This window comes from Eschrichtius robustus, chromosome 3 (assembly GCF_028021215.1).
Source record: "Eschrichtius robustus isolate mEscRob2 chromosome 3, mEscRob2.pri, whole genome shotgun sequence".
Lineage (NCBI taxonomy): Eukaryota > Metazoa > Chordata > Mammalia > Artiodactyla > Eschrichtiidae > Eschrichtius > Eschrichtius robustus.
Genome location: NC_090826.1, coordinates 100,731,946 through 100,875,813, shown reverse-complemented (window position 1 = coordinate 100,875,813; position 143,868 = coordinate 100,731,946). Strand labels below are relative to the sequence as shown.

The window sequence follows — 143,868 nt, the reverse complement described above, 5'->3', positions numbered from 1 at the left end:
TATCACAGGAGTGGAGATGAATCTACAAATAAGGTGGTGTGCTTGTCTCATTTCCCACCCGGTGTAGCATTGGAGACGCGACTTGTTTTTTAAAATTAAATACTCTTTCTCACCCAGTGGAAGGAAAATGAAACCACTGCATTGTTAGCGCTGGGTTTTGTTTTTTTTTTTTAATGCTTCTCCCCCAAATATCTTTAACATTCATTTTATTTGGTTGAAGTCCAGCTTGTCCTTTTTTATTCTGAGCACCAGAGACCCTCTGAACAGAAGCTTTAGCCAAAAAGGAAGATATCCTGGCAAATTTCTAGGGAATAGAAAAACTCCCTTTTCAAGCAGTTTATTTTGTTGGAGACAGCTTCACTCTCTGTCTGCCTTATACACCCACACTCACACACTCACACACACACACACACCCCACCACCATCACTACCACTACATCTGTCCCCTCCACACTCATACCACATCACGTGCACCACACCACGCACTTGACTGACACAACACACATGACATCACACTACACACCACACTGCACATGAACACACACACACACACACAAACATACACACACACACACACAAAAACATACACACCACTGCCATAACTACTGCCACATAATAGCCCCCTCCACACACACACACACATATCCCCTCTCCCTCCATAATTCCTCCCAGCCAGCCCCCACCCTTGAGATTTTAAAAACAAATGTGGTTCTGTGACGTGAACCAAATGTGAAGATGAAAGGGACGTGCGCTGCCCAGCTTGTGTTTCATCTTGCTCCCTGCTTGTGAGGAGGGCAGGGAAGGGGCACAGTATGCTCCAGCCAGGGCTCTGGGATGGCTCAGAGGATTAATTAGAAATTAGTGAGTCATTTGTGAGGCAATAACTTTAGTCCAGAGCAAGCCTTGGATGGAGACCGTCTGCCTACTTGCTCGTTAATATGGCTCATGCAATCTGGAATAAATCGAGTCTAGGGCAGATGGTCAGCTCAAGACGATAAGAACCTTGAAGCATCCACCTTTCTAATTCTCCTCCCACTTTCCTCATTTCAAGATAAAGAAATTTTAAAAAGAAAGTCTCAGAGGTATAAAGGAGCTACAACCATATAGCTCTGCTAATTAGAAAGAGCGAATCTAGTCAACTTTGATGATCAGCTTTACGGATTATCCGTGGTCACGTTTTCATGCCTCAGCAGTTCCTCCACCCCCTTCCCTCCTTCAGAGTTACTCCCCTCTTCCACTTAACCAGAATATTCTTAGAGACCATGGGCTACTTTTAATACCTGCCTTGGAAAAACATCATTCAGAAAACAATCTGCTGGAAGCTATCTAGGCTGGGCAGTCCAGAGCCCAAGGTAAATGATTTCCTAAAGATCCATGTGTTGGGATTACCCACACCACTGCTCTGTCCTTCCCATCAGTTTGGGTGATTGAAAATTATTCCCTCTTGACTAGAGGTGTCAAGGTTGAGCCACTTATGCTGAGTAAACTATTTCAACCATTAAAAAATTTCCAGGGACCTCCCTGGTGGTCCAGTGGTTAAGACTCCACGCTTTCACTGTAGGGGGTGTGGGTTTGATCCCTGGTCAGTGAACTAAGATCCTGCGTGCCACACGGTGCAGCCTAAAAAAAAAAAAAGTTCCAAATGGCAGTAGATGTGGTAGATCATAGTGGTTGAGATCTTGAGTTCTGGATTCAAATGTGAGACTATTTGAATCCTAACTATACTGGACCCTAGACCATGAACCTAATGGATAATAATAGGATTTACTTCGTAGGGTAGGTGGAGAGGATTAAATGAAGGGGTGCACAGTGCCTGGTACACAGCAAGCCTGCAATAAATGATAGCTAGTAATATTACAAATGTGCTCTAAACTTCTGCAGCCAAAATATCTAAAAATGGGCATGTAATGGTCGAGATTTTCTTGCCCTGATGATGCCCTGGAAGGAGCATAATGGAAAGGAAGAAGGAGGGGAGACTTTAGCCGCACATTTTCAAAAAGATTAACTGTCATTTCTTAGTTGTAGTGAGAGACCAGTGGGACGCACCAGTGCTTTACTCTACCTGTTCCCAGTGTCAGTGGCATGGGGTCATCACAGCGAGTGACCATGTGGGAATCATTGATGCCCTTCCCATAGTTCCCCTAATGAGACCTTCTTTGTCCATTTCACCTTGTTCACCTGTTTGGAAAGAGGCCTCCCTTCTGCCCTATACTTACCTATACTGAATTGGTAAGTCATTATTATAAAAATAATACCTGATATTACCAATCATTCTCTCTTTCAATAGTAAATTATTATTATGTACTTGGATAAAAAGGCCTGTGCTGTTATAATTTGTAAAGGGCAGATTAAACAGAACAATAAAACTTGAATAATGACATCTTGCATTTCCACGTGCAAGTACATGGTACGTCAGCAGGCTGCTCCCTGACCTCCTTTGGCCAAGAAATCCTGGCATTGTGCCTTTTCTTCTATTTGGAACCCTAAGTTTTCGGGTCACATGGCCCTTTGGAAAGCTCTGTGCAGTGCATTTTCAGGCTCGGAAACAGCTACACCAGCCAGACCTGGGAAGCAGGAGGGGCTGTTTTTCTGCAAACATGTGTCCCTGACCCCAAAGAGGCAGCTTCTTTATTATGGCCATTTATTATTTACAAAGCACTGCAGGTGTACACAGCATTTTATGAGACACAAAGACAAGGTCCCTGCCCCATGAACTGAGAGGTTTTATCCAGCATTTCATCTGTCTGAGCTGAGCTGTGGGAACACAAAGCAAGCCGGGCTGAAGAGCAGAGCGCGGTGTCTCAGATGTCAGGGTAGAAGGAGGGATTTCTGACGAGGAATTGTAAATGGAGAAAGTCAGGTGCGTGCAGCTCAAAGCATCATTTCAGGATCCAGAAGAGTTTTAGCGATGTCCTGTGTTTCAGCCCCTGGAAGAGAAATTCTGCCTGTGTGCCTTGGAACACTTGGAACAGTGCCTTTCAGTCAGTTGAAAGACTACAGAGTCAAATGTCCGTGGGTCCCTAGAGCCTCTTCTACCAGCCCATACCTCCGCATCCCCTACTCTCCTGCAAGTTGTCTTGTTTTCCTGTTTTATTTGTTGGGAGTGATTAGGGCAGGGAGGAGCATAAGTCAGTTTTTTTTACAAAGTGTATCATTATTAATTCCCTGTGTATCTTTAAGCAGATTCATTTTCCTCCTCTAGAATGGTAAATTTCGGGGTATTTGGACCCCTAGTCTTCAGTCACCCACTGCCACTGGTCAATTACTTTTCTTCTGTCTGTATCTGTCCCAGTCAGCCCACCCCTAATAGTATGTGGCCATCACCTGCCTGCATCATCTTTCCATCCACCCAGCAGACACACCCGTGGAACAGGCTGTGGCCTGAAGAGCTGAGCAAAACCCTGTCCCTGCCCCCGGAAGCCATAGAATAACAGGATCGAGGATGTGGAAAAGCAGTGAGGTTGAGCCACAGCTGCCCTCTCCTGTGGGAGGAGACAGAGGGTTGGCTATGCGAGCACACGTTCCTTCAGAGCTTTTAGTCATTCATTTGGAGACATTCCTGGGTTCCCACCCTCTAGAACAAGGACCCAAATTCTAGGAAGGCTCAGAGATGTAGACTTGCCCTGGGCTCGGGAAAAACTGATCACGTCCTCGGCGTGGGATTCTTCCTGCTCAGAGCTCAGGGCTTAGTCCAATAGCAGGCAAGTTTTGCAGCCAGAAACAGATATAAATTTGGCTGAGCAGCACTAGTGAAAGCAGAATAGATTCTGTAGTGTGCCGAGTATGCACCAGATGGCTCTGCTTCCTATCAGCCCTGTAAGGCTGGTGAACAAAGCCTACTGCCCCCCATCACCACCAGCATCCCTGTCATCACCATCACCGTCATCATCACCATCATCATCAAATTTTATTAAAAGCCCTCTGGTACGTGGCGTTCTGTAGAGCACTCCGTGTCTGGATGTTTAGCTGAGAATACTTCCTGCCTCCCTCCCCTCTTTTTCTCCATCAGCCTCTGCATCCCAGTGGTGTTTGTGGTCTGGGTTACCATTTCCTCCACAGTCCTCTTCTCTCCCCTTGCCTCTCCATTTCCCACCACCACTGGTACCCTCATCTTTCTTCACATTCCCTTCCACTTACCAAGCTGCTGTCTCTCAAAGTATGGACCTCACACCTCCTGCATCAGAATCAAATGGGGAGTGTGTGCAGATTTCTGAGAGCCCCCCCCATGCTAATTCAGAGCGTCTGATGGTGGTCCATGGTCAACTGCATTTTAATAAGTTTCCTGTGTGATTCTCCCACACCAGAGTTTAAGAAACACTGCCCTACACTCTCTCCTTCCAACAAGAGCCAAATACTTAGTCTTCTAGTTTCCCAGACCATCCCTTTGGCTGAGCATTATGAGTACAATATCTGCCCTTCTTCTTGTATTTCCCTCTCTTGTGGAAGGCATCACTATCCAGTAACCCAAGCCAAATCTCCTTTGTCATCCCGCCACCAACAGTCATCAAATGCTAACAAGACAGCTTCCTAAATCTCTCTGGAACTGATCTCTTCCCCATTAGAGTTCCCTTTTGCAAGTCCATTTCTTCATCATAAGTCTGACATGTGAGCTCTTAATTGCTCTGCCGCAATATGGGGCTAGCTCTAGAAGGGACACCAACAGTCATGTGCCAGAGCCGGCCTGTACCTCATGGCAAGAGCAACATTTTCAGGAAATTTGTAAGCTGCTTGTTAAACCCATGGGGGGTACATATTTACACTGTAAAAATCATCGAACGCTATGAATCAAGCGCCCCCCACCCCCGCTTCTGAGACTCAGTTTACCAGCACGCCACTGGACACTGAGTTATCACCCAGCCCAGTACTATGATTTGCAGATGGGAACCCTAAGCACCAGAGATGTAAAGGGATCAAGGTCTTCTGACAAGTGAGGATGGAATCAGTTAGAATCTAAGCCTCCTACTCCCTGTCCTGGGGCACATGAGAGCCCTATTCCTTTTGCATAATTACTTTGCCTCTGTTTGGAGGTTGGTTTGTAAGGATTCCTACATAGAGTCCCCACGAGTGTTTATCTCTCTGTGAGTTGGTTGGGTTCTCTGATTGCAAGCCACAGATTCCAGCTTCTAAGCAGAAGAGAAATCCAACTGAAGAGTCTCACTGAGTTCACAGAATTGAAAGGAAAGCTAGAAAGGCAGGCTTGCAGAAGGACCAAGCGAGGGCAGCTCAGGATTCCATGGAGCAGGGACTGATGGACAGTCTCCTGAGGGAGAAGTTGCCTGATTGAACCAACTCCAAACTCTTCTTTGCAGCCTTGCTTCACTTGCCTCAACATACAAAGTCCTTGAAGAGTATCTGATTGCCCTTGGGCCTCATGCCCACCTCTTAGCCCAGGGCTGGACAGGTCACCTTGATTGACATTCCCAAGACTGCACACAATGGGTGAGATAATTCTTCCAAAGAAACCAGGTGCTATTGCAATGAGAAGAGGAAACTGGTCCTGGGTAGCCAGAACCCCAATTGCCCTCTAGGCACTTCAACCAGACCATGAGTTCCGGGAAGCTTGGCTCACAATCTCCCTCTTGTCACTGACACCCAGTGTGGCGCCTTATGCCCTGGGCACACCCTGCCCTTGGCTTGGTGCTGGGACTGGGAAACCCGACTTGAAGATTCTAACGCTTAAGCGATGTTCACGGTCGCCTTCTGTTCACCCCCTGTGCCCTCTCTTATTGTATTGATGACTATCTAAACGCTAATGGGATTCCCAAACTGTGTCTCCAGACCCACAGTCTGGGTTTCCCATTGGACATATCCACTTTGGAAGCATTTTTCAGCTTTCCCTCCATTCCTGATGCCACTGCATTGGTTTAGGTCTGCATCATTTTCACTTACCTTTTGCACCAGCCTCTGGTCTCTTTCTTCATCCTCATTTTCTGTCCTACCCAATCCACCCACTACATTGCACCAGTTTACTTCTTAAAAACAAGCAGGTCTTATCAACTCCCATCTTTCAATGACACCCAGTGAGTCCTTTTTCTTCAAAATAAAATCCATACTCCCTACCCGCCATACAAGGCTTTTCATGGTCTGATTTTAACCTCTCAGCCCATCTACCCCTTGCTGCTGATACACAACCTTCACTTCCCTATATGGAACTCCCAGCAGACATGCCAAGCCTTCCACTCCTGTGCCTTTTCACATGCCTTGTCTCTAGGTGAAGTGCCTCTCCTCAGATTCTTTTCCCATAAAGCTCTTACTCGTACTCTAGGACCCAGAGGACAAGACAGAAAACGTGAGCAGAATGATAATGCATCGGATGGGTGGGAGAGGTGGAGATCACCTTGGTGAAGTTTTTGCTGACCTGCCCAGTCAGATTTTACTTTTCTGTCCTCTTTGTTTCCACAATTCTTTGTTCATAAAGTTTATAAAACACTCCATTTTAATGTATGCACTTACATGCATTTTTTTCACCTCATCATGGACATTTATAAATTTTTTTTTTTTTTTTTTTTTTTTTTGCCACCCAAGACCTTTCACATTCTTCCTCTGTTTGGGGAATTCTCTGTTTTATGAATCTTCACATTCCATTGTGGAAGGCACATATTCACTTTGCCAGCTTCCCTTGCAGCTAAGGCACAGCGTGTGACCTGGATGACCAACAGCACATGTCCGTCCAGGACCCTGAATCAGAAGCTAGTGCTGCAAAGCAGCAAACACCGGGCGGAATGCAATCTGGCAAATGTGGCCTGTATCTACCGCAGTCTCAGAGGTAGTGGCAGAAGATCCTGACGAGAGCATCTGAGGTCCTGCATCAGCAACGTCACCAGTTCAGGCTGCGTGTCTGTGTCAGCAGGGGGACCAGTAGTGTCTTCTCTAGATAGTTCTGCAAAGTGTTTTGGGTGTGATTCCTAGCTGCGTAGTTTCCCAGAGATTTTGTGATCTAACTAATATTCTTCAATAAATTCATTTTCTGCTTAAAGTAGCCAGACTTGTTTTCTGATTTTTGCTGCTAGGAATTTTGACCTTTTGGTCTGAAAAACCTTCAAGAGCAGGGACCACTGCTTGTTTATTTCTTTATTCCCTGCACAGTGCCTGGCACCAAGTACCTTCTGTACACATGTTTGTTGAATGAACAGCTGAATTATCTCAGGAGAGGTTACTTATCCACAGTGCTTGGTTTTAATAGCTCCAGGCTGGAGTTTCAGAGCTGAACATAATGTTTATGTTACTTGCCTCAGAAATCTGGTTCCTACAATCTATTTCAAGGAGCTCAGAACTGCTCAAAGACAAGTGTTGAACAATCTATTACATTACTTTAACTTTTATGTAGAATTCCCTTTTTGCTTGACTCTCCCATAAAGTTCCAAAGTCTTGGAATTTCATTTGATTTCATTTTTTGGACTCCACTGTGTTCCTCCATTCTCCTTTTTGTTTCTTCCCCACACAGATTAACAGGAAGATTAAATAAATTTCACTGCCCAAAATGTGAAACCATTTTTCAGAGACAGTGCAGGCCACCTGTATGCCATCTTCTTACAAGGCCCTGGAAACTACTTCCTTTTGTGGGAGGTTGCCAGACCAGTGGCAGAGCAGAATGCTGGAGGCCTTTGACTTCATAAGGCATTTGGGAGAGTCTGACTTTATTTCCTCAAGGACAAGGTAGAAAATGTGGGCTGAATGATAATGCATTAGGGGCATAGTTGAGGTAGAGATGGCTAGCTGGCCACCAAGTTCCCACCTCCCCCTCTTCGTCGGAAGAGGAGTGGAGCTGGCCCCTGTCTGCTCAGCTATACTGCATTTCCCACCTTCCGTGCCGGCGGGTGCCCGCCGTATCTAGGTTCTCCCCACTGGCACCTGAGCAGAAGTGATGCCTGCCACTTCCGGGCCCGGCCCTTAAGCCTCTCTTATTTGCTCCTCCAAGCTCTTCCCCTTCCTGCTGGCTGGAATGGTGACCAACTGAGCAAGAGCAGCCATGTGCTGAAGACGGAAGAACTGCCCTCAGCCTGGCTTCCTGACTGACGGTGGGAGGATGGCTTCTCGCCTAAGTGGGGCCTCTCCAGACAGTTACGTGAGAGAGAAAGATACTTGTATGTCTGTTAAGCCTCTGAATTGTTGTGGGATCTCTTAATACTGAACTCACTTGCCTCTAACGCACTGCGTTAGCTAGTTTAACAGCCAAGTCCCAAGAATAGTGACCAATGCGTCAACATGAACTTGGAAAGAGAACACCAGAGACAGGCCACAGGGTTCTGTCTTAGACGATGACACAGGTTATTTTAAGCAATAATTCAGACAAAGCAGTGGAAGTCATACTTATCAGATTTAAAGATGACACAATACTGAGAGGGCTAGCTGCTCAAATTCAAAAAGAGCTCAAGAAGCTAAAAATAACAGGTGATATTTTCTAAGCACTTAATGCAAGCCAGGCTCTGGGTTAAATGCTTTCCATAAATGATCTTGCTTGATGCTTATGATAACCCTATGATGTAGGAATATTATCTCCCTTTTCAAGATGGGAAAACAGAAACTTTGAGAGATTAAGTACAGAGCTGGTAAATGAGAGCACGGGGTTTTGAACTTGGACTCTGTGGTCCTAACCACTATCCTGAGGTCCTAGCCACTACCTGGCTTATGTTCAGGTTCATCTGGGACAGTCCTGGTTATGCCTGCTGTCTCAATGTGATTATTAATAGCAATGATAGCACCACTTTCGCTCTCAAAAGTTTCCTGATTCAGATGATAAATTATATGGTCACCTTAGTGATTCTTGCCCAGTCTGAAACTGACAAGATAAGATTAAGGAGAAATCAATGTAGAGCTCCATACATCAAATGTTCAAATATGGAAAATTCAATGAATTTTTTTCTTGTTAACATTATAGTGAACCAATAGTATGATGAGGCTGTCAAAATGACACTGGAAACTTAATGTCATTATTAATAGGTGTGGTGAGTCCAGAACAAGGTACAGGATGGCTCTATTGTACTTGGTGCTGGAGAGGCCATATCTAGACTGTTGAGATCTCTTCAAGGAGCCGTATGTTCAGAGGGACAACCACAACTTGGAGCACATCCAGAGGATGATGTGCTAGTGCAGTATCAGGAGACTAAATCCTAGGAGGACTGGGTGAGGACACAGGGAATGCTTTGCCTGGAGTCAAGGAGACTTTAGGGACATGTGAGCTGTCCTCATATATCCCAATGGCTGCCATGTTGGGGAGGGATCAGGCTGATGCCAGCGACTCCAGATGGCAGATCCAGGACTAGGTGGAATGACAAGAAAACAGATTCCAGCTCAATTACAGGAAGAGCTTTCTAACAATCTGAGCTGTCTGAATACATGCCTGCTTTGCAAAGGATGGAGCAGCCGGTCCCTGATGTGTTCAAGCCAAGGCAGGCTAGACCCCATATCTTGGAAGGGGGTTGAACAAGGTGACCTCTGTGTTTCTTTCTCAAATTCTGTGACTCCAACAACAGAAATAGAAACAGACTGGTGACACCAACAGGGCACAGAATTCATTCAGAGTGTGAGTAGAAGAACCAATCACAGCCTGGATTTTTTTTTTTTAAAGGCAAGTAGACAGTGCCCTAAATCTGTGCTTTGAGTGGTCCATGGTCCCTAAACAGCTCTGAGTTACTAGACCTGCTAAGGCAAGTTGGGGGCTTGAATGAAGCTAGTCAGGGATGATTCTGTAAGTGGGACCAGGAGTTGGGGATTGTGTCTTAGGCAGATAGAAGAGCTCCTGAGTCTGCAGGGCCCAGGGGAGCTGAGGGAGGGATGTCTGACCAGCCCTTGAGTAGGAATAGGGGAGACAGAAGTAGAACTAGCCTTTCCAGCTACCAGAGTAGAGAGAGCAGAGTGCTTCCAGGGCCTGTCCTGTGCCAGTCCCCCGGTTTCTTACCCAGAACAAAGAAACTTCTTCATTCACTCAAAACAAAGTGTGAGGTGCTATGCTAAGGCCTCCAGAGAGGGTGGTGATAAGGCAGAATTTGAAATTAGCATGTTCCTTAGTTGCAAGTAGCAACAACAAATAATCAAACCCTCAACCTGGTTTAAATACAAGGGGAATTTATTGGTCTGTGTAACTGACAAGTCTAAAGGTAGCTCTAGTTTCAGGCAATGCTTGATCCAGGGGCTCAAATAATGTGACCAGGACTTTGTTTTTTTCTCTCCATTTCCTAGCTCTGCTTGGCTCCATTGCTGGCCAGACTCGCGCACCCTAAGCCTCACCCCTGACAGCACAGAACCCTGAGGGAAGAGGCCACAGCATGGGTAAGTGTGGGTGAGGAGGGCAGAAACCCAGGGCTGCCCAAGTCTCACCCAGGACTCTGGGTTGCCCCGACCTAAATGTCACAGTTTTGTCCAAAACTGGCTTGAGAGTAAATAAATGTTCTATTAAAGTATAGATTGAGGTAGGCACTGCATTAATATTTTTCACTGGATCTTGAAGTATAAGACAGGATGCTTTAGAGCAAAGGTTCTTATCCCAGGCTGTTCATTAGGATTTCCCAGGGAGAAGCTTTAGAAATGGTCTAATAGTGACTGTGGTCCTGTGACGACAGGGCCCCTGCCCTGCAGATGCCCTTGGCGGCCGCTGCCTTGTTGCTGGGGAGACAGTATACCTCAGTGGTGAGGGTGGGCCATGGAGTCAGACAGCCCTGGGTTCCGATCTCAGCTCTTCCTTTTACTGTGTGACTGCTGGTAAGTTTCCTCCTCTGGAAAATGCGGATAATGATCATATCTACCTCGTGGGATCTTCATAAAGATTAAATAAAATTATGTTTATAAATTTCCTAGAATGTAATACCCTCCAAATGGAAAATACTATTATTACTGTGTTAGAGATGATTTCATCTTTACATACATTTAAATGGCATTCATTCATTCATTCTGGCAACATTCACTGAGAATCCCCTAAATCCCAGGCACTGGGAATATAGTAATGAACAAAACAGACAAAAATCCCTGCCCTCATGGATCTTACCTTCTAGACAGGGAGGTGGACAATAGACAAACACAAACATATATACAATTTCAGAAAGTGTTAAGTGGTCTGAGGAAAATAAAATAGAATAAGGGGGAGAAGAGGAGGTATAGGGGGATGTTTTAAATGGGGGTGGTCAGGAAAAGCCCCCAGCCCTGATCAGAGACCCAAATGATGGGAGGAGGGCCATGTGGGAAGCATTCGAGGCAGGAGGAACAGCTAATGCAAAGGGCAGGAATGGGTTCTGTGTATTCGAGCAAGAACAAGACAGCTCCTGTGGCTCGAGCAGCATCAGTCAGGTGGGTGGTGGGATAAGTGTGGGCAGGTAGGCAGAGGTCAGAACCTGAAATGCGGATGTTGTGCTAAGATGTGATGGAGGGTTTGCAGAGATTACTAATAGCTCTCGCCTACACTTTATAAGGACCATTCTGGCTGCTACAGGGAAAAGTGACTGGGAGGCGTAGTCCAGGTGAGTATTAAAGGATGTGCATGCCTTTGTTCTATTCTTGGGGTGGTAGGCAACCTCTAAGATGCCTTCAGTGATCCCCACATCCTGGTATTCACATCGCTCTGTAATCCCCTTCCTTTGAGTGTGAGCTGGACATAATGACTCTCTTCCATAAAATGGCAAAAATGATGAGATGTCGCTTCTAAGATTAAGGTATAAAAAGACTGCGACTTCTATCATGCTCACACTCTTGCTGGCTTGCTTTGTTGTGAGCTCCAGGTGGCAAGGATCTGATACCTCCAGCTAAGATTCAGTGAGGACCTGCCAACAGCCACCTGAGTGATCTTGGAAGTGGGTCCTCTTCCAACTGAGCCTTGGGATGACTGCAGCACCGGCTGACACCTTCAATGCAACCTTGTGACAGACCATAAACCAGAGGGACCCAACCAAGCCACACTTGGATTCCTGACCCACAGCAACTGCGAGAAATAAATATTGGTTGTGTTAAGTTACTAAGTTCGGGGGTGATTTGTTACACAGCGACTGATAACTAATACCCTTGGTATGAGTTAGTAAAATATAAACCCAGTGTAGCCAATCAGAAGCGTGAGAGTTACAAAAGAATCACGGTGAGTTCTTCTCTCAGCTATGTCACAGCTCACTCACCTCCTTCAGATCTTTAGTCAGATGTGGTCTTCTCATTGAGGGCCTTCTCAAGCACCTTTAGAAAATGGCACCTCCACCTCCACACTCTCCTGCTTTCTTGTCACCATCTGACACACTACACATTTCCCTTGCTTATTTTGTTTATTACCTGTCTTTCCCCCACCCCACCAGCTCTAAAGTGTAGGTTCCACATGAGGAGGGGTTTTCGGCTGTTTGAATCACCACTGTATTCCCAGTGCCTAGAAGTACATATCATGCCTGGAGCGTACTAGGTGCTCCAAAATATCTGTTTCCACATTTACTGCTGTGCCTGAGCAGCAAAGGTAGGAACAAAAGGAATGACTAGAGTTGGCTGGAGACTCTAGTATTCTGTTCATCAGAACTCCGCTTCACAGAAACAAAGAGCATCAAGTAAAGCAAACCACAGGGTCTGGGAGGCAGTGAGAATTCCAGAACATAGAACACGAGCAGCAAGAGAGGGTGTGCAAAAGATGAGGAATGAAAGGGAAGTCCGGAGGAGCCAGATGTGTGGGCAGAGCTCACCACGCTGAACAAAGCTCTCTTTTGTTGCATGTCGGCCTGGCACCTTGGGCTCCCACGCCACTTCCACTGTGGCTGAATGTAATCAGTCCCAAGAGTTACTCTGCTGGCTAAGTGAGTGTGTGTGTCAGGTTATGGCATCTAGTGCAGCTCTGAACTGTCTACTATGCTCTGTGGTATTTGTACATTATGTAAGCTCTCTTTCTCCCAAAGTAGTGTTAGGGGAGAGGAAAAAGGAGTTAGATGGGGAAAGTGATGCATGTCCCAGTGGAGAGTCTATCAGGGCGCAGAGTTTCACATTCTTAATCTTGGGTCTTTAGACTGACCATTGTCGGCTTCCATTTGGGGGAATGATCATGCGGAATTTTCTCCCTTCACAATCCCAGTAAACTTTTCTTTACGTTCCTTAGAACCCTAATTTCCCCATCCCATGGCATCTGTTTCAGGATAAGCTGCTGCCAGCCTATAAAGTATGTAAATTCTAAAATGATATCCCTTCTGTGTGGACACACTCTACCAGCATATGGCTTAGTGGAAAGCTGCCGCTTTTGTGCAAAAAAAAAAAAAGGCATCCCTTCCTACAGGACTGGAATTCAGTCCTATTTGCCTCCTTGGCTGGGCACCTTGGCACAGTGTATAAACTCGCATCCATACGCAGTAGCTCAGTCTTCGAGTTCTTTCCTGCCCTCATCTGTAAACATGAAATGATTAAAGAGTAAAACCCTAAACCATCTGAAGTCAAAGGGGGATGTTGAATGGGATTGTTCAAGAAGTGACCTAGAATCTATATTTCTTTCCAACGGGGGAAGCTCAGATTCAGTCCGGAAGCAATTCTTGATACCAAGAATTCCATTTCCCAACCCAGCCCACCACAGAGGCAGCTGAGCAGAGGCAAGCAAATGCTGATGATGGAGCAGAAGGGCACATTGCAAGTAGATAAAGGAGCCATTTGTGGGTTATAAATAAGTGACCGTAGGCATTTTGCAGAACACATTGGAAAAGGCACCCTTCCTAGATGCCAACTGATATGGCCTTTGTTATTTAAAATCTGCACTTTGAGAGATTACAGATATGGAGATTGAGAATTCTCTGCAATTAATAACAAGAGCCTTGATACAAGAAACAATCCGCTGAACCTGGACCAGTATGAGTCAAGAATTATGTGGAATGGAAGAAGCAGAGCAGCTAGACCTGGATACCATAAAATCAGCAGACTTCTCAGCTCCTTAGGAAGGAGTGAAAGTCAACAGCAGAACCCAGCTGCAGTTTTCCCAAGTTAACAGTACAGTAAATTTTAGATGCTTCTCATTACAGAGTGTGAGACTCAGCCATTCTCAATTAACCTTGGTTTTGTCTTTATTGCAGTCTAAATTAAAGAACACTCCAAGTATTTTCATAGATGGAATCTGCCTGGGAGAAGAGCCCCACCTAACCACTGCTGACAGGATCCTGGTGTCCAGAGCGGACAGGGCAGGGAACACAGCCTCTCTCAGGGGATGCCGCCTTAGCCAGCCCTCGCCTGGTACAGAAGGGCTGCACGTTGAAATGACATGATGTATGGCTGCTGGCCGGGCTGGCTTTCATGTAGCCATCTGTGTGACAAAGTTTCCACCAAGCTGCCTTTGTGTACGCCACCTCATGGCATCAGTAACCCGGCACATTCCTGTGCGGGCCTTGCAGCTAGCCTGGGGCGATCCCTGGGAGCTCCATCCTTGCCATGAGCCAGCTCCCCGAGGTGGGTCTGTCTTTGCCTGTCTCAACCCTCTGGTAGCTGTGGGGGTTAGGAGGGGAAGAAGGCAGAGACTAATAAAATTTAAGTAAGAACTATTTTGTGGGCTTCTCTGGTGACGCAGTCGTTAAGAATCTGCCTGCCAATGCAGGGGACACGGGTTCGAGCCCTGGTCCGGGAAGATCCCACATGCCGTGGAGCAACTAAGCCCGTGCGCCACAACTACTGAGCCTGCACTCTAGAGTCCACGAGCCACAACTGCTGAGCCTGCGTGCCGCAACTACTGAAGCCCGTGCGCCCTAGAGCCCGTGCTCTGCAACACTGCGATGAGAAGCCCGTGCACCGCAACGAAGAGTAGCCCACGCTCGCCGCAAATAGAGAAAACCGGCGCGCAGCAACAAAGACCCAACGCAGCCAAAAATAAATAAATAAAATTTAAAAAAAAAAGAACTATTTTGTTTCAAGAATGAAATAATGCCATTTGCAGCAACATGGATGGACCTAGAGATTATCATATTAAGTGAAGTAAGTCAGAAAGAGAAAGACAAATACCATAGGATAGCACTTATATGTGGAATCTAAAATATGACACAGCTAAACTTACTTACAAAGCAGAAACAGACTCACAGACATAGAAAACAAACTTGTGGTTACCAAAGGGGAAAGGGGGTGGGGGAGGGATAAATTAGGAGTCTGGGATTAGCAGATACAAACTACTATGTATAAAATAGATAGACAACAAGGTCCTACTGTATAGCACAGGGAACTATATTCAATACCTTGTAATAAACCATGATGGAAAAGAATATGTATTATATATGTGTATAACTGACTCACTTTGCTGTACATCAGAAAGTAACACAGCATTGTAAGTCAACTACACTTCAATTGAGAAAAAATAAAAAGAACAAATAGAACTTGTTTGTTTGTAGGAAGGGAGAAGGCAGAACCGATGTATTGATGCATGCCAAAATTTTACTGGTAACATTTGTCTCTCTTCTCACCCTCCTTTCAAGGCCTTGCCCCTACCTCCTCTAGTTGGCCACGAATACTCCCTTTCACCTGCACAGATTACCTTTTGACAACTCAGAACTCCTGGCTGTGGCCTGTTTTCCATCATAGGGTTCTATACCTTCAAACTATTCTTTATCTCCATTCCATTTTCTTACGCTAGGTGTGGGGAAAGCAATCTGATTAAACTCCAGAACGTTCACCACTGATTGGTGAGATTTTAATTAGTCATAAGCAATCTTTCCCTGCCAGCAGCATGAAGGGCTTTTGTGACAGCTGTGGCGACACTTTTACACTTTGTACAATGCCGGATATGACATTGCTGCATTATTTTGCGGTTTTTTTGGTGTATTGTTGAAAATAATCCTTTTTAAGACTACAACTGCAGCTTGCTTCTCACCACTCCTTCCCTTCCTCTCCCCTCTTCTTCCTACTTCTGAATGTTCCTTTTTTGAACTAAATTACTCCATGTAGATTTTTCTTTTGACCTTTATTCTGCCAGAGAAGGGATCACTGTCACTTTTGACTTCCAAAGGCTACTGGGATTTGATTCTGGGACCAATTACTGCCTCCCCACCCCTGCTTTTTTTGTTTGTTTGTTTCAAATGACTGAACAGCTCAGCCCTAGTTTTCTGTCTCTTTCTTTTTAAAAAAACTTTAAAAAATTGTGTAGAAAATGCATAACATAAAATTTATCATCTTAACCATTCAAAAATATACAGTTCAGCAGTGTCAACTATATTCACATTGTTGTGCAACAGCTCTCTAGAACCTTTTCATCTTGTAGCATTGAAACTCTGTATCCACTTAACTCCCCATCCTCCCCCTCCAGCCCCTGCAACTCTCATTCTACTTTCTGTTTCTATAAGTGTGACCACTTTAGATACCTCCTGTAAGTGGAATCATACAGTAATTGTCTTTCTGTGGCAAAATACTAACACTTTCACTTAGTATAATGTCCTCAAGGACATTACACTTGAGAACATTACAGTGTAATGTAACATTACATGGACATTCCATCCATGTTGTAACATGTGTCAGAATTTCCTTCCTTTTTAAGGCTGAATAATATTCCGTTGTATATACACACAACATTTTCTTTATTCATTCATCTGTCATTGGACATTCCGGGTGTTTCTACCCCTTGGCTCTCGTGAATAATGCTGCAGTGAACAAGGGTGTGTGATCTGGTTCTCTCTTATACTGTAAGTACATTAAAAATATCCAGAAAGCAAAACAGAACTGGAAGGATAAAGCTCCACTTTGCCACAATGGCAAAAAGAAAAAAAAAAAAAAAATCTGCTGCCTACTTTGTCACTCACTCTGGAAGCTGCTTGCTAGTGTGAAATTTATTTTGCATATGATTATCTATTAACTCAAAGCTTTCACCTCTATTTAAAGCTCCACTTTAAAGTTTGACTTTTTTTTTTTTTTTTTTTAGCCCTTCGGAAGTTTTTATTATCTGAAAGTACTCAGAAACGTCTCCATTCATCTGGGATCTCTAGAGTACCTTATTCTAGAACAAGGGTATCCTATAATTCACTCTGATATGCCAGCGAATGTTGAGCAGTCTCCCTACCTAGCTGTAGCTTTTAAAACCAATGTACCTTTACTTGGTGGAGTTGAAAGTAGGTATTGAGAAGATATTTGTGGGCAGAAATCCTCCTTAAATCGATAATTCCCAACCCTTTCTCCAGTAGGGCACACAAGCAAGAAAATCTCCCCGAACCAATGCCAGGGTGATGACGAGGTCATGCCTGCTGCTTTAACATCACCTCTCTCCCGCTCAAGAAAGCATAAAATACAAGTGAATGCAATGGGTGTTGTTATAGAGATAGCCTTGGATTTTCTCTGGTTTATTTTTTTAAGGGTAAATCATTTGCAAACTCCAGTATTTTAACTATTAATAAAACAGATCATTTGCAAGGCACCTTATGAGTGAGTCACCACACCAGTGTGAACACGTTGTGGTTGAGAACTTTTGCCTTAAATGATGTTGCTTGGCTTATTCTGCATACTGTGTATTCAGCCTTGGAAGGGATAATGAGGGGTGTGCTTGTGGTTCCCTCGTTCTTTCCCTCCAACTGGGAAAAGGCAGAGGAATACGAACGGAGCAGAGCAAAAAGTTCCTTGAGGATCCAGGAGTCTTGAACTTACTGTCAGGTTCCCTGCAACTTCAGTTATTTTGGGAGCCCTGAATGACAAGCCCCAAGTATTTGGAGCTGAGATAATTTAGTTCCTGGCGATGCTGGGACAGTTCAGATAGTAGAGTTTAGTGGTTAAAACATCCATATTGGAGGCAGAAAAATGTGGCTTCAAGTCCAAGCTCTGCAACTTTCTAGTTTTGTGAACTTAGGTGAGTTATTTAACCGGTCTGATCCTCAATTTTCTCATCTGCAAAATGGGTTTAAAAACAGTCTATTTGATATGTATTTATGTAATTAAATTAGGTACAATCATATGTAGAGCCAAAAAAGAAATTACACTGCAATATCTATAGGATGTTATTATTTATTTATGTGCAGCAAATTATATATTTCTAAGTTACATATATGTATTTAAAAAGCAAAGAAAACTGTAGGCGATACTAAGAAAAAGATAATATTGATTTTATCTAGGATACTTTATTGAGATTTTTGCCCTAGACGTGTCTCTGAAGTTTAAACTGTTAACTATAATTATGTATTCATGTATAAGCTATATGATTAAAATAAATATTTCTTTAAAATTACAAAGTAAAAAAAAAAAAAAAACAGTCTATTTGAGGACATCTGATGTCTTCATCTGTCTAGACTCCCTTCTTTACCCACTTCTTTCCTGTAGGTAATCCATGCCCTGGGGTTCAAGTGGAGTTGAGCCTCACCCACTTCATCCTCCCAGTCACAGGGAAGGCATGTGACCCAGGTCTGTCCACTCAGAGAATTTCATCCCTCAGACACAGAGTTTGATTCACAGAGTAACATGTGACTTAAGCTGGTCAACCAGATTTTTCTGGTGTGGCTAGTGAGAAAGCTAGATTTTTTTTTCTGCTGGAGCTGCTAACTGCGAAGATGGAGTATGGGGTGCGGTCGGCAAACTATCCTACTATGTGGGATTATGCTGTCCAAAGAATGTAGCCAAGTAGAAATAGCAGAGGTTAAAAAAGAGAGAGCCCTAATGAAATAGTTTAATTTCTGGTTCCAACTATGTCTGAAAGCACCCCTAAGTTTCCTAGTTATCTGAGTCAGTAAAATCCCTTTTGTGTTTAAACTAGTCTGAGTTGGGTTTCTGACATCCATCACCAGAAGTCTTGACCAGTACACTACTTGAAGGGTGTTGTGGGAATAATGTCTGTAAAGGGATTTAAGGCTGGGTCATGGCATCACATCTTCTTCGCCCAGAACAAGGTGAGGCAGCCTGGGCCTCAGTCATCAGCCCTCAGGCCGGTGGAAGCAAAGAGTGTTCCTCCTTCTGTGTGTACATGGCCGGGCAGAGCCCACAGACTCTTTTCCCCTCTCGCTTTGCTTTGTGCATGTGACCCCAGAAACAGTTGTTCTGGAGGGAAAAGTAACACTAAGTATAACTCTTTGAATGAACTTCTGACCATTTGTTTCTGTAGCTCAGTAACAACTATGGCCTTCGCATACCTGTACTGGGTTTATTTGGTTGTAAGTTTTTCTTGATTTTTACATTAAACTCCATTTATGAAACTATAGAATGTTAGAGCTGGGAGGTACCCTGCAGGAGGAAATGTCTGGACTGAACACCCCCTGTAAACAGAACAAGAAGCATTGGGTTGATGCAGCCCCTTCCTCGAGCCAACTGGCCAAGGCAGGCCTACATCTAGCCTCCTGACCCCCAGTTCTCTGAAAGGATCCTGCCCTCAAAACTGAGCTGGGCCTCTTCTCAGCCACACATCCAGCCCTGTCTTCCCTCTCGCAGAGCGCCCATCTGGTGTTGCAACCCCCCGGGCTCTGCTTCACTCACAGGTTAGGTGGGGCGCGGCCCAGGCCCAGGTGTTCTGAGCAGGGCCGCGTCCCCACCTGCTCCTGCAGCGGACTCTCCTCCACCTCCCTGCTCCTCCAATCCCTCCCCCTCTGTCCTTTCTCCCCAGAGTTCACTAGCTCAAGCCCTTGCTACCCGCCCTTGACTCCCTTGCTCTCTCCCTCTCTCCTTTTTTTTCTCCCTCTCCCACTCTTCCCTCCTTCTCTCTACCAGCCTCCTCCTTCTTATCTGGTCTGGTTGGCCCATTATTCCTGGAAGGTTAAGTCCCAGATGCGGAGGCTACTGCTCTAAAGTCAGAATTTCCCAAAAAGCGCTCCAATGACCGACAATTCCAACAGCTGTTAATACAGACTTCATGTGTTCAAAAGATTTCTGTGGACAAATAAAGAGTTACCAAATTTAACGGTAAGAATTTAAATTCAAACTTGGCTGTGTAAGAACTGTCGTATGATCTCATTTTCTTAAAATCAGTTTGACACAACCTGAGCCTCCAACCCACCAGGCTAATGGAAAATTCACCTCCGGATCCCGCCCGCCCCCTCCAGGGTTATGACAGTGTCCTGGGGTTTGACACAGGGCAGGACCCTTGGGGCTCAGCGTGGTGTGGCACTATCAAAGGGCTCTTTGTGCAGGGCCTATGGCCACGTGATGGGGGTGGCGCCACTGCACCTGTGCCAGGCTTGGGCACAGGGAGCTTAGCTGAGGCTGGAGCCTCAGTGCCCGGAGCCCGGCTTCCCCACAGTTCCCCATCAGGTCCTGACAGCTCCCATCAGGCCTGGTGCCAGCTTCTCCCAGAAGCCCCCAACCTCTGCTTGCCTTTCATCTTAAAGAATTTCTAGCACCTCTCTCTGCTTTTGCCTCCCCACCTCATTCTCCACCAGGCAAAAGCACTTGCCTCTGAACTATTACATATAGAATGGATAAACAAAAAATTCCTACTGTGTAGCACAGGGAACTATATTCAATACCCTGTGATAAACCATAATGGAAAAGAACATGAAAAAGAATATATATATATATATATATATATATATATATATATATATATATATATATATATATATATATATAAAAAACTGGGTCACTTTGTTGTACAGCAGAAATTAACACAACATTGTAAATGAACTATACTTCAATAAAATAAAATTTTTTAAAAAGCACTTGCCTTTGTCTTCCCCTCTGGGAGAATCTAGGAAATTTCTCCCAAAGGCAGGAAAGGGTGTATCAGCAAGTGGCTACTGAGATCCTACAGAACCACTCTCCCCTCCATTGACAGGGAACAAAAGGCTGGTTACTTTCTCAGGGAGATGGGGTTGGTGGAGGAAAAATAGAGTGAGAACAAAATGCAAAATATTATCTCAGTTAATTGCCCTGTCATGAAGAGAGACTGGTCACTTCCCAGAGAACCTCTCAGGAGGCAGATGGACAACCTCTCCTATGTGCATTTGACCTGGGACCCTCTTCTCTGCCCAGCATCTCAAGGACTAGTCTGTAGAACATGCCTCAGGAAATTCTGCATTAGGAGTTAGCTGTTCACAATTCCTAACTCTGGCCTTTGCCTGCCAGCAGTTTATGACATTGTCAGGTGGACACATGAAAGGACAGAGAGACACTGAAGTGCAGTGGCAATGCACTGGCTGAGGGTTCAAGTCCTGGCTCTGCCACTTTCACGCTATCTCTGAAGCTCAGTTTTCCCATCTGTAAAATGGGATTAGTAATAATACCGACCTAGTGAGATGGGGTGAAGATCACATGAGGTCATGTACATGAAGTATCCAGAATAGCTTCTGGAATGTAGCCGATAGTCAAATTGTCCTTGTAAGCACTGTTGTCAGTCAGCCTGAATCTGAGAGGTCTGTGAGCAGCGGAGTGACCCATCTCAGTGGGCTTGGGAGAGGTCTACCTGGCAGAGCCGAGGAGTATGAAAGGGGAGCCAGAGCTGGAAGTCAGGAGAGCAGCTGGAGGAAGAATGAGGGAGAAGGGGACGCAGCACCCCTTGCCAGCACAGCTCTTCAGTGTGGTGCCTTTTCCACAATTTGAAGAAGTATGTTAACAAGGCTGCTCTTAAGACTATGATAAAAACAACAACAACAACAGAGACCTTGGAGTGTGTGCAAGACTGAAACACTGGCCCATCAACTTACAGCACAGGCCCCGGTCCCCATGTCTCTATCCTGCTGTTTAGAACACGGCTTCACCACTGTGAGAAGGCCATTGTGGCCTCTAGGTGAGCATGTAAAAGGACCTGAATTCGGGCAGCGTCAGGAGAAATGGGGGAGCAGGGAGAGCTGCCCCTGATCACACAGAATAAGCCTCCCCATCAACCTGCCCTGCCTGCTGGCCTGCACCACGGTGGGCAGGGGCTGCCATGGGCCTGGCTTCCTCCAGCTGGGCTTCACGGGCAGTTCCTGGTGGCAGGAACTGGACTGAGGTGTGGTTCAAGGCTGGTATTCAGAGGGATGGGTGCCTGATTCATTTCAGTATCCCTTTCACTTAGCACAGGGCATGGCCCTTCTGTAGCTCCTTGGTGAGAGGGTACTAAAAGGACAGAAGCGTCCCCTTCTTCCTCATGGCTGCAGGGCTGGCAGGCAGGGCTTGGACAGGATGTGGACATCTGCAAGACACAGCTCCCACTGTCCCCTCCACCCCCTGCACAGCTGGCTAAGAAGCCCAGGCAGGGGCAAGAACACTGAGCAAGGTGCAGGGGCTGCTCCTGCCCTCCTCCCGCCCTCCCCTCTCTCCCCGCATTCTGTCCCTTCGCTTTCTTTGCAGCCCAGATTAACAGGTGTCAGTATGAAGGGACTCTCGCTCCCAACACAAAGCCATTTTCACAGGCACAGCTGATGCTGTGCTTGGCCCCCTCCTAACGTTGCTTCAGGGGCAAAGTGATTTTGGCTGCGGTGTTAGGGACGGGCTGTTGAGCAGTAACGGCACATTAATTTTGAGCATGTGCAGAGGTACAAGTGGCACCTCTGAACGTAGATGTTTTATTCATATAGAATTAAGGCTGTGACAGCTTCCACCCACCATTAGTTTTCATTCACTTTCGTTTGCGGAGCAATGCAGGGCTGTCTTCAACAGCTTGGCTCCCGTGACAGGATCTATGAGATACAGGGTTCCGCATAGTGGGAAGGATGCCTCAGAATCATCAGATCATAGACTGAGAAGGGGCCTTCGATATGGTCTAATCCCAGAGCCTTGTTTTATGGTGTGGCTGACCCTGAAGGCCAAAGAGGTAAAGGAACTCGGGAAAGGACACAGGGTTTGTGCCAGAGCAAGGAGAACCTAGGGCTTCTGAATCCCACCTGCGTAGAATCCCTTCCGAGGACCTGGATGGTCTAGAACTCTTTGCCCTGAACCATGTCTGCCGAGGGGATGGGACCCCAGTAAGTCAGCTCCACCTTGGGCTGGGCTGTCTTGAGTTTCCAGGAATCTGGGTCCAGGTAACTCAACTGCTCTGAAGCATCTTGGTACAGTCCTGTCCATGGGGCCCCACTCACTGGATGGCAGGACTACGTCTGTCCACTAACCCTCTTCTTTCTTCACCTGCTCCTCTAGCTCCCTTCCATCTTCTCTACCTTTAAGAAAGCACACAGCACTATGGAGAACAGTGTGGAGGTTCCTTAAAAAGCTAAAAATAGAGTTACCATATAATCCAGCAATCCCGCTCCTGGACATATATCCAGAAATCACAAAAACTCTAATTCGAAAAGATACATGCACCCCAATGTTCACAGCAGCCCTGTTTACAATAACGAAAACATGGAAGCAACCTAAATGTCCATCGATAGATGAATGGATAAAGAAGATGTGGTATGTAAATATATACAATGGATTATTACTCAGCCATAAAAAAAGAATGAAATAATGCCATTTGCAGCAACATGGATGGACCTAGAGATTGTCATACTGAGTGAAGTAAGTCAGAGAAAGACAAATATCATATGATATCACTTATATGTGAAATCTAAAAAAATGATACAAATGAACTTATTTACAAAACAGAAGCAGACTCACGGAGTTAGAAAACAAACTTATGGTTACCAAAGGGGAAAGAACGGGGGGAGGGATAAATTAGGAGTTTGGGATTAACAGATACACACCATTATATATAAAATAGATAAACAACAAGGACCTACTGTATAGCACAGGGAACTATACTCAATATCTTGTAATAACCTATAACGGAAAAGAATCTGAAAAAGATTATATATATATATATATGACTGAATTATTTTGCTGTATACCTGAAACATTGTAAATCAACTATATTTCAATTAAAAAATAATAAAATAAAATAAAAAGAAAGCACACAGTTCTACTCCCAGTGGGCTGGACTGGGGCCCTGCCTCAGAGGCTTTCCCTCTTAGAACTGGAGGGACCCTCAGAGCTCACCCAGTTCAGTGTCCCAGGAAGAAATTGGGGCCAGAGAGACCAGACTAAGGCCATACCTCTGAGGAGCAGCTGGCTGAGGTCAGAACCTAGGACTCTTGACCCCAGTCTTAGTGCCCTTCCCTCCCAACCCACGACTTGGGAGTGAAGACCCAGCATACTCTAAGTGGGGTTCCTCCAAGTGGAGCCTAAGGACCAATTGGCTTCAGAATCATCCAGGAAGCTTGCTTAAAATGCAGCTTTCTGAAGCTACCCCAGACCGACTAGATCAGAATCAGTGGGGTGGGGACCAGGAATCTCCTTCTGATGCACCGCTTTCTTTGAGAGCCACTGAAGGCAGATGTTACAATCAGTTTTGAAGGGTGTTGCAAATAACTGGTTACTAATAATACTTAAAGCACTCAATTTGGGGGCATTATTTCCTTTTTGAACAGAACAGATACAATAGCATGGCTCTCACACACTTGAATAATGATTAGCTTCCTTGACCAGCAGAGAAAGTTATGGAGCTCCAGCTACCCCAGAGGGGAGGCACATGCCTTAGAGGCTGCATTTTTCCACACCATGTGACCAGACCCTTTATTTGTGTTTGGGCCTCCCCTAAATGGATATCTGGGGGGACAGACGAGTGCACCAGCTTTGGAGAGAGGCAGAGCTAGGTTTGAATCCAAGCTCTACCGTTCACCAGTTGTCCATCAGACCCCCTGACTTCTGTCAGTTTCCTCCTATGCAGATTGGGAATAGTAGTTCCTACCCCCAAGCGTTGCTGTGAAGATTAAACTAAAACATCCTGATGTATGTTTATTGGAACAAAATGCAGGCACGGGATGCACAGCCCCCTGCAGCCTGTAGCAGGGTCTCTGGGCATTGTCCTGCTACACCTGGCTTGTCCCCCTTATGCATTCAGAGAAGAAAGACTCTTGTGCTGGGGTTCTTGAAGAACTGTACTCTGCAGGGGCTGAGCTTGTGTTGAGTAAGGCTCAACAAACAAGAGAGACAGTATAACCCCAGCCATGGCTATGTTTCCCCCTCTTGCCTTCCCTCCGTGGCTTTCTTTGACCGTGGTTGAAGCTGGGGTCCTCGCCCTTCTCCTCTTCCATCACGGAAGTTTTTGCCCAGCCTTGAATCCACTTTGGTGAGAACAGGGGTGGGCAGGGCATCTGGTGGGAGGCTGGCTTTGGAAGAATTAAAAGACACTCCCCTGGCTCTTGAGACGCTTCCAGCAAAGGAGAGAAGGGATGCTAAGCCCAATCATTTCTTGCATCGTTGCTTTAATGCAATTCCACTTCACTCTCTGGTTCATTGCCCACTCCTGTCTGACAAGGAGACAGCAAGGAGCGGCATGCTTGAGGATTCTGGTGAGCCGGAAAATGTGACTCCCACACAAACTCTCCCCCATCCCTGCCTCTGCCCCACCCCTTACTCCAGAGTGTGCTCACCTCCTGATCTAAGCCGCTTAATGGGCTGCTCTGTTGCAGCTTAAACGTATCGATAGGCGAGTGTTCACCAATAATGACATGTGGCATGAAAAGAATTTTCTTATTCCTTGCACATTGGCTTCATTAAGGCCGCTAGTACATTTGACATCTCGAGAGGAAACAACCTTTTCCTCAGCGTGTCACCTTCTCGTAAATAATGGGTGGAGGCCCCCTGGGGGCCACCGTTCCTACTAACGTACTCCCCAGTTTCACTCACTGCCCAACGAAGAAACTAATTCTATGCAAGCCGAGAAATGGAAATAATGAGAGATCTCCATACTGGATCGATACTCCTCAGAGCAATTGAGAAGAGAGAGGTGACCGTGGCTCTGTGTGGACCAAGAGCTTCGGGAGTGGCCTGGTCCGATGAGAGCCCCGGCTTTGATTTCCGATGGCAGACCCCAGAGAGGAGCTTTATAAACAGCGGCTGCTCCCCCAACCTTGCAGACAGCACGTCCGTGGCCCTCTCTCCACCTGTCGGAAAAGAAGCTCATTAGCGCTTGCGAGGCTCACATCAAATGTGGCTCTCGTTCAAATCTGTAGGAATCAGGTTGCTTTAATTAGCCATGCCTTGGGGGCAGGGTCCTTAGGGCATGGACAATTTTTTAAACTGCAGTTTATCTGGATGGCTGTGGAAGGCCTGTGAGTTGATTAAAACAATGTGGGTGGTGGGAGCAATGTTGGGATAGTGTTAAAGAAGAGCTGGGTTTCTAAGCTGTCTTAGTTTGTTAATTATTTAATCCCTTGGATGCACACAGACTCAGAGGTAGAGGCAACCCAGAGATACACTTGGTAACCTCAGGGAGCTGGACTTGGATTAAAATCTTACAAGTGACCTGTGCATTAACGGGAGAGAGGCCCATTCTTCCTCCAGGCTGTACAAAGGCTTCACAGGGACTTAGACTGGACTGTGCCTTTTCTGTCGACATTTCCCTTTCCCCAAACCCACTGTGCCTGAGTTGGCCCAGCCTCGCTCCACATATTCCAGGGGAGCCGAAGCACCCCCCTCATCACCCCCACCTCCTCTATGACATCTCACAGATGCCCCCTGGAAAACCCTGGTTTTTGTCCTCAGCAACCTCCATCAAGTCCCAGCTGCCCGACTCTAGGAAGTGGCCCTGACTGTGCCTCAAGCTTCTAAGTCAGTGTTAGGTATCTCTCCTCTGTGTTTCCTTGACACCCTGGGCTCACTTTTAGTGGCTATATTTTACAAACACTTACATAGCACCTGCTAAGCACTTTTAGGAATATTTACTCATTGACTCTTCATAACAACCAAGAAGGTATTTACTAATATGATGCCTCTTTTATAGATCAGAAAACAAAGACACGAAAGACAGCAATTTGCTCAAGGTCACCCAGCACATAAGTGGCAGGGCCAGAATTCAAATGCAATCTGGTCGCAGAATTTGGGCTCTTAACCACTCTGTTAAACTACGTGCCACCAAATGCCTTGTAGAACAGTCCATTTACAAGTCCTTTCTCCCTCACCAACCTGTGAATTCTGTGAGAGCTGGAATTCACTGCCAGGTACACAGTAGATGTTCCAAAAGCTTTGGGGAATACTATGCCCTGTGTACATACAGTCCTCCCTTGAGTGAAGCAGGAGCATATATCAGCCAGTAAGTTTCTCCTGGTGCCAAGAAGGGGGCTCCAAAAGCAGAGACAACGCTCCCTGCCCATAAAGGACATGTGCTGGTTTTAACTGCTCATTCTTATCAGCATGTTGATTTCCTTTGGGGAAATTACCTGTTTCCTGCCGGGTATAGGATTGACAGGATTGTAAATGGAGGTGACCTGTCCTCCCCCAGCCAGGGAAGGCAAGGACCCCAAGTTAGGCCAGCTGGACTCTATTTTCCTGGACTTTGGAATAGAGTGGCACATGAACGGAGACACCAGTGGATGGCAGGGCTGCCTGTTCCCTCTTGCCTTGTCTGAGCCCCATCTGGATGTTGGCACTCCGCATCTCCCTTCCTCCCCCTGCCCGGTCGTCACCTCTGCCCCTTGACCTTAGCTTACTTTGCACTGAGTCTATTTGGCCTGGCTAGGTCTGACACCTTGGACTCCAATGAACTTGCACTGCTTTTTTCTATACAACTATCCTATCTGTACACTTGCTGTGGGTCACACTGCCACCTGGCCTGTTCTTGCTCTGGACCTTCTGTACCCAGCATCCTGTTCAGGCTCTCCCTGTGCTCTCCTCCAGCTAAAGTTTCCTGCTGTGTCCTCTGAGCTTCAGGGTACCACCCTGGGGGTGTGGTAGGGAGCAGAGGCCCAGGGAGAGGCTGAGTGGGAAATCTATTGGTGCCACTTTTATCTGTCTTATATATTCAAGTTCTACTTAAGACTGCAGTTAAAAAAAAAAAAAAAAAAGCTCCTCTACTTCAAAAAAAAAAAAAGTTTGAAAACCATTATCTTAGATCTTTCTGAAGCCATCATTTTATTTCTGTATATCGCTCTAGCATTCAAGCTTTTAGTTTGCTCAGAACTCAGTTAGCCATTCATTTGATATTTACTTAGTTCATACTCTGTGCCAGGCACTGTGCTGGGTGCTTGGGAAACCAGGTGAGGAAACACAGCCTCCGTTCTCAAAACACTCATGAGCTAAAGTAATGCCCCTCAAATTTGATGTTCACACAAGTCACCTGGGGATCTTTTAAAACGCAGATTTTCACCGTGATGAGGAGTGGCCCCCACTTGCCGCAACTGGAGAGGGCCCTCGCGCAGTAACGAAGACCCAACACAGCCAGGAATAAATAAATAAATTAATAAAAAAAAAAAAAACAAAAAAACGCAGATTTTGATTCCGTAGATCTGAGTTAGGGTCTGAAATTCTGCCTTTCTAGCAAGTTCTCTGATGATGGAATCAGGAGCCCAGTGCTCCTGCATGCCCTCTGGGATGCCTTTAAAAATCCTAATGTGTAGGCCAGGATGAAATCAGCATCTGTGATTTTCAAATATTCTTAGTGATTCTAATATGTAGCTAAGTGGTTCATAAACCACTGATCTGTAGGGAAAGACAGACTGTATTAATTTCCTGTATCTGCTGTAACAAACTGCCACAAACTTAGTTATTTAAAGCAACACAAATTTATTATCTTACAGTTCTGGAGGTCAGGAATTTAAAATGGGTCTCACTAAATCAATCTCACTAAAATCAAGGTGTTGGTAGGTATTCCTTTCTGGAGACTCTAAGGGAGAACTTGTTTTCTTGCCTTTTCCAGCTTCTGCAGGCTGCCGCATTCCTTGGCACCTCCCATCAGCTCTGATGTAGTCTTTCCCACCTTGTATCACTCAGACTCTCCTGCCTTTCTCTTTGATTTATAAGGACCCTTGTGATTATATTCAATCCACGCAGATAATCCAGGATAAAATCGTCTCGTCTCAAGGCCAACTGTCAGTAATACAGCATAATTTATGAACAAATTCTGGGGACTAGGAAGTGGACATCTTTGGGGGAGCCATTACTCTGCCTACCACACAGACACTGAATAAGGTGAAGTAGCGCAGTGTGGTTCTGCCTTGAGGGAGATGTGCACAGGTGGGGTGGTTCTTCCTCAACCTTGGAAAAGGGAGAGGAGAGGGAGTCAGGAAGGACTTTCTGGAGGAAAGTACTACAGTTGACTCAGACTGGCTCTTGAGAGCTGACTTCAAATTTCCAGGAATGTTACCCAAAACAACCTTTGGTAGCTCGAAATCAGCCATGGGAGGAATATTTATACCATAAAAACTGGAAAATGCTACACATCAGGTGTCTTTTTTCCCCTCTTTTCCAGAGAGCCAGTTGTTAAACATTTACCAGCACACTACTGAGGAGGTACCCCAGAGTCTTAAAAGAACAGACATCAGCCAGCCAGGTGCATAAGGCACTTGCCTTTGAAGTATATCTGCTCTCATCAAATATAGTATAAGCTCCTGCTGGACAAGTCCCAAATTTCAATGCCTCTAGAACAGGGCTTCTCCAACCTTAATATGCACACAAATTACCTGGGGATCTTGTTAGATCTGATTTAGGAGGTCTGGGGTGGGGCCTGAAATTCTGCTTTTCTAACAAACTCCCAGGTGATGTCCATAATGCTGGTCCCAAAACACACTTTGAGTAGCAAGACTCCAGAGCAGTGTTCTCCAAAAGTGATCACAAAACAATCCATTCAGGTCTAAAGAAGATGATTCTGGGATTTCTATTTCTCATATTTTATTTACCGAAGATGGCACTGATTACCATTATTTTGTGTACACTGGGGAAAAATTTTTTTAATTTATTTTTAAAAATCAAAGTATAGTTGATGTACAATGTTGTGTTAGTGAAAAAACTTTTTAAAGCTACCAATTAAACTATGACATGCTATCAGTTGTATGATGCATCCTAATTTCGGAGATATTAAAATGTGAAAAAAATGTGTCTTTGAATCAATAAAATGCAGTGTTTGTATTTTATATTAAAAAAAAATAAGATATCACACTTAGCATTATTTAATACTTTAATGACACCGGAACCCTTACTTGGCCTACATGTTGAATGGTTCTGAACTGTGAATGGTCCAGAGAGACTCAGAAGCAAAAGTGGGGTCCAGAGGGGTTAATGTGGTGTTGCTTGTCAACGCACTTTTTTTTGTTTTTCCGTAATGTTTAGTTTTTATGGAGTTAGAGATTATGTCATCTAATTTTAGCTAAAAGAGCCCTCATAAAATAGACAAATGGTTTAAAAGAATTCCTGTGGTTAGAAGTTAACACCAATAATAGAAGCCTGAATGAGCAATAAGAAAGAGGCAGAACTGACATTTCTGCTCCCGAAATGTGAAATGCATTCTGCATCTGCCACATTCCCCAGTAAAACAATGATGATCTAATCAGATCTGACAAGACATTGGCCAAAAAAAAAAAAAAAAACGGAAAGAAAGAAAGAGATGATCAGAAACACTTTTTGAAGTGTGGATTCACATTCATTTTTATTAGGGTTGAATGTCACCCTTGGGACCTTGAGGTGTGTGTTAGTTATGGTGGTGCATGTGTATAATTCATGCATACTAGGAAGAGCAGGTCTGCTCATTGCAGGAACCCAGGGACCCTTGCTGATGGAGCTGCCACCACCTCAAACTCTCCAGAGGCTCTCACACCAGCAATTAAGTGCTCTGGTGTGAAAGTGTCACATGTTTCTTTGGTTTCCAACTCACTGGCCCAAACCAACCATGTGAGCCCAAACACAAGGAGAGCCGGAAGCACCATCCTGGCAAACAGGACTAATGACTGCCCTGACTCCTGATTTGTTTTTCTTCACCTGTTGTGCTGTCTCCTGCCCATCTGGGGTCATGATCTTTTCAAAATAAATAGATAAATCTGGATGCTCTATGCCAGAGAAAGCTGCCCAGATAAGCCTGTTTAGCTCAGAAAAAATCCTGCCTGGCCTTTGAAAGGCATTTGAGTATGAAGATGTCTAATGTTTGGAGAAATTGCAAAGCTTCTGAACAGATGATACAGTCAAGCCATAAAGAAAAACCTACAAGACCTTGAAAACTTGCCTATCTCCCAAGTCAGCCCTGTTCTGTGCTGGAAAATGACTGCATTCCCTCTTAGTTTTATTCCAGGAACTGAGCTAAGGAGATCTTTTCTCACCCTTCCCTTCCTGGCTATGTGGCATGAAGAGTAAATGAAGTTGGTCAATATGGCATTGAAGAATGGATTTAATCAGTGGAGAGGATCATGCCAAGGAGAATCTGGAAGCAAGAAAAAAAATCCCAGTGCAGATCATCTGTCCAAAGAGAATCCAGTTACAAGGGAATGTTTTCCACCTACAAAGATTATATGTACATTCTGATCTTTAAGAGCACCAGGTGGTAAAATAAGCATCACTGGAGAAATAACTTCTTGGTGACTCCATAGGAATACGTCAGAGCTGAATCTTACATTAAGCAAACTTCATTTACATTGAGTACTAAATAGATGAGTGGGAAACAAAAGGCAGTGTTTAATTAGGATGTAATTATTCATCCATAGTGGGATCCCAGCACCACTGTGTTCATTAGAGGAACATCATGTCTTCATTAGCAATTGGAGTTGTGTCCCAATTTTACCTGCCTGGGGGCCAGCGATGTTTGGAAGAAGCAGCAGCTGCTCCTTAGGGAGGAGATAGCACGATGGATAAGGAAAAGTGGCTCTTGTAGCATGTACTGTGAGCCTGGGGGCTGGCAGCCTTGCGAGCAGATGAACAAGGGAGTCTCTGCTGTGATGAGTTGTGTTGTGCCGAGAGTATGGTCAGTTTGGCCTATCGAATTAGTACCAAACCTGAGATTCAAAGACATCTATCTAAATGTGAAACTTCTGGAGGACTTAGCAGTCTCTTCTGAAAACTCCTCATGATACCCATGACATTCTCACAGAGCTAGAACAAATAATCCTAAAATTTATTTGGACCCAGAATTGCCAAAAGACCCAGAATTGCCAAAGCAATCCTGTGGAAAAAGAACAAAGTGGGAGGCATAACCCTCCCAGACTTCAGACAATACTACAAAGCTACAGGAATCAAAACAGTGTAGTATTGGCACAAAAACAGACATACAGATCAATGGAACAGAATAGAGAGCCCAGAAATAAAGCCACATACCTATGGACAATTAATCTTTGACAAAAGAGTCAAGAATATACAATGGGAGAAAACAGTCTCTTCAGCAAGTGATGTTAGGAAAGTTGGACAGCCACATGTAAATCAATGAAGCTAGAACACACCCTCATACCATACACAAAAATAAACTCAAAATGGCTTAAAGACTTAAATATAGGACAAGACACCATAAAACTTCTAGAAGAGAACACAGGCAAAACATTCTCTCACATAAATTGTACAAATGTTTTCTTAGGTCAGTCTCCCAAGGCAATAGAAATAAAAGTAAAATAAACAAATGGGACCTATTCAAACTTATAAGCTTTTGCACAGCAAAGGAAATCATAAACAAAATGAAAAGACAACCTGCGGAATAGAAGAAAATATTTGCAAGTGATGCAACCAACAAGACCTTAATTTCCAAAATATGCAAACAGCTCCTACAATTCAATAACAACAACAGCAAAAACAAACAACCCAATTGAAAAATGGGCAGCAGACTTAAATAGACATTTCTCCAAAGAAGACATACAGATGGCCAGTAGGCACATGAAAAGATGCTCATTATCACGACTTATTAGAGGAATGCAAATCAAAACAACAATGAGGTACCACCGCACACCATTCAGAATGGCCATCCTTAAAAAGTCTAAAAATAATAAATGCTGGAGAGGGTGTGGAGAAAAAGGAACGCTCTTACATTGTTGGTGGGAATGTAAATCGGTGCAGCCACTATGGAAAACAGTATGGAGTTTCCTCAAAAAACTAAAAATAGAGCTGCCATAAGATCCATCAATCCTACTTCTAGGCATATACCCAGACAAAACTATCACTGGAAAAGATACCCCTATGTTCATAGCAGCAACTATTTACAATAGCCAAGACATGGAAACAACCTAAACATCCATCAATAGATTATTGGATAAAGAAGATGTAGTATGTACATATATATATACACAATGGACTATTACTCAGCCATTAAAACGAATAAAATAATGCCATTTGCAGCAACATGGTTGAACCTAGAGATGATCATACTAAGCAAAGTAAGTCAGAAAGAGAAGGACAAATACCATATGATATCACTTATATGTGGAATCTAAAACATGACACAAATGAACATATCTATGAAACAAAAACAGACTCACAGGCATAGAGAACAGACTTGTGGTTGTGGAGGGGGCTGGGGGGCTGGGTGAGGGATAGACTGGGAGATGCAAACTATTACATAGAGGATGGATAAACAACAAGGTCCTACTGTATAGCACAGGGAACTATATTCAATATCCTGTGATAAACCATAATGGAAAAGAATATGAAAAGAATATATGTATGTATAACTGAGTCATTTTGCTGTAGAGCAGAAAGTAATACAACATTGTAAATCAACTATACTTCAGTAAAATTAAAAAAAATAAAAGTCTTCCTGGAAACACCCCAGACCAGGTTACGTGCCTTGCCGCTGTGCATGCCACGTCCTTGTACCTATTATAGTGCTGTTGTTATAATAGCATAATTGTGTAAGCATGATTGCTTACTTGTTCTCTGCCCACTGGACTATGAACTCTCCGAGAATGGAGACTGCATCCTATTCAGTGCCATCCCCTGGGATGTGACACATGACACATACTTGATATATTTGATGGAAAGGATGGGTGGATGGGGTGACTCATTTCAAGCCCTCAATTGAAAACCCTTTTGAAATGCTGTGGAGGGCTGGGCTGTGTACGCTTTGTTTAGAGCAGGAATCCTTAACCCGGAGTCTTTGTACCCTATGGGAGGGGGTGTGGTTCATGCATGGGATTCAGGGTGGGGTGGGTAAATTTGACAAAATTGAATACAATATTTATGTGCATGTTCATTTTTCTGGAGAAGGTGCCCAGAGCTTTTTATCAGCTTTTCAAAGTGATACATGACCACAGAAAAGCATGAGAAATTCATGTGCTTATGTAATCTTAGGCCTTGACCCTCATGGAGGAGGAGGGATGGGAGCGAGTTCCGGCTTTGTAGGGCAGCACCAGCCATCTGCTGGAGATACTGAGTTTAGACAGTCACTTGCAGGCCCTGAGCCTCTGCAGATCATGTGTCACTCTGACCAGTGTTTCCTTAACACAGTGAGATAAACACATGTATGAATTTGAGTTGCAATCTTAGAGTTTTACCATTTTGGATTTTAGAAGGCCACGGGCAGCAGAAGAGACCTTAGAAAATGGCAATCCCAAAGAGAAGTGATCAGAGATGTTGGACCCAAGGGAGATGGAAAGGTTGCCTTTTGATACATGAAGAATTGCTGTGTGTGGGAGGGTCTGGAAGATAGAAATGGGATCAACAGGTGAATGTGGCAGAAAGTCCATTTCTGCCCTTACGGAGGAAGAAACTTCTCCCAATTAATATTGCTTAAAAATGGAACGGTCTGTCTTTGCAGGTAGTGAGCTCCTTATCACTAGAGAAATTCAAGCAAAGGCTGAATGAACAAATATCAGGGATATAATGGGAGGGGGTATTGTTTCTAAGGCTCTGAGTTTTCTTTTCATTCTCTGCTTCTCAAGTAATTCCGTTCATTTTGAAAGACATTTCACTTTTCTTAATTTGATTCCTGTAAGAGATTCTCTTTCACCAGCCTCACCCACAGTTTCTAAGCTTTTGTCTTCAAGTTGAAGTCAAGGGCTTGTGCCGGCAAGCTAACTCTAAATAAACTGATGAGATTCTGAGCAAATTCTCTCTGGAAAATGTACTGAAATATATTCTTCTAAACAATGAAACAGATAAGCAAAATAGCTTTTATTCTGACGTGCTGTTTTCTTGAACACCCTAGAAGCAACCACTCTTGAAGATGGAGCTGTTGGAGCCAAAGGCTCTGAAATTAATAGAATGCAATTTCCTGCCATTTCTGATAAATTTCTGGCCTTTCTATGCATATGAAAGTCATAGGGATAAGCAGAAGCAAAACTAGTAGCCAGGAGGTTATTTTGACAAGCTTCTTCCAGCCATCCCTCTATTGTCTTTTCATGATCACAGCTTTTTGTTTTGCACTGAATAACAATAAAATAAAAAATGAGAACAAGTGAGAGAGAAGACCAACGACGCAATGTTCAGCCAACAATGCAAACAGAATAAAAATGTTCTTCGATTTTAGACAAAGATAGAAGAATTTGGTTAAGGGCAAAAAAAAAAAAAAAGTGTAAATTTATAAAAAGCGGGTATTGGGAATACCGTAACTTTTCTGAGCCACACAGAGATTCATTAAGAATGTTCTTTTCAGTTCTAATACATCCCGAGGCATTGTGGACAAACAACTCCAGTTCAGGTCTTATTTCTTGCGGGCTCTGTTTGGCTAAGTTCCTCTTTCAGACTTGGAGCCCAGCCCCCTAAGTCTGGAGGATCCTGATGTTTTCTGATCTTGCTTCAAGCATCATGCTTTTGAACTTGTCTTTACACTTGCTTTTCACTATTCCTGGGAATCTGATCCCCACAGCCAACTCACTGAGACCACCCTAACGGGAAAGCAGCTCTACCCCACTCCCAATGGCCAGACACCATCAGTAACATCACCATTTTCATTTTCATCATAACACTTCTCATTTTCTGACATTATCTTGTATATTTATTTAAGTACTTGTATACTATCTGTCTTCCTCATTTGAAATATAACCTTCATAAAATCCATGGCTATCCGGTTCGCAGCATACTCCCAGCACCAGGAGTCCAATATCACATACACCTCCCTCGACCCAGACCTAGGGTTGGTGCCCTCACTTCTCTTTGCCACTTTCAGATGATTTTCTCTCTTTCCTTCCTAGAACTCCTCAGCTGCTTAGGAGCACAGGTTGTCATGTGATACCACCCAGTATCCTCCCTTTTTGCAATTATCTACTGTCCCTCCTAAAGACTTCCCCATTCACTGACCACTTTATCACCTGCTTTACTTGCTCTCTCTACCTGTCACGATTCCTGGTGACTTCCACAACCATATCAAAGTCCCTGACCTTTCAGTTCCTTGGCTTGCTCACTGCCCCAGCCCTGTTCTCCTCCTTAGCCACTTGCTCCCATTCATCTTTACCTACAATGTCACTCTGACTCGATCACCCCTCACTCTCCATTCCCCAGCTCATGCCTGCCTTCCTCCTTATGCAGTTTAGATTCCCACGTCCATCCATAGAATCACCACCTGGCATCATTGTAATAAATTCTCTTGCCCCTGTCTCATTCTTGGTATTTGCCTGGCAAAATCCCAACCCGGATTAAATCCAACTCTGCCTACTCCTCACCTGCAATCATGGCTGAAAAAAAAAAAAACCCCACACACCCATATTGATTTGTCTCATTTTAAATTCGTGACCGCAAACCTCAAGTGGGCCCTCAGTGCTGCTGGGCAGTGCTCCTACATTCATCTAGTTGATTCATGCTCATGTGTTCCAAGAGGAATTTTTCATACTTTCTCAATCTCCTCAAACCCCCTAGACCCATGATTCCATCCTCACTCTCAGCTGATGACCTAGCATCACTGAAAGAATAGAAATTCCCACAGCTGTATCCATCTACCCGCCTGCACGGTGAATGCATGAAGTCCACCTCCCTCCTGTTACCAGGAATGAAGTGTACATGCTGCCATCAAAGGCTAAGCCCTCTCTCTCAGCACTGGACCTCTCCCCTCCCACTCAAGGTCATTGTTTCTGCACAGACTCCTCTTTCTTCTGCATCATCACTTTCCCCTCCCTCCTTGGTCAACCTTATCAGCATACAAATGTGCTGTAATATCTCTCATCTTAAAAATAAGGGTATCCCTTGACACCACAATCTTCTTCAGCAGCTGCCTCCTTTCTCTGTGCCCCTTTATAGCAAAACTCCTTGAAAAACTTGACCATTCTTGTAATTTCCACAACTTCACCAACTGCTCTCTCTTGCATGCTCCCCAATCATGTTTTTCTCCCAACCACTCCACCCATAGAGTCATTGTCAAGGTCCCCACTTGTCTTAGCTCAGGCTGCTACTTTAAAAATGCCATGAAAAAAAAAAAATGCCATGGACTGCATGACTTAAAAGAAAACATTCATTTCTCAAAGTTCTAGAGGCTAGGAAGTCCAAGATTGAGGTGCTGGATGATTCAGCTCCTGGTGAAGGCTCTCTTCCTGGCTTGTAGACTGTGGCTTTCTTGCTGTATCCTCATATAGTGGAGAGACAGAAAGAGAGAGAGAGAGAGCACGAGAGAGAGCGAGCACATGCTCTGGTCTTTTCTTCTTATAAGGTCACTGATCTCATCTCAGGGGCCCCACCCCCATGACCTCATCTTAACCTAAGTGCTTACTTCTGGAAGTCGATGGGAGATGACTTAGCATTGACAAAAAATACTTGTATAATGTGGAAGATCCTGTGGGATGTGCTGGGACCTCCACTGCAATCATTGAGTGCAGTGTGTGTGGGCAGGTCTACAAAGATTGACAAGGAGAGCAAAAAGTGATGCAAGAGAAGCTTTCCTGAAGAAGAGTGTGTGAGGGGCACGATATGACTGAAAGGATTTAGGCAGAGTCCCTAAGCCAGGAGAACACCTTGAGCAAGGACACTGAGGCCACAGACTAGACTGGAAGCCTTCCTCTCTCTTTATGTGTGAGACTTCCCTGAACTAATGATCCACAGCTTCTCCTGGCCCATGCTAAGACAAACTTGTCAATGTCAAACTCCAAGGTCCACTCTAATGAAGCTCTGACCTATTTACAAAGCATTTTACAAACTGCCTGGTATTTCCTTAATATTGCATTCTGTTCTCTGCAGACTCAATGCTTCCCTGTTGCATTTAACTTAAAATCACTCAGGATGAGGAGCAGGTAGCCCCTTTGGGCCTTGGATCTAAGCTGTTTTCTCCAATTCAGCTTTACCTGTAATAAAGTAGATATTTGATCTCTTTCTGATTTCCACGGCTGTTTCTGATTTAAAATCTGCAGATTTGACTTACTGGCCCCCTCAGAAACTGCAAAACCTCCAGAATCAGTTCAAAATGTGACCCTTTCTGGAAGTCTTCCCTGACTCCCAGTGGACTCAGTGGCTCCCTCTGGCTTCTGCTGCTCTTTGCACACACTTGCCAAGGGGCTTAAGACATTGTCTTGTGGCAAGCTCCTGTAGCACCCAGACTGTGTCTTCTCCTTGTCTGTTCCCCCAGCTCTCAGCTCAGAACAGATGCCCATAACCATCCCTTAAATCCATGAGTGGAAGAGACAGCACAATTTCTGAGACAGGAGCAGCACAAAGGCTCTGGCAAAGCCCCTAGCCCAGTTTGTAGTGATCACGTGAGACCTATCCCAGAGGATGTCTATTGTACTATGCCAAAGGGGTATCTCTGTTCTCAAGGCTCCGAGGCACACTCCCCAAAAGCCCAAGCTTAGAACAATTTTCTGGGGCTCAGGCCTTGTCTTTGGAAAATGTAGATTGTTTTTCCCCATGTCCCCATCCCCACCCTACATTAATGACTACCAGATTTTTCTCTAGGTCATTCCATCGGGTCACCAACTTTGACTAAAAAACCATTAAAAACCAACCACTTTGGGGACTTCCCTGGTGGTGCAGTGGTTAAGAATCTGCCTGCCAATGCAGGGTACATGGGTTCGATCCCTGGTCCGGGAAGATCCCACATACCATGGAGCAACTAAGCCCATGCGCCCCAACTACTGAGCCTGCGCTCTAGAGCCCACGAGCCACAACTACTGAGCCCGTGCACCACAACTACTGAAGCCCATGTGCCCTAGAGCCCACACGCTGCAACTATTATTGAAGCCCGCGCGCTCTAGGCCTCACGTGCCACAACTACTGAGCTTGCGTGCTGCAACTACAGAAGCTCGCACGCCTAGAGCCCGTGCTCCACAACAAGAGAAGCCACCTCAGTGAGAAGCCCACACACCTCAATGAAGAGTAGCTCCTGCTCGCCGCAACTAGAGAAAGCCTGAACGCAGCCAAAAAAATAAATAAAAAAACCAACAACTTTGGATCCTAATTGAAACAAGGCAACTATAAAAAGACATTTTTTCTGACCACAGGGTAATTTGAATATGGACTGGGTAATATTATAGAATTATTATTTTATTAGTTTTATTAGGTATGTATAATATATATGGTTTTTATTAGTTAGAAGCATATGCAGAAGAATTGGTTGATGAGTAAAATGATATAAAATCTGTAATTTGCTTTAAAATACTTTAGGAAAGTAAAGGGATGGGGGAAGAGATGAAAGAAAGTTGGGAGGATGTTGATAACTTTTCAAGCTAGGGGATAGGTATGTAGAATTTCATTTTACTCTCTTACATATGTTTGAACTTTTCTATTAAAAAAAAAAAAGGTCAACATCTTGGTTCTTCCCTCTCAAGGCTGCAAACTAACAGAATCCCCCTCAGGTTCCAGAGGGTCATGGAGTGCCCTGTGCATTTTTTGTCTGAATGCATTTGTTTCTATGTATCAGTTCAAGAACACATAGATCTATTAGTATCTCAGCTTCATTAATAACCCTCAGGTTCAACTTAAAAAAAAAAAGAGCTGGCAATGATATCAAGCTTAAAAGAATGATAAGTTAATTCTGCAAAGGTCAAGGGATTAGAAAAGCCCAAAGGGGGACAGCCCCTGACCTAGGGTGTGACATTCATCACAGTGAGAGAATTTTCCTCCCACCAAAATAGCCACACGAACCAGAGTGGATGAAAGCAGAAGCTCTAGGCCATGGGCTTGCTGACTGTGAGCAAAATTTGCACCCTGGAGGCCTAGCACCAGAGCCCGGACCACCCAGCAGCGGGAGTAATTAAGCTAGGAAAGGTCACCCATTCATAATTTATGTCAAATGGCTCGATTTAACCAGCAGCCCCCTCCTCCACTAGTGCCCACCTCCGTGTTGAGGCAGAGGGGCCATCTGAAGATTTCCAGGCCCGCAAAGACCCTGCCTGCCTTATCTGGGGACAGAGCACTCCTGCTGGACCTGAGGACAAACTGGGGCCGGGGCAGGGGCGGGGCATGACTGTCCCCATGTGGTTAAGGTGTTCAGTTGGGGGCCTGGGATAGGGGACTTTACCAAGGCCATCCCCTTGTACTTGAGGTCACTCAGTAATCACTTACCAAGTCCGAATCATCATCATTATTAATAAGCGCTTACAGTCTGCTAAGTCTTTTTCAGGTATTACCACATTCAATCCTCCTGCCAACTCAACAGGTGGTCATATTAGCCCCTTTTACAGATGACAAAAAGGAGGTTAAGTCTGGGGGTGGGGTTTTATATACATTAAATTAATAGGATCCCCAGTATTTATAATGATCTCTGCCTAAGTCCAAGGCCCATGCTCTTAACCTCTGCTGGGTCTTGCCCAATGACAATTGTCTTGGGCTGAAAATGAAGGTCATCCAACTCTCTGGGTGACAGTTTACTGTGGTCCTATTTCACGTTTTGATCAGAGAGGTCAGTGTAGCGTGCCCAGCTCATCTGGAGATTGGCAGTGGCTGGAAGGAAAGGAGGCTTTCTGCTCAGCCCCAAACTCTCTCATCTTGCTCAATCCACACAGCCACACTCACACCACCACCACTCCGTAAAGGCAAGTTGTGAACATTCACAAGCGTTTGTGGCACTTGCCCTGGAGCTCAGCCTGCTTTGTGTTGACCCCATCCCTGCTGGTCTCTGACATTCTGGGTCTGCAGCAGGGATCTCAGCTCCTGCCCCTGGTTCTGGTAGCCTTTCGCTTTGGACTCTATGGTATTGCACAGGCAACCAATGAGCTGCTGCTGCAGAGCTTACAGTGAATGTCAGGACTCCCTCATTCCAGCCATTTAGTTGGTGACCCCTGAGAACCCAGCCCTACTGGCTCAACCTCACTGGGCCGGGACCCCAGTGAGGCACTGGTCACATGCACCTGCTCTTTCTGGCTTGAGTGTGGCGACTCTGATCAGAGGCTCTGCTTTGGGAATCTAACCACCCAAAACTTTTTATATGATCTACGATTCCTTCCTTAGTTGTCCTTGAGGTTCTTTTTCAAACTGCCAGCCTGTCATTGCACCCTGAGAAGACCCAAGGAAGAGAATTCTGTCTTCACTTGGGTGGGACCACTAAGGGATGGGGCAGCTCCTCCCGGAAGCAGAACATGGAGGTGGCAGAAGAAATCTGCAACAGCTCCCAGGTGAAACTGGGCAGAAGTAGTGAGGCTCCTGGTCCAAGAAGAGGATTTCCAGGGTGTGGAGCCAGTCAGGCGGCACCTGCCCTGAGATACGTCTCTGGAGGCACCTAGCATTGGATCCTGGGAGATCAGAGAAGGAAGGGAGAGGCCTCCTCTGATGGTTGCCCCTGGCTCTGGTCCAGGTGACTGAGCTTCTGAGAAGGTCTCAAAGCTTTACTTGGCAGATCTTCAAAGCAGTTGTTCTCATTGTGCAGCTGATTTTAGGAATTTCAGGTTGAATTTCACGCCCTTCTCCCATCTTGTGGTCCACAAACCTATCCTTTGCCTTTAGACACTTCATGGCTATGCCCTTCTTGGCAAGGAGGAATTAATCAAATTAGAAACAACTCCCCCCATCACTACCACCAATTTTGAAACTCTTATCTCAGTTAATCCATCTGATTAAAATTGATTGAGCACCTACTAGGCAACAGACCCTAAGCGAGGACTGAGAAAACCAAAGTGAACAAAACAGATGCAGAACTTTCCCTCACCCGGCTGATGGTCTGGTCCCTATCTGGTCTAGGAGACAGATAATTAGGTAAGTCATTCCCATGAAGTCTGAGGGCAGTTAAGGCAGCAGATATATAGGGTCTATAAAGGGCTCTCGAGGGTGTAAACCAGATAGGAAGATGGGACCGTCCCCTCCTCCCAAAGCAGATCCTCAAAATGAGGAAAGGCTCAATGTTTGTGTCTCCGGGCCGTGTGGGGGAATGAGAGGGCAGTCAGAGTTGAGGGAGGTGCATGGGAATCGCTTTCTTGGCCAGGGAACTGTCTGAGCAGGGTTTGAGGGTAGTCAGAGGGGACTGAGGAAAGCAGAGCCCAAGTTCCACTCACAAACCCAAAGGCAGCCTCCAGGCCAATCAAGACGGCTTTCAGGGAGAGCAACTGACTTCCTTTTGTTATACTGTTTGGCTCTAACAATTTAATGCAATGAATAGTGGAAAGCCCCCCGCCACCCTCCCTGCCACCTTCCACCCCAGGTGAGCACAGCTGTGAGGAAAGCGATTGGTTTTCGGCAATTTTCATGCGCAAGACTCATGAACAATTGGATATGAGACAAGCCAGGCTGTCCGCTCCTCCTGTAGGGGCTGGAGGCACTTACCTCACTCTCTGTGGCTTCCCCGAGCTGTGGCGCTGTGGCCCGGCTGCCACCCCAACGCCTGCTCTCTCTGGATGTCTCCTCTGCATCCAGACCCCGCTTCATCCACCTCCTGTCCCTGATTCCTCCTCCTTAAGCCCTAGGCTTAACCGTTTCCTCCTCCTGCCTTGTTTCTTCCTCTCTGCCCACCGCCCCACCTCCCCACTGCCCCCATGGCGCTGGGCTTGGGCTCCATCAGCCACTGTTGGTTTCCGCTGGCTGAGGCAGTGGGCGGCTCTCCAGCCCTCCCCCCAACCCCTGTGAAGAAGCCCACTCAGGAACTGAGGCCTCAGTGGGCGCTGGGCCTCCCCTCCATGATTTTCTCAGCACTTTCAAAACTTGTCCCACTGAAATTAGTGTAGGAAGACCTAGATCCACCACTCTTTTTATAACCTGGGTATTTTCACTTCATTGAGCCTTGTTTTCATTTCTGTAAAAGTGGGGATAAAAATGTTGTTACTTGTATTTTATTAGAAAGGCCAAAATAAATACTATAGGTGTGTTGTATGTGAAAAAAAAAAAAAAAAGAAAGGAGGGATCCTATTGGCTACTGGGCTAGTGGCCTTTTTTTGCAAAAAAAAAAAACCAAAAAAAAAAACTTGTCCCACTCCATCCTACAAAGACTGCTGAGATTTCCTAAAAGCTCAGTAGCCTCCCAGAGGGAGAGCAAGTCAGAGAAGCTGTCAGGTGCTTTCAGGAGCAGGGCTGAAAAATCCCCCTGGCGGCGTGTATCTGACTGTGGCCTGTGTGTGTATGTCCCTGTGGCCGGGTAGGTGCGTGTGCGCAGGGGAAAGAGTTACTCAGAATGAAACAAAGCATGTTCCCATATTAGCTGCTGTCCCTACCAGCAGCCTAAACAAACAAAACTGCATCACCTGGCTTCAGCACTGGGCCATCTCCACACTGCTGGGGCAAATCGCCCAATTACCAGGGTGCTGGACAGGGTCCTGGGAGACAAATAGTTGTCATGTTGCCCCCACAGGCTACAGGGAGCCTCTCTTTTTTAACTTTACAGATGTTCTCATCCGAGGCCAACCTCCACCTCCCCTTCATCCAATGCCCTTTGTTCTCTGCCCCCCTCCCAGCTCCAAGGGCACTTGGCTAATTTGGAAGGCCTGAGAGTCCCACCCTGGGCTCTCTCTTCTCCCACAGCCAGCTCAGCAGTTGGAGGGAGAGATGGGAGGAGAACGTGTGTGCAGGGGTGAGGAAGAGCAGAGACAGTAGAAATGGAGGGAGGCGAGTGGGAGGTGGGGCGTGGGGTACTCTGAATTCCCCTTAGCAGCGCTCATTGCACAGTAATGACTTGGTGTTATCATCAGAAACATTTCCTGGAAAACAGTTAGCTGTGCCAGCAGACACACACTTGCTTCCCAGTAATGGCTTGATACCTGGAAAAATGAGCAATTACTTCTCATGAAGAAACTTTTCAGGACCCAGACTCTGGTGTGTTCACAGAGGACTTTGGAGCTGGTTCCCCCCCGCCCCCCACCCAGCTTCCTGTAGCTTCAACATAATCTCTCTGAGGGCAGGGTTTGGGTCTTCCTCAGCTGGCCTCCTGACTGGCTGGAACAAACTGGGCTCTTCGTAAAAACCCAGCCAAGTGAGACTGAGCTTCCTGGCGGTAAACGTGGGAATGCGTGAAGGCTGATGGTTCTCTCTCCCACCTGTCCCTCACCTGTGCTCCAGCCAAGAATAGCTGCTCGCTTCCCCTTCGCATGGAGGGCTTATTTTTGCCTGAAAGCCTTATCCCAGGCTGTTCCTGCAGCCTGGAATGAAGGTGTTCCCCCATTCCTTCCAGTCTCGCCTGCCTAAAAAACTCAAAACTCTACTCCCCCAGGAAGCCTTCCCTGATTTGGCCCATTTAATTCTACTCTGGGATTCTTCTGGCACTCACACCCTTGCTTTGCACTGTATTACATTCACATATGTACCTGTCTTCAGAGCAGTAGTCACTCACTGAATGTGGATTAGGTGTGAGGCACTGAGGAGATGAAGATGAATGAGATCCAGACCCCAGCTCAAGGAGCTCACAGCCTAGTGACGAGTTAATGGTGTGCTGTTGCAAAACTCTGTGAAAAAAAGTGAGCATCGGACTGACGAGAAAGGGGACATCTTGAGACAGAGTTGGAAGTCAGGGAAGGGGCTGTTCTGAGTGCTTCATGTATGTCAACTCATTTAAACCTCTTGGTAAACTGATGAGAGAGGTACTGCTATTATCGTCTCCATTTTATGAACAGGAAAACTGAAGCACAGATAGGTTTAGCAACTTGCCCAAGGTCACACAGCTACTACAAGGCAGATCTAAGATTTGAACCCAGACAGCCTGGCTCCAAAGCCCACAGTCTTTACCTCTGTGCCCCTCTATGTCCTATAGGAACCAGCTGGGTGATGAGGAAAAGAGGAAAGGTGTTCAAGGCAGAGGGACAAGCAATTGCAAAGTTCCAGAATCTAGAGAGGGCATGGGTAAAGGAGAGAGGATGTGCAGGAACAATCAGCAAAAGCAGGAGGTTGGGTGGGGTGGGAGGATGAGAGACAGGGGTTATCACCCTGTGACCACAGCACAGGCAGCCTCCAGGGATACCCGGAGTGTCTGGAGAGGAGGCTACATAGGTGGACGGAGGCCATGTCTGGAAGGGACTTGTATGCGGTGCTAGAGAGTGTCAACCTCATCCTGAAGGCCCCAGGAAGTCTGTGAAGGGTTTTTGTTTTTTTTTTAAGTTACTGATCGTAGCTTTCTTTTTTTTTTTTTTCCTAAAGTTTCATTTTATTTATTTTATTTATGGCTGTGTTGGGTCTTCGTTTCTGTGCGAGGGCTTTCTCTAGTTGCGGCGAGCGGGGGCCACTCTTCATCGCGGTGCGCGGGCCTCTCACTTATCGCGGCCTCTCTTGTTGCGGAGCACAGGCTCCAGACGCGCAGGCTCAGCAATTGTGGCTCACGGGCCCAGCCGCTCCGCCGCATGTGGGATCTTCCCAGACCAGGGCCTGAACCCGTGTCCCCTGTATTGGCAGGCAGACTCTTAACCACTGCGCCACCACGGAAGCCCCTGTGAAGGGTTTTAAGTGAGAGGGTGACATAATTAGAGTATCCCGTAAGGTGACTTCCATGATCCAGAAGAGGAAGTTTGGGTGTCTAAGCTGGAGCAGTGACAGTGGTGCGGAAGACAGGGGTTAGATCATTTTAAAGATAAAAACAAGAGGATTTGGTGACAGGCCGAATGTGGGTGGATAAGGAAGAAGCAAGAATCAAGGAGGGTTCTGAGGTTTTGGGTTTAGTTTGGTTTAGTTACATCCTTCTTTAAGGAGGTACAGCAGGTTTGTGAAGGAAAATATGAATTCTACCTTGAACATATTAGATTCAGGAGGTCTGGGGTAAAAGTGTTCAGAAGAGGAATTTAGAAATGCACGTGTAGAACCAAGGAGAGACTGATGAGTCAGATGCAGAATTGGGGGTCCTTAGGATCTAGGTTCTGGAGTGAGACTGCCTGGGTTCAAGTGCTGGCTCCATCACTTGATACCTATAAACTGCAGATAGTAATAGGGTTGTTGTAGGAATTAAATGATGTAATCCATGTTAAACAAGCAGCATAGACCCTGAAACACAATAAGTCTTGGTAAGTGTTTAGTACTATTACTATTCTTATTATTTAGTATTTAAAGCCCTAGGAGTAGATGGGATCACTGGAGAGAATGTGCAGAGACAGAAGAAGGGATGGGAGTTGAACCCTGGAGAAAATGGAAGGGCTGGGAGGAGTCAGAGGAGAGAGTGAGAGAATCAGGAAAAAAGAGCAATCCAGAGAGAGTCATGCCACAGGAGAGAATTTCACAGTCGATGTGGGCATGGGCAACTCTGCAACAAAGAGGTCAGAGAACTCATTTTAAACCAATTTCATGTGTGGCCTCTCTCTGCAACCGATTATGCGCACTCCCCCAGGACAAAGGCCATATGCTTAGGGCTCTGCACACTGTGTGTGATGGAGGGCCAGTGCTTATGGGAAACAATACAAGACTGTTCTTACGTGCCTGGTCCAGAACTGGGACTTAGCAGGACCTCAATAAATGCTGAATGAATGAATGATGTAAAAAGACAGGCTCAAGTTCTAGCTCTGTCACCTGTTAGCTATGATCCCAAGTCAGTTATTTTTAGCCTCTCTTGAGACCTCACCAGTAAAAGGAAGATAATAATATTTACTTCCTAGGGCTGTTGCAAGTATGAAATGAGACAACATACGTGAGACCGTTGTATAAACTGTTCCACTTTACAAATGTACAGGAGTAGTAATGAAGGTGGGGACTGAGTCAGTAAAACCACTCACTGTACCTCTAGCAAACAGCAGACACATAGATGATGCTTGGGGACTGGAATGGAAAAGGATTTTTATCCTACTGAATGGATGGAGGCTAAAATTTAGGGAACAGATTTGTTCTCTCCAGGGGCTCCAGCCCTTCATTGCACAGGGGGCTGTAGGCCCCTGACCCAATGCACACTCTGTTGATTCTTCCTGCTTGGGTTCTGTTGAAATCCAGGATTAAGACTTCCTAGTTTTGACAGGGCCTTTTTTTGGATTTGTCACTTTAATTAGTTTTGGCATTTTATCCGGTTTCTTTTCATTAGTGGAACAGCCAGAGTCCTGAGATTACAAACTCTCTCCAGGCTCCTTGGGGATAATTCCAGTCCTTGGGGTCCTGGTCGTACAAGAATCTTGGCTTGGACCTTTCCTGGAAGCTGTGCTATGACCGCAGGACACAGCCCAGCTGTCGCAGAGACTCCCTAAGCTGTCCTCTGAGGAGTCCTGTCTCTGTCAAGTGAAGCAGCCAAGCATGTCCTGAGCCATGAAGCTGTCTGGTCCCAGCCGTGTGTTTCATCAATGACACTGTCTTTTCTCTACACCAGCAACTGGGTCCAGGGGGTAATTGGATGGCTAAGGTCAGAGGGCCAAGACCTTTGCAAAGAGACACAGGAGTGAATCTTTCAGTGCTCTGTAATTTCTTTCCAAATACTTTTTATTTATTATGAAGTCAATTCGAAAATATTATAACCTTTTTTCGTAAAAGAAAAAAGTTATTCATACCCTCACCATCCTCCCCAGTAGAAGGAAGAGACGCTCACCAGGGGTCAGAAGGCCTAGATTCCAGTTACCTGCTACCTCCTAGCTTGTGTGACCAGGGACCAGTCACTTCATTTCCTCATTTACCAAATGAACTGCTAGCACCCACCCATTCTGCCTCTTAGGGTTGTTATAAAATTAAATGAGGCAAATTTGCTCTTGGCAATCTTCAGGGTATGGTTAACCTTTAGACAATGTTCCTGCTGGCTTTCCCTCTGTGATCTGAGAGAAGGAAGAAAGGGATAGGAACTGTCATTTGTTTGAACACCTGCCATGAATCAGCCATAATATAGTAAGCATTTAACTCCAGGTATTTAATCCTTGTACACTATAAAGCAGGCCTTATATGTCCCAATTTACAGATGAAAAGTTGAGGTTCAGAGAGCTAAGGTACGGTGCCTCAAGTGATACAGCTACTAAGTGACAGAGCCAGGGTTTGAACACAGGTCTGTCTGACTCCAAAACCGATGCTCTTTCTTCTCTCATCCAAGGTCAGTGTGAAGAAGAGCACAATTGGCTTCCTTCCCAGCCCTTCCCCTCCAATATCATTCTCACTTCTCAAGTAATGCAGAGAAAGCCCTGGACCCAACATTGTTAGGTCCATGTTCAAAACTGTTTTAGGGAGGATGTTACCTTCTGACCTTGAACCTATATCTGCTTTTCTGGTCCCTAGCCTGCTTTAGCCCACAAAGCCAGGCTGGAAGCAGCAAACTCTGTCCAGTCTTCCCAAGTCTGATCTAGAGCTCTGTATGCTTGAGCAGAAAGCACAACAGAAATGGGGCCTCTGAAATGGGGAAGAAATGAGACAGGGGCAAATATACCCTCGGCTCAGGAGGTTTGAATTGTCAAGGACCTTTCCTAGAATAAAAGCAAGACTGGACTCTCAAAAACACCTGGGCATTGACTCAGGGCTCTGCAATGTCTTCTGCATCTTTCAGGCAAGGAGGAATTCCTGAAAACACTTATAATGGCTTGGAAGGGCATGGTTTGCAGAAGTCACCCAGCTTTGGCTAGAGTTGCTGTGTTGGTGTGAGGTTGGGGGCACAGGGTGACATCTGCTGGAAACACCGATAAAGCTGTTTTGGCAGAAACCCCATGGGGATTCCATAGAAGAGTGTGTTCCAGATAATGGTATAAAGTTACTCCCACTCCCCAATTCAGGGTGTCAGCTGAACTCTCCACCAGCAGGAGAACAGGTTCAGCTGATGTCTGTTTTCTTTAAGTTAAAAACCTTCGCAGAAAGTGGCCAGATGCCTCAGTAAGCAGGAAATGGGAGAGGTGGAGAGAGGCGATTGGTGGTCCTTGTGGTTGGGTCACAGCCCCCTTGGCTCCAATCTGCTCGGCAAAGCAGTGGGTCTGTTTGTGTCTATTTCTCTGTATCTCTCCCTGAGCGTCAGACAATTCACCTATGAATTATCAGACTGATTCCTTCACATCTCTGCTGGGGGTTTGGAGAGGAGGAGGGAATGGGGAAAGGGTTCCCTATTTAGAAATTGCATTGAGATGGAAAGACAATATGACACATCGGCTCATGTCAAAGGAGCTCATTCTTCCCGCCTACAGCATTAGCAATTTCCTACTGAGGTTTAATTTTTTTTTTGGAAATTATTATTTTGTTTTAATTTATTTTATTTGTAGCATAACTCAACAGGACATTGCTGCTCAGAACGGGGTGGGGAGCTTCCAAGGGCAGTCAGGCCACTGCCTAAGAGACTTGGTGGTGGGGGGGGGGGGGCGAAGGGGAAGTGTACTTTGGCTATTTCTGATCAGAGGAGGGCAAAGGAGTGGGAGGCCGCTGATTTTTGCCTCAGACCTCTTCTCGTTCTTCCTCTCGCCTCACCCCCAGCCCCCTCTCCTGCTTCTGAGCAGTCTGGCCTCGGGGGCTCCAGGCTCAGAATGCTCCAGCCATGACTGTACAGGAGATGAGAGTAATGAGGGAGGAGAAGCCCAAAGTGAGTCTGAACATCTGTGACACACTCTTCTCTTGAGAGCCAGAAAAACCTGCTCTTCACTCCCTCCTTCCTTTCCCTGCTCAGCTTCCTCCTTTCCCCTCCTGTAAAATCCTAGAGTGTGGTTGCTGGAAGGAGACTCAAAGAGCTCCTCATCCCACTTCATTGTCTTGTCAATAAGGAAACGGAGGCCCTGGCAGGGGAGGTGACTGCCCCAGGGCTGCTTTGGTGCACCAGTCGTGGAACCCAGCCTCCTGTGCCCTTGTTTGCCTATGCCATGCTGGCTGTCTCCTCTCCTCCTTCTCTTCCCCACCCCTAAATAAAACTCAGAATGGTCTTCCTGTGAGAGGTAGCATTGAGGGGCAACAATTTCACTTCTTCTCTCTCCTTCCCTCCCCAGGTCTGAGTAGGATGGACCCTGGGAGTCTGAATTTGGTCTCTTCATATGGGAAGAAGGATGGATGTGTTTTGGGAGTGGGCTTGTAAGGGAAAGGGGTTCTAGAGAGGAAAGGGTCCCATCTTTACATGAGGATTTTTTTTCTGCTTTGTGGCTGGTTATGTGACCACAAGTATCAGCAATTAACTGTGGGGGAGAGGGCAGAAAAATGACCACTAACGCAGGGCTTTTTTCTCAATGTAAGAAAAGCTACCTTTCTCTTTTATCTCTCTTTCTGAATGAGTGTCCCTTTATACATCCCTTTATATGCATGCCTGTTCTGTCTCTCTCTCTGCTCTCTGAATCTATCTCCTGTATTTGTCTCTTTGTATGTCTCTCTCATTCTCTGCCTCTCCAGGTGTCTCTGTCTCCTATCTCTATCTCGGTCTCTGTCTCTCTTGTTTCTCTCTCTCATACACACACACACACACACACACACACACACAGTCACTTGCACAATCCAAATTCAGTGGTTATTGACTGGGGAGCCCCAGCCCCTTTCCGCAGCCCTGTCAGAGCACAACCTTTTTCTCCCCGTTCGGATGAGAAATGCCAGGTCCGGAGCTGCTGCCGGGGCGCCAGAGACGCTGCAGAACCGCCTGCCGAGTGTGGAGGCAGAATCCGGGAACAATGAGAAATTATCTGTTAATTCTCGGTTCCTACCGCCTGCTCTGCTCCGAACAGGCTCCTTTGCCTTCAGTTTAGATGCAAATTCCCCCACTCGTTGTAAAGCAAAATATTGATTTCCCTGCATCACGGGCCTGGGCCCTTGGAACAGACCTGTGTTTTTTCATTTTCTGCAAAGGCAACACAAGGCGCTTTTTTCTGCAAATTTCCCCGGGAATTCGAGAGGGGGAGGGAGAAATCGTCGCGGAGTGACAGAGTTGCCATAAACATGGGCAGAGAGCGGTTCTTCTCCATTTGTTGTTTTACATAAACACAAACCAACCCCCTCGGAAACTGCTAATGAGCGTGTGACAAGGGGCCTCTGAACTCCAGTCTCTCCCAGCTACTGAGCTCTGCATCGGGTGGTGGAGGGAAAAGTGATGGGGCCTCTGGGCTCCTCAGGTGGGTTCTAAAAGCACTGGGAGGAGAATGGGGACTCCACAGCCTCACCTGTTCTTGGAACAGCAACTGAGCACCTCCCCCAGGAAGGCGGCCTGGATTGCATTGTGTGGCTGGGATCACGCCTGCTCAGTCCCTCCTGCCTGAGTTCCTAGTCCTCCCCTGTCGCAAGCTCCTGAAGTCAGGGTGGAAGCTTCGAACCCACCGCAATTGGCCGCCCCACACCCCCTCCCTAACGGGGTGCCCACGCGACGGTCGCACCAACTGGGTCTTCAGCACCATGGACAGAGCTAGGAAGCGCAGGGGGAGAGGAAAAACCGCCCAGTTAGGTCAGGGTCCTCTTAGGCCTTGGCTTGACCCTCTGTACCCAGGGCATGCCCAGGGCTGTCAAGTGTCGGCTAGCGCGGCTGGTGCAGATGGAGCACGATGGAGACCGCCAGGAGCTGGGGCTCCGAATCTCCTGCCTCCGGAACGTGAGTCACCTCCCGAGCCACTTCCAATTAGCGTGTTAATTAGGAGGAAAGACCCTCCTCCTCCACCCGCCACCCGGTACACACCAGCCCCGTGGCTTCCAGAGGCTCCAGCTAAAGTTTCCTTCCCAGCTCCGGGAAGGCAAAGGGACCTCAGCCTGGGGTTTCGGGTGAACCCCACAGAGGAAGAGGCCTACCCACCGACCAGCCGATAACGCAAGACTTTAGTGACAGGGCCCCCTTAGGGCCGCGACCCGGTGGCTCTCCACAGACCTCCAGGCTGAGTGAGGCGCCTAGGAGCCCCTCAGTCAATCTGCTCCTGGACCTCACGCCACGATTCCTGGAGGGAATTGTTCTGCCCTGTCTAGCCTCAATCCTCCCGTTTAGTTTTCGGTCTTCCTGGACCTTGTTACGCTTAATAGCAAGCGTAACATCAGCGTTGTTGCACGGATGCGGAGAGATGGGTCTGGCGGGAACTGAGAGCCCTCTTGAAACGCCCCCCATTCCGATTCGCCAGAAACTTTCCCTTCCCGTTGCCATGGAGAGAGACGGCCGCTGCCTCCCGTCGCCATAGCAACGTGCGGGTACCGCGGACCTCAGGATTGCGGGGCTCAGAAAGTCTTTTTGCAGTTCGCATCGCCCCGCAGTCTTAGGGTTTTCTGCCTTCGAAGCTGCGACTCGGGGTAAGTCTGACTAATTTCTCCCATCAGGAACCTTGGCCAAGGTCCTCCCACCCCCAGCGGGGTCATCCTTTTTTCTGTAATAGGTTTGTCTATTTCGTTGCCACTTGTGTGGCATGTGGCAATTTACCAAGTGTTTTCACAAACACTCTCTTTATATCCCCAGGCAACCCGTGAAACACTCGTAATCATTATACCCCTTTTACAGAGAGGAAAAATTGAGGCTCAGAGAGGCCCAAGGTCACACCAGGCCGTGAATGGGGAGCCAGATCCCAGCTCTTTCCTGAGTCTTGCACCCTCCAGGATGCGGAACAACCTGGCTCCCCCGCCTTGAACCGCCCGGACTCAGACTGGTCGCTGGGTGTAGAGGGGGCGGCCGTGAGGCGCCAGACTTGCCAGCTGCTGCGGGATGCCACGTGAGGGGCGGAGACCCTGCGGGGAAGTGATTAAAAGCCGAACGGAGCCCGAGGGGGCCGCTGCGGGGAGGGTCTTCTTGGGGCCGCCTTGCCCCGCCCCAGTCCGGCCGCGGCGCGGTTTCGGGCGGCTGCTTGGAGGGCTGGGGTGTCCAGGGCATGAACGGGGTGTGGGAGACCGGGGAGCCTCGGTGCCAGGCGGCGCTCGCGGTCCTGGCCTCGCTGTGCCGGGCCCGGCCGCCCCCTCTCGGGCTGGACGTGGAGACTTGTCGGAGCTTCGAGCTAGAGCCCCCAGAGCGGAGTCCGAGCGCTGCCGACGCAGGTAACAGAAAAGCCGAGGCCCCCTCCCTTCCCGGATTCTCGCCCTGGCTGTCCCCGCTCCCCAAAGCCCCAACCCCGGGAACCCCGGAACCTAGATGGAGAACTCCGGCTCAGGATTCTGGATTCGGATCCAGCCTCGGCCGGTGCCCTGGCCCATCGCCTGCAGGGCAAGCAGAGAGACGTGAAGGGGACCCGGTAGTGAGAGAATCCCACTGCCCCCTCCTGTGTGACTCTGCGGGGCCCCCGCGGAAAGCCGGGCTCCCGGGACGCGGCGCCCCAAGGGGCCTCAGTTTCCCTCCTGTTTCTCTGCTCTCCCTGAGGGCGATCTGCCAGGGGAGGGGTCTATGGAGCGGGCAGGAGACCAGGGACATCCCGGCTGAGGAAGTAACTCGTCTCTTCGGGGGTGTCGACGTCCCTGGGTGCGTCTGTCGGTCTGTCCGTCAGTTTATCTGTTCTCTGGGGAAAGCGGCCCGAGCCCCCCTGGGTCTCTCAGGGAGAAACTTGGATCTGCGGCTGGCACGAGGTCTTTGTGTCCGGGTGTCTCCGGCTGCGAGTGGCTTTCTGCGTCTCCGCTGGGGGGCGGGGGGCGGGGTGGGGGAGGGTGTCTCGGCACCCTGCCCCCTACCCCCCGCCCCTATAACTTGCTCCCTCGGTCTCTCTCTGACTCACTCGGGCTCGGGGCCGGTGCGCGACTGAGCCGGTGCCTCTTGCCCACTTTGCCAAGCGGGCGCCTCCTGCCCGAACGGTGCGGACCCTGCGCCGGACGCAGTCCCAGGCGGTCGCCGAGCCCAGGCGGGAGCCCGCGCCGGTCGAGCTCGCCGGAGCCGGTGAGTCCGGAGCCCGAGCCCCGCGGGGCCCGGGCCCGGCGCACAGCTGCGGCGTCTCCCGGGAGTCGCGACAGCGGGAATGGCGTGTCGCGCCCTGGCGGCCGGAGCCGCGGGTGGGTGGGCAGCTTGGCGGCCGGCCGGCGGCGGGTATTTACCTGCCTCACCGGCGCCGCGCGGCCGCGCTCGCCCGCTGCAGCCGGGCTTCTTTGTCCGGATCCCGACGTCTGGAGGGTCCTGGGCGGAAGGGAGTGCCGGGTCGCGTTCCGTCTGCGCGGGGAGAGGCTGGGAGCAGTGCGAAGCCTCGAGAGAATGCGGAGTGGGGGTGGGGAGATCCTGCAGGGACCAAGGCGCCGGGGTTCCTTTGGCTCCGCAGCCTGCACCCCTCCTTGTACCCCGACCCTGACCCCAGTGGCGCTGGGCCTAGAGGTACGCTGGGGTCGCCCCGCGGCTGCGCACCCGCCTCGCGGGAAAGCGAGGAGGGGGCCTCGAGAGGCGGGAATTTCGTGTCCACGCGCTTCTTCTGGGACCAGAAGCCGCGACTGGAGCCGCGGTTCTTGGAGGAGGTACCGGTGGGGTAAGCTCCCCAGAGGCCGCAGGTTCCAGGGCCCTGTCTTCACTTGAGGTTAAAGGTCAGAGATATAGATAGGTCCTAGGTTAGGAGCAGTGCCGCTGGGGGATGGGGGAGAGAGAAGAGGGTAGTGGGCCAGGGGAGGCTTGTGTGCGTGAGGTGGAGCTGTGTCCAGCCTCGGGGCGCGTGGAGCCCACCTCGGCCCTGTGTGGGTTGTAGGGGGGCGCTACTCCCTCTCTCTCTCTCTCTCTCCCCCGCCCTGGCAGTGTTTAATCAATGGGTCGATTACTGCAGTAGAAGGGACTGAGGTTAGACATGCAGAAGAACTTTTAGAGGGTGGTACAGTGATGGAGGTTGAAGAGGTTGATTCTTCTTGAAGAATCTCTGAGCAAATTAGGCCCAGCAAGTACTATCAGACTTTGGTTCTCCGTGCCATCACCACCTACACCACCCAGCTCCCTATATCCAACAGACACACAATTTTCCCCAAGTCAGGGTGTCTCTTCCTGCCTGCCTCCCCAGCTCCTTCCATCCTTTCTTCCAGTGATCCATCTCCAGTGGGGCCCTTAATGCTGGTTCTGACCCCTCCGATCCTAAAGGGGCTAATTCAAGGTCAGAACACACCTGTCGAGTTCCGCCGGGGATGGAGGCTGTTTCTCCTGTCTGTTTAGGGCAGAAATGCTAGGAGTGGGGTAGGGGGGTGGCTGGCATATGTGTGTAGCACATCCTGATACAGGGAGGCACTGGTGTTCTGACTCCAGAGGGATGCCGCATAGCCTGGAATGACAGGTACCTGGATGGCCAGGCTGCGGGTGAGAGAAGGCTGAGGGGTGAGAGCCAGCAGGCCCAGATGAATCAGTATGCCTTTCCAGCAGGCTGCTTCGGAAAATGAGGTTGAGTTGTCAGCCTTGGGGAACTTTAACTTTGGCTGCTGAATCACAAGCCTCAGTAAGCCCTGGGGCCAAGCTGGGGTGGGGGAGGGCTGAAAGGGATGGGGAAGGCCGAAGGAGACCCTTGATCATAGCAGAAGAAAGAAAATGGTTGAGTGTGGCTTTGGGATCTTGGAGGTTTAGGGGAGCACGGGGTCTGGGGAGATGCTGTGGTATTCGGGACCAGGGCCCCCAGGTATCACACCTCCCAGCCTACTCCCTGCATCCCAGAGCCACTGTCTGGGTCCAGATTCTCCAGTCAGAGAAATGCTGCATCTTTTCATTTGCAGTTTCATGAAAAATGCAAGTGACAAGAGCATGCCCAGTTCCCTTTACCGTTGTATGTTTTCCCCTGCCTTCCTCCTTTTCTAAGTCTCTAGCTCATGGGATTTCTAGTAACACCCTGAGATGAAACAACTGAGATTCAGACTCTGCTATCATTTACTGGGACACTCCTATATGCCAAGGTCTGTGCTAGGAATGGCACAGGAAATCTCAATCAGACCCTGACTTGGAAACATCTCTACACAAACTGTCCAAGCTGAAAGCAAGTCCCATCTTTTTTTTTTTATTAAAAAAAACCTCTAAAGGTAAAGGGTCTGCTCTCCTTCTTAATATCCACCCCCACACCCCCACCCCAGGGGAAACTGGCAGGCAGTTCATCACCTTTCTTTATGTCATTTGCCTTATGGAGGTGAATAAACTTTTTCCATGAGCCAAGTTGCAGAGAGTTAAGTGTGGGTAGCATGGGTTCTGGTTGTATGGTTCTCAAGGTAGTAAGCAGAAGTACAGAGTTGTTCCAGAAAATGCGGGAATCTGTTGAGAGAGCCTGAGCTGCCCTGCTCCTCCCAGACTGGTAGGCAGGAATGGTTATTCTCTGGCTTACCTATGGCCATGAGATGTATGTGATGTTTGTTCACTTTTCTAATGACTCTGGAGATGTTCTGTGATTCAGCCACCTGGCTTTAAAGTTGGCCTTTTGCAGCACAGGTATTTTTCCTGCTTGTGATGCCAAATTAAATGCACAGCATTTCATCAAAATACAAAAGTCCTGTTTCTATAACTGAGTGAGTCACTCCCTCACTCCTTGATGGAAGGAAGGAATTCTGCAGATTTTGCCTTCTTTGGGGAAAGGTGCAATGCACAATCCTTTAGAACCCATGGTGATGCTATTCGGATACTATGGTGTGTCTTGGGCTTTACAATTCTAGAACCAGGGTCCAGTATCTAGGGGTTGTAGAGCCCTTGGATTTACAGTTCTAGAAGTTCTATTCTCTCTGTGTGAAAACTTCAAGAGTGGGGATGGTAGATCCAGAATGCTCCATCCCTCCAAGCTCTGTACAAAAGATGTGTTCTCTTCTAACTGTCCTAATGTTACTCTGTCCTCCCTGTTCACGGAGTTGGGATATGATATATGACTGAAAATAAGGAGGACTAAGACTGAGGCATGTGGGTCAGGCCAGGTTTCCTTGGTCTCTGTAGGGCTGTCTGGAGCGGGGCACAGCAGGCTAAGAGAAAGTCCTGACCCAGCTAAGTGGCACCCCTGCCCTGCTGGTCCAGCTTAGGAAAAGAAGCCTCTAAAAATGGAAGGACTCAGCCACACTTGAACTGAAAGCAGAGGGGCTGAAAGTAGAAGTGAGCAGGGCATCCAGCCCTGGATGCTCCAGGTGTATGACACTACCTCATCCCTCCCTTCTCTCTGTGCGGGGCGCTGAACTGTTTTTCTCGCTCCACGAGGACCCAGGCAGACCTCTCTTCTCACTAGTTGCAGGTATAGACAGGGAGAGGGGAGTAGAGGGAAAAGAATGCAGCTTTCTGTCTGCCTCTCCCCCCATCACCCCAGGCTTGATTGCCGCATTCAGAGGGGCCACATGCCCTGACCAATCAGGCAGAAAGGCACAGTTACCATCTGCCAAAATAATACTAATAATTGCTAAATTAACGCCAATGCTCTGTTAGCTCTAACACTCCACATTAGTCTCCGATTTATCCCTGAATCCCCTAATGATGGTGGAAACAGGCTCCCAGTCATAAAGCTTGGTGCGGCCGTAATTAACCCAGCATTGTCTCTCCTCATCACAGCTTTTCCAAGAGCATTAATTCCTTCTCTGTCTGGACTCTGCTAATTATCCCCGTTGGTAGTTCCGCCGGGATCTCTGAAAGAAGGAAAGGAAGCAAAGGCTTTCTGCTCCCCCTCCCCCCAACCCTAAATTTTAATTATACTAGGTTCTCCTAATAAATTTACAAGCCACAGCAGAGCTTATTATTAATGGAGGACGTCTGTGAGCCTCAGAACAGAAGAGCCCCTGTTGCCCCAACACATACACACACACTCAGGTATTTCTCAGGTACATCTCTGAATGCGGCTTTTCCAGGGGCTGTTGGTTATTTGTCTGGTGGCTATAGTGTCTGCATCTTCCAGGGAAGGAGAAAGAAATAGAGGATGAGGAGGCTGGTCATAATCCTAGTCCCCGGGGCTCTGCCCAGGTTCAGAGCAGTCAGGCCAAAAAGTAGATTATGGTCCCCACCCTCTCCTGATTACAGTGAAGAAGTACCTCTCTAGCGTCTCTGCCCAGGCTTCTCTGTAGTTCTTCAGCTCAGCCTCCAGACCCCTCAAGGGCCTGGCTCAAGAACCTGGGCTTTGGCATCAGAAAGCCCAGGTTCAAATACCAGCTCTTCCACTTAACTGAGGTACACTTGAACTAGTTATTTTGTTAACATCTCTAAACTTAGTTAATTTATCTCTGAGAGGTGAATTTCTTAGTGAGGATGTAAAGGTTAAATGAGATCACTGAGGGCCACAGTGCTTACCATGTAGAAATAAATAACAAATAATATTACTAGTATTAGTATTAATGTTTCTGCCCAGAGTCTTTTTCCCTTCCCAGACTACCCGCTGCTCCTTCCAGGCTTTGGGGCCTCTGAGTTTCTTGCTGGTTGGTCTCTGGGTTGTGCTGGTCTATCTCCCCACCTGTGTCTGAATGGCAGCTCCTTGGCCAAGGCAGCTCCTGCTCTGCAGAGCCTGGCATTGCCCGTTTCTGAGGGTGCATCAGCAGCCCCAGACCCTGAAGCCAGCCTTCTCCAGCTTTGAGGGGAGCAGGGAAAATGGTCCTTTCTTTTCACTTCCTCTCCCCAGTTTATCTTTTCAATTACAATCTGTTAGCGAGAATGTCTGTTACTATTATAAAATGGATCTTCCTGACATGGAGGCCCATTAGAAAAATGGGAACAATAGCAAGCGATGAGGACTGCTGATAAATCCTAACACTATGGGTGGAGAGAAGAGGAGGGGGCACCGGGGCACCAGGGCTCTGTCTCTGGAGAAAGAAGCGTCACTGGGGTGATAAGAAAGCCCTGGGTTGCTAATTAATAGCTTACCATTTTCCAGAAAGAGAGGGAGGCCATGAGCCATCACCCCTGTCAGACAATCTCACTTAAGGTGACAAGCAGGTCGTGCCTTGATGACATTCAGGGGACCTTAACTTCCCAGGAAAGAAGGGGCCTGAGTTCTCTCAGGTGCTTTGCCCTCTGGTCCTGTGTCCCCTTTCCCTGCCTCAGATGGCCAAGCTTTGGGTCCATCCTGTACCCAGTAAACTATTATCCTCCACCAAACACACAAACAAACAGACAAACACAAACAAAACAAAACAGGGAGAAATAATAGCAGCTTACTTTTGGGAACATTCACCATGTATTGGGCACTGTGCTCAAAGCCTTAGTTTATTTAATATTCACAATGATTCTGTGAAGTAGGGATAATTAGAATCCCCATTAAATAAAAGAGGAGAACAATGTTTGGAGAAGTTAAGTAACTTGCTCAAGGTCACACAAGTAGAAATGTGGGTGGGTGTGCTCTGTGGTCATTCTGGCACTGGTGCTCAGCTGAGATGTCTGCCTGGTGTCTGAGCACCCAGCGATGCCCACTTCCCCAGCCCAGGCTAGAAGCCACGGGCCCTGCACAGTGCCAGGTCACTGGGTGTGTTTCTGAAGCCAAATTCCATAGCTATTTGCTCTCCCAGAGGCTGCTGGGTGACTGGCCAATAGGGTTTCCCAAACCAGGTACCCATGGAATACTGGTCTCCTCTGATACCTCAATGAAGATGTTTCGCACCTAATACTGAGTAATGGACTTCTTTCCCCCAGTTTCCAAGAAAACTTTGCAAAAGCATAGCATGTTCTCAGTTGAACATTTTTCTTCCATGAATTTCTTCTCATTCCTTTGGAGCTTGCTCCTGTTCACCAGCTGGCTGGTGACAGTAATGACAAAACAACTGAACAAGTAGCAAGCAAATGAGTGTTGACAGAAAAACTTGGAGATGTGAGATCTTTGATATAGTATGTATTATGTCTTGAGATACAGAGACACCTAGCTATATATGAAATAGTTATATTATTTCTACTAGTAAGGTGGTTCCTAGTTTGTAATGATAAAGTTAAAGCTATCTCTGTTTATTAGTGTTCATGGTTTGCACGTGTTCTGCCCACTAAACAAATTTCAGAAGTAGGAGATGTCCAAAATCATATTGGGCAGAGCTAGATAATTCTAATAAAAATAGCAAATATTTATTATATGGCTTACTACATTCTAGGCACTGTCCTTAGCACTTTTTTAGTTAATTTATTATATATATATTTTTATTTTATTTTATTTTTGTCCTTAGCACTTTTGATGCACGTGATCTCGTTTAAATCTCACAATGACCCTATGAGGAAGATACTATTACTGTACCCATTTTACAGATGAGGAAACAGAGGCTGGGAGAGATTAAAACCAGTAGAGATGGACATTGAATGAGCCCAGTCTGACTTTAGAGCAGTGCTTCTTTCTCTCCAGGCTGAAGGGGAAATAAAGAAGGAAAAAGACAGGGAGGAAGAATACAAATAGAAACACTTAGGAAGTCCTTTCTCTTTTTCAGTGCTGTGCTAAGGACTTTCTCCCTTCCTGGAGGCTTACCTCTATCTTGCCACGAAGCCAGTGCATGGTATAAATATGAAGAGCACTGGGTCAGGACTCAAAAGGTGGCTGAGTTGCCCGTCAAAATTCTATCTGCCTCATAAGGTTGAGGTTCAAACAAGACATGAGTGGGAAGAAGGCTTTGAAGGCTGCTATGCACCTGTGATTTACTAGAGGGCAACACATCCTGGTGGGTTGGCCCCAGCAGGCCTAGGGTAGGAAGGCACATATCTTAGGTCATCTGGGCCTTTGGACAGCCCTTGGGCCATTATGTACCTTCAACCAGGCTGCATGGGCTAGCTGAGTTCAAGGCCACATGTAGTGATTTTAAAGGGGCTAAATCCTATACAATCATACCCATCCTGGCCTAATTCTGGTCTTACCAGCCTTGCTCACCACCTTGTTCCCCTGTGTGGGTGAACCCACTCAGCATCAGGACCTAATTCTCCTTGCATTGCCTGCCTGTGAGATATCCCGGAAGAAGATTCTCCAGGCAGAGGAAGGGCCTCCTGGTCTTACATCACCAGTACTGAGCGCTGGGTGCCAATTCCCAATAATCCATACCTCTGCCTTCCCTAATCACAGCTCCGAGGGAATAACAGCCAGGGCGGGGGTCACGTGGAGACGCATTCAAAATAGCAACCACACCGAGGAAAAATTGATTCCTCCACCTCTCTTTTCATTTATGAATTCAGTTTTTTTGTCAGGCTGAACATTTAAATGCACTCTCCGCTCTCTGCATTTCCCCCATTCTCCCCCTTTCTCATTAAAATTCTAATTATTACCAGAGCAAGTAAGATGTATGATCAAAGGAAAGCAAAACCCTAGAAATACCTTTTGTTTTAAGGTGACCCATATTGCAGAGAATGCACCCGGAACAGCTGTAACAGAGAACAGATGTGGAGGGCCCAGAGATGGCCAGATACTTAGAATGAGGACACCCATATCTGTGGTAGCGTTCCTGGTGAACCCCCAGGGGATCCAGGCCTAAAAAACAGTCTTCAAACCATTTAGATCATGAACTCATAACAGCAAAAATTATTTTGATTTAATACCTCCAATATGTGTTTTTTGTTCCCACGTTCTATACACACGTACAGAGGGGGTATTGTAGAGCTGAACTGTCTGGGTTGTATCTCAGTCCAAACACTTACCAGCTGTGTGACCCTGGGCAGCTGTGTGACCCTGGGCAATCTATTTAACCCTCTGTGCCTCAGTTTCCTCATCTGCAAAGTGAGGATAATAATCTTCACCTATTTCACTGGAGAGTATTAAATGATGAATACATAAAAAGCACTCTGTACCTTGGACATAGTAATGTTCAATAACTTGACTAAATCCAATAATAAAATGGTATCATTCCTATTACTGTCAACCTGTATATTGCAATTTTGATTTCTTATTTTTAAGATAATAAATAAGTATTAAGCAATCTGGTATTTTTTCTCTTGTGCTCCCAGGATTGCACCATAATTGCAGATCTTTAGTCTAGAAGTTAAACAGGAATCAGTTTTTCTGGTCCCTGGCAGTCTCTGGTGGACTAACCTCAGTTCCTATATTGGGGAAAGACTCCACTGTCTCCATGCAGGGACCTGGGGGCTGGAGAAGGTTGCTAAGGACTTGAGGATCCTGTGCTCTTATTCCTTATTCCTGAAGGTGGTAGCTGGTCAAGGCCAGTACCCTACAACCAGGGAGCTTGGAGGCAGTGCTAACTCCCCAGAGAGGATGGCTGATGTTCTGGCCTCCTCCTCAGGTGCCTTTGGATGGGGGACAGCTGTTGCGGGGACCCATGTGCCGTGAGAGTACCCTTGATCCCCGCAGGAGGGACCGGGCATCTCTATAATCCCAGTCTAGCTTAGCATCTGGAACGTGGCAAGTGCTCAGTAAATGTTGGTTGAGAGATAATGACAGCTGCTTTATGTGCCATTGATTGACTCATTCATTCATTCATTCTCATGTGTCAGTTTCTATGCTGAGCCCTGAGTCAGACAAATATAAAAAACACAGGGCTATAGTAGCCTATAGTTTAATCAGGGACAAACAGTCTGATACAGTGGAATGAGCCCCAGGCTGGGCAGTAGACCTCTGGACCCTGGTCCAGGCTCTGTGTCTGACCTGTGACCCCAGGCAAGTCCCTTCTCTGGACCACTGCTCCCATCTGCAAAAGCACAGCCTCACTTGTAGGGTCATTTCTCATCTTAAATCCCAAGATTCTTAAGGCATGGGGACAGGATAATCCAGAGGCTACAAACTCACAGGCCTGCAGGGGCCAGGCAGGTAACAGGGAGAGCAGCTGGTGAGCACGCTGCCTTCCGAAGGGCATCGCCAGTTCCCAGCATGCGGGAGCATAGGTCCAGTTAGCAAGTCCTCAGGCCTTTTCCAGAGAAGCCAGGAATCTGGTGTGATGATGACGATAGTGATGATGGAATTGCTCAATTTTTTAATCATCACGTAAGCCAAACGAGCCTCCTCTGCTGGCTTGTCTACAAGTGACCTTTGTGCAAACCCATCATTGGTTCAAGGCCTCTGACATCTCAGAGTAAGAAGAGGCCTTGGGCTCAAAGTTTCATTCCTAAAGGTGGTGTGGGAAGCCTGCTTAATAATTTCTCCCAGAGGGAGGCATCCTTCACAGCTCTCCTGGGGTATTGGGCATCCTACTGGGGGCAGAGGTGGGCTGGGGGTGGGACAGTGAATGCCTGTCTCTGAACGAATCACGACATTCAAAAATACCAGTTTTACAGCAAAGCTCTCACATAGCCACAGGAATGGGGGGAAAGGACAGCTATCGGAATCATCTGTATTTAGCTTTGAAGTCAACTGTGTGGATCAGATTCCAACTTAATACAAGTATTTATTGAGCCTACTATGTGCAGAGTTCCGGGAGTACAGCAGAATCATTAGACCTAATCCCCCGCCTCGAGGAGATTATGCCCGATCTCATTCACTTCAAGTCAACCTACTCACTATATATTAGCTCCTGCTGTGGGCTTGGCAGGCGCGGGGTAAGGGAAGGGAATGAGGTAGCCCAGCCTGGGGTCCCCAAGGCCTCACAGCCTGTGGAGGAAGAGAGCTGTCCGCAAAACCGACTCTGCTGTAAGTCTGGCCATAGTAACAGCTCTAATAGAAATTCAAACAGCATCCAAATGTGACTGCTTCACGAATTTGCACATTTGCTTAGGCTGCTATTTAAATTACGTTCCCTTCCCCATACACGTGCCCATGGGGAGGGGAGGCAACCCAAGAGCTCCCCAAGCTGGCGGTGGGGGGAGGGGCAAAGCTGGAGAAATCAGACCGAGGTGAACCTGAGGCTGCAGATATTTTACAAGGTGGATATGGAGAATCAACCCTACGACCATCCCTCCTCTACCTGGGCAGCCTTCTCATGACCACTCTTTTCTCTTCTTCCGTCTCTGTCCCTTCCGTGTGGCCCCTCTTTGAACACCCTTCCCTGCTTCTCCCCTCCTGTGTCTGTCTCTGTCCCTCCCCGCCTGGCTGAGGGCAGGCACCTCTGTCAGCCTCCTCACAGTGGTAGTTATTGTGTGTGGCGTGGCCCTGGTGGCAGTTTTTCTCTTTCTCTTTTGGAAGCTGTGCTGGATGCCCTGGAGGAACAAGGAGGCCTCCAGCCCCTCCTCTGCTAACCCCTCCCCGGAGGCCCTCCAGAGCCCCAGCTCCAGAGGCAACATGGCGGACAAGCTGAAAGACCCCAACACCCTGGGCTTCCTAGAGGCGGCCGTGAAGATCAGCCACACGTCCCCAGATATCCCCGCTGAGGTGCAGAGGTCGGTCAAAGAGCACATCATGCGTCACACACGGCTGCAGCGACAGACCACAGAGCCAGCGTCATCCACCAGGTGAGGGGTGGACCCCTCCCTTCCCTACCTCCACATTCCTGGATCCAGTACATTAATGAGATTCCAGCCTGTGAGGATCAGAGACCAGAAATAATCATGTGCATATTCTGGTTGGAGAATATGTCAGATGATGTGCTCCTTGGCGGGTGATCAACTCGGAGGTGGGCGCCAGGAGAGACTTCAGGAGAGGGGAACCTTTGAGGTGGGGTGCTGTGCAGGTGGTAAGCCCTGGGATGCGTGCGGGTGGGAGGTGTTGGCTTGTCCGGAGGGAAGGAAAGACTTCAGGCTGAGGGAAGAGAATATGCAAAGGCGCAGAGGCATAAAAGTTCATGATGTGTCTATGTCAATACAGCCTCCTAGATGGAGGCTGCAGTGCGTGGGAGATAAAGCAAGAGATTCCTAACATTTTGAGAACGAGGATAGCTTTTGACAGCATTCCCCATATGACAGCAACTGTATACATGGCATTCTTTAACTGAAAAAACAAAATGACAACAAAAAACAACCACCACATAATGACAAAAACCTACTCCAAATTCAGAAACACTTTCAAATGATGTGGTACGTGCAGGTAGAAGGCATTGTATTTATTAAAAACTTGGGGCTCCTGTGGATTCCTGGGTCCAGACCCCCAGGGGACCAGCCAAAGGGAAGCAGGCCTGGTTTTCAGATTGAAGGCCAGAAATGATGGAAGTGCTGGGTCACGTTTACAGAGTTTGTTGTTTGACCTCAGGCAAGTTGCTCACCTATCCTGAGCCTCACTTTTCCCAGCTGTAAAATAGGGCTAATGACTCTCATAAGGGTATCCGTGAGGAGCCAGTGAAAGAATCCATGTGATAATAAGAGCTTAGTATATACCTGGCCCTGTTCTAAGCACTTTATTGTATTTATTCATTTCACCCCCACAGCAATCCTATGCAATTGCTACTTTTATTATTCTCATTTTATAACACAGAGAGGTTAAATAACTTGCCCCAGGTCATACAGCTAGAAAGTGGCAGAGCCCAAATTAACCTATGCAGTCTGACTCCAAAGCACAATAAATGTTAACTATGGTGGTGGGGATGGTAGTGGTGGTGATGAAGGAATGCCACATGGAGGGTGGGAAAGGATGGTCCTTCTGAGTCAGGGAGCTTATGGTTTAATGGGGGAACCAGAGTCATGCCTACCAGGAAAGAAACCTAGAAAGCAGGGAGCAGTAAAGCAGGAAAAATGATAATGATCACAATGGCTAACACTTACTGAAGCTTGTTATGTACCAGGCCCCATTCCAACTACTTTTCATATATTAAGTCATGCACACCAAGTGTGCGCAGAGGGAAAGGGGGTCAACTAGCAGGAGGAAAAGGGGGCCTCACAAGGGGTAGGATGAGCCAGGGCCCCGAGCCATGCCTGCCTGCATTCCCCCACCCCTTCCCCCACCTCACTCTCTCACCCCCTCCTGCCCTCCGTCAGGCACACGTCCTTCAAGCGCCACCTGCCACGGCAGATGCATGTCTCCAGCATGGACTACGGCAATGAGCTGCCCCCTGCGGCAGAGCAGCCCACCAGCATTGGCCGCATCAAGCCCGAGCTCTACAAGCAGAAGTCAGTGGATGGGGACGAGGCCAAAACCGAGGCCAAGACCTGCGGGAAGATCAACTTCAGCCTGCGCTACGACTACGAGAATGAGACCTTGATCGTGCACATCCTGAAAGCCTTCGACCTCCCCGCCAAGGACTTTTGTGGCAGCTCTGACCCTTACGTCAAGATCTACCTCTTGCCTGATCGCAAATGCAAGCTGCAGACACGGGTGCACCGCAAGACCCTGAACCCCACCTTCGATGAGAACTTTCACTTCCCCGTGCCCTATGAGGAGCTGGCCGACCGCAAGCTGCATCTCAGTGTCTTCGACTTTGACCGCTTCTCCCGCCATGACATGATCGGGGAGGTCATCCTGGACAACCTCTTTGAGGCCTCTGACCTGTCCCAGGAAACCTCCATCTGGAAGGACATCCAGTACGCAACCAGTGTGAGTACCGCCCTGCTCCCTGGGCTTCTTGAGGATTTGCAGTTCTGGATTTGACTGGGATGTGTCCCGCATCCTCCTCACCCCTAGAGACAAATGGGCCTCTGCCCTTCAGGATACGAAGGGGACTCTGACTAATAGCCCAGCCCACTCTGGGGAAGTCCTTGCCCTGGGGCCCACGTTGTGGGGGGCAGGGAGCAGAGCCCCCATGTGGGTGGGAAAGGAAGGGAACTGATATCTATGGCTTCTGATCGCATGTTCTGAAGTGGTTCTCTCTACCTGCCAGGCCTCAGGTCTACCACCTATAAAATAATATATGTCTTTAATCATGGGTAAGGATCGGGCCAGGCCCATAGACTGACTCAGACAGCAGTGTGAGCCAAGGGCATTGGTGTGTACTGGAAGCCCGGCACAAGCAATCAAGAACAGGCTGTATTAATTGGGATAAACCAGGTTATGCCATAGCCACAAACGATCCTAGGATTTGGTAGCTTAAAGCAGCCAAAGTTTAGTTCTTGTTCATGTTACATGTGATTTGCAGCTTGGCCTTTCTTCCTTGTTACTCAGGGATCCAAGCCAACAGAGGCTCCGTTTTGACCTGTGCCCCCATAGTTACCACCTGAGGAGGAAGAAGATGTGGCACATCATGTGCTAGTTCTTAAAGCTTCCATGCAGAAGTGGCACATGTCACTCTCACTCATATTTCATTAGCCAAAGCAAGACACATGCAACTCCTACTATCAAGGGGGCCGAGCAAAGCAATCCTACCACGTGTCCAGAAGGGGCACTGGAAGTACTTAATGACCAGCACTAGTGACTACCATGCAGCAGAGCCCCTGCTCTTAGGCCCTGCCTGCCTGGGCCAGTCTGGGAGTTGGAGTTGGTGGGGAGGGCTTGAAGGGAGACCTGGCTAATCCACACATGGGGGAAGGGGATGCTTGGCTGTTCATGATCAACTGGAATTAACCATGACGGTGTCAAGGAGCTGGGGCTCAAGCTGGCTTTTAAGAGGGAGGACAGGTTTGGCACAGAGAGTTAAGAGGGCATCTCCAGAGCCCTTTGGTCCAGTGTAGACAGTGTTCTCCAGTCCCCTGGGTGGCTGTTGAGGAAGCTGTCCTCAACATCCCACAGATGTTGCATCCCACAGATGTAGGTGGCATGCCTCTCTCTGAGCCCAGCCAGGCAGCTGAGGGCCCTGCAAGGGTGTTGCCACCAAACACCAATGGCCTTGTGTCTGGTGTCTTGAACGCTAACTGGTTGAGTGTCTCCTGGGATATTTCTTGCACTCTTTCTCTGGGTGCAGACCCTCCCTTTGGACAATCAATACTCAATATCTATGGGCTGAACTTGTAAGGAGAGAGGCTGGGAGAATCAGCCCCACTCTGGTGGGAAAAGGATAAGAATAGATTTGTTCAAAGAGAGAAAGCTTGGTGGGCTCCGTTTCTGCTCCAGGGAAGGTCTCTGGGACAGCCCAGTCCGATGTCTCAGTGCCTCCCCTACTTTTGCTTTCCTGAAATGTCATCCCCAAGAACAGCACAAGCAGCGGGGCCGGCAGACAGGGCGGGCAGACGGGGCGGGCTGGAACAGCAGCTGTGTGCCAGCCTGAAGCCCAAGAGCTCCGCTTTATAAATCACTCTGAAGCTTACATCTGGTGCAGCTCTTCCCTTGTGGTCTCGTAAGGCAGCAGCTTCATTATCGTGACTATACAGGTAGAGAAAAGCGGCTCAGTCCCCCCCATACTGAGGCTGAGGCCCAAGTGCTCAGAGAGAGGTAGGTGTGAGGGCCAGGGGCTGTGGGAAGCAGGGCTCAACTCAGCCCTCTGAGGAGCCCCCCTTCTCCTCTCCAGAGACCTCCCTTTCCTGTAACTTGAGCTCCGGGCACGATGGAAGCCCTAGTCCTGGAGCATGCGGTCCGTGTCCAAGGATGCCCCTCACCTGAATGCTAACTTCCTACATCCTAGAATTCCGTGGCTGTCCCTGCACTCGTCCCACACCCCTTCCTCAGCCCAGCTTCAGGAAAAGGCAGATCGTCCAAAAGGAGCTGGACAAATCATTGCCATCCTCATCATCCTCAGTCAGTACCACTATAGTCCTCCTCCATCTCCTCCTAAGCAGGACTGTGCCAGGCACTGGGGAGCAAGGGGGGCTGGGATAGAAGACAGCCTCTTTGACCCACAGAACTTTAACGCAGTAGCTAGTGATGCAAAGTAGCAAATACTGTGAGGTTGTAAGATCTGAGAGTTAGGACAGCCAGGGAAGGTTTCCTGGGTGGGGAAGGAGAACTCAGGTGGGTAGGGAGGGACTGGTATATATAACTTGATAGGCGAAAAGGAAGGGGGAGCATTCTAGTCAAAAGCAGGAGGAGCCTGGGTCCAGGAGTTTCTGAAGCAGAAGATCGGGTGACTTGCTCACACTGCCTGTCTTGCTCGCAGTCTGTCTGCACTGAATGTTCTGCCTGGTGAGGCCCCTGGGGCCCTCCCATCCACAGCCTCTCCAGCAGGCCAGCTCTCAGGGGCGGGCTCTTTATCCTGGGGGGTGAGGAATCAGACAAAGGAAAGGAAAAGGAAATAAAAGCCTGGTGCTTTCACCTGTGCTTACTCTAAAATTGTAATTATTTTGAGGCCAGAGAGGCCCAAGCCCTAGTAACGGGGAATGATTGAGCACTCAGTGTACATGAAATCCTGCAGCCAGCATCGTGGGGCGCGGTGCACATGAGCACAGCCGGCTCCCATCTTTCCTGCATGCCAGATTCCTGCCAGATTTCATTCCTAGAGCTGCATTTTGGCCCCCAGCTCCTCCGGCCTGCAGGCTGGTCGCTGAACACGTCCAGCATTTCTGCCTCTTGCCTTTGCTCCCAAGGTTTCCTCTGGCACACAGGCTTTTCCCCCACCTCTCTGCGTGGCCCAAACCAATCCACCTTTCAAAGCTTCCCCGAAGTCCTTCTGCTCTCACAGCAATCACTCCTCTGGATTTATTCTCTGGGTCCCTCATTTATACACCGAGTCATATTCTGTCTTGCAGAGTCCCCAGTGGCTCAGGAATGGCTTGTGTCCCACATTTGACTGTCTTGTATTTTCCCTCAGGGCTGAGCGTGTCATTTTATGCAAACGTAAGAACTCAGCACGTTCTTGTTGAATGACGGATGGCTTAGTTAATTCAAACAAAATTATGTGTTGGTGCACAAGGAAAGGATTATTAAAGAAGCAATGGGATTTGGGTGCAGTTAACCTGGGAAGGCTTCCTGGAGGAGAAAGTCAAGTAGTATTTTGAAAGTGAGTAGAGCCAGGCATGGTGGGGAGAGACCTGGGCTGTGCATTCCTTCAGAGAGGTGGTTCGGGTAGATGGTTTATGTCTGGAGTAGCAAAGAGATTAACCAGCCTGGACTGAAGTAGAGGGTCAGGGACCCATAGTCTGGACTGAAGTGGAGGGTCAGTGACCAATAGTCTGGGTAGAAGGAGAGGCCCTGTGAGAATGGGCTCGGGAGGCTGCTCTGATGTCACAGGAATCCATGAATGCTGTCCCCCTGGTGCTCCTCACACTAGTATGGGAGAATCAGGTGCAGCCCTGGAAGGTGGAACCAGGCAGGTTCCTTGTTTTGGCCCCTGCCCCAGTGCCCAAGATGGTCTGAAGTAGCAAAGCCTGGAGCATTTGTGCTGTTTTCTTACAACCACTGAACATGGAGCTTCAAGGCTAGTGAACGGGAGGCGTTCATCTGGGGAGGCTAGCCCTTTGTTAATTGCACATCTTAAGCCCCAAGGGCCACTCCCCTCAGCATCCCCAGGTTGTTCTGGATGGAAGCCTAGGCTGTAACGGAGCTAACATACACCCCACCGGAGGGTGAGAAACAGGCAAACAAGACGTGCTAGGACAGTCAGAGGTCTCTGCTGTTCCCTGGAATCAAGAAGCTCAGGCATGGGCAGGTCTGCCACTAAGGCTCCCACCTCTTGCCTGGCTTGACTAAGGTCCTCTGGGGGTCTCCCGGGCATTCCCCGTGGTTTGCCATTTTCTCTCCACACAGAACTTTGATTGGCTGAAATCATTCTGCTCTTCCCTTCCCCCTTCTCCAGCCCCCAGTCTCATTATTTCTATGTGAAGCTGTAGATTTATCATTAAAATAGAGCCGCCATCACCAGGGTTTGCTAACATCTCTGTAATCTTGTAGTTATTGCTGCAGAGGCCTCAGACCCCAGTGCACACAAGTATTCCTGTTGCCATTCCGGCTCCTTCATGGAGGCTGTAATTGGGGCCATAAATATGTGTTGTGCTTGGTGGCTTTAATGGACTTGGACAACTTCCTGCCTTACCAGGTCCCCGCCAGGTCAGAATGAGTGTGTGTGTGTGTGTGTGTGTGTATGTATGTATGTGTGTGTGCAGGTATGTGTGTGTTTTGGGGGTGATGGAGTGCTCTGTGTAATTCCAGGGAGCCTGGACTCAGAGTCTGCAGGGAGGAGGGGGGCCTTATGCGGTAGAACAGTCTCTTTTCTAGCCTGGGAACGAGCAGAGCTGTGTACAAAGAGCTCAGGCTTTGATACCAGCCAAACCTGTGCTGTATTCTAGCTTCTGCACTTTCTAGCTTTGAGACTTTGGGGACATTGTCGAAACCATGCCTCAGTTTCTACATCAGTAAAATGGGGATAATGATGGTACATACCTCATAGCGGTATTCTATGTAGTAAATTAAATAAAATGCACAAGATGCCTAGGGCAGCACTGTCACAGAGCAGCCTCCTGAGCCCCATTCTTACAGTGCCTTTCCTTCTAACTCGGCCTGTGGGTCACTATTTGTACCACTCCCAGGCCTGATCCCCCACTTTTTTCCAGACCACCTATTCCGACAGGTTGTTGGTTGTTATTATTCCTGTTTTATTTATTTCTCTCTTTTACTTCTTGTCCTATCATGTGTTCTCTGTGTGACCTTGGAAAAGTGATTTGCCCTCTCTGAGCTGTGGTTTCCTCAGAAACCAGTTTCCAAGTTGTGAGATTCTGAGATTCTCAGCTTCCCCTATAGAGAAGTGGTTGGCTCTCTTGTTTTCAGAGCAGAGATACCCAGTCCCTGGAAGCGTGGTCTCCCTAGTAGAGGCCTAAACCCCAGGCTGATAGGCCACAGGGCAGAACTTCCAGACACACCCTCCTCCTTTCAACGTCAGGCAGAATCAGTCCTCTCTTTAAGCCCCTTGGAAATGTCCTCCAGGGAGTTCCTGCCACAAGCAAGTCCCCACCAGCAAGCTTCCTTCCTCCTTTTCCCACGAGGCACAGTCCTGCAAACAGGCTCAGTGCCATACCCACCTTTCAGGTCCCCCATTTACTGGTTATTAATATGCAGGTTATTATTTGAGCTCCTACCGGGAGCCAAGAGCACAACCAACTTTATCCCATTTCATCCTCACCATAAACCTTATTATTGTGCCCTGTATGTAAGTAAAGAAACGAAGGTTCCAGGTTAAGTGACATCCAGTGTCACCCAGACAGAAGGTGGTAGAGAGCCAAGACTCAATTCCAGGTCTTCAACAGAGTCCACATCCTTGCACGGCTAGAGGGGAGTGCATGTGATTACATTGCTCCTTGGACAGAAGATAGACCCTGAAACTGTGCAGCTTGTCAGGGGATCCAGAAGAGTGACTGGTTTGATTTTCTCTTTGTGGCCTGGATCATTCCTCTCGTTTCAGGGGGCAGCTTTTGTGCTGACACTTGGATTCCATTACCATCACCCCAGTGTTCTTCCTGTGGCACTGAGTTTGACATTCATTCCTCTTTCATTCAACAAACATGTATTGAGTGTCAGCTATGTGCTGTCAGTTTGATCACTGAGCATGTGTTGGATACAGAAGCTGGGCTGGGCTGTGGAAAGGATGGCAAAGAAAAAGCCCTACCTCTGACCAAGCTACTGGGAAGTGTGGAGCATGCCCAGTGACCCCCAAACCCCTCAACGCCCTCGCACACAGGGCACACACTCGGGGACAGAGCAATTCAGCATGCTCACAACCAAATCATGCAACCTGCTGCACTGCAAGCCATGTGCAGAAGTGTTGAGGAGAGATGGAGGAAAGAAATCAGAGTCAGATGAGATGGGTCTGGGAGAGCTTCTAGAAAAGGAAAGTTTTAGGCCAGGCTTTGACGGCAGTGAAGCAAGAGAGTGTTGAAAGAGGGAGGGTCAGAGGGAAGGGAGTGTGTTTCTCTATTTTCTTTGGATTGAGGGAGGGATCTAGAAAGAACTTCTCTGGAATACAATGGGTTTCTTTTCTTTGTGCCGTAACTACTTGTGGTGTAATTACCGTGTACCAGGCACCAGGCTAGCACAGGGGATACAATAACTTCAACTCAGTCCAGTCCTCAAAGCCTCACAGTCTAGTGGGGAGTCAGGAAAGCACCTCCACCATCCCAGGGGACACACAGGTCCCAGCATGCTGATGGAAGGCTGGCCTCCTGGAATGAAATTGCCTTCCTTGCCAGAAAAGAGTTAGTTGCATCCTTTTCTCACACCCACATACTCAAGTCCAGTGTGATCCAAGGGTAGCTTACAAAAGGCCTTTTCAGGTAGAGCCAAAGAATCTGCACAATTGATTCACTGTGACTCAGTCAATCACCTGGGATGAAACCTCCCAGACGCTCATTGACCAGCAGCTTGATGCAATGCCTTCAAAGTACCCACCTTGGATCTTAGGCTCCCAGTTCTATCCTGGCTAGGAGAGGGGCAGGAGCAAGAGGGAAGCATAATGAACCTTCATCCACTCAATGTGTCTTCAGTGATCTCTTAAAGAACTTATTTGGGTCCAAGAACACTGGGTATTGAAGGACAAATATAGTCCTTGCTTTTAAGGAGCTTACAGTTGAGTGGAGCTTTCAGAGCAAGTGAAAATGTAATCCAAAGAACACAATTATTTAAGTTGCATGAAATGGGAAAAGGGGAATATAGAGGTGATTGCTGAAGCTGGGAGAGTGAGGGAGATGCAGATGGCGGAAGGAGAATTTGAGAACAAGAACTGAGTTTGGGGAACACCCGCAGTCAAGAAGAAGAAGGACAGGGGCCAGAAAAGGGTAAAGCAGGGCGAGATCCGAGAGAAAAGAAGAGAACTGAGGAAGGCAAAGGAGGGATAGTTCGGGAACTAGGCAACCAGCAGTGATGTGTTCCAGCATCTGTGGGGTACCAAGCACCATCTTAGACACTGGGGATGCAGTGGTAAATGAAGCTTACACTCGTGTGGGGGAGACAATGAGTATGTGAGATAAATAGTGTGGCTGAGAGTGGTAAGTGGCCTGGAGAAAATAAAGCCGGGAAGTGGGGGGTGAGGTATTGGGGTTGGGAGGGTGGCTGGAGGAGAGGATTGCAGGGTACAACAGGGTAGGCGGGGAGACATCCCCAAGCGGAGGCCATCAGAGTAGGCCTGAAAGACAAGAGGGAGAGAGCCATGCATATATCTGGAAGAAGAGAGGTCCAGGTGAGAGAATGGTAAATGGAAAGACCCTGAGGTGGGAGGACGCCTGGCTTGTTCAAAGAACCGTAAGGGTCCAGTGTGGCTGAAGCAGAAATGGGACTGGGGAGGAGAGAGAATAAAAGATGCAGTGAGAGAGGTAAAGGGGCAGGAAAGGTTCATGGAGTTCCACAGTCAAAAGTTTAAAAGCATCACTGTAGTTGATGGGTTGGGAATAGACTCTACAACCGGGGCAAAGACAGGGAAATCCGTTGGGAGGCTATTGCCATGAAAAAGAGACAATGGTGGCTTGGACAAGGATGGGGGGGTAGAAATGTAAGATGTGCTTGATTCTGGATGCATTTTGAAAGTAGAACTAGCAGTATTTGCTGACAGACTGGGTGCAGGGTCTAGGGTGTAGAGAAAGAGAAAAATCGAGGTTGTCAGCCTGAGTAACTCAGGAGGGAGTCGCCATTGATTGAGTTGGGGAATTCTGGAGGAAGAACCCATATGGGGAGGAAGATCAAGAGCTCGGGTTTGAACATGTTGTAGTTGAGATACCGTTGGGACATCCAACTGGAGATGTTGGATAGAAACTTGGATACAGAGTGTGGAATCCAGGGATTTCCCTGGTGGTCCAGTGTTTAAGAATCTGCACTTCCACTGCAGAGGGCACGGGTTTGATCATCCCTGGTTGGGGAACTAAGATCCTGTATGCTGCGTGGCCAAAAAAAAGTGTGTAGAGTCCAAAAGAGAAGCCTTGGCTAACCAACTGAATTTAGGGGATGTCAGCATATAGATGGTGTTAAAAGCCATGAGACTAGTTGAGATCCCAAATTTAGAGAAAAGACCTAAGATTGAGCTTTGGGACACTCTAATGTTTAGCTGTGGGGACCACGAGGAAGTAAAAGAGGCTGATAACCCCCAGCCAGTGAAACAGGAGGAAAAACAGGAAAGTGCAATGTCCTAGGAAACAAAGACAGTGTGTCCAGGATGAGAGAGGGAAGGATCAAGTGTATCAGACGCTGCAAGGGATCAAGTAAGGCGCAGACTGAGACGTGACCATTTTGTTCAGCATCAGCCTTGCCAAGAGCTGTCTGGTGGAGCCCCATTGGAGATGAGGTCATTTGCGGAAGATTGGGACATGGGTTGTATCATTTTAGGGGAACTCTTTTTTAACATTTATGTATCATTTAGGGAAACAAGATTTCAAGGACTAGGAAGGCTGGTTTTGCAGTGTGCCAGCAGGCTAGCTCCATGTATGGGCCATACTTGGGGAAAAGGTGGGGTGGGGATGGGGGGCAGTGGGTGAGCAGCCCCGGTTCACGCAGAGCAGATCAGGCCAAGACAGCACGTTGCGTCAGGAATTTGCAGCAAGGCTAGGTATCCCTAGAATTCTGCCTTGAATTCCCGAGTGTCTGGACTCTTGCAAGCAGAACGAAGCCAGGATAGAAGCAGAGAGAGAGAACCTTCTAAAAGAGATCAGATCAGGGTCACATGGAAGCCCCAGGAGGTGTGAAGGAAGCAAGGCTGGGCCTGGGCTGCCCGCCAAACCCGTGAAGACTGCTCCTCAAGCCCTCCAGCCAGAGCTGCTCTGAATCATGTATGAAGCCGGCCAGCCCTGCCCGCTCTTTGAGCGGCCTGGCCCCCGCGAGCCCTGGCTGTGCCCTTCCGGCAGCCTGACTCCACTGCCTGAGTCAGAAGCCCTGGGTCACTCCAGGGCTGCAGGCCTCTCTTGTTTACTTGCTGCTCAGCTGGAGCTGCTTGTCTCTGCTAATGTTCATTTACCCACACACTCCCTGGGGCCCGGCCTCCTTATACTCATTATTGTCTGGAATGCTGAGCTCTCCTCCTGCACCCACACCCTCAGTCTGGGGGAGGGGCGACAATGTCCAGTCCCTGCCCCCACCCAGTTTATTCCTTCAGCCCCTGCCACTGCAGAGGACAGCTGGCTGGGCTCTTTCCTCTGCTCTCCTCCCTGAAGAGGGGAGGAGGGGAAGGGCCTGGTTGGTTGCCTCCCGCAAGGATGCCATGTGATGTTAGGGATGTCGAAGCCGGGAGCAGCTTTTCCTGCTCCAGAATAAGACCTGCAGCCCCACCCTCCAAGCTCATGTCCTATAATGACCAGGAGGAAGTTGGAAGGGGGTGCGCCAGGGGTCCCTCCATGCTCAAAGCTCAGGTCCTGAGAACGTGACTCAACCCGCCAGGCCCCAGGTTCTGCAGCCAATGTGACCTTGACTTTTCTGGGAACTACTCAAAGGGCCAAGGCTCCTCTAGCAAAGGGTTGCTGAAAATCCATCAAGAACCCAGAAAGGGGGAGAGGCGGGGTGTGGGGTCCGAGCTCCATCCCACAGGCAGCGTGTCTGTTCAGGAGAGAGAGGGGATAGAATCCCAGAATGACGACAGGGTCCCTGCACCACAGGTGAGAGCTCCAGGCCTGCAGGTTGTCCCTTCAGCAGAGGTGATGGATGTGCACCTTCCACACCCTCTCACTTGGGCCAAGTGGGACCAGTAGCCGTTCTTGGGTACATGGGGTTAAAGGTTTCCCATGCGGGGCTGGAAAACAAAGTTAATTGGTCCACACAGGGCTCTGACCCGACTGTAAATAATGGCTCCGCTGGCCTTGGGTGTTCTCTTTTAAGTTGTTTCTAAACTCAGCCTTTCACAATAGGTCCTTCCCTGCAGCTTCGGAAGAAATGGCCTTAAGAGGCTGCCAGAGGCTCAGAACAGTGGAGACAGTTCCCTTCTCACCCTTGATAAATTCCTAGCTTCCGGACAGCCCCACTGCCCGCTCTGGCCAGCTGCCTGCAGAACCCAGCTCCGGCTGGCAACCAGACCGCAGGCCTGTTCTGCCTCCCTCCTCTGCCAGCAGCTTGCCATAGCTCCGAGCTGGCTGGGCCAGCCTGCACTGCCCTGCCCTGGCCCCACGTGCCCTTCATTAGTATGCTGTGCATCTCAATGGTATAAATATCCAATCTTTCCCTTACAAGAGAATGAACCAGAAATCATTAGGCAACAAGCTCATGCATCAACAAAAATCAATTCTTCCAACACTGGTGCATTTTATGTGCTTCCCCCACCTTGCCGTGCAGAGCATGCACTTGTCTTACGGCTTCTACCACCTGATAACTCACAGTGACATTTTTCTCCTGGAGAGAGATTATTCGGTCACAAGGGAAGCAACAGCCAAACATCCCTTCTGGACACTATCAAGGACATTCAAACTGCAGGATTCATTTGGGAGGAAGGGATTGCAATGGGTTCCCTACATCAGCAGCAATCCAGAGAGACTGGGGCCACTGGGTATAACTACGACCAGAATGGCAACCGACTTGGAAGGATTGGGACAGTCCCTGAGGGGTTTCTAATTTCTGCGGATCCTGGTGTTATGACTCTACTTTCTCGTGGACTCAGGGAAGGTCAGAGCTGGAAAGGGCCTCGGAGATGATCTGGCCCAACGTCCTCCTGCCACAGATGAGCAAGACCAGAGAAATCACACAACTTGTCTGGGGTGGCTCAGTGAGTCTGTGTGAATCTGGACCCCAACCCCGGTCTCATGAGACCCAGCCCTGTGCTCTTCCTACTGTCTTCCTTGCCTCTAGGCTTTTATATGGAATTCTCTTGCCCTGGTTATTTTACTCCCTCCTTCCTCCCTTCCCTTCCCAGGCCTCTGCCCACTCCCTGTCTTCATTCTGTGCCTGTGAACCTCTCTATCCTGTATGGAAGAGGGCCAAGACTTGGAGTCCAAGACATGAAGTGTCAAAGGGCACAGAGCAAAGACGACACTCTCTCTGTCACAATTAGTCTCTTCCACGCAAGAGACGTCCAGTCTCTACTGGGAGTGGAAATAGGCAAACCAACAAGCAACGCCAGCAAGGAAACCAAGGAGGGAAGAGAAACTACATATCAAAGTGCCTTGGACCCTAAGCCAACTAACCCCCACCTCCAAGCCTCCCACTGCACACACATATTTATTCCTTGGAGGGGGAAGGAGACAAAGCTAGCTGTAGAGTCTGGGTCAGCCTTGTCCAAGTGCTAGCATATTTTTATGATGTTTCCATGTCAGCAACAATGTAGAAAGATGTGGCCTCTCCAGCATGCAGCTCCCATCCCCACCCCAGTCCCTTGCCAACCCCGTGCCCAGCTGGCCCTCATTCATCCTCATCAGTCGTCCCCTGTAGCCCCGTTTTCCTCGCAGGTCTGAAATGACACCTACTCATTCTCCATGAATGTTTAATGCCTTCCTTTCTGGACAAAGTCTCTGAGACCTTGAGGGTTTCTCTAGGGCTGCAGCGGAACTTGGGATGGAGGGTTTTCCATGGAATCCACTTGGCCTTGGGAATTAGAGTGGGGGAGACAGCCCCTGCGATGGGAGGGGCTGGGGCAAGATGTTTAAACCCTCACCCCTCTCTGGCCAGCGCAGGCTGGCGTTGCCCCCGGTCTTGATGGCCCGAGAAGCGCCAGTGATTGCTTCAGAAGACTCCCTGTCTTCCTGCTGATGGTCTGGACTTGGCACGGCTTGGAGTTCAGGGAGGGTGCCAACATCCTTGACAATGGGACCGGTTTCTCCAGGAGCTGTTTTCTACTGTGATAAGAAATCGTGTGTCTGAGTGTGTATGTGGTGGGAAGGAGTCGAGGTGAGGTGGGAACCGATCAGAGAACAAGATTCAGATTGCCGTCTGTGCACAGAATTCCGACTGCAGGCATAAGCGGGGCATCAGCTGGGGCCTCTCTGCCTCCACGTGCCAGGCTCTGTGCGCTTACCTTTAACCCTCACTACCACCCTGCAGAGCGGGTACCGTTATGATCCACTGCTCACAAAGCCAGTGGGAAGCAGAGCCCGGAGTCACACCGGGTGCGTGGGCTCCACTGTATGTGCCCCTAACTCTCCTCTCTGCTGCCTCAAGAGCTGGCTCGGGGGGCTCTCCCCGAGAGCCACCTCTTCCTAGGATGGAGACAGCAGATGTTCTCCTGGTCCCCCTCTGGCGCTAATTGTCTGTCTCTTCTGAAGGGTCCCCCTCTCAGCCTTTTCTTTCACTGACCCAGTCACGGGATGCAAGCCCAGCTCCACCCCACCCCAAGCAACACAAAGTGAGTAGCAGAGCTCGATTGGAGGTTTGTTCTCGTGGGAATTGGGTATCTATGCCCCTCTGCCCAGTGAACAGCATCGAGCGGCAGGGGAGGCTGCGGGAGGCACTTACTCCCAGGGGTTCTTCCTGCCCTGCCTCCCATAGAATGCCTGCTCCCCTCAGCCTGCTGGCTCCTCTCCACCTTCCCCAGGCTCTCTACCTCAATCACAAACTATGCCCCTCTTTAAATTGCCCTGGGAAAATTTGTTCTTGCCAGCCCTTAAGCCCAGGCTCAGCTCCAGCCCCATCTGCAAACATTCAGAACCCAAGAAGGTATTCCACTGAATGACGGGCCCTCTTCCCCAGGAGCAGTGGAACCCTGAGACTCTTATATTGCCTTTGCTGGCTCCACCCTCCATAGAAGGCAATTGTGGTTTTAAATAGCATTTGTTTTCTCTTTTTACCTAAGAACTGCTATGGCCATTGGCATTCCTTGAGCCCACAAAGGGGCATGTAGGGCCGTCCCTGTATATGCGGGAGAGGCCCCTCTTTAGGGGGACAGGTGAAATTGCTACCTGAGATAGGAAGGGGGACCCACTTTCCATCTCAGCTCTCCCAGTTCTGCCAGTGGGCTGAGAATGAAACAGCCCTGCCCACCAAAATGAGGCCTAAGTGGGAGGCCCCAGGTGGTAGGATTGGATGAGGTTTCAGCCAGGAAGGATACAGGCTGTTAGGAGACCACAGATGAATGTCCAGAAAAGAGAGGGTGCCAATCCCCAGAAATGGGCAGAGAGCTTTCAGGGAGGGGCCTGTGAAGTTGTCCCAGCCCTTTGGGCCTGGAGGCCAGTGGTGAAAGACTTCGAAGGCACCCTATCTGTGTGCCATTGTGTTTTCTGTGGTTATTTCTTTTGTTCACCCTCAGCATTTGGAGTTCTTTTTCACATTGCAGGGCTATTTCAGGGATGCGGTGGGAACCAGGAGTAGACCAGGTATGGGTCTACACTTGGGTTGGAGCTTTAAACAGAGTGCAGAAGATGATGGGGCAGATAGAACTGAAGAGAAAACCCAAAAGGGAAGATGGGGCAGCTCAGGGTCGGGGGAGAAGGGAGGTACTGCTTCAGCCCTTCCCCCCCAGGCTAGCCTTCTCCAGAGCCCTTGTCGGGAGGGCTGGGGGGCGGGGTTCTCCCAGCCCAGCCCTAGAACAGCACTGGCATGGGACTCCTTCCTCGCGGGGCCGAGCGATTCCACTTTCTGAGAGCCTTCAGTTGACCCACATCCCTGTAGTGACACATTGGACCATGTGCTCGGAAGAGTCCAGCTTCCAGAGAGAGGAAAACAGCTCTGGTGGTGTGTCATGAAAACACAATAAGCATGTCCCTTCTTAAGAAGTTGGGGACAGGCTGACTTGGTGACTGGAGGCACCTGCTTGAAAATGCTTTAAGGGGAAAAACTTGGGACCAAACTTTCTTCTTGCTCCTGGGCCGTTTTGGTAGGCTTGGGGAGAAAAAGGGGCCAGGGAAAAAAAGGCAGGCAGCGAGGGCCTTTGTAATTCCAATTCCTGCTGACAGGGCTTTTTTTGGTTTTGTTTTGGTTTGGTTTGGTTTGGTTTGGTTTTAGTAAATCCTGTCCAAGGCTGGGCAGACACCCAGCTCACTTTCGGGAGTGAATGCTCCCTAAGGAAAAATATTCCCCCAACCCAATTTGGGCAATGTTTACCAGAGAAACTCTGGCTGAGCAACTATTCCTCTTGCATGAGAGAGGAAGGGAGGACTCAGCAGGGTCCCCTGACCACCTTGGGTCTGGCCAGCTGGAGCCAGCCTGGGCCTCCCTGGGCCAGACCTCGGGCAGCCCTGTACGCACGCGTGTGTACACACACACCTGCACGCACGCTTCGTCCATCAGACACTGGGGACCCAGTAAGGGGCTTCTTCCCATTCAATCTTGCTTGATTGGCTCTCTGGGACTCCAGTCCCCCAGAGAGAGACAACTTTTGGTTGCCCCAAGAAACTGCATTTGGAAAAGAAGAATTTCAGGAAGACCTTGTGTCCTGAAGATTATGCAGCTTGTGACGTACCCATATGGGTGATGATAATAAGCCCACAACTGCTTCCACAGGCTGTCCCCCACATGTTGAGAAGGGAGGATAAGGATTATCTCTTCACTCTTGGGGAAGCCGAGGCACTGATAAGGGAGCAGGACTGTTCAAGGCCACATGGCCAGCTCTGGTCTGTCAGTCAGGATCCAAGAGGCCTCCGCAAGGCATTTGGCAAACACGGTGCCATCCCCCAAGAACCTGCAGGTCAGCAGGACTGGGAGTCAGGAGACCAGAGTGAGAATCCTGCCTCTGCCGTGTGGCCTTAGACAAATCACATCACCTCTCTGTTTCCTCATTAGTAAAATGTGGGAAATAACCTGTATTTCACAAGGTTGAGGTGAAATGTCAATGAGAAAGGGCCTCCAGAGGTTCTTGCCCCAGTTGATTGTTCCCGGGACTAACAACAATAACACCTAATGTGTTTATAAAGCATGTTCCAAGTACATTATCTCATTTAACACTCTCGACACAGTAAGAAATCAGCATTTCAATTTTGTAGATGAGGCAAACTGAGGAGATTCCCTGAAGTCAGTTTTAAAGCGAAGAACCAAAAGTGAGATCATTTTCTTTAAAAGCTGTAAGACTGTAATATATTTTACCCTTCCTTGCCTCAAGGCAAAGCATTATATTCTTGTTTTAGATATTCTGGAAAATACAGAAAGCCACAAAAAAAGAAAAGCAATGCACCATAAGCCCATTATCCCGAGATAACCTCCATTAACATTTTGATGAAATCCAAAATCTTCCCCTTACTTAGAAAAATCACCTGAAGGCAGTGAGGGGCAGGAATGCTCTGGAGACCGAGAGAGGGTTGAAGCATTGTCTAGGTTAGGCCTGGAAGTTTCTGGGATTAAGCGATTCTGGAAGAATGCTAGCATGAAGGGAAGGATGCGGTGTGGAGAACCGGAGGGGGAGACTGTTAGGCGAGCAGGGCCGAGGCTCAGAGGTGGGGTTGTGAAGACCAGGCTCAGGAACCTGGGCCCCCCAGGCCTGCCTTCTCACCATGGACCATGGCCACTGCTCATCTTTATCAGTGAATCCCTGAGTTCCCAGAGACGTGAGGAGTGGTCTCCTCTTCCCAGCTGATGAGGTTGGGACATCCTGGAAGACCCTCTGGGGAGCCCTATAGCCTCACAGTGAACGGTTGACCTTCTTCTGGGGCCCGGGGGTGGCCCTGGGGATATCACCTCTCCCTCTTCAGCCAGCTGGCTTCCTAGTGGGCAGAGCCCCAGGGAAAGCCTCCAGGTATGGGCAGTGTGGTCTGGCACATCTCTAACCCCACCACGGCAGCATTGGGCCACTCTGAGAAACCCATCAGCAGCTCTGGGTATCTTCCCAACATGCAGGACTGGGTCGCAGCCAGCCAGGCCCTCCTCACCAATCCCTGGGTCCAGACCGCTCATGGGGCACGTGCCCCAAGGGCCGGGACCCCATCTTGCTATTAATAACAATATTACAAGTCCACCTGGCCCTTACATAGCACTATTGAATTTACAGGACCCTTTTACACACATTGTCTCATTCAGTCCTCAGCGAGTCTTCGCAGGGACATTATTCTAATTCTGCAGATAGAGAAAATTAAGCTGAGGCAAGACAGAGTGAATTGTCTGGAGGTTGCACAGCAAGTACTAAAAACTTTCATTTATTTGTGTCTGTCACTTTGTGTTGCTCTAAAAGGGATTTAGCTAGCTCACAAGACCTATAATATGATTACAAATAAACTTAAGACAACATACAAATGCTGCAAAAGAATAAATGAAAGAAAGTCAAATGGCGTCCAGAGAGGCCACCACCCAGTACGTGTGCCCCACCATCTGAACGCTGTCCGGAGCGGACTCGCACTTGCCTGGAAGCATTCTAGCAGCTGTGTGAGAAGGGAAACCTAGTCACAGGGTTCTGTGTCCATGAAATAAGTATAAACCAGATGCTTGGGGAAAACAAAGCTACCCCCTGCTCCTGGGACCAGAGGGAATAATGAACAACATCACGGGGCCAGTTCAGAGCCTGGTCGTGGAACTCCAAAACCTTGTGAACACCTCTAAGCTTCAGTTTCTTCAAAGGGGGTGGAGGTAATCATAAGACCTAGTTCATGAATTTGCTGTGACATGTAAATGAGATTCTTTTTAAAAGATTTATAAAAACGAGTAACTGAGATTACAGACGTAAAGCACTGTCACACACTGCTTCACCAGGGCTCCAGAAGCATTAGAGGAAACCAAAACACTGGGTAGTGAGGGTAATGGATGTGATCCCCGAGGACAACCTTTCAGAAAACCAAGCTGGTTTGGCACGGTGGTTGAGAGAGTGGCCCTGTGGTCTGGCTGCGTGGGTTTGAGCCACGTCTCCCTCCTCTTTAGCAAAGTGGGCTGGTTCATATCTTTGTGAATATCTCTGTGCTTGCGTCCTCATCTGTAAAATATGGGCAAGAGTAGCCCCTAATCTATAAACACAGAGCTCTTAGCCAAGTGCCCAGCACGCCGCGAGTGCTCGATGGGTGTGAGCTACGAGTGGGGTCTTGAAGGTTCTTCCTTGTAATCATCCTCACTGTGGTAGAGGCTAGCAGTCTCTGGAATCCAGGGCTCTCGACTTTCCACTGCTGCCCCTCGGGGTCTTGTTTGTTTGCATGTCCCCTATAGCCCTTAACCCGGGCCTTCATCTGTAGGTGCTCCATTCATACACGTGGAATGAAACTGGGAAGTGAAAGAAGGGGATTACAAAGCAGTCTAGGGGTTAAAAAAAACTCCATCTAGCATCAACTGGGCCGCCCAGGCTTTCAAAGCCTCTGTTTTCTGATCTGTAAAAGGAGACGGGATCTTGTAATATCCAAGGACCCTTGAGCTCTTATACTGATTATCACAGAGAGGTCTTTACTCTCGACCTGCTAATTGCAGTAGTTGCAGAAGGTGCTTGGCTAGGAATTCTGTAAAGAGACCCAGCTCCCACCCTAGTCTCTAAGAAGCGCGTGGGCCAAAACAGAGTGGCGGGTGCTCTGCAGAGCCGTGGGGAGCGTGGTCGGTGGAGAACGCAGGTCCCGGAATCTGTGATTTCCTATTGCCTGGCCTGGCAGGAAGGGGCCCGGCTCAGCCTGAGAAAGGCCTACCTCCTTGAGGACAGGTGGCCTCACTGCTGCAGACAGGAGATGGTGCTGTCTGGCGTGAGAGCAGAGGCAGGTGGAGGTGGGGTGGGAGGAGGAGCTGAGAGAGGACGGCAAGGAAAGCCCGGCTGCAACTTGCATAAGGAGCCTGAGAGGTGGACCTGAGAGATGGGGGTGTCCAGGGAGCAGCAGGTCCCCTGGTCAAAAGCAGTCGCCACAGCAAGAGTAGCGGGAACCCTGGGGATGCCCAGCATGAGGGGCTGAGGCTGGGCTGGGCCACGGGTACAGCTGTGGGGTATGGCCTTGCCTTAATGCCAGGCTGGCCTCTTCCTGAACCCGGGGGCTGTCCAGGCTCATTCAGTGCCAAGAGGCAGTCCCTCCGGGAGAGGGAAGGAAGGATTTGAAAGAACGTCCGCTCTGGAGCTCAGGCAGCACTAGCCGTGGCTCTGGTACAGGGGCAGGCAGGAGCACTGATTCCACGATACCTCTCCTCCCCACCCCCGGGACTGCCTCCCAGCCTGAGCCTCACTCTTTGTTTCTGCCACTCTGCACTTGGTGCCTGGCAGAGAGGAAATAACCATTAGTGTCACCTGCTCACCAGTGGGAGACATTAGCTGGCTCTGGCAGAGCATGTGGCCTATAATTTTTGGAGGAGTTACAATAATGGAGCTAATTTGGTGTTTCATCATCATGCTTCTGGGTGAGCAGAGGGGGAAGGGAGGCCCTGGGCCAGGTGCAGAACAACCTCCCAGCACAGAGCTCTGTACTTCCTCGGGCAGCTTTAGGGGTCCTGGAGCCACGCTCCCTCCTCCCTTGCCCTCCTCTTCCGCCAGTAGCTTCTCCTTCCAGAGGTGGATTGTCAGAATGCAGCTTGGACACTCCTGAGGCCAACCCCAGCCCGAGGCAGCGCCACAGCAGGACAAAGCAGGAAGGGGCCTGAGCATTTGAGCAAGTGTATGAAGAGCCTGCTCTGCACTAGACCCCCCATGCAAGGGGTTTAAGTGCACACATTCGTTCATCTTCAAGGTTAAGCCCATTTTACAGATGAGAAGGTGAGGTCATCTGGTACAACGCTTTCATTTTACAGCTGAGGAAACCGCAGCTCAGGGAGGCCCAATGACGCCCCCTAGATCACTCGGCCGACTATCAGCAGAGCTGGGATTTGAACCTAGGCCTCCTGGCTCTAAGTTCAATGTTACCCCTAAGTTTACCCTGTTGCTGGGGACACCTGAGCTGGTGCCTGGAGCCCAAGAAGACCCACAGGTGTCCTTCCCTAACCCCACTTATTGAAGATGCTGCTGGGTGGGGAAGCCCAGGGCTGGGAGGAAAGAATGAGGCAGGCTGCTAGCCAGCACAGCTTCCCATGGGCCTTGAAGTCAGGAGCTGTGGCCTCTGAAACCCAGGCTAGACGAAGTCCTCGTTCCCACCCTCTTCCCCGGGACGTGCCCAGGGCAGCTGCCCCTCCTCCTCTTCCTGACTCAGATGTCCACAGAACACACCTGGCCCCTCAGCCCACCAGGTGGGCTTTGGATAGCACATCCACTGGGTGCAGGGCCACCGCCTGCCCCAATATGGCAGGAGAATGATTGTATGCTCGCTACACGTAAATCTTGACTTTTCTACTAGCAGCTGGCAAAGTCTTTCCTGTGGTTTCCTCATATGCCTCCAAATCAGGGGCTTAGAACAGCTGCCCAACAGGGAACCACCTTGAGGATGGCTGATGCTCGTTGTCAGAGAGGGTTAGACAAGTTCAATGGCGTTCACGGTTATGCAGCTGGAATGTAGTAGAGTAGGGATTTGAACCCTGGGTTCTGCCCCAAGTCCCATGCATCCCCCATTGGGGCTGTTTTGCAGCAGAATTGTGATTCCCTCCCCTCTGGTTGGATGAAGAGCCAAGACCTCAGCTTCCCACCAACCCCCCCCCAATTGAGAGTTCTTTGTTGATGACTATTGTGGGTCTGGATGAGGGCCACTGAAATGCCTGGAAACTTTAGAAGGCCAAGGACACTGGATTTCCCAGCTTTGGAGAAGGGAAGGAAGTCAAAACTCATACTGTCTTCAAGACTGTGAAGGCATAATGTCTGCGTTATGATGAAACAGCAGGTGGGAACTAGGAGGGAAGGGTGTAAGTAACCTGGGAGGCACTGGGTTGGACATCAAGGAGAATTTCCTGAGTTCCAGGATGATGGAACACAGCGAAAGTTGTGAGCGAGATGTCTTTAAAAGAGGCCTCATTTGTTGAGTTTAATGTGGTCCTGCTTGGAAGCTAGGATTGGATGAGTTGACCAGTCACTCGTGGTCTCTTGCTGCCTAGTGGCACGTGGAGTTGTCTTGCTCCGATCCACAAAGATCCTACACCAAGGGAGTGAATCCCAAGATATGATGCTTGCAGCTCTCCCAGGAGGCCCACAGGGACTGCAGACCATCCCCTCGCCCCACCTTAAGACCTGAGGAAGCCGGAAAACAAAAGTGAGGAAAATAACTCCAACTCTGCAGGACACAGAGGGAAACACTTTACCTGCCCAAAGTTTCTTCATGAAGGGTTTCCTCCTCCCAGACCTGGTGTCTGCACCCCGGAGAAGTTCAGGTGGGAAGGTCCATGCAGAGAGAGCACAGGACCCTCCACTGCTGGCCCGGCTTCTTCCTCTCCCAGTCTTCTTGCATGAGGCTGTGTCCACTGGAGCAACTTAGCACTGGGTGAGACGATGACATATAGGTGCATTTCATGAGGAACGGCTGACTGAGGATGCCGGCACGGGCTGGTTGAAGTGAGCAGGAGATGGATCCCCTCACATCACACGCTTGTCCCCTTTCAAGAGGAAGCAGACTGGGCAGGCAGAGAGAAGAAATGACTCTGAGTCTCAGAGCCTTCCTCTTTAGGCTTCTTGCTTCCAGAATACTGAAAAATTTTGCTTTCAAAACCCACCTGGGAGGGACTTCCCTGGTGGTGCAGTGGTTAAGAATCCCCCTGCCAATGCAGGGCACACGGGTTCAAGCCCTGGTCCGGGAAGATCCCACATGCCACGGAGCAACTAAGCCCATGCACCACAACTACTGAGCCTGCGCTCTGGAGCCTGTGAGCCACAACTATGGAGGCCATGTGCCACAACTACTGAAGCCCGTGCGCCTAGAGCCCATGCTCCGCAACAAGAGAAGCCACCAAGATGAGAAGTCCGCACACCGCAAGAGTAGCCCCCGCTCGCCGCAACTAGAGAAAGCCCGCACACAGCAACAAAGACCCAACGCAGCCAAAAATAAACAAATAAATAAATTTATTTTTTAAAAAAAACCCACACATGTCCTTAGCCCACCTCATCCTCAATAACCAGGGGCAGAAGGTAGGTGCAGTGGAGCACAGTTCCAGAGGAGGCTGCGTGGCACGGAGGAGGAGAACAAGGCCTCAGAGTCAGCAGACGGGAGTCCAGATCCAGACCTGCTCGATCCCTCTGAGACCCTAGGTGATTACTTAACCTCTGTGATCCTCAATATGGCAATAATTGTGGGTTCCTCCCAGGAATGTTGTATGAACCATATGAATTAAGTACAGTATGATAAGTACCCAGCATGGGCTCTACAAACAAGCAGACGCTCCATATCTGTCAGTCCCCTTCTCTCTTGACTTTGGCTTTGATCACGAAAAGAAGGAGACAAAGTGGAAGCAACGTCAAAATCCCGGCCAGAGTGTGCGTGCTCAGTTGGTTCTTCTAACTCCACAAGGCAATGGTTCTCAGCCCCTAAGACTTCCCTACAGGGCTTGTTAAAACATGGAGTGCCAGGCCCCACCCCCTGTGAGGGTGGGCCCAATAATCTGCATTTCTGGCAAGTTCCAAGTTCTGCTGCTGTGTCAGACCTTTCTAGAGTGCTATCCAGTTTTCTTAAACCATCTAAATTTGGGTGAGGCCCCTTCTTGCTAAAACTCAGCTCTGCGGCGTGCCTGAGGTGCGTAGGGAGAAAGCGAAGGGTGGTGGTGAGCAAGCGCTCCAGGCGGCTCAGCGTGGCTTTGATCCACTGGAACTTTGTTCGCACCTAACCAAGGAGAAGAGGCCCTTCTATGATCCTAACTTTTGCTTGGCAACACTGATATTGAATGACTTTCGTCATGCTCCATGTCGCAGAGGCTCTAATAGGGTCTTGTCCAGGGCAGCCTCGGAATCTCCTCGTTTGCCTTATGTTACAAACCGAGGATGCAGAAGAATCACCTGGGAAGCCTGTCAATCATTCGCACATGTAGGTCCCACCCTCAGAGATCCTGGCTCTGTAGACCTGGGGTGCAACTCAGGTGTCAAGTCCCCACCTCCCCAAGTGAGTCCAAGTCAGGAGACCTCCAGACCACACCCTGAGCAACAACTTATGACGCTCCACCCTGAGCTGTTACCCACATCTCGTTACCCACAGGGACACTGCCGGACAGACACGAGGCTGAGGTTATGCAAGGGCCCACACCCGTCCTTTTCACCACCGCCTTCTAACCAGGTGTACCCCACAAAGCCGAGTTGCTCATTAATTCAACAAATATTGGTGAGCCTGTGTTATTTATTTACCAGGCACTGTGCTTAGTCCCGGGAATATAGTGGTGAGTAAAATACGGGACAGGGACCAGGGTAAGGTAAGCAAGGCACCAAGAGGGCAGAGTGTATGGAAGCATTCGCTCTTGGAGGCATGCGTGAGTGAAGCTAAGAATGAGGGCCTCCACCGCCTTTGCTTTTGCACCCTGGGCGCTTTGGTTTACTCTGCCTTAGTCCTGGCCCTGGTAAAACAGACCCAGTCCCTGTCCTTTGGGAACACACAGTCTAGAGCAGGGGCTGTGGCTTTGGAGGAAGTGGCCTGAAGGATGAGAGGACACCCGCCGTGTGAAGAGTTGGGAAAAGAATGATCAAGCAGAGGGAGATGAATGTGCAAAGTGCCGGGGGCACAGTTGAGGAGCTGAGAGAGCCTGAGGGCCTAATGCGTAGTGAGGAGGGCTGAGGCAGGGGGAGGGGGAAGGGTTGGGCCCTGATCATGTAGGGCCCCTGTAGGTCTTGAGAAGGGTTTTTGGCTTTTATTCTGCCACAGGGGGAAGCCACTGGAGGGTTTCAAACAGAGGAGCGACATGGTACATCTTACAGTTTTGGAAGTGCTTTCTGGCTGCAGTATGGAAAGCGGGGCAGGAGAACAAAGGGAAGCAGGGGGCCTGTTAGGAGGCTGTGGCATGTGAGCAAGTGAGACGGGATTTTGCCCCCTGTGTGGCGCTGGAGGTGGAGAGAGGTGGGTAGATTCAAGATTGAATTGAGATAGAATTGACAGGGCTTGGGGTTGAACTAAATGCAAAGGAGAAAGGAGGGCAGGCATCAGTGACGAGGTCTTGTTTCTGCCTGGAGAAACTGGATGGATGGAGGGGCCATTTCCTGAGTTGGAGGAAACAAGAGGAAAATGTAAACAGAAGAAGCTCAGAGTTCACCCCGAGCATCTGAGAAGCTTGAATTTCTGTGCGATGTCCAGGATGGGATGTCATGTTGGACGTACGTGGCTGGAGTCTAGAGGAGAGGTCGGTGAAGGCGCCATAAATTCGGGGGTCACGAGCATGGGGATGGGCGTTAACGCTGTGGGTGAGTGAGGAGAGAATGAGTGTTTAGAACCCACTGCTTAGCGGTAGGGGCAGGTGGAGGATCCAGCAGGGACTGAAAGGGGTAGCTGCAGAGGTGGGAGGAGAACTGAACAAAGAGAATGCTTTAAGAGCAGCGTGGGCAACTCCATGAAAGGCTGCAAAGAGGGTCTTCAGAGAGGAGCCTCATCACAGCAAGACCCAGAGGTCTGGAGCATCTGGAGTGTCTGGAGCAGGAGACAGGTGAAAACCTAAACCTTCAGGTCAGCAAAGATATGAAGAAGCTAAAGCCCCCATCACTGGTGGTTCAAGCACGTGCCCTCGTCTGGCACCAAAGCCCTGCCTGTTGGCATCCCCAGGGCACCTGTTTGCAGAAATGTTCCTCTGCTGTCCCAGGAGACTTGCCCCACTGGGACCAGGGCAGCTTCCCTCCTGCCGAGAGCCCTGCAGCCACAGCCCTGCTCAGGCAGAGAGCAGATCACTCACCGCTGAGCTGCCCGCCCTTTCCGGGCGAAACTGACAGCTGTTTGACAGCCACGTGGCAGGACAACTTGAGGCAAGAAATGAAGACAGATTCTCATCATTAAGGTCATTAATGTGCCATTAACTCCTGTCATTAGTGAAGATGGATGGACCAGAGCAGAGGTGAAGTCCTCGACCCTGGCCTCTCACAGACAAGCACCCGTGGTGCAGACTTTTCGACTTGACCAGGCATTGCCTCCATCTCTTCTAGAACTTCCCCAAACTCTGCTCTCCTCAGACTCCTTCCAGCCCCTCATAGCTCCTCTCCCTCTCTACCCACTTTTTTTAAAGTCATTAGGAAGAGATCTGTACCTCCCAGTGTGATTCTGACTCATGGCTATTTGCCCAAAAGTAATGGTGCGTGTGAAACGCTAAACCTCTTTTCAAGGGTAGGTTCATGAAGGAGAGGCTGTGAAAAAGTTTCCTAAATAAAACCATCTGTTTCCCTGAAGATGTTCAGATAGAGAAACACTTGTCTCCCACTGATGTGCTGTAGTGTCTCAAGGGGTCCCCCGGGACCAAACCCACCGCGAGGGTCTCCCTCACCTCCCCGCTCCCCGTGAGCTGGAGGGCCCCCTCCACGGGCCGGTCCGGGTCCCAGGCTTCCAGTGTCCACAACACAGGCTGCAGCCGGAGCGTATGGAGTTCGTTTAAGGCGCCTCCATTCTGCTAGATCGTTTATTCATAACGCTGCAATGCCCTTGGGGCAGAAAACACTTGAGAGAAAAAGCAGGCATGGAAGTCAGAACAAATAGAAGCTGCCCCAGCTCCCAGCAGGGAGCCCGAGCAGCACAACAGACACAGCCCGCCTTCTACCCCGGCCACCCCCAGCATTCGGCGTTCTTCCCCTGCAAGCTCAGGCCCGAGGAGGAGCAGGGAACAGCCCGGGGCTCACGGCCGGAGCCGCCTCCGCTCCCCTCCCCCAGCAGAGAGTTGATTCAGCCATGCGGGCTCGGGGCAGCCGGGGTGTCAGTCTCCGCCCTCCTCCGCTGCATCCCCTTCGGCCAGCGGGGCACCAGATCCTGCTGATTTCGTCCCAGATGTGCCTTGCCGGGCTTCAAGGCGTTCGTAACTCCTGTCCCCTAGGCCATTAGACCCAGGGGCCATGGAAGACACCCTAAGTCTGACCAGAGGAGTGAGAGGAGGTGACCCAAGAGGAGGGAACAGGACAGCTGGGCTGGAAAGAGGAGTGTTGTCCGGGACAGTCAGAGGGAGGGAGAGGTTATTTCAGGCAGTGGAAAGAACAGGGCGAAGGCATGAAGGTACAAAAGAACCTGGAGGGTTTGGGAGGGGCAGTTATAGAGAGGCAAGATGCCGTAGTGCCTGAAACTGTGGGCTCTCGAGCCTGGCTGCCTGGGGTCACATCCCAGCTCTGCCAGGTAGTAGCTGTGGGCTGGGCCAGAGGCATATAGCCTCACTGCACATCAGGGTCCCCATGGAGAAAATGCAGATAATCATAAGGCTTTTGTGAAATTTATATGGCTCAGTACGTATGAGCACTTAGGACAGGACAGCCCATAATAGGGCACCTGGACCAGAATGGTTGGCAAGAAAGGCAAGGGCCAGATCATGAAGAAACCTGAATGCCACAAAATGCTGTGGGTAAGTGATTTTCAAGCTGACTCCTAGAAGCTCCAAGGAGGGGTTGAAGGTAGGAGCTCTGGGTGCTTTGTCTCTAAGCCACTTTTCATCCATTGTATATATTTGGACTTCTAACAATATTTCATTTGAAGAAGAGTTTTCCAGTTACAAAACAGGTATGGAATGGGGAGCCACTGAAGGATTCTGAGCAGGAGAACGACCCCCTGTTTATAGCAAGGAGGATAGATCAGAGGGGTCGGGGGGAGGGAGTCAGAAAGCTGGGCGGTCCAGGCGAGAGCTGGTGCGGGTCAGAACTAAGGCAGTGCGGGCGGGAGGGGAAGAGAGGGCCTCGGAGTCTGCGGACTCTTAGGTGGCAGAACAGCATGGCGGAGTACCTGACTGGGTGTGGAGGCTGCAGGCGGGCGAGGAAGCTAGGATCCTTCTGGCTTCCACTCTTCCCCCCGCCATCCATTTTCTGCAAGCCTGCTGAGGTCCTGCTTTTCACAGGGGAGAAAATCCAAACATCTTTCAGGGCCTCTGAGACCTGGCCCTGTCTCCCTAACCCGGGGCTCCCCAGCACAGCGCCTCTCAGCCACGCCGTGTGCCACTCCCGTGGCGCTCCTCACTTTCCCCTCCTGGCAGGCCATCTCCCCCCCTCTCAGGTCAGACCGGCCTCCCGACCCCTCTGCCTAAACTGCCCCCCCGCCATTCGCTACCCTCTGTCCCGGCCCTGGTTCACCCAGCGCCTTCGGATGCTCTCTTGCTTACTTTATTTTTGTCTCCCTCCCCCAGAATATAAGTTCCTGGAGGGCTGGGACTCCGTCTGTCTCACCACTACTGTCTCCCCATATTTGGGAACCTTTAGTAGGCGGGTGACGAATGAATGACCCACGTGAAGATGGTCTCTGGTGTGGCGGTATGGGTGGAGGGTGGTGCGGTGGGCTGAGAGGGAGATGGGGCAGAAGACACCTGCAGGGTCAAGGGCAAGCTGCTAGGTGTGGGCCCTGAGGCAGACACGGTGGGCCCTGCCCTGTTCACAACCTTGTCTGGGCTGCTCTTGCCCACCCTGCGTCCACGTTGCCCTCTAGCCACGTGGGACCTCCGCGCCTGCCCCTGTGTCTTTGTGCACCCGCTGACCCCCTGCCTGGAATGTGCTTGTTTGTTTCTTCTGCTGTCAGCTCCTTTCACTCACCTCGCCGGATCCTACCAAGTCTCACCCCCTCTGGGAAGCCTACCCTGGAATCCCTCGCAGAGTTTATTCCTCCCTCGTCTACCTCCTACATCTGTCCACACCTCTCTTCCAGGGCTCACTGATCAAGCCAGATACCACTGCTCACCCACGTGCCTTTCTCTCCCCTGGCCCTGCACCAAGACTGTGAACTCTTGATAACAATAGTCATTATAGTTATAATAATTATAATAGCAGCTAATGCTTCCTGAGTGCTTACTCTGTGCCAGGCACTATGCTAAGCACTTTACACAAATTACCTCATTTAATCTTAACAGTCCTAAGAGGTAGATACTGTTATTAGCCCCATTTCACAGATTAGAAAACCAAGACCGTGAGAGGATTAAAGTAAGCCACACTCCTCATAAACGTCAGAGCTGGAACCTGGACCCAGAGCGGCCTGACCCCAAATCCATAGGCTCAACCATTCCTTCATCAAGCCAGTATTTCCTGAGCTCTTACTGTGAATCAGGCCCTGGGCTAGACGTGGGGGGTTGATGATGAGTAACACCAAACCCTATCCCTGCTCCCAAAGAGCCCACCATCTAATGAGGACACAGCATTCATCATATAATCCCCACAATCAAGGTAAAGGTTACGGTCGTGACGTGGGCTCTGAAGAGGTCTGGGGGGCCGTGGGAGCGGTCCCGGCATCCAGCCTCCACATCTGACTCACCTCTAACCCCACTTCCAAGCCCCAGGCCTACACAGAGGGATTGCTCACTGGCCGTTTCCTTACCCATTGGAGGCAAACTCGCTTCCACCCCATCTCTCTTCCAGCCCCCCAGCCCCAGGGTAACTGAACAGCACTTCCTGCCCAGTGCTTCAGAGATCCTTTTACTCTCCTGTGGCTTTTCCGAAAGTGTAGCGGATGCTTCTCTGCTGATGATGGGAAATTCAGACAAGCCACTTAATGATTAAGAGACTAGAAGTGTTCTCTAAGAGATGGGGAAGCATCGTTCTTGTTTCGCTCAGCCTGGATTCCCAAGACAGACGCTGAGGCATTGACGCCGCTCATTGCCTATTTAGGAGGAAGAAGGCTAGCCCTGGAGAAGAACAAAAAACACTTGGGGGGGCATTAGGAACCGAAGGAATGAGTGTCTTTGAATTTCAAAACAAAGTTGCTAGATACCTTGAGGTGGGTAATAGACAGACACCAGTTAGGCATCCTTGGGCCATCTCAATTGATGATGCCTGACGATGGATTTTCCAGTTTGAATGCTTGGTTTTTATGGCTGGCAGGGACCTTAAGGCTACAGCATCTAGTGCAACGCCCTCATTTTTACAGACCGAAGCCCAGAGATGTGAAATGATGAGCCCGACATCTCTGGGCTAGTTAGTGGTGGAGGGACTAATGCCCAAGTCTCCTGACTTGTGGTTCACTGCTCTTTCCCAGGCAGTCCACGGATAGGAATTTTTTTCTATGCCTAGGGCTGTGTGAGTGCACCAAGGAGAGAGAAGTGCTTTAATGAGCTGTTGCAGATGGGCAGCTGGGGAGCCAGCAAGGGCAGTGTGGTGCAATAGATGGGCCTTTACAAATCTTCCTGCCCAGACGCCTGGATACTGCAGCCAGGGGAGAGTGCTACTATAACGGGCGGCAGTGTAGCTTGAGAGGCTGCGTGCATGTAAGGACAGACTGCTCCAGGAGCCGACATCCTGGCTGCAGGCCTACCCCCTGCAAGCGTTAGCCAAGACGCTAACCAGCCGCTACTGGGCTCAGACCCACCCTGTCAGCCCCTGGGTTAGCAGTCGAGAGGGCCAACTTGGATTCTGGTTCTTTCTGGACAGCAGTGACCTCCCCAGCACCAGGGAGCTCCTTACCAGTCAGGGGCCCTATGGCGGCCTCCCCTGACAGAGGGTGAAGATGAAAGCAATAACACGCTGGCTGTTCTGCAGCCCCTGGTCACCCCTGGTTTTATTAAAGCCAAAGTCGCGAACATCCCTAATGAGGATAAAAGGCTGGCAAGGTGCCCAGGATCTGGGGCTGAAACCCCCTGAGAAAGGGGGTGGTGCCGAGAGAACCCAGGAAGGCCGCCCATGGGGTCAAGCTGGGCCCAGCTTTGCAGAGAGGAAGGTGGCGACCAGGAGGTGCTGACTCTGTTTGCTTAGCTCCATCTATTTACTCAAAAGTAACCCATTTATTTTCCTTTATCAAATAACCCGTCCTCTCCTGCCTACGTGTGCAGGGGAATTAATACCCACCTTGATCCACGGAGCCAAGGGCAGCTATCTTGCCATCAGGTCCAGCGAGGCCCGATCACCCACAGCAGAAGGTCCTGGACTGGGCTTCAGGCCCCCCGGCCCCAGTTTCCTCTCTGCGTCCAAGTCGTAGGGGGATATGGGCTCACTCCCTTGGCCTGTCCGGGCCCAACGATGGAGGGTGGGGCTCACTGTTCGATGCAGGGACCAGGATGGGGGTGGGGGGTTCCAAACCTTGCTGCAGACTCAGCACCACGAGTGCCCCCAGCTGCCACAGTTCTACCAAGAAAGGAGGGGGCCCGCTGGGTCGGTGCTCTCCCTGGAGGGAGCCATCCTTGAGGGCAGCCCATAGCGCCCCAGGTGATTCCGCTCACCCCGAGGGATCTCCCACATCCCCAGGCAAGTCTCCGAAGCTCACAAACCAATCAGCTCAGACTCCTGCGACAAGACAGCCTTCGAAGGCTCCAGAGTAGCCATGTGGGGAAACGGTGACAGCAGCCTTTTGTTCACCCCCCTCACAGGGGGGCCCTAGGAGCTTCCAGGTTCCTTACCAGGGCCCTAACATGACCCGGGCATGTGTGTAGCTCCTCTTGTGCTATCGGGCACCCCTGAAGCACAGCAGGTGTAAAGCAAAGCCCCTGCCCCTAAGGGGCCTCCAGTCCCTGGACGGCATGGGAGGGCCCAGCTGCAGCAAGGCAGGGACTCGGTAACCCCTGTGAGCAGCTCAGGGACAGAAAGTGCTGCAGGGGTGTAGGGGAGATATGCTCTGTGTGGGCTGGACCCTGGGCGAGGATCCCTGTGAGGGGCATGGGCCCTACAAGATGCATGGGATTGTCCAAGCAAAGATAAGAAGAGGAGGCATTTTGGCCAAAGGGACCAAAGACATACCAGCCAGCTGGAGCACAGGGTTGGCATAGAGGAATGGAGAGAAATAATCAGGTGAGGAGGGAAGACAGGACCCAGTTGTTAAGGGTTTGGAATGCAAGCTGGGAAGATGGGCCTTGATTCCAGAAGCCGAACAAGGGGAGCCACTGAGAGTGTGCAAGCAGCAGTGCTGGCCTATGAAAGGCTTAACTTCACCAAATAGTCATTTCCTCCTGTGTGCAGTAGGGATACTAAGATCACCTAGCTCACAGGCCTGTGGTGAGACTCACGGAGATAATTTAGCAAAGGATTTGGCGCCTGGTACGCATGCAGTAACCTTGGTTCTTATTCCTGTTATTGAGTCTGAAAGGGTTTCTCTAAGTCTGGGCAGGATTGGAGAGTTACAAGGAAATAAAGGGAGCTGGGGGCCTCCTTGTACCTCGGTGCCCCCGCCAGAGGTGGAACATTCAGCCAGGTGCACTGCTGACCCGACCCCTGCTGCATGAGGGGACAGTCATACACCCACAGCACCTGTCACGGGCCACTTCCTGTGTCTCCCTGAGGGAGAGGGAGATCCTGGTGCCTTCTTTTAACCGGTTACACCCCACGAAACATGGTGCCTCTAGCAGGTTCTCGGCAAATACAAACAGAAGAACAGGTGAAGTTGTGGTCTAAGGTCTAGAGGAGCCAGGGTTACCTTGAGATGCTCCCTAGGTGGGCTGGGAGGGCGTTGCTCTCCTAAGGGTCGGAGTCCAGCTGTGTCTCCCACCAGCCACGCAAGCCTGGTTGGGCCTTTACACCCAAGTTTAAACACTGAGTTCTCCTCTGTGAGATGGAGGGAATAATGATAATGCACCCTGCTTTGCACAGTGGCTGTGAGCCTCAGAAGTGGAGCTGCCCATCACAGAAGAGCTTCGTGGGGCACAGGAGCTCGTGGGTGTTGGTCTTGGCTCTTGTGCTGGGGTGGGGGTGTGGGGGTAGCTCTCTCTACGGCGTGTCCAGCTCTGCCCCAGCCAGACACCACCCTTCCACCTCTCACACCCACCCCCAATACCCCCGCCCCCTCCACCTCTTCACCCAGGGAGCCGGGAGGATTCACAAGCTACTCCTGGGATTTGATTCACCAGTGGGTTAAAAAAGGACAAATCCTGGGCTAGGGAAAGGGTGGGTATCAGTGCCACCTAGGGGAGAGCATTGGGACCACAGGCTCTGGAAGGGGTGGTGGGTTATTCTCCAGGTGAGGCCAAGTATCAGGGGTCTCTTGGAGTCCCCAGTAGAGGGTGGCTCTTTGTGAGGAGAAGGGACAAGAACCTTGGAGCCACCCTTGACTGCTCTCTTTCTCAAAAGTCACCTCCTCCAGGAGGCCTCCCTGGCTAGCCTGTCTAAAATTTCAATAACTATGGCCTCACCCATGAGCATTTCATATCCTCTTTCCCTGCCTTATTTTTTTCTCCTTGATCCTTTTTACCAACTTACTTACCATCTTTCTTGTCCTTTGCCCTATTAAAATGTAAGCTCCGTTAGAGCAGCGATTTTTGTCTATTTTGTTCCTTTCCATATCTCCAGTACCCAGAGCAACACCTGGCACATAGAAGGTGCTCAATTACTACTTGTTGACTGACTGAATGAGTGAACAAATGGATATCTGCATCTGAAATCAGAGCCACCCCAAACCCCGACCTCCTCTTCTTCCACCCTGGGTCTGGGAGATTTAAGAGAGGAAACATCTCCATGTCTTGGAGCCCTACTTCAGCCTCAGAGCCTGAGGGAGAGGTTTTGCAGTGACAGCACCCTCCTCCACCAGGCGTGGAGCAGGAAGAGGAGACAGTCCAGCAGGGTGCTGTTTAATTCTACAGCTGGACACACTTACCATCTTTGACGTTTTCCTGTTCCCTGTTGCTCAGAAACTTCCTAGGATTGGGATCCCTGGTCATGATGATTCTAGGGGCAGGAGAGGCAGCAGAGTGTGTGCTCCATGCTGGGTTCACTTCTGAAGCATGACCACATTTAAGGACAAAGCGGATCCAAGACCTGGCACAAACTTGGAATGATGAGTGTACGTCTTCTTGGTCAGCACCATATCCTGGGCAGGTCCTGATTCCCTGTGCTTCCACACTGAAGCCTGGAAGTTGGAGTGCTAGATGTGTTTCAGGAGAGACAAGGAAGCTGCCAAAGCAGAGGGACTCACAAAGAATGACTGAGCTGAGAGCTAGAACCAGATATGTGGGGAGAGGGGACCCCTGATGGCCAGAGTGTGTCTTGTACAGAATACTGTCATGACCCCAGGCCAGGCAGTGTGGGGAGTCAAGGGGTCCAGTGACTGAGAAGCGTAAGTTGGAGAATAGGGCTGGACCCCAAAAGGCCTGGTGGTCTGGAGGCTGCAGCCAAAGGGCGTAGGTAGGGCAGGTGAGGCCAAAGCAGGAGGGGGAGGACCAGGACCAGAGTCTGATCAGAGCTCAGAAGGAATACTGAAGGGGACAAATTCTGCTGAAGAGCCAACGTTGCCTTTTATACCCAGTGACTCTCAGCATAGAGGCCAGAACGTCAGGCCTTAAAGACATAGCACTCTCCCTCAGAGAGCCTTCTCCTGGGCTCCGGAGTGGCCCTGCAGCTGCACTGGAGCTGTGTGGCCCTCATCTGCCCTCTTGTCTGCTTCTTTGCAGGAAAGTGTGGATTTGGGAGAGATCATGTTCTCCCTCTGCTACCTGCCCACAGCAGGCAGGCTCACCCTCACTGTGATCAAATGTCGGAACCTCAAGGCGATGGACATCACAGGCTACTCAGGTACCTCTCCTACCCAAGCGCTTGCCAAGTGGCCTCCCAGCAGCCTAGATATTAGGATGAGGAAAGATGTTCAGAGAGAAGGGGGAAGAATTGTCAGTATTCTTCGAACAGGAGCACAGCCCTGCAGGCAAATGGCCTGGCTTTGAATTCCAGTTCTGCCACTTCCTTGTGGTGTAATACTTTGGTTTCCTGATCTGAAAAAAAAAAAAAAAACTTACACAGGTTGCTTTAAGGATAAATGAGTTAATTCACATAAATGCTTAGAAATGTGCCAGACACATAATAAGCAGTCAGTAGATATTAGCTATTACTATCATTCTTTCTCTTTGAGGATGGAGAGAATAAGAAGCAAATAAATAGGAGAAAAAAAATTAAGGAACATCTTTCTAGTTTGTGTGAGGCCTCAGGACTTCCAAGGGTTATGTCAAGTTTGAGTGTCTTAAGTGTTTGTAGGTCCATACAGCGACGGCAGCCCTGCAGACTGAGTCAAAGGAACAGAGGCGCTGAAAAGCAAAGTGCACTTGTATTTGAGGTTTTCCTGCAGGGCTCTGGGCCTCTGTCTCAGCACCAGGAGAGCTGCTAGGTACAGCAGGAGAAAGAAGTCCTGTTCTAGCAACCGAGGAGATGCTTGTTTGGATGCAGCCTCAGAGCCTGCAGGCTGGACCCGGTGTCAGAGGTTTGATCCTTTTCCACGATTCTGCAAGTCATTTGTCAGAGAAGGTTTTTGAGTTTTGATATAACAGAGGAGTCCCAGGAGCCTCCTTCCCCGTGTCGGCTCAAATTAGCCCAAGGGATGGGGTAGAGCATCCCCAAGAGCTGGCACGTAGAACAGCCTGGGCTGCACTCAGTAGCAAATGTAGGGAAAGGCTTGGTTTGTTTCCATGGACCCCTACCCAAGAGGCTCTTCTGGAGATTCCAGTTAGCAACATAAATCCACTCCAGAGGTGCCTCTGAACTTGGCTGGGAGTATATGGAAGATTTTTCCTTTTACTCATTAATTATTTCCTTAGTGTAACCACAGTTGCCATAAAGAGGTGACCGTCCAGCTGAAAACATCTGGGCCCAGGCCCAACTTGGTGCATTTGGAAGAAGATGAGATATTAGGCCTTGAAATATGAGGTTTCAGGGAAGGGTGGTCAAGAAACGCTGAAGTAAGGTGTTATCAGTTGTGGCTTTGAAGCCCTCAGAGCCTCTGCTCCCAGCCCGCACTGTCTCTCTGCAACACTCATACCTTCCAGGCCAAAAGCTGCCCCAGGTAGCGCCTGACCCAATGCCTCTAGCGCCTGTCCTGATGCCTCTCCTTCCACTGAAGCTACCACCACACGTCAGGATGTGGTGAGCGGCTTAAAGAACCTCTTCCGACACGTGCAAAGCTCTTAGGCAGCAGGAAGCTGGCTTCCTCCAAAAATACAACCAATGTAGATTTCATTTTAATATCAGAATAAGTGTGTGCAGGGACGGAAGTTCACTGAGGGCTCTCAAGACTGCTGAAGGAAATAGGATGTTGCTACCCAAGTCCCCACACTATCTCCTCTGGTGTAATTAAATTGATGTGCTAGAGAGAGAGCTTACAGCGAAGCCGCCAAGGTAATCGTAAAGGCTGTTCCACATCAGAGGGTTGGAGGTGAGAGACTTTTCTCACGCTAAGTTCTAACCTCCCTCTCATGATTGCCTCTCTTTTCTACCTGGGTTTGGAATCTGGTATTAAATCTCAGCTTGATTCTGAAAATTCAGGGGTCCTCTTTTTGCTAGGGATTTCTATTTTGTTCACTGAGGTAAGCAAGTGTCTGGGACAGTTCACGGGACACAATAAGCATTGAATAAGTCTGTATTGAATGATGAATGAATGAATGAATTTATAGGATAAAGAACTTTGTCAGAGGGTGATGCAGTGGGGACACACCTGCCAGGGGCCTCTCAAACTAGATCTCCTGTTTTGGAGGATAAGTTTGAGGTTGCCTTCAGCCCAGACTGCTTTGATGTTGGACTAAACTAGGGAGTGGATGGAGCCCATTAATTGCCTGTTCTTGATTTATATGACTTTGACCTCTAAAACCAAGGATCTTCCTATTCTCCTTGATCTAAACTAGTCATGAATCAATTCTTTAAGCCTATCCACTAGAACCATGACAATAAAAAATAATACAAAATAATAATAAGCATCAGTATACCCCAAAGGGATGGTGAGTGAGTAAACACACCCACCTCTGCCACATCTGGTCCGTACTGCTTTGAGTCAAGTGGTTACAAATGTAAACTTTGGAGTCAGACCTAAGTTGAAATCTTAGGCAAGTTTCTTAACCTCTCAAACCTCAGTTCCCCTATCTATAAGAGGGGGATGATGAATATTTTATAGGGTTGACATGAAGTTTAAATGACATGATATGTGTAAATCTCTTAGCGTGGTGCCTGGCACATACTACATGCTGAACTATGATGGCCCTCATGACAAGGAGGCTGAAACACACTGCTGGTCTTTGTGTCCCCTCCCTCAGCTGCGTAAACATAGGCTGCTGGAGAGGAAAGGGCCTCAAAGGTCGTCTGGAGCCAGCATTCCATTAGAAGCACAGGCTTCTGCCCTAGAGCAAAAACCCGAAGGAAGAGCCCTCTCTCTGCTTAGCCTCTTGGATGATGGTGAGAGTATGGGTTCCTTCAAGGGAAACACCCACTGACTTTTATAAATTAGATATGCCTCATACGAGTGACTAGAGGTGGGGAAGGAAGCTGAGAATCTCCCAGCTAATCATCAGGCATTTGCCTAGTGGCCCGTGGGTCAGGTGGCTCTGTCACATCTTTCCGAGCCTGGCGACATGGAGGTTTGCTCCGCTGTGGGCGTGTATGGAAACAGGCATGGCAGGGGATGAGGCAGCACTTGGGCAGCCTCAAGCCTGAAGACGCTTTCCAAGGCAATGTTCACACTTCAGGAGCATAGAGGTTGCCAAGTTAACAACAGGTCTCGGAGGTAGCTATCCCACCCATCTGCTTGGACCTAAACACTGTCCAGGGCGTATCCATAGAGAATGGAGGTTGCGGACATGAGAAAGCTATCTCACAGCAGATCTAGGAACTCCTCCTTCATTTTTACTGAACATCGTCCTGAGAGAGAACCCTTGCAAATGGGTTGTCAGAGACAGCAGGGTGATTAAACACCTCATGGTCTCCCCAGGTCCCCCATAAACCCAAGTGCCCCCATGGCTAAGGCACAGCTACTGCTGTCACGTTGGTGAGTCCGCAGCACATGTGGGCATCTACAGAACTGCCTTTAAGGCTTGAGTTTCTGATCCCATGTCACGGCTCTCTGTAGCTTCCCCAAAGCTGTGCACCTCTTCTGCCACCTGAACAATTCCCCAGGGAGCATGAGCGCCTCGTTGGGTACTTGGGTGCCCAGGAGTTAGAGCCATACGCCTGTGAATGAGGAGCTGGGAGCTGCTGTTTGGTCCGCACCTCCTGACAGAGTCACAGGAGCCCTGGCTTCTGGGCAAGCAGGTGTCTCAGCACATCAGTGTCTCAAAAGCTCTTATTACCTGTGAGTTGCCCTCCCGTTTCTTGAGCTGTGCAGCATAAATAACAATTATGACGGTGACTGAGACACCTGAGCGATGAGATACAATCGGTGTCACTTCACTTGGATGAGTAGAAAATTTCAGGGTAGGAAGCTGATCATGAAATACCCATTCAGAAAACTAAAGAAGAGACAAGGATGGGAGGCACATGGGTGGTCAGTAAAAAGACATCTCCTCGAGGGCTGGAGAGATTCCAAGATCCCACTGAGAGATGAAATGGCAGCCGGCCACCCTGAGTCCCAGGAGGCCGCCTCACTCACTCCCCCGACCACGGCCCCCTCCTCCTCCACTGCCCAGAGTGGGCAGGAAACAGCTTCCAGGGAGGCAGAGAGCAGGGCTCCTACCCCCTCCCTGATGCCAGATGGAAATGATCTTGATGGGACAATGAGACCCATAATCCTGTCCTCAGGTAGGGAGGACCGGACAAGCATCGTGACTGTCGCTGTTCATTTACTCTGTCTCATCGCTACTCCTTGGGTGTCATCAATTCTATTTTTACCCACTTTATGCTTTGGTTAATAATGCTGACAAGACCCCCCAGAGAAAAGGCTCCAAGTAGGTGAAAGGAACAGAGCGCCTTTGTTCAGCTTCCCCACCCTTTGGAGCCAGCCAGCCACCATGGAGCTGAGATTTAGGGCCATGAATGGCATACCCACAGGCAAGTATCCTGTCTGATCTGGGGCCAGCTTCCCCATTAGTGAAAGTCCATTAAGCACTCTCCCAAGAAGCCTGAGGTCGCCAAAGACTCTGTGTTTATTAAGCACAGAGCATCCACAGAGACAGGTGTACTACATAAATACAAGGTGGTTTAATTATTTTAACAACCCACTGATACCATCTGAGAATAACAGTAGGTCTGGGGCTTCCATCCTTCTGCTGCACATGATGTTTAAGGACATCTGTTTAACACACTCCCTTCCCTTCTCACTGCCCCCATTGGCACAGATCCATACGTCAAAGTGTCCCTGCTTTGTGACGGGCGGAGACTGAAGAAGAAGAAAACCACCATAAAGAAGAACACCCTCAACCCCGTCTACAATGAGGCCATCATCTTTGACATTCCCCCGGAGAATATGGATCAAGTCAGTCTGCTCATCTCGGTTATGGATTATGATCGGTAGGTACAGGTCCCTGAGGGCCACGATCCCCTGCCCCTCGTCCCCACCCCAGTGCAGCACAGTGCTCTTTGAATTTGGACCTTGTGGTTCATGGCTCAGACACTCATTGGTCTCAAATCTGGCTCTACCCAAGGAGGGTACAGGAGTTTGAGGAAAAGCATGGATTCCCTCCCAAAGTAGAAGCTCAAGCTTCACTTCCCAATGGGCTCATTTCCATCAGGGGCTGCCCCACCCATCAATTTCCCTGAATTCACTCCCGACTATTCCCATTCGTCCATCTGGCATCTGTCCTTTAGAATCCCGCCCACTCCCCCCCCCCCCGCCACCGCCCCGTCCTCTCCATTTCCACTGCTGCTACCACTCCCACTTGGGGATGTCTGTGCAGCCTCCTAGCTGACCCCTGCCTTCATCACTTCCTGCCTCAACCCAGCCAACACACCAAGGCACACCTTCCTAAAAGACCACTTTGTTCCTGGGCCTGCCCCTCTCAAGAACCATCAATGGCTCCTGCTGTCTGGACAAGCTCTTCCCCTGGACTCTCAAGATCTCCCAGATCTGGACCTGGCATATCCATCCAACTTGATTTCCCCCACCTTGTATGTGTTTCTTCTCTACCACTTTCCAAATCCTGCATCCCCATCAAGGCTGGCTCCAACACATTCTCCAACTACTTCAGCCACTGTGACTCCTTCTCTCCAGGTGTCACTTTCACTGAAGGAGAAAAAAAACATGCAGTAAAGCCTCAATCCAGGATCTTTAGCACAAGTTCCCGGACATAGTAGATGCTGGGTGAACAAATGTGAGTGATGACTGATGTTCTTGCTGAGTGAATAAATCACATCACAGCCGCTAGGTATGGAGAAATGGTACTCAGAGCAGGTTGATTTATTTCCCAATAGCGCTAATGTCTCAAGTGCTCGTTGAGTCAAATAAAGGAAGAGACTTAAACTCTCCCACTCCCCCAAAGTCAGGCCATCTGCCCACCATTCCTGAGATTCCAAACAAGTTTAGAACCTTTTGCTCATCTGTCTGTGTCCAATGTCCACCCAAGGAGGCTGGGCAGTATTTTACTGCCGCTGGCACCCTGAGGCCCTGCCAAGCATCTGTTTACAGAGCTCAGCATTCTGAGTTAGACCTGTGGGGCTGAGACCCAGACCGCGGGACTTCCCTTTCTGAGAGCATGTCTGGTCACCGATGCCGGGCCCTTTGTTTCTCCCTTAGAGTGGGCCACAATGAGATCATAGGAGTCTGTCGTGTGGGGATCAATGCCGAAGGCCTGGGCAGGGACCACTGGAACGAGATGCTGGCATACCCGCGGAAGCCCATTGCACACTGGCACTCCTTGGTGGAGGTAAAGAAATCCTTCAAAGAGGTGGGTGAGGTCGCGCTTGGCCCTTGGCATGTTTGCTGCATGGCAGCGGGGGCTGGAGAATGGCAGTTGGCTGCTGCAAGACCTCACCTTTGTGGGTCCTTGGGGGGCGCTGGTGTGGGGGGGGTACACGCTTCTCACCCAGGGTGTAACAGGCAGAAAGGAAATGGGGGAAGATGGTGGGAAACGGCTTGACAAAAAGCCTTTGATGTTGAGTATATTGAAAGTGACACTGAGTTCAAAATGGAAAAGAAAAACTTGGAGGAAGCCTTCCCAGCAGCTCACTGTGCCAGGCCCGGAATGCTTCCACGAAGCCCCTGAGCCAAGTCAGTCCTTTCAGAGAGAGCCCCAAGAGGGTGAGATCAGAACTTGGCAAGAAATTCTACCCATGTCGAAGCAGTAAGTTCCCTGAGGCTCTAGCCAGACAGTCCTGGGGCAGTTCTCACCACGTGGATGGAGCTGGCCAGAGACAGGATCCTACCCTCGTGAATGTTGTTTCTCCCCATTGTTGGAGAAGAGAGTGTGGCTTCAAGGTGGCCCAGTTTCCAGCTGGATCCCAACAGAGACGTAATGGACACAGCACTGCCTGGGACTCCTGAGACTTGGGCTCCAGCCCTGGACCTTTCCAACTTGCAGCATAATCTTGAGCTAGTTATTGCTCTCTCAGCTGCAAAGAAAATGTTCCTTCCGGTGACACAGTCTGCCCCACCTCCACCAAACGGCACCAATTTACGATCCTGCCGTTTATCACCTTGGTGGTCCTCCGGCCGGCTTTATCTTTTTTTTTTTTTTTTGCTGTGCAATTCCATTTTCAAGATGATTTTGTGTGTGTGTGTGTTAGTTTCTGCTTTATAACAAAGTGAATCAGTTATACATATACATATGTTCCCATATCTCTTCCCTCTTGCATCTCCCTCCCTCCCACCCTCCCTATCCCACCCCTCTAGGTGGTCACAAAGCACCGAGCTGATCTCCCTGTGCCATGCCGTTGCTTCCCACTAGCTATCTATTTTACGTTTGGTAGTGTATACATGTCCATGCCACTCTCTCAGTTTGTCACAGCTTACCCTTCCCCCTCCCCATATCCTCAAGTCCATTCTCTAGTAGGTCTGTGTCTTTATTCCCATCTTACCACTAGGTTTTTCATGACCTTTTTTTTTTTTTCCTTAGATTCCATATATATGTGTTAGCATACTGTATTTGTTTTTCTCTTTCTGACTTACTTCACTCTGTATGACAGACTCTAACTCCATCCACCTCACTACAAATAACTCAATTTCGTTTCTTTTTATGGCTGCTTTTTCTTAAATGGTTTGGGACATGGGGGTAGCCAAGCAAGTTTTAAACCTCATCTTGTTACTTCCACCCATATCCTAGAAAGCCAGGTGATCATTCACTCATCTTAATAGGTTTCAAGCCAGGAAGTCTAGAGAGTTGTATAAAAATTGAAAAATCTACTAATAAAAAAATTAAGCCACATGGCCCCTCAGCTTAAAAACAGAGTAACCCCTTCCCCGTGTTCTGTGACACAGAAAAGGTGTGGGCAGCAAACCCAGTCTGCCGGCTCCTCTTCCCTCTCAGGGTGGTCAAGCCTGCTGGCACCTGTTGCCCGCAGTGTGAGGCTTCACATTTCTGTCCGGTGGTTGCCTTGATTTTACCACAGCTGTGGAGCTTTAATGAGTGAGGCCAGCCCCTCAGCTCCTGGGCTCCCCTTTCTTCCAGAAGGCTCTCTCTGCAGGGTGTGCGTGGGGTACACACAACCAGCCTGCACCTACACAGGAGGCAGCCAGAGGGCATCCAGTGCCTCACCGACTGCAGGGCTGATTCAGTCTAGGGAGGGGGTGTGGCACCCCTCCTTTTAAAATCCTTTGCAGGTATTTAAGGATAGAATAAGTATACTAAAACGTTCAGGATGGTGTGGGGCAGGGGCAAGGAATGGGAGCTGAGGGGCCTCTGATGGGCTGCAGGGCCTCAGGCACCTCACTGCCCCACCTGGTCTTCAGGTTCCTGGTTGCTAAAATGAGGGGGTGGGCTCCTCCCATCTCAGCTTTTCTAGGAAACTCTGGCCCAAAATGACAGGATGACAGGTGGCAGGTGAGCCCACATCTTGCATCGCCTTTCTGACCTTGAAGATGCAATAATCCATTGCTGTTACCGGGTTAGTCTGGCCACACAGACTGAAGTAACCAGCCAACAGTGGCTGGAGATGGGGGTGAGGTGCAGGGTAGCACAGAGGGGCTGGGGCTCGGCCCCAGAATTGCTCTCCATGATGAATACCACCTAATTAAGCCAAATAATTGATTTCAAGTCCTGTTTCTTTAAGAACTCTGACTCACAGGTCCAGACTACAAAAGAAAGATAAAGTAGAACCAAGCCCTTGAAAATGAATATTTGATGAGACAGAAAAGGGAAAGTAACAGTATATGGAAAACGAAAAGAGAATAAATTGATTCATATCCTTTGGGTTTACTTTTTTCTTGACCTCGCACACCAAGTTCCCGAGACTTTCCCTTCCCCCACTCCCTGGCCTTCCATTTTCTGCTCAGCTGATCATTTCTCTGTATGAAGAAGCTGAAAATGACATTCACCTTGGCAACTTAGGATTTCTTCAGTACAAATTTGTAAAAATGTGTACCTACACTTTTAGCATCCATAGTTTAAGTACCTTTATAGAGATGCATCTAAAAACCCACTAGGATAATATTAAGTAAACCCTCTTTGTGTTCGTGTGATGCATTGTACTTGAACATTTATCATCTCAATCATCCTTAGATCTCCTGCCTTCTTTTTGGTCCTGTTCTGGACACTGAGCACGAACCTTGCTCCTGGAACTTGTTTCTCCAGTTTGTATAATACATACGAAAATCTTATTCTCCCACTCCTGCGAAGATAAATGGCATCATATCTAGAAAGCACTATGTTTATATTCCACCTTTCTTAGAGGAGTTTCAAGTGCTGTGATCATTTCTGTTTTATTAACGAGAACAGAGGGCACCACACTGGCTTGTTTGTTTGGGGTTTTAAAATTAGGTTGAAGGAACAAATTAACTGAAAAGGTATTTTTCCCTGCTGGGATTTTTTCATGAATAAAAATTGATTAAACCACAGTGAGCATCCTTCCCCAGCAGAGGCTGTGGCCTCTTTCCTCTCAGCACTCCTGCCCAATGCTACGTGCTGTCGCTGTCACCACACACAGAGCCCACGTTGACCAGCGATCTTCTCCAAGGCGGTTTACTATGAAGGGTCAAATTCAGATCATCTGCCAGAGATTTTAGATCTCTGTTGGAATGTCACACATTTCAGAACAATAAAAGATCTCACTGGATCACAGCTGCCCTGGAATAATCATCCTCGTTGATGTGCCGGGGACCAATTCACTGCTATTTCAGAGCCACTATGATAAGCCTGCAGGAACCATTCATCTTCCCATTGTCCAGGAACCCCATCTCCTCCCACTGTTTATCTTCACAGGAAAAATCAGGGGCTGGCAGGGGAGCCAGTGTGCCTTCTTCATTTGTCCTGGATAAACAATTATGCTCCCGTGTGACTTCTCTTTGAGCTATTATATAAAGGAAAAAAGATGTACCTGTGTAGCCATTTCTTTTTTTCTCCTCTGAGCTGGCCTATCAATCAGGTTGTTTAAGAGGCATGCTTACCCAGGGGAGAAGCCAGTAATTACAATGTACCTTTCACCGACATTAAAGGTTGTAAGCGAAAAAGTAGAAGTTCTAAAATGAAGATCTGTTAAATGAAAGCATTAGTAATCATCTTATGTCACCTTCTGGTTAAGAAACACTTGAGTCAGAAGTCACAGTGGGCTCAAAAACCAGGCATTTATTTATGTAAAATATTTCACCAGGGAAACCCTCGGTTGTGATTTCACTCACGTGGATGCTGCAAGCAGAGAGACTGCCACCGGAGTTAGGAGTAAGTACCTGGTATGGCACCAAAGAGGTTAGGTTTCTTATTCCATCGTGTGTCTCCTTCTTCTCCTGATGTGGCCAGGTGCAAAGGTGGCCACAGAATGGAGCAGAGGAAACACTGAGTGTGGATGGAGTTAGGAGACCTGGCTTCAGATCCTGGCTCTGCTCCTAACTAGCTGTGCATTAACTCCTCCGTATCTTGGTTTTCTTATCTGCAAGAACAAGAGAGCTAGCCTGGATGATCCCCCAGGCCTGCCTTCGGGTTTCGCATGCTAAGATTGCTCAGGCCCAGGTCACGTTATGGTGGTCATCAATACCTGCCTGTCCAGCCTTTGATTAGTTGTAAAGATCTGCAGGTTGGCCTGTCCAGTGGGTACTAAGGGACCATGAGGGACCGAGCCCAGGCACAGGTAACAGAGGCTTTCCTAAGAGCCAGGAACATGAAGGCGATCAGCAGGTCTGGGTCTCTCCTCTGCGTTGTGGGTTCCCACAGGAGATGCCGGAAGGGATGGTCTAATCCTTAAGTGGCTCGGCTCTGTCTAGAAAGGGCTGTGTTGTGAGGTGGAGGGTGGAGGAGGGACCGCGTCCTTTCCCATCCTACCCCTACACATAACACAGAGGTGTAATCCACTTCTCCTCAGCCCCATCCCTCCACATGGAGACCCCAAAAGCCCATGAGAAGCAAAAGGGGCTGCACTTCAGCTTCAGAAAGGCCATCTCACCCACGTACCTAACTTCTCTCCCTGGAGCCTTGTCCCGCAGGCACCTAGGAGAGTATTGCGTCTTCTCTGCTCACAGAAAGGATGGGGTGAGCAGTGGACGCTGACATGCTTTGAAGTTATACAGTCACCAGACGGGTCTAGAATATTCACAGGGTCAGATCCTTGTCCAGAAAACATTGCTCCAGCTCTGCCTGGCTTTTCAATGTAAAGAAGGGTTCGATGGCCCAAGCGCGGGTCATCCATCCTCAGCCCTCTCCTCACTCCATTACACCTCATTACATCACCATCTTCACAGAGGGGTTAGAGTTGGGCTGAGGGGGTGGCAGCCTGTGAGACAGGAGAGGGAGGAAAAGAAAGGTGGAGGCACCCGAAAGGGCAGGGGGCTGCCATCTCCTCCCACCTCTTCACAAGTTGAGTGTGAAGTCCCCCGGGAAGCACTCAGACTGAAGAGGAGAGCCCAGCGCTGAAGCAAGATCAGGGCTTTAGCTGTACGAACAGCTCCCAGACAAATTGCTAAGAATTCATGATTGCAGGATCTTGGCAGTAAGGGCATACTCTGCAGACGGCCTCTTTCACTGCTAACAGAGTCCGATTTTCAGTGTGAAAAATGGCTGAAGCATTCAGAAATGGTTCGGTCATAGCACCTCATTAACTAACACGCACGCACGCACGTGCACACACACATGCACCTGCACGCATGCACTCCACACGCTAAAGAAAGCTTTCATTATCTCTGCAGCAGGTCTTTTCTAAAAATCAGGCCTTCCAAACTAGAAGCTCGAAAGCTGGTTCTCCTTACGTTTTTGCATGGCTAACAGCAAAATTCACGGAAGCTTATGAAAAGCCGGGAAAAGGTGAATTCAGTGCATGGGCCGGATGAGTTTCAGAAGTTGAAATGTACATTCCCTTGGCAGCGGGTAAGCGGCTTTTTCTCCTCTCCGCAGTGGCAGGGCCGAGCCGCCAGCTTCGACAGCGAGAGCTCGTGCCCGTCTCCGAAACCACCTCCGACACCCTGAGCTGCACGGCGGAAGGGCCACACCAACGAGACTCAGCAGGGTTCTTTTTGCACTTGTTCAACCGTCTAAACACAGTGTTGTGCAGCGGCGGCGGTAGGGGCAGCGCCTCTCACTCCAGAGTCTTAGCTGCCCCGTGTAGGTCAAGGCTGAGACAATCGTCGTGTGGTCAGATCTGTCTTAGTCTTTTCTGTCTCCCAAGGTGATATTTTTCTGGTTCTTTCACTTTTTATGGATCTGCTGTCAGGAAGAAAAGAAGAGAAAAAAAAAAAAAAAAAGAGGGGAGAGCCCTGACATTGGTTCTATTAAATACAGTGTAAAATAGTCGTCTTTGAGGGGGAGGTGGTTTGAGTTTCTGAAATTTTGTGTCTCCACTGACCTCCGTAACCCTGGAGGAGAGGGAAGTGGGATGGGCAATGGCTGCTTTGTTAAGTGGGCTTCGGGAAGGTGCAAATCTGGCGAAGAGCCTTTACAAAGGCTACTACTTACGACTCTTAGAAGCTCTTTGCTGATGTGACATAAACCGAGATGTGGACTCCTGGTCCCATGTTGAAATTGGGAGCACTCCGAGCTGTCTGTGAACCTTCAGCTGGTCGTGCAGGGCTCCTCGCTCCCAGTCCTCGCGAACGTTCCTCCTGAATTGAACATGTCTTGATTCCTCATGGGAACTGAGTCACTTTCTTTAGGAATGATTCTGTTGAAATGAACATGCCATATGTTTTCTGGCGCGCCACAGTTAATGACCATATTTGTTTGAAAATAAGATCTTTGTTCTGAAAAATAACCTTCACTGTAAAAAAAAAAAAAAAAGGAAGCACATATGTTCTGGAATGATTTCTGCGTTATACATAGCTTTATAGTTCCATGAAGTATCAAGCAACTGTTTAAAATGCCTAAAGAGATCAAAGAAGAAACTACATAACATGTTCGTTTCTGAATGGGAAGTTTTGAAATCCAAGGAAGAGGTGTAGTCTATCTTTTTATGAACACTACCTTCTTGATTAAAACCAAGTCAGCTTAAGTCTATTTCAGCCCCCTTGACTCTAGGACAATGTTCATCTTAAACTTTAGTTCTATAGATTATTAAGGACTTCAGTGTTTGTTTGTTTGTTTCAGTGGTAGTGAAGGATTTTTTTTTTTCCTTTAGATCTCTACCGTAGGTCAAGTTCAGTTTAGGAAAAAAGAATGTTTGAACTATTCTGTATTGTAATCGTATATTTCTGTTGAGTTAATAGTGGTCTTCCCACCAACCCCCTAGAACTAGATTGATTTGCTCCATCTCAGTCTGTATAGCCCTGGTAGATGTGTGGGTGGGTTTTCACTTCAGTTTGTGGCTGTGAAATGCCAATTTCCAGAGCTGTGTGTGTGACTGGCAAGAGGCAAGTCTGCTGAAGAAACGCTTCCTTCAACAATGGCAGGTCAAGAACGTAAAAACTGTTCACACACCTTGTGTCTCACTCTTTACATATGTCACATGCTTTAGGAGCAGCAACTCAATAAAGTAACCCTTGTTTTAAGCCAAGTTATCAGGTTTCTGTGCTGATATAACTTTGGGTAGTGTCTTCTAAGTCTTAAAAATGACCAGATTGGGCAGGAGGTAAGAGGATATTGTGGCAAAAGAAGTTTTCATTTTAAAAAAAGAAGTTTCTGTGCTGATATAACTTTGGGTAGTGTCTTCTAAGTCCTAAAAATGACCAGATTGGGCAGGAGGTAACAGGATATTGTGGCAAAAGAAGTTTTCATCTTAAAAAAATGTAGATTAACTGAGAATTCACCCTGTACTAGCTTTAGGCTAGGGGTTAATGTGTCATTGGTGTAAAGATAAGTTTTCTCCCCAAATGTCTTGTGACTGACAGGCCTTCCCAGTCAAGTGGTCTTGCGGCTGGATGTTCTCTTGAGAGAAGAAAAAACTCAAGGTCATGACAAGACTTCCAACAGGCCATGAACTTCATTCTGTTCCTTGACTCTAGAATGACCCCATCAAGATGGCCATCTCAATCATTGGGCAGGTGCTGGGGGGTCCTGCAACTATGAAGGGGGCATTGACTTTCCAGCGTCATAAGGAGCCCAGAAATTAGTGTGAGGGGTTCCTTCCAGAAGTGAGCTTGAAATGCATGTCCAGCTGTCATCTTCAAACCTGTAGGCAGATGGGGAGGACTGCTCTAGCTTTTTGGAGGAGGGAATAGGATCAGCGCGAATCACGGAAGAGTCACTGCTCTTAAGCATTCCTTTTATGTCCAAGCAGCAGTCTCACACGAGCGAGCCTCCCAGTGGCTGTGAAAAATCATTTCCTGAGCAGGTTACGGTTAGTCTCCACACCACCCTGACCAACTGCTACCACTCCCGCTACGGCAGTTTTAGTAAATGTCTACAGGCTGGGGAGCCCCGCCCCCCCCCCAGGGAGGCTCTCAGCTCCTGGACCCCCGCCTCCAGCATCCTCCGGGGAGACTAGTCCTCAACCCAAAGCACGAATGAAACCTGAATTTCTGCCCATTTCATTGTCTACCCTGATCTCTCTCCCTCAAAGATGAGCATAAAATGATTACAAGTTGCAGAATAAAATGAAATACAAGGTTGAGTCATTTGTCAGCTTCCTCTGCCACGAGTAACCTCTTTCTTGGGTTGGTGATGTGAGCTTCGCTGAAGTCATGATAACCAGGGCCTTTTGTACATCGATGTTTTTTTGAAAGTGCAAAGTTCCCTTTGTGGAGCAGTGTTTCTAGGCTGAAGAATGCTTCTCCCCTCCCCTCCCCTTACACTCTGGATGCAATTAATTGCCTCGTCATTTTAAAAAGTATGTTGTTAATCACTGCTTTGTGTCTTCCCACCCTTGTCACAGCCTGGAGTTTTTATTCAATTAAATCTCCTCTTGCCCATTTCTCTTATCGTTGTACATTCCTGAGGTTTAGCAGTCAGCACACACACAGGGCACTGGAAAGCTTTTATTTTTAATCTGTGTTTCACATAGATAACCACTTCCCTTCAGTCAAGGTACAGCGGAAGGGCTTGTTCATATTTTATTCTGCCCAAGGAATACCTGTGTACCCCGGAAGGCTGGAATCCACCTGTGTTTTGTCAGGTTTGTAGCTCACAGAGCATTTGGTACACGGGGCTCTGCTGTTTTCTCAGCTGTTCAGCTCAACAAGCAGCCACTCCAGATGCTGAAGCTTCTCTAGGGAAGGGGTCACACACTCATACTGGGAAAGTACAATGCTTTCGCCTACCGGGAGAGGAATCCTGCTAATTCTCATAAAACGCAGCTTGAGAAAATCCTGTTGCAGACTCGAAAATTAAAACAAAAACAAAACCAAAAACATTCTAACTTAATAGAATATCCTCTCTGCTCACCCCCAGCTTTTAATTAATTTAGAAAGCAACGCATAGAGTAGAGAGTGGAAGGTACTATCTCTTCCTGCACATCTGCATCTAAATTACTGACACTCCACAGTGAGATGACACCAAGGGAGCCAAACTGCTGAGAGAAGCACTCTGTTGCCCAAAGACGCAGCTTCCTCTTGCTTCTGACTTCCCATCAGGTCACCCACCAGCCGCCAGGATCTGATGATGTGCTAGTCACATCTAGAGCAGATCAGCCATCAGGGTAAATGCGTCTGGCTGGCTGCTCTGGGTTATACAGCAGTAACAACATTCAGATTTCAGCGACTGAAAACAACAAAGGCTTATTTCTTATTCATGCTAGATGTTCATCACAGGTCAGCAAGGGGGGGCTCTGCTCATCGGATTGATTCAGGGGAACTCAGGATGACAGAGCAGCCAACATCTCAGACATTGCCAGTTGCCACGCCCGAGGGTGGGTAAAGAGCACTCGGAAGGGTCTCATCCTGGCCTCAGTGCTCTGGCCCAGAAGGAACATATGCCACTTTCCTTCACAGTTCATTGCCCAGAACTACTCATGTGGCCTCCAAAACATAAGGGGTTCAAGCTCCCAGAGGAAGAAGAAGTAGAAATATTTGGTCATCAGGACTTGGTAGGACCACAGTGAACTTCATAGACCCGTGAAGTGTGACAGCTACTGAAGGGCTGATTCCGAGAAACTAATAAAGGGAGACTGTGGTCTATTCATTTTCGAATGAAATCAAGGACTGTACATTGAGTCACACAGCTATATATTGGGCCACACACCTGTGCTAGCCTCAGACTTGAATCTTGCCCACAAAAAGCTTTTTAGTCTAGTAACTTGGTAACATAAATAACTCTAGTCCAAGGTAGAAAGTGGTAAATGCAGGAAGGGAGGTGAAATAAAAGGCTACAGAAGTCCAAGAAAGAATACCACAGCTCTGCAGATTGAATGACAGCTCAAGGAAAAGGGGCCCCTGATCTAGACTTTTTAAGGATGGGTAGGACTTGGGGATGTGGAAGTTGTGAGGAGGGGGCACATTCCAGGCTGAGGGGTCCGTACACATGAAGACCCGGAGCTGAGGAATTCCCAGGGCTGCCAAGCCACCTGCATCCAGGGGAGACAAGGAGGCCCCTGAGAACCACCGCCCCCTTGCTTGCACTGGTCTTCCCAGACAGAATGCTGGACTTCTGCCCAAGAAGCGCTCCTTTCCCCTACCCTGGCCCCCGCCTACTTCTTGCCAGCTGCCTCCACTGGTAAACAGACTTGCTGCCCACCCCTTATTGGAGGCTTGGCTTCTGCTCCCAAAAGGGCTGATCACCTGGAACTTCAAGACTTGCCTGAATCTGAGACTTAGTCCAGCTACCACACCTCATCCACTTACCCAGTCTCACCTCCTCAGGCTATTTCTCAGCGACAAGCCACTCGGGACTTTATGATTTGTCCTGTCCTGCTCTGCTCCTCTTTGAAGTAAGCCCTATCCTGATGTCTGATCTTCTAGCTCAGGGAACAGGACTGGCCTCTCCCTGGCTTTCCTCTGGCTGGTTCACAGCTGCATCCCCCGCACAGCTGTGGCAAGCCCATTGGGAGAGACTGGAGACGAAGAGACCAGCAGGCAGTTGCAGCGGTCCAGTCGAGAGTGGACCAAGGGCTCGGCTAGCATAGGCAGTGCACAGGGAAACAAGGGCACATGCACAGGATGTGGTGATCAGAGGTGGAAAACACCACAGAGCTGACAGCTGAGCAAATCTGGAAGAAGGGAGAGGGAAACGGGATTCAACGTTGTTGGCTTTACACTTGAGGCACCAGAAGAATGATGGTGCCTTCCATGGAAACCAGAAACTCAGCAGAACAAGAAAAAAATTGATGAGTCCAGTTTGGGCCCAGCTGAGTTTGAGATGCTGGAGGGATGTCTAGCAGGCAGCTGCAGTCCAACATGCAGCTTGGCTGAGAGGTCAGGCATGAGATGTTAATTTATAGAAAGCTTACACACCAAAATGAGATGTGAAGACAGGAGGCTGATGCTGCCACGCCAATACAAGGAGAGTCTCAAAGAGATGTTCTTCAGGACCTATCAACATTTAGAGGTCAAGGAGAACAGAAGTGATGTGAATAATAATGGAGGCGTCCCCAAGTGAAGCTGATCGATGAAAATGCTAATGAACAAAAACATCAATCAAGGGCTTCATAAAATGCTTCTTCATAACAACTTAATCCAAAGTGCTTAAATGTAACTTGACTCACTAGTCTATTTTCACCCACATTTGCAGGGACCCACCTCTTTTTTTTCCACTTCAGCTATGCTCTTGCCTTTTTTTTTTAAATTGTAGTAAAATATACATATCATAAAATTTACCATTTTAACCATCTTTAAGTGTACAGCTCAGTGACTTTAAATATATTCACATGTTTGTGCAACTATCGCTGCCATCCATCCACAGAACTTTTTCCATCTTGCAAAACTGAAATTCTACACCCATTATTTAGCAGCCCCACCACTCCCTCTCTCCAGCCGCTGGCAGCCATAATTCTGTTTTCTGTCTGTAAATTTGACTACTCTAGGTACCTCATAAGAGTGGAATCATATGGTGTTTACTCATTTTTATTTTATTTATTTTTTGGCTGCACTGCACAGCTTGCTCAATCTTAGTTCCCTGACCAGGGATTGAACCTGTGCCCTCTGCAGTGGAAGTGTGGGACCCTAACCAGTGGACTGCCAGGGAATTACCATGACATTTATTCTTTGTCCTGGATTATTTCGCTTAGCAGAATGTCCTGAAGGTTCATCCATGTTATAATACGTGTCAGAATTTCCTTCCTTTTTAAGGCTGAGTAATAGTCCATTGTATGTATGTACCATATTTTGCTTTCTATTCATCCACAGTGGACATTTCACCTTTTGGCTATTGGAATAATGCTGCTATGTACGTAGGTGCACAAGTGTCTCTTCGTGTCCTTGATTTGATTTCAATTTTGAGAGGGCATATACCCAGAAGTGGAATTACTGTATCATGGTAATTCTATTTTTAATACTTTGAGGAACCATCATACTGTTTTCCATAGCAGCTGCACCATTTTGCATTCCCACAAGCAGTGTACAAAGATTCTAATTTCTCTATATCCTCACCAATAATTGTTATTTTTTTGATTTTTTGATGGTAGGCATCCTAATAGGTATGAAGTGGTATCTTGTGGTTTTGATTTGCATTTTCCTAATGATTAGTAACACTGAGTATCTTTTCATGTGCTTATTCGCCCTCTGTATATCTTCATTGGAAAAATGTCTATTCAAGTCCTTTGCTTATTTTTGAATTTTTGCTGTTGTCCTTATTAAGTTTTAAAAGTTCTTTATGTATTCTAGATATTAATCCTTTATCAGATTTATGATTTGCAAATATTGTCTCCCATTTTGTGGGCTGCCATTTTACTCTGTTGATCATGTCCTTTGATGAACAAAAGTTTTTAATTTTGATGTCATACAATTTGTCTATTTTTTCTTTTGTTACCTGTGCTTTTGGTGCCATACTCAAGAAATCATTGCCAAATCCAATACCATGATGATTTCCCCCAGTGTTTTCTTCTAAGAGTTTTATAGTTTTACCTCTCATACTTAGGTCTTTGATCCATTTTCAGTTAAATTTTGTATAGGCTGTGAGGTAAGGGTTCAACTTCATTCTTTTATCATGTGGATATCCAGTTTTTTCCTACATCATTTGTTGCCAAGACTGTCTTTTCCCCATTGAATGATCTTGGCACCCTTCTTGAAAATCATTTGACAATATATGTGAGGGTTTATTTCTGGGCTCTTTATTCTGTTTCATTGGTCTATAGGTCTGTCTTTATGTGAGTACCACACTGTTTTGATTACCATAGCTTTGTAGTAAGTTTTGAAATCAGGAAGTGTAAATTCTCCAACTGTGTCCTTATTCAAAATTATTTTTGGCTCTTTGGGGTCCCTTGAGATTCCATATGAATTTTAGGATGAATCTATTTCCCAAAAAAAAAAAAAAAATCATTAGGACTTTGATGGGGATTACATTGAATCTGTAGATTGCTTTGGGTAGTATTAATAGAGATCCAACTCTTAAGGACACTGTAATCACCCACAAATGCCATTTGCTGACAATCTGTCCACAAATTCATCCTCACCTCTGGGGTTCCTACTTCTAAGAACATGTTGTGATCCTTGGTGCAGGACCAAGTCATGGAGTTCAAACCAGCTAACCAGACCTTTTACACTAAACTCAACTCTTGCCAAGTTTCTGTAGAAGTCATCTCCCACAACTGCAAATGTCCTGGCACAACTCCCAACCTGCTGACCAAACTCAACCCTATAGCCCAATTTCTCTTTCCTGCCCACTCAGTTCCAGAACACTCAAGAACTTCAGTTGGACTCATTTCCATGAATGAAGGCTCATCTCCTTCTGCATGCACATAGGTATTCACTCAACAAACATGTGTTGAGCAGCTAGTATATATCAGGTAACATGCTAGGGCTGAGGGCACACAAATTAATAATAACTAACAAACACAAAACATTTCCTATATGCCAGACACTGTTTTAAGTTCTTTACATCATTATATCACTTAATTCTTCCTCTAGCCCTAAGAGGTTAAGAAACTTGCCCAAGGTCACACAGCTGAACCCAGATATCTAAATCCCAGAGCTCACATGCTTAAGCACGATGCCAAGCTGCCTTCTAACAAAACATAGCTCTTCAAGGAGCTCACAATTCAGAGGAGGAGATAGACACAAAACTAGAAAATTATTCTACAATATGGTAAGGGCAATGCTAGAGATATACCAGAGATTTAAGGCATCCTAGAGAAGGATTGCCTACCCCAGCCATCTATGCATATCCCCTTCATGGCGCACCCCAAATGCACCCTCTGAGAGCCCAGCCTCACCCCTTCCTGGAGACAGCCCTACAACGACCTCTTTGTGAACCCTCAGTCACGCCTACTAACTTGATTCCCTACATCAGTTACTCCTCTAGGAACAGCTAAAGACCTGGGGAGTCTGCCCATCACACCCAGCCCCAGCCAGTCAGCCCATAAATGTGTTCTATGTTGGACAATACAAGGAAGGGTGAAGGCTGTAATTCAGCAGCTCTACTGGAAAACAGTGTTGAGCACAGTCAAGGGCTCATCACTCTACGACATGCAGCTCCGAACAAAGCCTGTGCCATTAGACGGGATGAAAAGGGAAACTGATGATGAGCTGCCATGGGAGAGGACAGACAGAAGAATTCAGAGGGTTCAGAGGAAGCCTGGAAACTCAGGAATTCACACAGGCTAGCTCTGCCTTCTTGCATCTCTTTCCTTTCAGAACCAGACTGGTGAGTCTCCTCCTCCAGGGATCTCAGCTGAGGACAAGTAACTCGTGGTAAATTAGTCCTGGGGGTAGGAGTGGGGAGGTATGCAACTCTTTTCCCCAGGTGACTCTTTTTTCTGCACAGATTGGGGAAGTTTGGTGACACATCAGGAATTATCCAGAGAGACACAGAGCGCCAACGTGGGCAGGAGCCTCAGGCATACTGAGACATGTAGCAGTTCTTTTCTCTGTGGCTTCACCTTGCAATCTGTGCCTGAGTCAGGTTTGTGAGGCCCCTTCAGGCTGGAGCAATAAGGAATGAAAACTCATGGCTAGAAATTCTAAGTGTTTTTGGAAACGTGAGTCCTGAGATGACAGAGGACTTGCTAATCATGGTTGAAAGGGCTATGGCCCTTTATACCATGGTCTTTCATCTCCCTGGAGAAATTACTGACAATGACACACTGCAGTTAAAATGGATTGTGAAATCAAAGGGCCAGACGAGCTTCAGACACTGTCATCCTTCAATTACCAGGAACTTTCTTTCCCAAATGATCCAAATATACGTGACATGCTATGCAGAGAAGTTCTTCCTGTAACCCCTGGTCTCGAACCTGGAGCTGCCCTGATGCTCCCAGGGGTTCTCTCCCTGACAATGAAGCAGGGGGTAGAACTATATTCTCCAGTCTTTCAATCCCAGCAGCTACCTGTTTCCTGCCAGATTTGCCTTGTGAGGGTGGATTCAACTCTCTGACCCCAGTCTATCTGGAAAACTCAAGAGCCTAGAACCAGAAGATCTGGGTTAAGTCCTGCCTTCTCAAGCTTCTCCAGGCTACCTTGGGCGGATCACGTAACCTCTCTGAGCCTCATTTCCTTCATCTGTAAAACAGGGGTGTAGTTGCTTTGATGGCAGCGGTCAGGTTCCACCTCGGATCTGCATCCTGAGAGCTTATTGCAGCACAGCGGCCTGGACCCTCTCCTTTTTCCTTGAAGACCTGTCACTTTCACAACTGAGTAACCTGAGAACAAAGGGGATAAGCCAATGCGCTGCTCTTAAGCTTGGAGAGGGTGGGAGGGAGCAGGGAGGGGGAATGTAAGGAATAAATCAAGTGGCTATGTAATTAATTTAGAATAACTTGAGCACTGAACATTGAAAAGAAACAAAAGTGGTGACATTTAGTGAATGTGTCAGTCGATATCTCACTCATTCCAGCTGTCTTTTCAAATGTCAAATCTCTCACAATCCCTTTTCCTTGCAGCTGGAAGGCTCGTGCTAACAACCACCACCAATTCTGGTTGATACCCAGTAGGTCAGCACGGGCACATAATTTCAGAAGTGGGAGGTCCTAGAGGCTGCAGGAACAGTAGATAATGCCCGTCACCCCTAGAGAGCTGGACATCGCAGCTGCTTCCCCGGGGTCCCCCACTGATCCATTCTCCTGGCCCTTCACCCATCTGTGGCCATCAACCCCAAAAAACACACAGGGTGTCCACACCAAGAGAAGACAGTCAGTGTGTTGTCATGTCCATCCTCCATTTGTGCCTCCTCAAACTTCTCAGAACTTGAAAGTGTTCAAGAGAAAACCTTAGCTGAACTCCAGGGAGGGAGAAAGCCAAGAGCCGGTTGCTCCAGAGAACTCCAGGCTCAGGAATTTCCATTCCGAGCTGATTGGCCCTTGGTTCAGTCCTCTATAAATACCGGATACAGCTTCAGAAGCAAACCAGGGGGAATGAGCCAGCTGGATTTTCACTTTGGGGAGAAAAATGTGAAGCCAAGTGGCACGGATCAGTTTTCATCTCCAACTCCATGCCTGCCCCCCCCGCAGTGAGCTTCCCCACATTCAGCCACAGCTGAGCGGCCAGTCTCTTCGACCTCACCGGCCGCCGAGGTGCAAGGAGGAGGGGCAACTCAAACCCAAACGGAAAACCAGCTGGTGTTCAACCAACTTGGAAGTTTAAGTGGCCTAGGCGGACGAGAAAGTTTCAGCAACTCCAGCTCATTTAGCAGAGTGCAGTTTCTGGCTCGAGGAGCAGAGAAGGGCCATGGTGTTCTAGGCTGCCTGGGGAGCAGGGCATGGGAAGCCAGCGCAGGGCAAGCGGTAACAGCTTAGCCTTGGCCAAGCCCAGTTGCACAGGGAGGACATGGTGACATGTCAGAGGAGGGGCTCCCCTTCTACTGCCCTGTTTGCAGCCCTGTTGTGCGAGAGTCCATGCCAGCCCCTCAGGGAAGCCAAATGCACAGGTGCGCCACCGCCCAAGCGCACCCCACTTAGAGCAGAGCCAAAGCTCGTGAACACTCGCCTCCACTGTCTCCTCGCCAGTACGCAGAGCCAATGGCTTGTTAAAGCAAGTGTTCCCACTCCATCTCTGTGGCTCCCGGATGGAGTGCCTCCTGCACCATCAGCCCTCCCTCCTTGAGGTTCTCGCCTTACCTGACTCTGGTCTCCTTCATAGGATCCTGTTTTGCATCCATCCCAACTCTTATGCCGACATCCCTAGAAGTGAGAAGGCCCCCAGGCCCAGTGCTTGGCGTCTCCCCACCTCTCCACCCTCTCCCTGGACAATTTCACCCACCGCCAACTCCACATCACCTACCACCTCCGTGCTGATGCTGGTCCACATCCCAGAGCCCACGACCCTTGGAGCACCAGACCCAAACTGCCACCTGCCACAGACAAGGCTCTTGGACCTCCTGCTGCAGCATAAACCCAGGATTTCCCAAAGCAAACTTCTCCCTCGGCTGTCTGTGAACTTCAGCATTATCCCGCTGGTTTGATCCTCGACTCCCAGCTCTCCCCACGTCAGTGAACACGATCGGACCCTTTCTCTTGTCCAGCTCCCCCTGCTGCCCTGCATGTCCAGGTGCCCCATCATGGTGGGCCTGCAAGAGAGGAAGCACCTACTACCAGAAGCGAGAGGACACACGAGCCTAGACCAGAGTCAAGTACCCAGATTCAGAACACAAGCGTGTGGTTCAGGAAAGAGTTTCTAGAAAACCAAGCGTAATGGTAATACGGATGGTCTCCAGCAGTGGCTCTCAAACTTTACTGTGCATTCGAGCCACCTGGAAACCTTGCTAAAAATGTAAATCACTATCACAGAGATTCGGATGCACCAGACCTGGGGTGGAGCCTAGGAATCTGTATTCCAACAAGCTGGCAGATGATTCTGATGCTGGTAAAGTCCAAGCCCATGCATGGAGGACCATTTGGTCCCAGAATTAGAGATTGGCTTTACCTGGCGTGGGACAGCTGTTCCTAATCAAGAAGACCCTGACCCAGACCCAGCTCACAGGGTGATTGTGCTCTGAATTCCTGAATTCCACGCAGTGGGCAGTCACGGAGGGCTGCATTCATGGAAAGTCTTGGGGTGGGATTATGCCCCCCACCACGTGTCTGTCTGGCAGCCCCAAGGGCAGCACACTGTCAACCTGAACAGGAAGGGGTGTTAGCAGCAAAAGTACGCACTCTGGAAACTCTGCCCAGTGCCCCCACCACTGATATTGCAATTCAGTCCCAAGTACAGCAGGGCAAGCCATCTGCTTCCCATTCCACACCCTTGCTCTGTCACCACAGAGCAAAAGCAGAGGCAGACAGGTTGATCATGACTGAGAGCATCTGCTCTAAATCAGGCTGACCGCAGGCTGGGCACGGACACAGGAGGTGGTGGCAGAGTGCCATCCAGAGCCCCTCCATCCACCCCGCTTCCTAACCCAATCTTTGCCTTCTGATAGGCAACAAGCATTGCCTAGGCTCCAAGGGACAGATACAGGAGAGTTTTAGGAAGTAGACTCTATATGATCAGGGGTTGATTGGAGCATAAGGTAAAAGATAAGGTGGAATACTTCAAAAAGACTCATGTACCACAATGTTCATTGCAGCTCTATTTACAATAGGCAGGACATGGAAGCAACCTAAGTGTCCATCCACAGATGAATGGATAAAGAAGATGCGGCACATATATACAATGGAATATTACTCAGCCATTAAAAAGACACGAAATTGAGTTATTTGTAGTGAGGTGGATGGACCTAGAGTCTGTCATACAGAGTGAAGTAAGTCAGAAAGAGAAAAAAAAATACGGTATGTTAACACATATATATGGAATCTAAAAAAAAAAAAAAGGTTCTGAAGAACCTAGGGACAGGACAGTAATAAAGATGCAGATGTAGAGAATGGACTTGAGGACACGGGGAGGGGGAAGGGTAAGCTGGGACAAAGTGAGGGAGTGGCACGGACATATATACACTACCAAATGTATAATAGCTAGCTAGTGGGAAGCAGCCGCATAGCACAGGGAGATCAGCTCGGTGCTTTGTGACCACCTAGAGGGGTGGAATAGGGAGGGTGGGAGGGAGATGCAAGAGTGAGGGGCTATGGGGATATATGTATATGTATAGCTGATTCACTTTGTTATACAGCATAAACTAACACACCATTGTAAAGCAATTATACTCCAGTAAAGATGTTCAAAAAAAAAAAGATAAGGTGGAGGCCTAGGATCACTAGTCCCACCCACTGATCCTATGCATTGAGCCTGAGGATAGAAGGTCAACAGAGCCCCAGTTTTTCTGCCCATGAGAAAATGTCTTGAGATGCCTCCCAAGCTCCCAACCTCCTGCTGGAGAACTCCACGTGGATGACTGTAGGGACCTCAAACTCTGTATCCCACTCTCTGCTGACTCTTCCCCCTCCCAGCCACCAGTGCTCCCGCGCCCATCTCCCTTGGTGAATGCACCATTGATAGTCTCACCCCCAGGTCCAGGGCCTCTGAATCACCTTCTTTCTTTTCCTCCCTCTCCTCTGCCCCACTCACTCACAAGTCCTGTCCATTGCACCCACAGACTGTCTCCCACCTATCCCTGCCTTTTGGAAAGCACAACCCTGCCCGAGCTCAGTCCCCCGACTTTGGCCCAGGAGACTGCAGGCGTTTACTAAGGGGCCTGCAGATCTCTGCTCTTTGACCTCTCTCGATGCCCTTGGCTTCCAACCTGGCACTTTCAGATTATCTGTGGATCTTCAATATTTAAAGGAACTACTAGAAACTGTACATTTACCTCAATACAGCCTCACAGATGTTAATAAATAGAATTTGTTAAATGGCCCAAATCAGACTGTGAGATCTATGGAAGTAAATTAATGAAAGGGGTCTCCTCGTGGTGAAATGTTGGGAGCAAACTACCTTCACACAGGCCCAGTTAGCTATCTCTCTGAAACAAAGATCTGATGTCACGTCTCTTTGGCCACCCACTCCCATTCCTTCAGACTCCCTGCCGGAGCATTCAAGTCCAGTGCCATGTTCCCCTCTCTCCACACAGGCTGCATTTCCCAAACAACTATGGATCTCCACTTCTCCATGACTTTGCTAATGCTGTTCCCTCATCCTGGAGTGTTCTTCCATTCCTCCTTTGCCTTGAAACCTTTCTTGTCCTTCAGGTTGTTGCTCAAATGTCCTTCCTCCATCATCCCTGAGTTCTGCACCTCCCAGGTCAAAATTAACAGCTTCTTTTTCTCTGTGCCTCTAAGTCCAACTTTTGTATCTCCTTCCTGGAATACATTTCATTCTGATGTATGTCATAGTTAGGGTCTTCCCATCAGAGTAGAGCCTGCTTGAGAGCTGATGTCCCCACTGCACCTTACATAGTAGATGCTTGATAAATGTCTGTTGGCTAAGTTGGCATGTGAATAAATGAGTAGATAATTTCTCCTACAGACTAAAATCAACGTCATCACCATGACCCAGAATTATCCTACAGCATCCACAGAACACAGGATAAGTTCTGGGAGAAATAGGCTAAAGAGAATACATCTTTGGAAGGTTCTCTAAGTATTCCCACTGCCCCTGTGGTCCAGAATGGCCACTAAGGACCACATGGCCACTACCTTCCAACAATACTAATACTAATGCTAGCAGCTATTATCTGTTAAATAGTTATGATGTGCCAGTCACCATGCCAGTTTCTTTACCTGCATTACCTGATTAATTCTGACATCAATACAAGGAGGCAGGTACAATTAGTAGTATCTCATTATACAGATGAGGAAACAAGTAAGAGATGTAAAGTCACTTGCCCAAGGCCAAGGGGAAGAGCTGAGCACAAAACCTGGAAAAGTCTGACCCTAAATACTCTGTCCTGCTTCTAGCGGGCGGGGGCACCGTCACAGCCCGCACCCCTGAGTCATCAGCATGGACAACAGGTTTATCTCTTGCCGGGGAGGCTGTGAGCTCCACAAGGCAAACTGGGCCCAAGCCATGAAGGACAGGCCACTGGCTGCTTGGCCAAAGTGCTGGTTCCTCCACAGGCCCCCAGACACTGCCCAGGAAGCATCTTCTTTTCTGCCCTAGAAACCTGGACCCGTGCCACCGAGTGTCACCAGACTGAACATGCTGTTCCTGTCCCACGCCAGCCTTCTTTCCTCTGCAAAGTGGTACCTGGAATCTATGTCTCTGATGATAGATGCTTTCAATACTTTGGCCCTTCCCACTAAGAGGGTTTGAATATAAACTGGGCCAGCAGGAAAAGGTAATTAGGCAGCACTTTCCTGATGAGATGGGAGGATCAACAGGTGTAAGATCAGGGATCTGAGTCCTGGTGTGCATTTAATTAAGCATCGCCGTTCTGTTTACACACTGGATGGCAAAGCTTGAAAAAATCCCAACCAACCTCTTTCCTCATAATTTCAGGCGGGGGTAGAGGAAGGAGGCCAAGGGTGCCAAAAAAAAAATCAACGAAACAAAACCAAAACACAAAACAGAGCAGCCAGAGTCTCAAACCTTCTTCTTCTACAAGCTCAGTCCTCAATTATGAAAAAGAATAACCAAAAGGCAACAGAGAAAACCCCGGGGTGACAGGGCTCTAGACAACCCCAAGGCTCACAAAAGGGTTGTAGGAAGGGGAGGGAAGGCTTAAAATCAGTGAGGCCAAAGCTGGGAGTCATTCCATTTAAATTCTAACAAGTCGAGTATTCAGAGATAAGAAAGGCCACGGTGTTTAATTAAAGGTATAAATGGTAGAAATATGAGACAGGAGCTTTTACGAACTGTTAATGAGGTGGATGGGAAACCTCTAAAAATAAACCAAGGCAAGTTGAAAGGGTAATTAGGGGTGCAAAAATAAACAGAGGGTGTCAATTTGAGAGACGTTCCCTGCAAGGCTCCTCCAACACATCCTCAGTAGGTAGGGCAGGCCAAAGAGAGGGCCTGCAAGGGGTCAGGGCCAGCAGCAAGGGCCCAAGTGTCCTCTTACCTTGCCTTGTCTCCTTCCTAGACTTTGAAGAATGATAATGAGCTCTCCCACCCTGCCCTGCCCCGTTCCAACCAACTGGAGACACACACACACACACACACACACACACACACACACACACACACCCCCCACCATGTGAGGCAGGCTGTGCCTTATTTAACAGGGAGTCCTCAAAGCTCAAAGGGACCTGAGCAAATATTAGGAGATGAAAGACCTTAAGGGCTAAGTGATAAAAATCAATCTGGTTCCTGCCTTTGAGCTGATAGCCAGGAATTCTGTCTACTTGCGTGGGTGCATAGACACAAATACACACTTGCTAAACACACACACATACACTTATCAGTCGGGAGATTTCTGGTCCAGGCCAGTAGCTTGCAAATAGAGAGGGGTGGTTGCTTACCCTGGAGGTGGGTTTGAGGTGTCCTGTGAGCCTCCGGCCTCCCACCTACGCAATATCTCTCCCTCCCCCATCAGAACACAACCACATTCGGAAGTGTTCTGTGGTCAAGTAGGTTTAGGAAATTCTTTCCATAATATGCTCCTTGGGGAGATGCACACTAACACATCTAACGCCCTGAGAAGTGTGGTAAAGAAATCTCTATGTTTATTTAACTCAGCATTTCCCAAACTAACCCTCTGTCCAAAAAATACCATTTACCATCTCCCCCGACTACCCACGCCCAACTAGTAAAATTTGGGGGCATTAAACACATCTCTGAGGGACTGGGAATTGACCTTGGGAGGGATAAGTTTGTCATTTTTGTGTGTGTGTGTGATCTTATTTCCCCGACCAGGGAGCCAACCCGTGCCCCCTGCAGTGGGAGCATGCAGTCTTAACCACTGGCCCGCCAGGGAAGTCCCAGGGAGGGATAACTCTGGAGCACAGGTCCCTCCCTGCTCCGATGATGGGGCACCAGTGGTCTTCCTTAAAGGCTCTGGAGACCAGCAGGCTCATCATGGGGATCAGGGAGGAGGAAACATACAAAGGGAAACGAGGGGCCCTGGCAACAAATGTCCCTCATTTCATTTACTCTCTTGACAAGTTCTCTGCAAATAGCAGGCAATGCTGGTTCTTAGAGTTACAAAGTGGTGGCCCACCTCAAGGGGAGAATGATCCCCCCAGATTCCTGCCCAGAGCAAATAGCTTGGCTCCGTGGATCTCTATCTGTTCCTATCGGGGGATTAAAAATGGATCAGTCAGAAGACAGGGCCCATCGCTGCTATTGCTATAGGCTGTGTGGTCTGGGCAAAGTGATTCAACCCTCATTATCACCTTTCGTTATTTGTAAAAATAGGTTAATAATAATAGCTACTTCACAGAGTTATTTAGATGGGAAAGTAAAATCATATACACAGGCACTTAGTGTCTTTTAAAGCATGTAAAGTATTTAAAATGATCAAAAAAGCAACATTTTCTGTTTCCCTCTATACCTTCCTTAGGTGATTTCATCTACTCGCAGGGTCTTGATTCCATGGAAATGTGGATGGGCCCAAAAACCATATCTCCACCCAGATGTCTCTCCTGAACTCTAGATTTCTGCTACAGTTTGGGATTTAAAGTAAGCAGAAATCCAATGAACTCCAATGACAGAAAATAAAACATTGCCAGATATGAGAGGATCTGGAATTGAAATCAGGAGAAACCCATTAGGAACAGAAGCAGCGATTCTGTCTCCCCACCCTCCAGGGTCTGCTCTGTTTTCATCTCACACCCCATCACCTTGTTCTGCCTACTCATTAACCCCCAAGTGCATAGGACCCAACTCCAGAGCCCACTCCAAATGGCAATAGATTCCATGAATCCTTGTGCAAGTGTTGGGAGAAAGAGTCTGCTTGGATGAGTCTATCCACTCAACCCAGGCAACGGAAGTCATAGGAGTGGCTGCCCGGGGTTAGGTGTCCATCACGGGTCCAAGAGCTGTGACACTATAGAGGGAGGGAATCATGTGACAGATAGAGTTTCCCTTCTAGCATCACTGGACCGGACAAGTAATAAAGGCTTGTCAATTTCATTCTTCTGCTTCCCTGCCTGGCACACAGAACTTTTCCCTATTCAAACATTTCCAAAGACACTCTCGCCTAACTTGATCACATTTACAGCTACAAATCATACATCTCCCCAACAGAAACACCATGAAGTCACGTTCCGCTCCTCATCCGGAGTTGGTGAGTATCCTAAGGCCATCTCAAAGATTGCTTGCTTGCCCCAGAATCCACAACATTCAGTCTCTGTCTATTCCTCTTCTATTTCTGTGAGATCCTGTCCAAATGTGACTGCTCGCTTTCTTACAATCTGCGAACTAAATGGTAAATGTAACCTCTGCCATTCCCCTGATATCCAACAATGGAGAAAAAAACAGGATGACGGCAGGGGGGAAAATTATTCACTTTGACAAATAGAGGAAAGAAAGAAATCTCTAGGACAAGAGTCATACAGTGGCTCCTGGTCCAAGCATATATCAGATCCCAAAGCAACAGGGAGCCCCTAGCTGGCACAGAAAGGCCAATGTCCTTGGGAGGCTGCCTATCCTTCACAGCCCAAATGAATCCTGAGGACCAGGCCCACAAATCTGTTGTTTAGAACCCAGGATTAGCTTCTTCAGTCTGACTGTCCTTCTCTTAATGGCTGATGCCACATGGTATACAAGGGATGTAGCTGAAAAACACTTGATTCGTCTTTCCTAACCTGTCTTTCCTTATCCAAATTCCAACTCTGGCTGTGAGACTTGCCTCTCGGTGGGAGGGTTCTTCTTGGGGAAGGCAGAGTGAGAAATACCTAGGAGGAGCTTGTGGGGTGTGTCATCTTCTCCAGCAACTCTTTCTCCTCCCAAATAATTGTTTCCCCATGGCCTGAACATCCATCTTTGTCTATCAGAGTTTTTAACTTTGGCACTAGAAACTCAATGAGACAGAAAATTAGGACCAGACCAAACTTTGTCAGGGCCCACTGGTTTTTGGACTTGGTTCTAAGTAATCAGACAGCTCCAGCTACAGGCAAAATGGGCTTCCTGCACCAGAATTACATAATCACCCTGTTTTTCTTATTTGCTCATAGACCGGCATTCTGGACAGAAACCTGTCTCTTTGCTGTTGGCCCTTATCTAAGGTTTCAAGCAATAAGTAATCTGCTTCATTATCCTTACATTCAGGCATCAAGCCTCCCAAAGTTTCACCTTTGGTGTGCCTATGGTCTGGGTCTCAAGGGATAGCAGGTGACAACTTAATTAGTGTTTTTCCACCAAAAATCACAGACTGCAAACTTCCTATCCTATAATGAAAGTTTTTTATTATGTCTCATTCCAATGATACCATAGCTGGTCTCAAGTCTCAAGTCTTAAGGCTCTAGCACTTGAAACCCCACTCCTGGTACCATTTTCCATCCTAATTACAACTTTAATGGTTGCACACTTTTAAAAGAAATAAAGTAAAATTTTTTGAATATGTTTATGTAACACTTAAACATATATATGTATATATACATGTGTATGTATGTGTGGGTACATGTATGTGTGTATATATATGAGTGTGTGTATGTATGTGTGTATATATATCCATATATATGAGAGAGAGAGAGAGAGAGAGATATTAAGGGAGAGAAAGAACAAGGACAGCCAGGCTCAAGGAAACTGGAAGTAAAAATTAGAAAATAAACCAGACACCTTCTCTTTCTCTGTCTCTGTCTTTCTCTCTCAGGGGTGGTGACATGGTCACCCAGTTTTTCATCAATCTGTGTCTCTTCCATCCTCCTCTCTTTTCAGGCCTTTCAGGAAGACAATGGGGGACCAATCTGCTGCCCTCTCAGCAACATACTTATGGCCCCAGTGACTGCTACCACAGCCCCTGATTCTATAAGACCTTCCAACACCAATGTCCATTAATGACTGGCAGTATTCAGTGGCTTGGTTGAAACTCTCCAGAGACGAAATCTGATTGGCATCACTCCTTTGTCTGAGCCAGACCACACACAAACAGTTGCTGGTCAGCCAGTGTCTGCCATCAGTTCTATGTTGAGCCAGCATCGGCAGTCACATAAGAACAATGTACTCTGTAATTCTGTCCCTTCCTGGAGTTATGAGCAGCCAAGCATCATGAAATAAATATCAGAATAGCCAAATACTATGTCTGTCTCTACATGGACTCCATAAGCCCTGAAAATGAGTCACAGCCCAAACTGAAATGATCATGTTTCTATATGGCCATCCTTCTCCTTCCATGATCTTGACCTGAGTAAATGGCACCATACATCCATACAGCTCTTCAAGCTAGAAATAAGGGTGTTACCCGTCACTATCTCTTGGGATTTAAAGTAAGCAGAAATCCAATGAATCCTTGGAGTCCCTGACTCCAAGCCTCATATCTAATTAAACATCAAATTTTATTGATTTTTACCTCCCAAATATCTCTTGAATCCATCTACTTCTTTTCAACCCTCCAGCATTAGCTTAGAGAATGCTACTGTAATCTCTTAACTAGTTTATCCCTGTAGCCTTTTAACTGATCTTCCCCATTCAGTCTTCCCTCTTTCCAAAATATTCCTCATGTGGCTTTTAGACATATCTGAGTGTCACTCTTAAAACCTTTCAGTAGTGCCCCAATGTTCCAAACCCCCCCACCCCATAATCTAGTTCTGCCTGCCTCTCCAGCCTTACCACTGGACTTCACTCTTAGAGCCATACTGAACAACTTACAGTGCCCAGAAGCCTCTATCTTCCTTTCTCTCTTTTGGCTCAGCTTTGCTCATGCCCCACACCTCTTCCAGGAGGTCTTCTCAGAGGTCTCTTAGTCTAGGTTAGATGTGTTTTCTGTGCACTCCCATACGGGACTTAGCATTACCATAGTTCTCATCTCTCTGAATTGTAAGCATCTGTTTTCTTGTCTGTCCATAACACAAGACTCTAAGTTCCGAATGCAGGGACTGTGTCTTATTGATCATGGTGCTTGGCACATACTCAATACAGGTGTGTTGAATAAAAAAGACACGCTTAGCTATTGCTGTATATATACCTCCCACCTCCTAGAGACGCTTCTTGGTTATTACAATGACTGCTAACTTTCATCCAGTGTCTTATATTTTGTAAAGGATATTCACAAGTTGTGTCTCATTGGATAATCCCAGCACCCCCGCCCCCAGCCCTGGCACAATACCAAGAAAGAAGGACGGGAGGAATGTTACTCTTATTTACCTAAGAAGGATATATGATTCAAATATACTAAGTGACTTGCCTGATGGCAAGTGGTTAGGGATGGTTCCTAGTGGGGAGATCCATAAGTGACAGCTGGGGAGCAGGTGCCAAACTCTGGTAGCAGAGAAAGCACATGAATGAGCATGTTCTAAAGAAAACTATGCTGAGGCTTCCCTGGTGGCGCAGTGGTTAAGAATTCGCCTGCCAATGCAGGGGACACAGGTTTGAGCCCTGGTCCGGGAAGATCCCACATGCCACAGAGCAACTAAGCCCATGCGCCACAACTACTGAGCCTGAGCTCTAGAGCCTGTGAGCCACAACTACTGAGCCCGCGTGCCACAGCTACTGAAGCCCACGTCCCTAGAGCCTGTGCTCCGCAACAAGAGAAGCCACCGCAATGAGAAGCCCGTGCACCGCATCAAAGAGAAAGTCCATGCACAGCAATGAAGACCCAACTCAGCCAAAAAAAAAAAAAAAAATTAATTAATTAATTTTTAAAAAATAAAAATTAAAAAAATAAAGAAAACTATGCTCTGAGGAGTGAGATTTGAGACCCCAACTCAGAAGACACTGTATTTGTTAAGAAGGCAATGACGGACCTACTCCAAGAGCTTACAACTGACGCTTGGACACAAGGGAGAGGGCGACCTTGTGTTCTAACCATTAGAGTGGATATTATGGTCCTTAAGTGATGATTTGTAGTGTTCTCTAATGGCAGTGCACATGGCTGGGCTGAGCAAGGATTAGATACAGCACAACAAGCCCAATAAGTGGCTAAAAATCACTGACCAGGGGAACGTTAGGTACAGGGTGACCTGATTTTCTAGAGAACAACATGACAGGGTAGACCGAGCAGAAGCAGGATCAGGGAGGATGACAGAATAGAAAACAGGCTAAGCAGCAGCCGCCTATGAGGGATGAGGTCTGCTCGTCTCACACGGTACTGTCCCAACTGCATTCCAAGCACCATTCAGAGCCTCCATTCTGGAAGAGCAATAAAAGCACTCTGTGTGTGTGTGTATGTTTTGTGTTTTAGTACCAGGACATCAGAGCACTTTAGCGACAACAACAACAACAAAAAATGCTTTACACATAGGGAAAAAAACTCAGGCAGAAAAAGACCTGGCTCCGTTAAACAAGATTATATCCAGAAAATCCAAGCCATTGATAGATCCACAGTGACAGACGCACATCTCCATTTGTCTTACCAGTTGTACAGAAAGGAAAAAGAAAATGGTGACACCAAAAACAAAGAGCTACCAACAAATAGCTTTGCCTCTGAGCAGATCACAGGCAGTCAGGAGTCCCTTTACTGGCACCAGTACTTGTGGCTGTATTAAAGCTCCCTAAATGCTGACACAGTGGTTCTAGCGGCTAAACGGGTGTTTGCACAGTTGATCTCACCAAGAGTAAATCTGAGGTCTGTGTTTCTGGGTTCCACTGCTGAAATGCATTATGGAATGGCCTAGTATGGAAAGAACCATTTCATCCAGGAGAAGGTAAACCAAGGATTTTCCCGGAAGTTTAGAACCACAACTCCTAATGGGGAGTGATTTCTTCCAATTATCTTATAGAATTACAGAATTTGCAGCTATTCCAAACTTTTCAGCCAGTCTTCCAGTTCTCCCTGCCTCTTTGCTAGCTCCCTACGGTTGTATTGCTAACTTGGGCTCAGCCCAACCCCAAAGCCAAGAACATAAAATTGACCTGTGACATGAATAATCGAAAGAGCCTTAGTTCCCCATTTCTCCATCCCTAATCTAGTGGGGATTAGTTTGAGAATGAAAGCCCTGGGGTGGAAAAATGAGCTCCCTCAATGTCCCCAGTGTCACTTTCTTATTAGTCTTACCCAGGCTGCTACCTATCCTTCACATCCAACCTGCAAGCTCTGTTGGGTCTATCTCTGAAATCTCTATCTTTATTCTCATCTCTACCCCCAACCCTACCACACTACTCTAAGTCACCATCGCCTCTGTCCTCTTTTTGGATGACTGCAAAGGCCTCCTGACTGGTCTCTTTGCTTCCACTCTTGCCCCCTGCAATCCATTCTCCACACAACAGCCAAATTCTTTTCTTTGTAAATTTTAATATGCATTTCCCCCCAATTTTTTTGAAGTATAGTTGGTTTACAATGCTTCAGGTATACAGCAAAGTGATTCAGAGATATATGTATATTCTGTTTCAAATTCTCTTCCATTATAGGTTATTACAAGGTATTGAATATAGTTCCCTGTGCTATACGGTAGGACCTTTTTTATCTATTTTATATATAGCAGTCTGTATCTGTCAATCCCAAATCCCTAATTTGTCCCTGCCCCCTTCCCCTTTGGTAACCATAAATTTGTTTTCTATGTCTGTGAGTCTGTTTTGTAAATAAGTTCCTTTGTATCATTTTTTTAGATTCCACATATAAGTTATATCATATGCATTTTTAAAAAGATACCTAAGTAGAGGGGCTTCCCTGGTGGCTCAGTGGTTGAGAGTCTGCCTGCCAGTGCAGGGGACGCAGGTTTGAGCCCTGGTCTGGGAGGATCCCACATGCCGCGGAGCAACTAAGCCTGTGCACCACAACTACTGAGCCCGCACGCCACAACTACTGAAGCCCGCGCGCCTAGAGCCCGTGCTCCGCAACAAGAGAAGCCACCGCAATGAGAAACCCGCGCACCGCAACGAAGAGTAGCCCTCACTCGCCGCAACTAGAGAAAGCCCTCGCAGCAATGAAGACCCAATGCAGTCAAAAATAAATAAATAAAATAAATAAATTTTTTAAAAATTCTAAAAAAAAAAGATACCAAGTAGAGAACATAGTATAATGAAGCCCCAGTTTTCTGTTGTTTCGTTTGTGAGTTTGTGTGTGTGTGTGTGTGTGTGTGTGTGTGTAATATGTCAAAGCAAATCTTAGATATCATGGTATATCACCCATAAACACCTGTGTATTATGTGTCTCAAACTAATACAGAATTTCTTTTAAGAATCATGCTATTATCCCACTTAACAAAACTAACAATACTTAATTAATATCATCTGACACCAAGTCTGTATTCAAATTTCCTAGGTTGTCTCAAAGATCTCTTTTCACAATCTGTTTAGATAAGGATTCAAAGCAGGTCTATACATTGTATTTCGTTATGTCTTTAAGGTTCTTTTCTTCTATAATAATTCCCTCTCCTTCTTTCTTTCTGTGTCATTGATTGATCTGTTTAAAATATAAATCAGATCAGGTCGTTTTCTGCTCAAAACCCTCCAACAACTTCCCCACGCAGTTAGAACAAATCCGAAACCCTCACCAAGCCCACGGTCTTGCATGATCCAGTCCCTGCCCGCCTCTCCAATGTCCTCTCATCACTTGTTCCATTCAATCCAGCCTGCGGCCTTCCTTGATCACACCATACCTGTTGCCCCCGGGATTCTGTGACTGCTGTTCCCACTGCCAGAAATGCTTTATCCTCCCTCACCCCCGACACACCGGCAGAACTGGCTGATCTTGGCAGAACTGGCTCCTTGTCTTTCAGGTCACAGCTCAGGTTGCCACGTCCTCCGAGATGGATGCCTTCCCAGATCACACTTTCTAACTTAGCTCTTCTTCCCCCCAGGCCACCCTCTGTCACATCACCCCATTTCCATTTCTTCATGCAGCTTATTAAAATCTGAAATTATCTTCTCTTTGTTTACCTGTGTAATAGGACATTAAAATGGAAGTTTCCACCAAAACACCAAGGAACAATAGATGTGAAATTTCAAAGCTAGATAACCATATACAAAATCTACAAAGAAAATGGTCAAGAATGTTTCCATGATTGTTGATCCCCTGAGCCAGTTCACGTATATAAAAAGAGAGGTAAGAAAATGAAGAAGGAGGGATTTATAGAGGATTTTTTGGGAAGGAATTGTCACTGTCCTGAGAGAGCCAACTCCTTCCACCCAAGGGGAAGGGGTAGGATGGGGAGTGCTACCTCCTTCAAGCCTGGAGAGAGGGCGTTAGAGGACCACTTAGAGTGCTTACTGTGTGTTCTCTCAGGTTGACAAGAGAGGAGGAGGAGTGTTAGATATTGGACTGGTGCCCGACTCCCCTCGAGAAAACCAAAGTGGTCAGCCTGGGAAAACAGGATGGCGAGTGCTGTACTGGGTTCAGTCTGTGCTTCCAGAGCCTGTTGGAATATGAGATGCTTGAGTATTTCCTTTGGACCAATGTGAACATGTGAGAAAAATCAGAGAAGTGTTGTCTTGGGTTCTTCCACCCAGCGAGGCCCCCAGAGGATGCAGAAATCCCAGCAGCAAGAAGCTGGAAGAGAAGACCAGGTTTCTAGGGACCAAGGAAGAAAAGCAAATAACCCCTCACAATGAAGATGCATCTACCTAGGCCAAAGAAACTGCAGTGACTGTAATCGCCAAAGAAAGAGTCAGCTTTAAGCATCTGCCTGAGCCAAAGAACACAGAATCTCCCAGTCTAGTAAGAACTGCCCCATCCCCTTAACACACATTCCCTCTCCCCCTCACATACACAGTCCCCACCTGGAAAGGAGCAAAATACTAGCCAGAAAGAGGTGAGAAGGTGAGGTGGGGAAGATGATGTAGTAAGAGAAAGCAGAAGCTGGCCACATCCCTCCTTTTTCCTAGAGTCAAGAAGCCAGCTTTGGATGAAATTGGAGCATTTAATCATTATCTTGCACCAGACATTCTGGTTTTCAAATTGAGGCTGTTTTTACAACTTAAAGTGACCAAAGGATTGTCTACAACCCAAGAGTGAGCAGACCAATCCTCAGATCTGCCCACATTTCCATTGCAGAAAAGATCACCACCACTGAATTTACTTTGCTCCTATAAGTCATGCACTTAACGTGCCCGCTTGCTACCTGTCTCCCTCTGCTGGAGTTTAAACCTCACAAGACTGTGGACTTTGTCATCCTAACATTGTATCTCCAGATGGAGATACAGCTACCACCGCTATCATGGTAGCCACCTGAAAGACTGACAAAAGCCTGTCTTGCTTGCATAAATAAGTCCTCTTCCCAGCAGAATGGCGCCCAGGTGATGACCCCAGCCAGATATCTGGGCCGAACTAATCCCAGACTCACCTCTCTGGTGCCTGTTACTTACTCCAGCTTCCCCTCAGGGTCTTTACTATTTAGAAACCCTGCTATTTCATTAGGGGTTTCAGACTGAATGTCTGCTTGCTGTATCAGTAAAGGTGTCCACTCCTTATTCTGTGGGGCTAGAAAGGCCACATTTTCCCCCCACAGCTGGGTCAGCTGCCAGGTGCTAGTTTCACCTAGTAAAGGCCCTCCACTCTGACCCATCCTGCTGTGAGTAAACCCAAGCCTCCGAGAGCCCTTAAATACCTCCCTCACTTTGCAGAAGAAGAACCTGGACCTGGCACTTGACTTGCCCAAGGTCATAGCTGGTCAGAGGCACAGCTGGAATCAGACCCCGGACCCCCATTCACTTTTTTTGTTTGTTTCCTCGATTAATTTATTACTTGATCTTCTGACTTAGAGCTCACACTGCAGTTCGTGAATAAGAACTTTTTTAAAAATATATTTTATTGAAGTATAGTTGATTTACCAAGTGTTAATTTCTGCAGTGCAGTAAAATGATTCAGTTATACAGATAGATGCATTCTTTTTCATATTCTTTTCCATTATGACTTATCATAGGATATTGCATATAGTTCCCTATGCTATACAGTAGGACCTTGTTGTTTATCCCCCGTCCACTCTTTCCATCACACCACACACCTTCAAATCTTCGTCTCTACTCAATCCCCAAATCACCTACTATTCTACCCAAACTGAGCTTTCCTTATCCCCATGTCATGGAAGCCTTTCTGCATCTTCTACCTCAGCTGCACCTCCTTCACTTGACTCCCAAGTCACACCTTCCCCAGGAAGCCTGCTCCTTCCCACTAGTCTGATACCTGACCCATCCTTTCTCCTCAGGTCCCATTTGGAAGTTTTGTTCTATGCGGAATGTTGAAATCAAAAGGGGCCTTAATGACTGAGTTTACTTCCCCATCTTCCTGCCCTCCTACCTCACAGATGAGGAAACTAAAGCCTGAAGGGCTGAAATGACCCACCTGAGATCATACTGCTGGTTGTGGCCATTTGAAGAAGGAGGCACTGCATACACACATCTTCAGACCCTCTTGGCCTTACCGCTCTCTCTTTATGCAGTAGTCAGGCCTCTGTGGGCTAGGACCACCTGCATGCTGTTAAACCTGATAGTCGCTACTGCTTGCTCCCCAGCCAGGACTTCTCAGCTACAAGGAGGGGAAACTAAAAGAGCTAGGGAGTCAACACTTGGCCAATTGGTAGAGGGACAAACCTCTGACCAGAGAGGGATGGGAATCCATGGAGAAATGCTTTCTCTTTCTTTCCTTCAGACAGATGTTCTCAGACAGTCCCACACAATCAGGCAACCAGGAAGTAGCCCACTTGATAACGCATCTTTGAATTAGCTCTCTCCATCCCTGCTGCATGCCCTCTGATTCTCACTCATGCTCTCTTGTTCCCACTCGCCAATAAAATCTCACATCTAAGCCTTTGTCTCAGGCTCTTCTTTCCAGAGATCCCAGGCTCAGACAGAGACAGGAAAGGTGACCCCAAGGAAAGGTGACTCAGAGACAGGAAAGGTGACCAGCCTGGCTGCACGGGTGGGTTCCATGAGAGGGCACTGATCTTGGTTAATTCACCAATCTCCATGTCTTGTCCTCAGCCTTCTCGGCTCAGAAATTTGATTTTTCCATAATCAGATAGAGAATCTCTCCCAGGGGAAGCTTTTGTTACCCAACCTCACCAGGATAGAATACCCATCTATTTAATTACCATACAAAACACAACTGTCAAACAGGCCAGAGACTGGAGTGTACCTAAGCAGTGCCTCTTCTCTCCGTGGATGAGAAACATGAGAGGCCACATGACCAGAAAGTTCTTAGTGAGCAGTGAATCCCTAGCAGTTCTAGGAGATCTCATCACCTTGGGGCATATCACTCAGCTAAGTAGCTTGAGGACCTCTCAAGACATCAGAAGTAGCCTTTTCAAGAAGATCTTAGCAGTTAGTCTACTTGGGCAAGAGCTCCTTTCCCTAAACAGTGCTTAGATTGGCACCATCCATAATTGCTTCTGTTACATTCCTATTTCTATGCATCTATATTGTTATTATTGTTATGATAATGATGATGAAGTCAGTGCTTTGAAAATTTACTGATGTGTTTTTCTCTTTTGCCTTTCAGAGGTTATGACTTTCCTTTTACTTAGCCCCAAGCATCATCTGCCTGGAGAGATTAAATTGTTGCAGAAGAAAGCAAAAAGAAATAAAGAATTAATATTCTGCTATGGACATTTAAAATGAGGTTTCTCAACAAGACACTAATCTTTCAATCCAGGCCATTATCTTGAAAGAGTTAGAATTGCCAATTGGCTAAAATGACAGACTCGGAGGCGTAATATCTGTATTCAAATCCAGGTTCTACCATTTGCCAGTTGTGTGACGTTAAGAAAGTTACTGAATTTCTCTATGACTCGGCCTCCTTATCTGTAAAATAGGAGTGATTATGGTACCTTCCTCAGAAGTTTGTTATATGAATTTAACAAGCTAATACACATAAAGCACACATTCAACTAACTGGATTCCTTTTAGATAACAAACTCTGAAATACATGGAAGTAGTTAGAAAGTGTCTGGAATACAATGAGTATTCAATAAACATAGGGTATCACTTTCAAAATTCCTTTATCTTCCTCTTTAGTGTATCAGGAACCAGCTCTTAGAGTGCCAGTGAAGCTGTGACGCTCTCTCTGTGGTAGATGAGGGACATGACATGGAGAAAGTGATGAAAACCTTTCCTTTCAGTCCTGAGGGATTATGGGGAGAGGAGGTGAGAAAGTGAGAGAGAAAGGAGATAACTTCCCCCCTCTCATCACACACACATGCCGCCACACATATACACACATCACACACACACACACACACACACACACACACACACCACTGTTGGGACTGACCTTCTCAGACACCCAGAAAGTGAAAAGCACTAAGGACATAAAGACCTCATGAGGCAAAGCATAGACAGTGAGGACCGAGTAGCCATGTCAGGCAGAATGAGGGTCTAGAGAAGACTATGAACAGACCACCAGTGTAGGGGAGCCAGGTGAGGGACACGATGGAAACTCAGAGGAACCTCCTCCCAGCCAGGAACCCTAAGGGAGGCTGAGTTAGCCAGGGAGTAATGTAGGGCTCTGCCTAGGCGGAGAGTGACCAAATCACAAATCCCTCTAGCTGCCGGCTTTAGCAGAGCAAACAGTGACCAGGACCAGGGACAGAGATAGAGCCCTGGAGACTCAGGAAGCAGGGGCACCACCACATGATTCCAAGGGGGCAGTGGGGTGGGGGTGAGTGGACAAAAGACTCCAGAAATTGGGAGACTGAGCATTTTCACAGAGAGATTATTCCCCAGAGGTATTGTTTACATTGTTGCCTGGATTGAACTGAATCTACACTTTTCTTCCAGCTACACAGAGGCTGGAGACAAAATAAAGATTCCAATTCCCTCTGGACGTACAAGATATGGTAAAAGTCTCATGACCCTAATCCAGCATTCATTGTCAGGATTGTTGTTTAGTGGATGCTATCGTCCGTGGAGCCCCGCTTCTGTGGGAACTGCCCTCCACATCCACAGGGCGGACAAACCAAACATCTTCCCATAAAGAGGTCCTGCTCCCCCTCCTCCCGCCCCCCAATTCCAACCTCATGGATAACTGGTCCAGGATGGACACCGGGCTCAAGCTGGCTCAATCTGGGTCAATTGCAATCTCTGCCTTGGGATTTGGAGATTCTGATAGGAGGAAGATGAGTGAGCTGTTAGTTGCTGGAAATCATGGTAGATTTCCAGAACAGTGACTCCCAAAGTATATGGTGAGCCTCAAACCTTCCCAAAATGCAAGGCCTTCCTTCTGTTCTTCTGTGCAAATGACATTTCTATATAATGCCATAAATTTTATATATAATGAGTGACTATTTGCTAATACTCTACTGAACGGGTCATTGTGGATCACTAAAATATAGGTCCACAAACTAAAGTGACTGTTACACAAGAGAACTCTAAATTGATGTTCTGCTGAGGAAGCTGTCTGCTGGGCCCAGCTGGCAATGAGGAGATGCTCTCACAGCACAGGTGCACAGAGAGCTGGAGTTCCTGCAATGTGGGGTAACGACACTTCACTGTCAGTGCCTCATCAGTGTTATTTTGAATTGACTGTGGGTTTTGATAGCTTAATTATATTGATCATTAATTATAAATTGCATTCATTATAAATTACTGTAGATTTGGCTTCTTGATTGTTTAGCTTTATAAATATCAGTTTAGTTTATTGTGGTTGTTGTGTAGTGATCTTTTAGACCTATCATTTTGCAATAATTAGGCCTTAAAACTATACATTATAAAAAAAAACTATACATTATAATTCGATTAACATTGTCACGCCCCTATATATGCATATGCATGCATTTCCCCCCCTGCAATTTTATTAGTGCAGTAATAATTCATGTAATACTTTTATCCTCTTGAAATTGGGAGTAATTGAAAGGTTTCATGGTTTTCCTCCTCTTCATTGAGTCACAGTGGAGGAAAAACCACAAATATCTGACATTAAGCCCCTGGAGCTGCCCTTTTTCTTACCTCTTCAGGAACCCCATAAGTCAACTCTTCTTTTGATTCCATGAATGTATGTAATAAGTTCTCCTTTTGACTTAAACTGGCCTGAGTTGGTTTTGGTTACTTTTATCCAAAAAACCTTAATTAATAAGGTCATCATATTTTAGATAAGGACATAAATATTAGTGAATTCACAATCATTCCTCCTCCCTCTACATTCTAAGGAAAATTCCTCTGCCTTTTTTTAGGGTATGGGTGGAATGGAGAAGGTAAAAACTAATCAGATTTATGTGACAAGAGGCATGGCACCAGAAAAAAAAAAAAAAAGAGAGAGAGACTCAGAAGGCAAGAGGAAGGGGGTTGGAAAAGAGAAGAATTAAGGAGAAGCCAGATGGGTTGGAAGATTCTGGAAGGAGAGTGAGAAGAGCTTTGCGAAGAACAGCTGCCATAATGAGTGGGGAGATATGAGGATTTTTAGGAAGTTTTGCTGTGCGCAGAGACCACCCAAAAGTGGCCAGCGGTATTCAGGTTTGAGCGTGACCAATCCCCTTCAGCGTACACAGATTTTTCTTAAAATGGGTGTCTCATCACTGGATTACTATCCACGAAATTACAGTCACATTTTAATCCTACTTCCCTGGGATTCCTCCCATAACACCCTGAGTGGAGTTTGGGGTGTTCCCAAATTCTTCATTGCCACATTACAGACAACCTCTTGGTTTATTCCCACAGACATACAATCACATCCACTGATAAGGGATTCTTTTTTCTCTTTCCACTCCTCTTCTCTCCAGAACAATTCAATCCAAAGCCATTAGATGGGCCAGAAAAAGTTGGCATCTGCACTAGAGGAGGCGAAGTAGTGGTGTCTCAGAGTGGGATGTCAGAGCCTAATTAAGGTGAAGTTGTCTACACTGGGTAGAAAGTGGGTGTCCAGTGCAGGGTATAAGGGCCTGAGTGGGGTGAGGAGAACATCAGCAAGGGAGGGTGAGTAACACAGGATAACGGAGCCTGAGCAGGGTAAGGGAGGAGGTGTCCACACAGGAGAGAGTGTCAGAGTCCAAGAGGGTGAGGATGGCAAGCATGTGGGGTACAACCCAGTACAGGTGTCAAAACCTGAGCAGGGGAGGAGAGAAGATGGCGGAAGAGTAAGACGCGGAGATCACCTTCCTTCCCACAGATACAGTAGAAATACATCTACACGTGGAACTGCTCCAACAGAACACCCACTGAACGCTGGCAGAAAACGTCAGACCTCCCAAAAGGCAAGAAAATCCCCACGTACTTGGCCGTGTGGATGAAAGGCTCTTGGTGCTCCAGCCAGGCATCAGGGCCGTGCCTCTGAGGTGGGAGAGCCAACTTCAGGACACTGGTCCACAAGAGACCTCCCAGCTCCACGTAATACCAAACGGCAAAAATCTCTCAGAGATCTCCATCTCAACATCAAGACCCAGCTTCACTCAACGACCAGCAAGCTACAGTGCTGGACACCCTATGCCAAACAACTAGCAAGACAGGAACACAGCCCCATCCATTAGCAGAGAGGCTGCCTAAAATCATAATAAGGCCACAGACACCCCAAAATACACCACCAGACGTGGACGTGCCCACCAGAAAGACAAGATCCAGCCTCATCCACCAGAACTCAGGCACTAGTTCCCTCCACCGGGAAGCCTACACAACCCACTGAACCAACCTTAGCCACTGGGGACAGATACCAAAAACAACGGGAACTACGAACCTGCAGCCTGTGAAAAGGAGACCCCAAACACAGTAAGATAAGCAAAATGAGACGACAGAAAAACACACAGCAGATGAAGGAGCAGGGTCAAAACACACCAGACTTAACAAATGAAGAGGAAATAGGTAGTCTACCTGAAAAAGAATTAAGAATAATGATAGTAAGGATGATCCAAAATCTGGGAAACAGAATAGACAAAATGCAAGAAACATTTAACAAGGATGTAGAAGAACTAAAGAGGAACCAAGCAACGATGAAAAACACAATAAATGAAATTAAAAATACTCTAGATGGGATCAATAGCAGAATAACTGAGGCAGAAGAAAGGATAAGTGACCTGGAAGATAAAATGGTGGAAATAACTACTGCAGAGCAGGATAAAGAAAAAAGCATGAAAAGAACCGAGGACAGTCTCAGAGACCTCTGGGACAACATTAAACGCACCAACATTCGAATTATAGGGGTCCCAGAAGAAGAAGAGAAAAAGAAAGGGACTGAGAAAATATTTGAAGAGATTATAGTTGAAAACGTCCCTAATATGGGAAAGGAAATAGTTAATCAAGTCCTGGAAGCACAGAGAGTCCCATACAGGATAAACCCAAGGAGAAACACGCCAAGACACATATTAATCAAACTGTCAAAAATTAAATATAAGGAAAACATATTAAAGGCAGCAAGGGAAAAACAACAAATAACACACAAGGGAATCCCCATAAGGTTAACATCTGATCTTTCAGCAGAAACTCTGCAAGCCAGAAGGGAGTGGCAGGATATACTTAAAGTGATGAAGGAGAAAAACCTACAACCAAGATTACTCTACCCAGCAAGGATCTCATTCAGATTCGATGGAGAAATTAAAACCTTTACAGACAAGCAAAAGCTGAGAGAGTTCAGCACCACCAAACCAGCTTTACAACAAATGCTAAAGGAACTTCTCTAGGCAAGAAACACAAGAGAAGGAAAACACCTACAATAACAAACCCAAAACATTTAAGAAAATGGGAATAGGAACATACATATCGATAATTACCTTGAATGTAAATGGATTAAATGCTCCCACCAAAAGACACAGACTGGCTGAATGGATACAAAAACAAGACCCATACATATGCTGTCTACAAGAGACCCACTTCAGACCTAGAGACACATACAGACTGAAAGTGAGGGGATGGAAAAAGATATTCCATGCAAATGGAAATCAAAAGAAAGCTGGAGTAGCAATTCTCATATCAGACAAAATAGACTTTAAAATAAAGACTATTGCAAGAGACAAAGAAGGACACTATATAATGATCAAGGGATCGATCCAAGAGGAAGCTATAACAATTGTAAATATTTATGCACCCAACATAGGAGCACCTCAATACATAAGGCAAATACTGACAGCCATAAAAGGGGAAATCGACAGCAACACAATCATAGTAGGGGACTTTAACACCCCACTTTCACCAATGGACAGATCATCCAAAATGAAAATAAATAAGGAAACACAAGCTTTAAATGATACATTAAACAAGATGGACTTAATT

The 143,868-nt window shown here is 48.1% G+C and overlaps 1 protein-coding gene across 3 annotated transcripts; it reads left to right on the top strand.

Moving 5' to 3' along the window:
• The first annotated feature begins 52,417 nt into the window (after nt 1–52,417).
• On the top strand, nt 52,418–110,014 carry SYT6 (synaptotagmin 6). 3 transcript variants are annotated; one of them, XM_068538142.1, is made up of 7 exons: nt 52,418–52,580; nt 63,360–63,708; nt 65,164–65,719; nt 98,021–98,141; nt 102,650–102,821; nt 104,044–104,194; nt 109,781–110,014. In XM_068538142.1, the coding sequence occupies exons 1-7, from the start codon at nt 52,418–52,420 to the stop codon at nt 109,850–109,852; spliced, it is 1,584 nt and encodes a 527-aa protein (XP_068394243.1). In that variant the 3' UTR covers nt 109,853–110,014. The 3 variants fall into 3 exon arrangements, with proteins under 3 accessions (XP_068394243.1, XP_068394244.1, XP_068394245.1); XM_068538143.1 differs by lacking the exon at nt 109,781–110,014 and adding an exon at nt 108,051–108,068 and having other exon boundaries at nt 104,044–104,173; XM_068538144.1 differs by lacking the exon at nt 52,418–52,580 and having other exon boundaries at nt 63,437–63,708; nt 104,044–104,173.
• Nucleotides 110,015–143,868: the final 33,854 nt, after the last annotated feature.

Coding starts and splice junctions, on each gene's coding strand:
- SYT6 (XM_068538142.1), top strand. CDS start 52,418: ATGAACGGGGTGTGGGAGACCGGGGAGCCTCGGTGCCAGGCGGCGCTC. Junction 52,581..63,359: donor TCCGAGCGCTGCCGACGCAG/GTAACAGAAAAG, acceptor GGCTGAGGGCAG/GCACCTCTGTCAGCCTCCTC. Junction 63,709..65,163: donor GAGCCAGCGTCATCCACCAG/GTGAGGGGTGGA, acceptor GCCCTCCGTCAG/GCACACGTCCTTCAAGCGCC.